The sequence below is a fragment of the Sciurus vulgaris genome (genome assembly GCF_902686455.1).
Source record: "Sciurus vulgaris genome assembly, chromosome: 6".
Lineage (NCBI taxonomy): Eukaryota > Metazoa > Chordata > Mammalia > Rodentia > Sciuridae > Sciurus > Sciurus vulgaris.
Window position 1 is genome coordinate 89,579,626 of NC_136466.1, and position 125,204 is coordinate 89,704,829.

The 125,204-nt window shown below is 35.7% G+C and overlaps 1 protein-coding gene across 1 annotated transcript; it reads right to left on the reverse strand.

Moving 5' to 3' along the window:
- Window positions 1-24,153: 24,153 nt before the first annotated feature.
- On the reverse strand, window positions 24,154-115,687 carry LNPEP (leucyl and cystinyl aminopeptidase). Its single transcript, XM_079145854.1, has 18 exons — window positions 114,117-115,687; window positions 73,886-74,726; window positions 70,704-70,842; window positions 69,381-69,512; window positions 64,471-64,591; window positions 63,639-63,793; window positions 61,722-61,835; window positions 59,774-59,905; window positions 54,434-54,565; window positions 52,070-52,230; window positions 51,768-51,856; window positions 46,626-46,809; window positions 45,234-45,390; window positions 38,418-38,602; window positions 36,744-36,905; window positions 34,617-34,757; window positions 33,875-33,956; window positions 24,154-33,106 (listed from the first exon to the last, which is right to left on the reverse strand). Exons 1-18 carry the CDS (start codon window positions 114,133-114,135, stop codon window positions 32,975-32,977), a joined length of 3,078 nt encoding a protein of 1,025 aa, XP_079001980.1. The 5' UTR covers window positions 114,136-115,687; the 3' UTR covers window positions 24,154-32,974.
- Between the last annotated feature and the right edge of the window lie 9,517 nt (window positions 115,688-125,204).

Here is a 125,204-nt window from a genome sequence, read left to right on the forward strand (position 1 = left end):
CATCTCTTCCTCTGCCCAATACAAGACATCCTGCTTCCCAGTGCCTCCCATGCCCAGGGCCATCCCTGAGTAGATGAGCTTCTTATCTCATCCTGCCCAAACTGTCCAGCTCACAGTTCAGTTTCTCGTGTACCAAGCTGGTTTTTGGCATGGGATCTGGCCCTAAGTTATACCTAATCTTCCCAAGACCACAAGTGGCAGTAATTCTGACTTGCTCAGCACTTTATTTCTTGGAACTGGTGTTCTACCTGCTACTTTCTCCAGTATTTGAGATTATGGCATGAATATTTGAGTCTTCTGAATATGAATGGTCTACACACATGATTTCCACTTAGATGTCTGATAATCTGCCCCATTTCTGACTGGGTACTTCTAGAACTGTGCTTCTGACTATATTGTTTCTTTGAACATTGCCTCAGTTTCCCAACTTCCTCCTTATATATGACTCTGCAGGATTGTCTTCTACTCCTACCTCTCCAAGTCTCAAGCCACACCTTGGTTCCAAACTTTTCTACTCCATTTACACTTTCTATTCCTGGAAACAACCTACAATACCTTACACTGAAGAAACCCCAAAATATGTTTCTATGTTGTATGAACAATCACAAAAAGAAGGCATTGGTTTTACCTCTTTACTGGCTGTGAAATGATGCTCTCATTTTTCAGAGTTCTCCCGACTAAGTCCTGTTCCAAAGTGTCTAGAACATGTCCTACAATTTTTTGATATTTTTATAGCCATATGTATTATATTCCTTTCTTCTAGATTTTTCCATCTCCATGACTAGCCTGTTATGCACAGACTGAAAAAAAGTAAATACTCAATAAGGAATTTTAAGAGGTGTTTGTAAGATCTTCTGGTATCCATTTGGTTTCCAGCTAAACGTTCCATCCACAGGCACAGTAAATGTTTATTCCATCCTCTGAAGTTCTCAAAGACAGCAAAGTTCATTAGTTCTTATGATATACGTGGAAAACTGCTGTAGATTAATAAAGAAATGAACCATAAGCACCAGAGTGCTGCAAAAATATTTTTTTATAAAGGCACTAGATTTTGTTTCATAAAATCAGAAAAATGAGATTCTAGTTCTTGTCTTACTTTTGGCATGCCTTGGAAAGAAATAATTTACCCTAACTGGGTCTTTATTCTCTCTTGTCAAATGGAAAGAAGTGTGGAAAGTACTACATTAAGCTATCGCTTTGAAAGTAAAAACTTCTAGGATTATGAGAATTATATCACTAAAGAAAGCACTTTGGAGTAATACTTACAACCGTAGCTGCCCTGGGCATAGCACTCATGCCCAGGGAATTCTTCCAAGTGTCCTTAACAGCAGCCCTATGAGCTGGGTACTTCATAACTAGAGAATCAGCAAGCAGCTTCAACCCTGACACAACACCATCCATCCTATGCCCTAGAGATTTTGTGTTGATTTTAATAGATCTCCATTAAGAGAATGAAAAACTAAAATAAGCAAGCAAAAAATGTGAATGTTTTAGAAAAAGTGGGAAAACCCCAAAGTTTCACCTGTTTTTACCCCCTAGTACTTTGCTGTAATCTTGGAGCTTCTCCCTCAGGACTTCCTGGTCACATTCTCCAGAGTGAAGTTTTGCAAGATGCTGCAATTGAAAGTGATACTTCAGAACCTCTGACTGACAAAATCACTCCCACAGCACTCACAGTTATAGGATTTCAGAGCCCACATCATTGCCCAACAAAATATTGAAGTTAGATCCTATTGTTGGCAAAAACAAATAGCATCAGTCCTTCAGGGAACATATAGTCCCTTACAGTTAATTAAAATTAAAATAATATTATTTCTAGTTTTTTAAATTTATGCTTCATCACATGAATATTTGCTAAGACATTTCTGCCTCACTAAAATCAAGTACAACTAAAATCAAATATCTATTTATAATGTGGGTGTATAAACATTGTAGAGACTGGATAAACCCTTAAAACGCAAATTTGAGTGTGTAGGTGTATATGTGTATTTTTCTAAAAAGTTTCAAATACATCTATGACTCTAGAGGTGTTAATAACTGCTGATTTAGATCTTACCTCTACTAAAGGAACCCTGGGAGAGACATTGTTTCTCCACTTTTTACCACCCAGTAAATTCCTATATTTGAGAAAATTATCATGCGTGATGATTTCTACATATCTTTTGAATGTCTCTGAAATTTTTTTTTTTTTAAATAAAGGAGTTAAAGAAAAGAAAGGAAAAAAAAAAAACAATTTTTTCCAAGAGACAGTCTGAAAGAGCTGAGTGTGATCTCCAGTTGGCTGTATTTGAAACTGTTTATTTATTTATTTTGTTACCAAGTAACTTTTTTGGCATTTGTAGTAGCTTGTTGAAGCTTAGAACTCCTTCCTCAGAGCTAAGAATTATGGGATTTGTAGTTACTTGTTTAGTAGCAAGTGATTAGATCCAACTTTTCTAACTACATTAACATAAACTTTGTGTATTAATTTTTCATTTGCATCTGGAAGGAAGTACCACAGGTTTTAGAAGTTTAAACACACAAAATCGTTATCTTATGTTCCTGTGGGTCAAAAATATGACATGCATAACCACTGACCTAGAATCACGGCCTGTTGGTGCAGCCTATCTTTAGGTATGGGCTTACTTTTCCCAGTTTCCAGACCTGGTTTACATTTCTTAGCTGGTGCCCTCTCTCTCCCTCTTCAAACTTGGCAAAGGTAAGAGGGATTCTTCCCCTGTGATTTCCTCTTTCAGTTCCCCTTCTACTTTCAAGGATTCTTGGGATTACATTCTTAGAGCCTAAGAAAGCTTGTCATGAGATAAGTAGGACTCTGAAGAATGTGATAATGAAGGGAATGGAGAGGGGAAGCTGGCCACTCCTTTATCTCCTACGTTCAGGTGAGAATTGAAGCAGAGTGATGTTGATTGTAAAGTAAAAGAATTTACTTGTAAGACATCTGAAGAAATCCTTCTGCACAGTGTACACATGACCTAGCCTACCTATTCCCCCTGCATGTAGGTACAGTGTGACCTTCTAGTGAATCCCAGCCTGCTGGCACTGAGGAGTGTGTAGGTAATAACATGTCCAAAACCTCCCCATTGAGTCCTCCAAGTTCTTTCTTTGGGATTGGTAAACAGTATTCTTGGGCATTTAAAACGCTGGGGCTGAACAACTGGAAGATCCAGGATAATCTCCCTTTTTGAAGGTCAGTGGATTGACAACTTTAATTCCATCTGAGAACTAAATTTTCCTTCGTCATGTCAAGGAACAAGTTCACAGGTTCCAGGGATTAGGCTGTGAACATCTTTGGGGTACCACTGTTTTGCCTACCACAATGTAGTTCTAAACTTTTATTAGAATTAGAAATTGAGGAGCTTTATATATAGCTCAGAGGTAGAACACTTGCCTGGTACACATGAAACTGTGGATTCACTCTCCAGAAACACACACACACACACACACACACACACACACACACACACGAAATGCAACCGAAGATGTAGCTTAGTGATAGAGAACGTACTTAGCATGTGTGAGGCCCCATGTTCAATTCCCAACACCAAAAGAAAAGAAATGAATCCCAAATGTATCTGTATAAAGTGGAAAAAAAGACAAACTATTTTTGCTTACTGCAAACATTTCTGTGCGCAAATGATTTTGAACTCTTTGTCAAACAAATTTAGAGACACTAGATGATCCTTCTACCGAGGGCATGAACTTTTAACTTGAGATGTTGCACAGAGGTTTCCAACTGTGTCCTATGATGCTGGGAAGAAGTGAAATCACTTTCATAGGTTGTAAACATTTTTTAAAAAGTGGAATAAAACTAGAGAATATTAAACACAGAGAAGGTAAACAATTTGGGAAAGATTTGTTACAGATAAATGAGTGTGTGTGTGTGTGTGTGTGTGTGTGTGTGTGTGTGTACTGAGTAGCAAGATAAAATGCATTTTTAAAAATCATAATTACACTAATTATTTTATCTTCATATTAGTCAACATTAGTTCCTTCTCATTTTTCTTTTCTTTCTTCGCTTTGCCCATTACCTACTTCCATTCACCACTTTGTCCCCAACAGGTAACTATTAAAATGTGTTTAATGCCCTGTCTTTTCTCATATGTGTGTTATTACAAAATGTGTCTTACTTTGGGGACATATTTTATAATTTACACAAAGTTATGCAAATTAAAGACAAATCTGACATCTGCTCCATTCCACTGTTACAGAGTAATCTGTGGTGCTATTTACCATTTATACTTTGACTTTCTCTGAGACAAGGTAAAAAAATGTTTGAAAGTCACTGATCTTTCGGTGGGTACATCCAGGATTCTTTAGAGGGAACTTGTAGAGCAACATAGGAAACTTTCTTTACTCAAAACTGTCTACTTAATTTTGCTGTTCCCAGCCATTAAGATCCATGTACATCACTCTTTTCAAAGCACCCCAAAGGAGGATGCAGTTACATAAATGCCACAAGTAAGAGAGTCCTTTATACACGGATTCAAAAAGTTGTAGAATTTTAAAGCTGAAACTCCCTCCTACTGCCCCTTCAATCATCTTGACAGATAAGCTCTTTTAGGAATGGTTTGATTATAATGAAGAGAGAACTCATTTTCATTGAGTGAAAAATGAAATTTATTGGAAGAATTTCAGGTATCTTAGAAAAATACAAGAGTGAAAGCCATCCCATCCCTACCAAATTGGCAGGCACAAGGGGAATGCTCAATAAGCTTGGTCCAACAAATGGATGAATGGGTGTATAGAAGAAGGAAAAGGAAGGGATCAGTAATCAAGGTAGATGATCTCACCAACTCTTTGCTTGGCCCCATAATCTTACAGCTCTACTTACATGTGCCTGCTTCTCTTGTCTATTTCTTCACAGACTTGTGGCTGCTACACAGTGGTGCTTTTGTAGGATGACCAACCATTCAGTGTGCCTGGGACTGAGGAGTTCCCAGGACACAAGAATTTCAGTGCTACTACCAGAAAAGTCTCAGGCAAATCTGAATTGTTTCGATCTAGCATAGTCTCAGAGGTCTCCTTACAAATTAGTGTAATAAATTCAACCCTAACAGTCCTTTTGAGTTAATGTATTGAGTCCTTCTGCGTCCCAAGGTCTTGATGTTGGGAGAACCTGAGGGGATCAGCTCAAACTGTGGTTTGTTTCCCCTGCACTGGGTTTTCATCCTTGGTCCAATCAACTCTGGCTGAAACACAGTGAAGGGATAGGCAGGCACATAACCCATCCATAATTCTATATGCCATGTTCTCTTAAGAGAGGGGTGTTGAGGCAATGTGGGCTACCTTCAGTTCATAAATGGAACTGAGCACATCATTCAGGGGTTCCCAGCAAAAGTGTTCTGCCCAGGAGTAAAAGGATGAAGGGTTGAAGAGAATGGTGGGATTGCTAAGTTTTCAGAATGAGATTTCTTTCCTCCATTCCTTCTTCCATCTTGTTTCCTTCCATTATTGATCCACATTTCTACTGTATTTGGTGACAATATACAACAAGCTTTTATATTCTTTTAATGTAGGAGCAGTACGTGGATACTTTGAAGGTGCCCAAGACTCTTTTGGGGGCAACCCTGGGTTGAAAATTATTTTCCTATCAATATTAAACTTTTTTTTTTATTGTATTGACATCAGCACTGATAGTGTGAAAATGGTGGATAAAGCTGCCAGTGCCCTCGAATGAATGACGACAGCAGCAACTAGACCATACTAGTAGTCATTCCATTCTTCAAAAGTGTGTGGTAGCAGTGAAAAAACAACAAATGGATGTGAATATATATTAACTTTCTATGCCATCTTCAAATTTTTCTGTAAAGTTAAAATGATTTTTTAAAAATATAGTTTATTTAAAGAGGACAAAATATCAGTTTCGTTGAAGAATGTCTTTGATGGCACAGCAAAAAGTGTCAATCTTATCCAGTCTCAACCCTTGAGTACTGTTATAGTTTGGATATGAGGCATCACCCCAAAGCTCCTGTTAAAGTAGAACCACGCAGAGGTGTGATGATTAAATTATGAGACTGCAGTCTCATCAATGGTTTGATCCATTTGGTGGATGAATATTTGAAAGGAGTACTATACTGGATGGTAACTGTAGGCAGGTGGGGCAGGGATGAAAGAGGTGGGTCACTGGGGATGTGCCTTTGAGGATTATATCTTCTCCCCCAAACTCCTCCCTGCTTCCTGGATGCCATGATTGAGTAACTTTCCTCTGTTACACCCTTCTACCATGCTGTTCAGTCTCACCTCAGGCCCAGAGCAATGAATCGCCAATCATGGACTGAACCTCTGAAACTACATAAGCCAAAATAAACCTTCCCTCCTCTAAGTTGTTTTTGTAGGGTATTTTAGTCATAGCAATGAAAATGTAACTAACACAAGGGTAGATCTTTTCAATAGTTTGCAAGGTGAACTGGAAAGTACCCACAAGACATTTGTTTCTCTTGAAACAGACGGTCATCTCAGGGCAAAGTACATGCACAATTAAGATGTGAGCTAAACTAGCCACTTTTTTTTCGTGGAATACCATGTCTACTTGAAAGAACACTGGCAAATCATACTTTCTCAATCAAATGTCAGTACTTAGTGGAAGTTTCCTAAAAAATTAATAAAATAATAAAAATTATTATTTTTTAGTATTATTATTATTTTTAGTATTCTCACCATGGAATACTATCCAGCCTAAAATGAACTATTGAAACATACAACAAAAAGATCTCATGGGTATTAGGATGAGTGAAAAAAGTCAAGCTCAATGGGTCATATAGTACATGGTTGTATATATATGACATTCTAGAAATAAAATGATATAGATGAAAATCAGATTGTTTGCTAGAGGGGAGAGGGAATGAATATAATTATAAAGGGATAGCACAAAGGAGTTCTTTGTATGGATAAAAGGTTCTGTGTCTTGGTTGTGATTGTGGTTGTATAAGTGCACATGTGATAAAATGGCAAGAACTGCACACATTTTGGATCATTGTAGATTTCCTTATTTTGATACTGTATCATAATTATATAAAATGTAACCTTGGTCTCCTATGGCACCCCAAATGGAGTGAAGGGTTTACAGTACTCTTGTACTAGCTTTGCAACTTCTTGTGCAACTATAATTATTTCAAAATGAAAAGCTAAAATAAATAATTTTTAAAAGGTTAAAAAATGATGAACTGAGCCTTTCAAGGAAAGCAAGGGACAGCATTTGTTGACAATGATAAAATCTGAAAATTCATGAGAAAACTAGTACTTTGTAAATCTTTTGTCACAGCATCATGGCTTCACAATACCTATTGACATTAATTTTATGAGAGTGTGGTGATATTAATGGGTCAGCTTTTCATCACTATCACTAAAAGCCTCGGTAAGAACAATTTAGAGGAGCAAAAGTTTATTTGGGTTCATAGTGTCAAAGATTTTGTCCAAGGTCATTCAACTCCATTGCTCTCGGAACGCAGAACATCATGTCAGAAGGGTGTGGTAGAGGGATAATGCTCAGTTCATGGCAGTAAGGAAGCAGAGAGAGGGAAGGGGAAAGAAACCTCAAAGAAGATAAGCCTTTCTAGGGCTCACCCCCAATGACCCACCTCCTCCAGTTACCATTCAATCCATTCAAATTTTGATGGTCTAATTAGGATACATCTCTCATAATCCAATCATTTCACTTTTGAACATTGCTGCATTAAGACGGGAGCTTTGGGGGACAATGCATATTCAAATTATAATAATGGATATGATTTTCTTTTTAATGACATGAATAGCTATTTGGAGGATCTTTATAACATTGAACCAAAATTGTCCAAATACCACCACATGATGTTTCAAAATGATTCATAGGTGTGTTAGTCAGCTTTTCATCACTGTGCCCAGAATACCTGATAAGAACAACGTAAAGGTGGAACAGTTTATTTTGACTTATGATTTCAGAGGTATTAGTCCACAGTCACCTGGGTCCATTGCTTTGGTCTGAGGTAAGGCAGCTTAGACCTGGCTCCTCCACTCTTGTCAGTCAGGAACCAGAAAGAGAGGGGAAGAAAGAAACATACAGGAAGGGGCCAGGCTTCCACGGCACACCCCCAATGACCTACTTCCTTCAGCCACACCCCACCTTCCTACAGTTACATCACACAGTCCATTCAAATTATTAATCCATCAAATAGATTTGATGAGAACAAGGATACAGTTCTCCCAATTGTATCATTTCCTCAAAACCCCACCTCTGAACCTTGCCACACTGGGAACTATGCTTTCAACACATGAATTTTTTAAGGGACATTCCAGATCAAAACTATCAATAAAAAATTAATTTAAGATACAAGATACACCAATAGTTTTTAAACAAATGGGACAGAAAATTCACTAATAGCATTTCAGATTGCACATTGCAACTAGCCTTGTGGAGATTATCACTTGTAAAGTTCTGATGATACAAGTAGAATATCAGTAATTATCTGAAAAAGTCATTAAAATGCTCCTCCCTCATCCAATTACATATCTGTGGGAGGCTGAATTTTCTTTATGTACTTCAACCAAAAGTACATATGACAACAGATTGAATGAAACAGCAGATCTGAGTCCAGATGCCTTCTATTAGGCCAGACATTGAAAGAGAATTGAAAAATGCAAAACAGTGGATTTTTGTTTGTTTTATTTTGGAAAATGTAGTTATTTGTTATAAAATTTAATTTGTAGTTAGTCTGTCAACAGTTTCTTCTGTTATAAAATAAGTTACTAATTTAATATTTTTTAAATTCTTAGTTTTAACTTCAAGGAGGATTAACACTAGTTCTAATATTAATGTCTTCTATTTCTCTTTCTTTCCATATTGTCCTGGATAGATCCTCCAATACAATGTTGAATAGATGAAGTAAGAGTGGACATCATTGTCTTTTCCTGTTTTTAGGGGTGCAGTTTTCAGTCTTGCACCAATAACTGTGGATTTTTCACAGGTACTAGTTATCAAGTCAAGGAAGCTCCCTTCTGATACTAGATTTTTTTGTGTTTCATTTTACCACGAACATGTGTAGACTTTTGTCAAATGCTTTGTAAACATCTAGTGAGATGATGGTGTTATTTTTATCTTTCCTTATGTTGATATGATGTATTCCCATAAATGATTTTCTTATGTAATTCAACCTTGTACTCCTGGGAGATATGAGGTTAGATTTAGTTTACTAGTATTCTGTTGAAGAATTTTTGCATCTGTATTTATTAAGGATATTGTTCTGTAGTTCTCTTTCCTTGAGATTTCTTTTTCTAGTCTAGTTAGGGGTCAGAGTTGTTAACAAAACCCTCATAACATTAGTGTCTCTAACCCACATAAACATAATCTTACTGAGGTCCTCAATAATGGAAGAGAATAAAGGGATCCTGAGAACAAAAAGTTTGAGAACTGATATTCTGATGAAATCACATTTTGTTTAACTTTTTTTAATTGAGATAATCCACATGTGAATAAAGTATGTAATTGAATGGGAAGTGTTGCCTTCTCTTGTTTGTGGAAGAATTAGTGCTAATTTTTTAAACATTTGTTACAATTCACAGATGATTTTCTATCTGGTCTTGGGTTTTTGGTTTTTCTTTGTGGAAATATTTTTGATCAATAACTCAAATCTCTTTACTTGTTCCAAGTTATGATAGGTGCATTCAGATGCTCTACTTCTTGAAGTCAGTTTCTGTAGGGGGGGGGGGAAGGTTTTCTAGGAATCTGTCCATCTCATCTGTTATTTGATTTTTTGGTACACAATTAAATGTCCATGGTATTCCTTTATAATCTTTTTTTATTCCATTAGTAGAGTTGTAATGTCCCTTTCATTCCTGATTTTAGTAAGTTAAGTCACCTTTCTTTTTTTCAAGGTAAGCCTAACTAACCCATTGTTATGTTATTTAGTTTCCATGGATTCCCCAAATTTCCTTCTGTTATTTATCTAGAATTCCATTCCAGTGTGTTCAGAAAACATACTTTGTATGATCTCAATCCTTTAAATTTATTAGGTTTGTTTTATGGCCTACAGTCAGCTTTTTCGTCACTGTGACCAAAAGACCTGACAATAACAACGCAGAGGAGGAAAATTTATTTGGGGCTCATGGTTTCAGAGTTCTCAGTCCATAGATAGCCAACTCTATGACTCTGTGTCTGAGGTAAGGCAGATGGGCCTGGTGGAGGAAAACAGCTCAGGACATGGCAAAAAGGAAGCAGAGAGAGTTCCATTCACCAGAAACAATATAAACTCCAAAGTTATGCCCTAGTGACCTACTTCTCCCAGCCACACCCTACTGGCCTACAGTTACTGCCCAGTTAATCCATATCGTTCGTTGAATTAATGCTCTGATTATGTTAAGGTTCTCATAGCTCAATCATTTCACCTCTGAATTACACCTCATATCTAAACCATAACACTTGTATATACTCTCTCCTGAATAATATTCTATGTGCACTTGAGAAGAATTTGTATTCTGCTATTGTTGAGTGGAATGTTCTATAGATATCTTTTAGGTCAAGTTGGTTTACTATTTTCAAATCCTCTACTACTATGCCAATCTGTTTAGTTATTCTAGCCACCATTAAAAGGTTGGGAGGACGTTCTTAATTTTACGGTTATTATTAATGAATTATCTATTTCTTCTGTCAAGTCTGTTTTTGTTTCATGCATTTGTGGGCTCTGTTCTTAAATGTATATTATTTATAATTTGTAGTGAGTTGACCTTTTTATAATAAAATGTTCTTTGTTTTAGCAATAAATTTTGCCTTCAAGTTTATTTTATCTCTTATTACTATAGCTACTTCAGCTTTATTTTGGTCATCATTTGCATGATAAGTCTTTTTTATTCTCTGACTTTCAGTGTTTTTGTATCTTTAAGTGTATTTCTTATAGATAGCATATAATTGGATCACTTAATCCATGCTACCAATCTCTGTTATTTAATTGCAAAGCTTAATTCATTTGCATTTCATATAATTACTAATAGAGAAGGGTTTATATCTACAATTTATTTTCTATATGGTATTATATTATTTTTGCATTTCAATTTCTCCCTTACTGTTTTCTCTTGTGTTGAATGGTTGTTTTCTAGCATACTATTTTAATTATTATTTCTTCTACATATTTTAATTATTTTCTAACTGATTAATCTGAGGATTACCATTACCATCTTGTGTGTGTGTGTGTGTGTGTGTGTGTGTGTGTGTGTGTGTGTGTGTGTGTGGGTGTGCATTACAGGGGATTAAACTCAGGGTCTCAAACATGCTAGGTAAGTACTCTACCACTGAGCCACATCTCCAGCCCCTTTTAGCATCTTAATGTGTAATAATCTAACACTTTGGATTAGTACCAATTTAATTTCAATAATATACAAAACAGTTTGTTCCTTTTATAGCTCCATTCCTCCCTCCAGTGATGCTGCTGAATTAAATTACATTTTTACACACTTTGAGCCAATCAGCTTTGATTCATTATTACTGTTCTATGCAGTTGTTTTTTTATTCACATAGATGAAAACAGTTATAATTTAAAATGCACTTATACTGTCCTTCATGTTTACCCATATAGTTAATCTTACTGTGGCTTTGTCTAGTATCCTTTCACTTCAGTCCAAAAGATACCCTTTAGTAACTCTTAAAAGGAAGCTATGCTAACAACAAATTCCCTCAATTTCTGTTCAAGTGGGAATGATTTCATCTCTCCTTTATTTCTGAAGGATATTTTTGTGGTCCTTCGCTGATTTCTTTTTCTTTCACATCACGTCTGTGTCATCACACTGCCTTCCAGCCTCTCTGGTTCCTGATGAGAAATCGGCTGTTAATCTCATTGAGAATTCCTTGTATGTGGGATGAGTTACTTTTCTTTTGCTGCTTTCAAGACTCTTATGTTTTTGACAGTTTGATCATATTGTGTTCAGGTGTGAATCTCTTTAATTCATCCTACTTGGAATTCATGGAGCTTCTTAGATGTGTGGATTAATCTCTTAAATTTGGGGAGTTTCTAGTAAAAAAAAAAAGAGGTAGTTGTTTCTACCTCTTCCTCTTCTTGTGAGACTGGCATTAAGTATTTATTGGTAAGTCTAATGGTGTCCCATCAGTCTCTGAGGTCGCATTTTAAAAAATTTATTCTTTTTTCTCCTTAGATTACATAATGGAAACTGATCTATTTTGAAATTTACACATTCTTCTGCCTGCTCAAATCTGCTTCTAAGATTCTCTAGTGAATTTTTTCATTCTAATACTTTTCAATCCCAGAGTTTCTATTTGTCCCTTTCTATAATTTTTATTTTTTATTGATATTTCCTATTTGGTCATTGTTTTTAATTTCCTTTAGTTCTTTAAATATTTTAAAATATAATTGATTCAAAATAAATCAATATCTGAGTTTCTTCAGTGACTTTTTAAAATTTTATTTTTTTCATTAAATTTTTTTGACAGTGATAAATATTTGAAAAAATTTTTTTCACACATATATATAGGGTAATAATGTCTGTCTCAATCTACCATCCTTCCCATCCCCACCCACCCAACCCTCCCCTCACTCACCTCTGTATAATCCAAAGTTCCTTCATTCTTCCCTACCCACCCAGCACTATGGATCAGCATCTGGTTATCAGAGAAAATATTCGGCCTTTAGTTATTTGGGATTGGCTTATTTCACTTAGCGTGATCTTCTCCAGTTCCATCTATTTACCTGCAAATGCTATATATATTTTTAAAAATTTATTCTTTTTTCTCCTTAGATTACATAATGGAAACTGATCTATTTTATATATATATATAAATATATATATATATATATATATATATGCCACATTTTCTTTATCCATTCATCTGTTGAAGGGCATCTAGGTTGGTTTAATAGTTTTGCTATCATGAATTAAGCTGCTATAAACATTGATGTGGCTGTGTCTTCAGCGACAGTTTCTATAATTTTTTTTCTCTGTATAGCTCAAGTTTCTTATTTGCATTTTTTGGTTGTTGTTATTAAAAATTGAACATTCAAAAAATATAATATCAATGTAACATGGAACTCTGGAAATCTGACACTCCCTTGTACTCCCAGGTTTTGTTGCTGTTGCAGCTGCATCTTGTTGTAGTTGTTTGTTTAGTGACTTTTCTGACCTAATTCTCTAAAAGTCTGAATCTTTGTCATGTGTGGCCACTGAAGTCTTTAATGGCTAACTAACTGATCAGAGATTCCCTTTTATAAATACCTAGAACTAAAAAGTCTTCCAGTGTTTGCCAAGGAGTTCTGCGTGCATGTTGGGTACGCCATCAATGCTGTCAGGCAATGGACAACTATGCCTTCGTCTCCATTCTTCCTCCAATGGAATTTTGAAGTCAGTCACATGGTAAAGTGAGATAGGATTTTTAGTCTACTAGTTATCTCATTGCCTCATGCAGCCATCATATTAAAACCTGCTACAAACACTCTTTCCTCTGCTCTGAGGTTTTTTTTTTTTTTTTTTTTAACACTGAATGGATTCAAGCAAAGTCAAATAAAGACAGATCTATTGAACAGGATCTCCCAAAGAATCACAAGACTGGCCAAAAGAATGAAAGTTCTTGGGGATGAGGTCCATTCTGTGACCCCAGTATCAGGAACACAAGTGGTTACTTTTCAAGGCTGCTGCTGAGCTGGTGGCAGAGTGTGTCCAGGGAAACTTAAAATGCCACAAAACTCACTGACTCACTGTTCTTACTGAGATTCCACTGTTCTTCTTAACCAAACACTCCCTGGTTTGCCGTACGCCTTTGTTTAATTTCAACATTTAAAAGAAAAAAAAAAAATGGTTCTTACTTTTTTTTTCCTTGCCAGATTGCTTCTTCTGCCTTTTTGTGAATGAGTAAGCTTTCAGAGGTCCTTTATTTGCTATTTTTCACTGACAGTTCTCTGTAATTACTTTCTGGACATTTCTATAGTAAATTTGAAAGACAGTAACTTTTTTTTTTTTATTTTCTGTGGTATTTCATTTTCCCTAAATTAAGAAAGCAGCACATGTTAACTATAAAACGTTCAAGTAATATGAATTATTTAAAGAAAAAAAGTGTAAATCCCTGTTTATGTGTTTCCTTTACGTGCTGCCTTAATATTCCTCCCAACAAATTGCTGAGCACCTTCATGTTGACTGAGATAGGAAAGACATTGATTTGTGTACATTCATTGGGTTCTGCCAGTATTTGCTCACCTGAGAAATTTCTCCTGACAGACAGATGAACAAGATATAACTACACATTTGTGGAAGGAATTCTATAAAACCCAGGGGTCAGAGATGAAGTTCAAATATAAGGCCTAGTGAATGAAATAAACAGGATCAAAGTTTAAGCAGGAAGTGAATTTTACCACTCAGTGCAATTGTAAAAGTGGAATCACAATTCCAGAAACAAGGATAGTTTGCCATTCTTGTCTGCATTTTGTCTTGTATTCAGAATGTGCTCTGGTCATACGAGTAATACTGACTATTGAAAAGCAAAGATCTTTACTTATGATCTGTAATGACTGAAGAAGGAGCTATATTATATAAAACACGACACAGCTAAACTTCCACACAGATGAGAGGAGAGGAGGGGAGGAGAGGGGAGGGGAGGGGAGGGCAGGGGAAGGGAAGGAAAAAGAAAAAAACACACAGAGGACAACTGACAAACTGTCTTTCCCCCCAACCAGTGACTGATATTCTTAAATACCCATTCTTCTTATTAGGTTACTCTAGTCTGAATGTACCTTTCAGTTTTCTGCCAATTGTTTGCAAACTGGTCCATTAAGGAGTAAAAGAAGAAATGTTCCTGAGGAGCTGTAGGCTGAGGGGGCCGAGCTGCAGGTCTCTTCTGTACACTTGGGACAAGTGCCACTTGGTCTTCTTTTCATGGCAAATCAACAGTCTGTATTTTGGCCTTAATACAGGTTGAGCATGCTTATGAGCTATGTTAAGATCACATTTCCAAGTCAAGCAAGAACACCTTTGAGGACTAGCACTCTTCCTGCCTCCGCACATGGAACCTCATCTCACCAATTCCAAGATTCCTTGCCTGCAGGGACCTATCCTGACATTTTTGCCCCTGGGATCGAGCCTGCACTGCCTTCTCCTGGAGAGAGTCTGGCTGTCCTGGGAGGGCACCATCATTCACAACTGCTGCTGGAGTGAGCCTTCCTTAGGATGCCTTGGGTCCCTTCCTGGTCATCTGGCCGGTGGCAATTTTTAGGCTACTAAATCAGAACATAGATCAGTCATTCTAGAAGGAAGGTGGAGGATATCCTTTTAGAGCTAACCCTCGCCTTCAAAATAAAAGGGAAAGACTTTCATTTCAGGTCACTTCACCTGAAACTAGCTTTCTTTTTGTTTGTTTGTTTTGTTTTACAGTCAAACAATAAATGTTTATTATCTCATAGTATCTGTAAGTCAAGAATCTGGGAGCAATTTAGTAGATTTCTCCACCTCAGAGTCTCTCATAAGATTACAATTAAAGCATAAGCCAGGGCTGTAGTCATTTTAAGGCTCAACTGGGGATGAATTAGTTTCTAAATTAACATGCTGATGTAAGAAAGCCTCAAAAGACCTACTTACAGATTCATTCACCTGAACCTCTCACCCCCAGGTTGACTCAAGATGTGGCAACTGAGTTCACCAGAGATTTTTTAAAATAATTTAATCTCTGAGTGACATTAAAGTATTTTGGTTTTCTTCCATTCATTTGAAGGGACTCAGCAAGCTCAGTCCACACATACAGGATATTAACACACAGGTATGAATTCCAGGAGGCAAAATATTGGGAGTTGTAATAGAACACTATAGCCACTTGTTCACCCCGGTGATTCAGGTCTCTCCCATGTGTAACATACCCAAGGCCCCAAAAGTTTTGAACCCATTACTGACTATTAACTCAAAACCCAGAATACAATCATTTAAATCATGTCCATATGTAGATGACACTTTTCAGGTGTGTTTTCAAAGTACAGTTCCTCAATATAATTCCTCTAAATCTATAGAACAAGGAAACTAAAAAGATAAGTTATCTGCCCTCATAATACATGGCATGCAATGGTTAGACAGACATAGGATAATTGCAGCAGTCTTGTTTTTATAGAGGGAGAAAATGAGAGGCAGAAAATAGTCATTCAGCTATAAAAAATATTTTAGACTATTTCTATGGTACTGACCCCTACTTTTTGTCTCTGTCTCTGTCTCTGTCTCTCTGTCTCTGTCTCTCTCTCTCTCTCTTTAATGAAAGCTCTTTCTCTCTCTTTAATGAAAGCTAGCATTGTTTCCTCCTACCCTCACCCCCTAGCTAATCAGATGTATTAGCCTGTTTCCTACAAGTAAAAATCTGAAGGTTTAAAGGCTTTTTTCATTTGGTACTTTTTAAATTTTAGCATCATTTGCAATCTGGAGAAGCTGGGGAAAAAATTTAATGATAAAATGTTGGCTCTTTTAAAATAATTATTCTTTCAACTTATTTCTTTTTTGCTATATTTCACTATTAGCGGCACAAAGTACTAGTAAGCACCTTTAGAACTTTCCTTAGATATATCCTTTAGAAATCTCAGTCTGTTAGGCACTTTCTCCATTTTCAACACAATCCTATCAAGTATTGCTAGTCTTTCTTCCATTAAATGACAAGGATCCCCCTTCTTCCAGTTTTCAAAGAGATTTTCTTCACTTCTGCATGCTGCTACCCATAGCACCCTCAAAGTTCAAAATTCCATACACAGTGTGTTTAAGTTGTCACTTAAACACTATGCTCAATGTCCACTGCTCAATTTCAAAATCTTCACTGTTTTATGTTTTTGTAATAGTAACCCTCATATTCAGGTACCAAAATTTATACTAGTATTCTATTTCTGCTTAATTATTCCAAAATCTGCTGACTTAAAGAGAAACATTTATTATCGACTAGTTTCTGTGGGTCAAGAGCTAGGAGCACTTTCACTGGGTATTTCTCCTCATGGCCTCTCATGAGACTGCAGTCAAGGTGTAAGATGGACTGTAATCACCTTATATTTTAAGTAGGGTAGGATTCACTTTCAAGCTTATTCTTACAATGTTGGCATGCTTTTAAAGCTCTGCTTCTAAGAAGAGTAATGTGGACTGCCTTTTAACATGCTAGCTGCTGCGTGACACGCTGTCTGGTTTCTCCTAGATGGGGTAGTCCAAGAGAGCAAGACAGAGTACCAAGGACAAAGGCCACAGTGTCTTTATGATCTGACATCAGAAGTAACATCTCCTTACTTCTGACATGTTCTCTTTACTAGAAGCAAGTTAACATGTATAGTCCATAGGTATAGAGGACTACACAAGGGCTTGGATACCAGCATATGGGGGTCACTGGGTGTAGAAGCAAAGTGTTGGGAAGTGGGGTGTGGAACATCTTCAAGGCTGCAAATTTAAAAATTATACATATCTCTATATATACATACATACATATCAATAATGGTCTAGAATTGTTCATAATATTGAGTTAAACATTGTCTATGATTCCAGTTTTACAAAAAATACTTTATACTTCATGTCTTAGGGGAAACCACAGACCTTAAATTGATGGAAACTTTCCTCAATGTCTTTTATAATTTAGTATATCATTATCAGACATAAGTAAATTGACATTTTTCCTATTTCTAGCTTTTGTTTTGTGTATGTATGCACTTTAAAAAAGAGGTCCACTACTTAAAATACGATGATTTTGTGAAAGTGGTTTTCTGGTTGAATTTCCAGTTTAGGAATTTCTGTAAGATTTGACCTGTGCTTTCTTGCTGCCATTTTTTTCCCCAATATATCTTCCCGATCTTATGTTTAAGCATGAAAGAGTTTTTTTTTAATTAAAATTATTCTATTGTTCTAATTAGTTATATACAACAATAGAATGCATTTTGACACATCATACATAAATGGAGTATTACCTCTCTTTCTTCTGGTTGTACATGATGTAGAGTTACACAGGGTGAGTAATCATATATGCACATAGGGTAATAATGTCAATTCATTCTATTATCATTCCTACCCCTAAGCTCCCTCCCCTCCCTGCACTCCCCTCTGTCTAATCCAAAGTGTTTCTATTCTTCCCTAGCCCTGCCCCCTATTGTGAATTAGCATCTGCATATCAGAGAAAACATGAAACTAGCTTTCTTTAGTGTCCTTTCACCATAAGCGTATTGAAGATTCCTTCAATTTCATCCAAATTCTCCAGGTCTCTGAGTCTGGGGTTCCATGAGGGCTGTATGGACTATAGGCCCTCTCAGGACAGAGAGATATTCCTGGGGTTTTCAGTCACTCCTGGTAAGCAGTGGGCAAGAACAAAGCCACCAGAGTCCCTCCCTCCCCATCCCAGTCCAGCCCAGCTGAAGCTGCAGCCTAAGAATATTCTGAAAAAATGTGAACCGATTGCTCTTAATTCAAAACAACAACCTTTGAGAGGTCAAGGGTCAGAATTCCTGCTTTGATTACTAAGGCTGGTGGGCAGTAGTTGAAATAACTGAGATGGATGCCTGTCATCTAGAAGCCAAGCTGACAAACAGTGCATTTTCTGTGTGGCACATTTAATTGATTATGCTATGAGAGTCCACCCATCGGGTTTTAACTACGGATAGCTACAGGCTTTCCTTTTACTGAACTTAGGTATAAGCCAAGATTCCCTGCTTTACAAATCTACCTTGAAACACTCTCCTTATTCTTGCTTAGCTACAGAGAGGGACTCAAACAAGAAAGCACTCTTAAAACTCAGGCTGAGGCAAGTCAAGCTCATTTATTGCTAATTAGAATTTAAGGAAACCTGAAGTGAAATTGAACCAGGCAATTAACTTTCTACCTCTTGTCCTTCGCTTGGAATACCTTTAGGAATGAATACCTGTGTAGTTACTCAGCACAAGTAAAAAACCCCTCTGGTTTCCAGTCAGTGGAGAGGGCCAATCTGCATAGAGGCCTCCAATTCTCACATTCTACCCCACACCCAAGTGAGCAGAGGGAGAATTCTGGCTGGAAAATGAGCGTCCCCCACATCTATTCCACCCCGTTATGCTGTTATTGGGGTAGGCTGCTTCTGCTCCCTGTGAACCCACATGCCCTCCACTATCTGCCACCCACCATGTAGGCAGTATTTATAAAACCCAGGTGGCATTCTTCTGACTGAGCCAACTGCTCACATTACAGCCAAACCTCATGTACTTGCCTAGCACAGGGCTTAGTGGGTAGGTAGATCACAATAGTTACTGGAAAAATGATTCATGAAGGACATTTTACAAGGATGCCCTGGCTTCTCTTCTACCCATTCAATTTATGGATGCTTTCTCTCACCCAAAGTCAGGATGTGCTCAAACATTGTAAGCCAATTTTCATGTTAGCGTGGAAAAGCATAGGAAGAAAATCTGTTGCCAATCTAAAAAGGTAGATGAAATTTCTTTTTATGAGAACAATGTGTTTATTTGATGTAAGCAATTGATAAGCTGCTTGCAATTAGGGGGTGAGACTTCAAGGAACATGTCCAAACAGAAAAAGGCCACAAACTGGTCTTCTAAATTGTGGGGCCAGCAGCAAACTGTAGGCCCTCAGTTTTGTTAAGCTCCTAATGTACTTCACCATGTGCATTGTATGTAGATGAACAGGGAGAGAGAAATTTTAACTTCAGGAGGATGTTTAGGAATAGGAGAGGAGTAAGCAAGGCCTGGATATGTGTGTGTGTGCATATGTGTATGTGAATATTTATGAGTTGTATATATGTATGTGTATGTGTGTGTCTGTGAAGGGTAAGTAAAAAGATCCCTCAGAAATATTCAGGTAAAGGGGAGGCCCTGGAGAAGAGAAATACTGAGTGAAGATTAAGCTCTGTGGCATGGGATGGTTACTTGCCCCTCAGGATCCCCACCAGAGGTAATGTTTTGGGGAAACCTGTGCTGTTCAGTCATGCTTTGGCTTTAGGCATTTTATGGGAAGGATTCTTGAAGAGGTGCTAAGTTCTGGGCAAGGAAGAAAAAAGACTATAGTCACATGCAGGACAGAGGAGCATCTTAAGACATTCTCTAAACGATCAAATAATTGAAATCATTGATTTTAAAATTCTTTGTTTTAATACTGTTTCTTTTCTCTTAACTATGAACTTGAAGGTTCTGACCTTCTGGTAACAAAAGGGGATCTGCTGAAAAGACAGTAGTCTATCCACGGTCTAGGAGTCTGTGGCCAAGGTCCATTTCAGTCTGACTTCGAACTACTTCAGGATGGTTCATTTTTATTATCTACCTGTAGTCAGTGAAGCTAGTAGTTCCATCTGACTCATCAAACATTATAGTACTTCTCACTTCAGTAATGGAAACCATCCTCTCTCTCTCTCCTCTCCCTTTGCTGTTTTAAGAGTCTGTTGGAAACTCCTGATATTAGCACCTTCCACTTGAGACAGATGACTTCAATGGAACATACTTCATTTAAACATACCCCAAAAGTGCTATTCTTGCTGGGTGTGGTGGTGCACACTTGTAATGCCAGCAACTCAGAGACTGGGACAGTTAGGATTGCAAGCTGGAGGCAAGCCTTGACAACTTTGGAAGATCCTGTCTCCAGATAAAGTTAAAAAGGGCTGGGGAGGTAGCTCAATGATAGCACAATTTGGTAGAGCACTTTTTCAGCACGTATAAGGCTCTGGGTTCAGTCTCTGATAACACACACACAAAAGAGCTACTCTATTGATATCATGACTGGATCATTCACATCATCACTAAGTTTAAATGTTAAAATGCTGGAGAGTTTAATTTAACTCTACATTCAACATTAAAGTAAGGAAATACCTCTTTCAATAGTAAATTCTAATATCCTCTACTACTACAAGGAAACAGTATTTGTTAAGCAATTGCACGTCATTTGTCTCAAAGGTGATACATACAAACTGTATTTAACCTAAACACATATACAAATTTAACATACAACATTATTATGTGAGATTTTAGGTAAGGTGTAATATCTGGTGCCATTATTCCGAGAATGACAGAGTTAGACCAGATCATATGGAAGCTTCCTCCTAGTACTAGCTATCAGAGATCCTAAACCATTTGGCCAATTTCTCTGCACCATACCATCGGAGGCATAATATACATACAATATTTTCTATCTAGAATTGAACTTGGGCATGCTTGATTCTTTTGCAAATTTAAGGCAAGTAAATTGAAAGAAGGAAAAGCACATTTGAGCCACTATGAAGTACAGGTCTATACCACATACCTGTCTCATGTTTTTACTGCAAAGTAGTAGTATTACTCCCATTGCAGATTAGTCAACAGAGTTGGGATTTTATTTTGTACTTACTTACATTACCAAAATTCATTAACAGGATTTTATTTCTGTTAAAACCAATATAACTGCATGCTTGTTCTACTACACCACAATGGCACTCAAGCAAAATCTTATGAATTTAAGACTTAAGTGTATATAAAAAAGCAGATAAGACTATTTATGTAATTTACTAACTGGCAATTTATATAACCCTATTCAATTTTTAAAAATCCATTTCCATCTGTGACTCAACATCCTACAACTCAGAAAGCAGTGGGCAATTTTAACAATAGTAGTTGATATCTACTGTATCTGTGCCAGATACTGTGCTAGAAAAGTTACAGGTATTTCATCTAACACTAACAACAACCCTGCAGGATAGGGTACTGTAGGTAGGCAGCACCCTAATTTTACAAGTAGATGAAACTAAGGCTAATAGGAATAACAATTCCCTCTTAAGCAGAAAATAATTCCTGATTGATTCCAGTCTATGCTCCACAGCCTTTTGAGTGTTTTAATTTCTTGAAATCCTTACTTTGTTATCATATGAAATATTTCAATAATTTTTCAGAAATTGAAAATTGCAGGGGCCTTTGAAACGAAGAAAATGAAGATATAAATAGCCACTAAATCCATAGGGCAGCCAGTGAGCAATCCTACATTTAGCACCCCAGTATCTATCAAACAGTATTTATAGAGGAGAGCAACAGTGTCAGAACACTGGACAAAAGGACTTTCAACTTCCCACCTTTGGCTTAAACATAATGGAACCTTAGTAAACCACATACTGACATCCCTCAGTAGTACCTATTGTGCATATTTGGCCTCTTGTACGCCTCCAAATTTCCTTTCAAATTTTTGACTCCTGGTGCTTTTTGCTTATCAGCAGTTCGATGTTGACAACTCTGCTATATTACTGTATTATTACATCTTGTTCCACTTTTATAAAAATGAGTGGGAAAACCAGATTGAAAATCACTATGTATGTAAAAAAAGGTATTGAATATAATTAAGCTTAGTTAAGAACAGAATGACATTAGTTGGTTTTCATCACGGTGAACAAAATACTTGACCAGAACAATTTAAAAGAGGAAAAGTTTATTTTGGGCTCATGGTTTCAGAGGTTCAGCCCATGATCACCAACTCCATTGCTCTGGACTGAGGTGAGGCAGAACATCATGTCAGAAGGGGGTTGTAAAGGAGAACTTCTCAACTCAAGGCAGCCGGGAAGCAGAGACAGAGGAGGAGCAGGTACAAAATTTAATTCCCAAGGGCATTCCCTAAGTGACCCACTTTCTCAAGACATGCCCTACTTATTATCTAGTTACCTCCCAATATGGTAGTCCTTTCAAATTATTAATTCATCAAATGAATTAATCTATCAAATGGATTAATCTACTGATGAGATTACAGCTGTTATAATCTAATCACTTCAACTTTAAACATTGCCACTTTGGATAACCTATGAGCTTTTGGGAGGTACCTCATATTCAAACCATAATAGAAATCATAATAGTTCCCAACATGCATTTAACCTCAACTAGACTTTGATTAGTAGACTATATATCATTCATGAATAAAAAAGTATATAAGCAAAAGGTATTGAAAACTTATCACAAATTATTGGCTCTAGAGGATGAGCATAATTAATAACCTAAAAGTGTATATTTGTTCTCTGATAATAAAACACCCCTTTACAGCATATAAATCAACCATTAGATTTGCACACAAATTTTAGTAAACACTGGGGAGGGGAAGCCTTATCATAAGAATTGAAAGAAAGCAAAAAGACATAGTCAAATGAAATTCTTCTGTACTCTAAGTTCTAAAAACGGTATTGAAAAATGGGGAAAGGTGTATTACTCTCCATTCAAAGTCTATTGGGTTAAAATATTTTATACACTTATAATGGGTTTTTAGTTCAATGGTTTACTGTTGATGTGAATAAAAATTTTAAGAATTTTAATCAAATCTTTGCAATTTCTAAGAGCATGTTGCCTATGTATTAGTATGATCACAATAAGAAATTCAAAAAGGGCATAGTGTCAAGGTTTTATACTTCAGAAATAAGGCTTTGGGTACGGGAATTAAGAGTCTTACTTAATTTGCCCTCAAAGGATCAACTTTTAAGTCCTAAAAATTACTGGAAAGAACACTGGTTCATTTTCTTTTTTGGAAGTCTAAGAAATTCTCAATTCTCCCTCAAGACTACTCATGGGGATAGATCAAATAAGCTCTGTTTGTGGTCCTGACCAGGATCATAACTGTGTCACTCCAAACAGGCTGTGCACTCACACCCCAATTATCTGTAAGTTAAAGGGAGTCCCACCTTCAGACTAAGCCAAGAATGTTCCCTGGTTTCGCCCCCTTAGGAAGTTACATATCTCATACTGACTTAGGTATGTATATTACTGTACAAATCACTCCTTAAGAAATCTGAGGGTACATGCATTTCTTCAGTCCAAAAAGTAAGTAACTGTCCCAGATGGAGCTCCTCTTACTGAGTCCCTTGTCTCATATATCCATTGAAAGTTTTAACCCACTCCAGGAAATATTTGGCAATGTCTAGAGGAGGCGTTTTTGCTTGTCACACAGGGGACAGGGGAGGGGAAGTGTTCCTATTGGCATCTAGTGACTTTTCATTGCAAATGGCAACAGAGGCTGAGGTTGCTGTTTAACATCCTATGATGCAAAGGACAGTCACCCACAGTAAAGAATTATCCAGCCCCAAATGCCAATAATGTGGGTTTGAGAAGCCTTGAGTTACACTGTAGTAAGGATACTGGGGTACTGGTCAGGTAGAAAGTAAATTAGGGAAGACAATGTATATGGAAGGTGTCCTGGTAGAGCAAGGCATAATCTCAGATTATAAAATCTGAGAAGAAATACTATTTTATTTAAGTATCTTTTGTGTTCTGAAGAGTCCACACAGTATTTGTATTTAAATACTTTTATTTTCATTTCCCAAAAGGAAAACAAAAAAATAATAAGCAACAGTGTTTGCAGTTAAACATGCCTTTCAATCAGTGCTGGTCATATGCAAAACAAGTTATCAGAAGTATAAAGAAAAATAAGCCTTTTCCCTTTATAAGTGAAACAACACAATTTGCATATATAATATTATATATATGTATATGTATATATATATATATATATATATATACATACACACACACTATTTTCAAAATCTTCCACAAAAGACATATTATGGTACAAATTTAGAATTTTACCCACAAGCTCAGATTGAAGGAACTGAAGCTCTCTACAGGTGTTTAAATACAAAAATGTAATACCATTACACGTTTCCAAGTAATTACTTTTCAAAGTATTTGAAAGAGCCTACTCTTCACAGCAATGTGGAACACTTGGCTTTAATCAAGACAGCTGTAAGACTAAGGTTGTCTCAATATGAGTTTGTTGATTAATGAAAATGCTCCAATTATGCTGTAATTCTCATTTTATACCCATATACATAAACAAATGTATTATCGTACTGGTGGTTACACAGTTCACCTTCTGGAGCATTTCATTCAGCTAAGCCATGACCTTTACTTCCTTTGAAGTATTTCAAATTAAGAACTGTTCAGAAATATCACTAATGACTGCCATGACTAACTACAAAAAGGTGCCCCTTTCTCTTTTATTTATGATCAAAGTTAAATGTGTCAAGAATAAACTCTTATTTTTCCTACAGCAGCAGGTATAAGTAACAGCAATGTATAGGCTAATTTTTCAACACTAAAACCTGAGAGTTTCATATGGTAAATAAAATGTCCTTGCAACTTTTCTAGGAGTCCTATCACTCAATGTTTCTTAAATAATGATATGGCAAATCTTCAGCATGAAACAGCATCATTACAAAGGTGAAAACAAAACAAATAATGCTAAGATACTGCAATGAACAGAACGAGGTTTATACATGCATTTTCTTTGATGCAGACAATTGTGCAGTCATAACATGTACCATGTGGTAAATGAAGAGACAATGTGAAATATGATATAAGAATGCTAAAAGCAAACATACAGGCCTGGATGCATGAAATGCACAAAAAATACAAAGCTAATGAGGCAACACCAGATTAAATTTCTAAGTGCAATTGAAGATAATATCTAACAGTGCAGACACTGAAGACAAAAGAGAAAAAAAGAGCAGGGATGATCCAGCCTAAGGAGAACTGAGGAAAGATACAGCCACACAAAAGAGTTCTGGGTAGCAAAGGGCCAAGTTGCCCTGCCACATGTAGGTGTCGAAAGATGGAAAGAGCTTGTCCCCAAAACTTATTTTGGATTAGTTTCTGGGCCTATGTTGTCATTCACCAAAGCAATGGCAATGACTCAAAAATATTCATTCCAACAATCAAAATAATGCCTCATGGGGATGCAAGAACATGATACTGATCTATAAAAGATTTCTGTAGATAAATCAAAATTCCAGGCCTTAAAAGTAATCTACTCTTAGGGTCTTCAAATGAGTTGGAGGGGGTGCTATTGGCTTACCTGCTTCAATGGTTTGCCACTTACTGAAAGATGAATCAGCAACAAAGCTTAAACACACCTCTACTTAGTACTATCCTCTGCCTTTCTGAAATTTACAGAAGTACAGGTTCCTTTTCACCATTTCATTCAGTGTAATCAACACAAGAAATGCTGGATCTGATTAGTTTCTGCTACTCAACCACATCCAAGTGTCCTTTCTCATTTTACTTGCTGCATACCTGTTGGCATTAGTTACACCACCACATTGCTACACCTTCAAGCCTTATTGTTAGGTATATTCAGAGCTCTGCAAGGGACTAAGTATAAAAGGGAAATAATAGGGAAAAGGGAAAAAATTAAGACACACACATACACACACACACACACACACACACACAGATACGTGTGTGTGCGTGTGTATTTACATCCTTAAAGGTATGTATCCTACAGAATAAAGCAAAATAACCACAAAACAACTATACTATACTAGCTACCACTATATGAGGAAATATGTGGGAAAGAAAGAAGTGCTCTATTATCTTATGAAACTTAATTTTCATTAGGTCCTTACACAGTCATACAAAGGACTAAATAAAAAAATGAAACAACAAAGAAATGAAAACATGTCTACACTTATTCAGACTATCCCCTTACCAAAATTCCTCCAAAACAAACAACTAAGTAGGTAACACACAACTGTCCTATTGACTATGTCCTGCACGGGCAGTAAGGGGAAGGGTCTTGAGAATGGGAGAGTTGTCATACACTGATCCTCGATTTTCATTAGGCACCTATGTATCCATGCAAAGGACAAAGGGCCCAATTGATAACACAGAAATACTTATATACAGTTTTAAAAAGTATACACCCCATCCCTTTCCTCTATCCACAACCCACCCAAAAAACCCGCCCCACAAAAAAGCAAACCCAAGTAATAAAAGTATTGCCTCTACAGGCAACAAGGGAAAGGGAGCAGAGGAGAGTTATCATACATCTGGACCTCCATGTTTCATTATGTATCTACAAGTCCCAGCAAAGGTCTGGGTACAATGTGAAATAACACACAGAATGCAGCAAATATTTACATAGATTAAAAAATATATACAACCAGACTTCCTCCAACAAAGAAACCAAACATCTATTCTACCATTGCCCAACAGGCAATGAGGGATGGGGTGTATGGGAGATTTTTCATAGAGTCAATCTCAATGTTCATTAAGTACCTAAATAGTCATGCAAAGGACAGATTCAACATGAAACTAGTTTCAAAAAGGTGAAAAAATATTTACACATTAAAAATATATATACTTAGCCTTTTTTTCTAATAAGCTCATTCCCCATTAAAAACCCCCAAACAAAACATACACACACACAAATAAGCCCCTACAGTACTTAGATACTATTACCTGTACACACAGGTGATAGGGGAAGAAAAGGAAGATACATCACACCTCTGGGTCTGAGCCTCTCATTATATCTGTTACCTACAAGTCCAAACAAAAAACTGGGTTGGGAGTGAAAAAAAATGAAAACTAGCAGACTTTAACATACATTCAAAAATATATATGTAAACCCAGAAATTCCCCAGCTCTGACAAAAAATCAAAAAACAAAAAACAATAAACAAAAACAAAACACAACTAAACAACTACTCTACTAGCCATTGCCCATATGGGCAATAAGGGAAGGGGAGAAGGGATAATTTTTCATAGAATGAACCTCAATTTTCATTATGTACCTAAACATCCACAGAAAGGTCTAGGTACAAAATGTAGTAACAGAAAAAAGGAGCAAAAACATTTATATACAGATATACAAGTACATACCCCATTCTTCTGGGGATGTGGAGTTAAAAAAAAAAAAAAAAAAATCTTCTATTCTACAACTATTGCCCACAAAGGCAATAAGGAAAGGGGAAAAGAGGAAATTTTCATACATCCGGACCTCCACGTCTCATTAGGTACCTGTTAAGCCCATGCAAAGGACTTGGCACAAAATGAGAGAACACAGTACAGTACAGTAACAAAAACTTATACACGTTTTAAAGTATATATTCCTGTCCTTAGTCCCCATCCATCCCTAAAAACTTAAAAAATCCAAAGTACTTTAAAATTATTGCCTGCATAGATAAAAAGGAAAAGAGGAAAAAGTAGAAGAGGAGAGAATCTGCGGTTTCACTGGGAACCTCACGTGTCCAAGTGAAGGGCTGGGACCCAGAGAAATACTGCAATAAAGAAGTAAAAACATGTACATACATTTAAAAAGTATATGCTCCAGTACCTACAGAAGCCCTGCAACCAACTGCCTACTCTACAAGGCACTGCCACACAGGCAAGACATTGGAGGAGAAGAGCAGATTTGTCATGGAAAAATCCTCAACTTTCTTTACATATCCACACAAAGGACAGAGTAGGAAATGAAGTAAATAAATAAAAAAAAAATAGCAGCAAAAGCATTTATATACATGTTTAAATGATATACCTTAACCCTAAAATCACTTTCTCTCCTCTAGCATAAAAACCTTCAAAAAACTCAAACTGCTCTAAAAAGTATTGCCCACATAGGCAATAAGGGAAAGGGAGAAGAGGAGATTGTTATACATCTGGAACTCCATGGTTCATTAGGTACCTTCCAGTTTGGTTACCCAATGAATTAATACAAGATAGTAGTAAGAACATATATATACACTAAATACACTTCCTCTCTCCCCCACCCTCCAAATATCTCACTCCACAACTACTCTAGCTGCTGTCCAACAGGCATAAGGGGTGGAGAGAAGAGCAACTGATACACATCTGGACCTCCATGTTTCACTAGGTACTTTCACATCCATGAGAAGGACACGGTACAAAATGAATTCGTAACACCTTGTAGTAGCAAGCACATTTATATACACTTGAGTGCAAATCCCACTCTCCCACACCCCCAACACAACAAAGTACTCCATTAGTTATTGCCTAAGAAGACAAAAAGGAAAAGGAAAAGGGAAAGCAGGAGATTTGTTATACTCTGAACCTCAATTTTCATTAAGCACATATGTAATCATGCAAAGAACTATAAGATGAAGCATAAGAAGCAGCATAACATCTATATACACTTGAAAGAACTATAGTCCCTAAGACTAGATCCAAGCAACAGCCACTATGACCACTCTGCTATTATTCACGCAGGCAATAAGAGAGGTAAATGGGACAATGTCATACTTGTGGACCTCCACGGTTTATAGACATGCCCATGAAAAAGAATGAAGTGCAAAATGAAACAACACAGAATAGTAGCAAAAACATTTGTACACACTTATTTGGGGAGGGGATACTGGGAATTGAAACCAGGGGTGCTCTACTACTTAACTATGCTCCCAGTCCTTTCAATTTTTTTTATTTTGAGACAGGGTTTCACTAAGTTTCCCAGGCTCACCTGAACTTGCAAGCCTCCTGCCTCTGCCTCCTGAATTGCTGGGACTGCAGATATGTGCCACTGCACCTAGCTCATTTGTTCATATTTTTTAAAAAGAAGTTACCCTGCATTCCTTCCAGCACTACCATCTCCTTTCAAAAACAGAAACCATGTAATTACTCTGTAGCTATATTCACAAAGGCAATAAGGGGAGAGGAGAGAGTCATAGGGCAGTATTTCATTTTCCATCAAGACCTAAGATCAAAGAATATAAAAACAAGACATACATGTATATCTTAAAAGTAAAAACCATTTAAAAAATCAACTATTCTACTAGCTATTGCCAATACAGGCAACAGGGAAAGGGAGAAGAGATTTATCATACTTTTGGACCTCCACTTTTCACTTGGTACCTACTTGCTAGTGAAGAGAATGAAGCTAAAAAATAAAAGGATGCAAAACTCAGCAAAAATATATACCTTAGTTTTTAAAAATGTAAATGAGGGTTGAGGGGAGGAAGCTTTTTTTTTTTTTTTTAAAAGAGAGCTAACTCCAATCAAAACAAAAGTAATGAAGGCAAAGGTGAGAAGAGCTCCATCATACCTATGACCCCAATTCTTAGGCCTATGTAACAAAATCCAGGTCTAATTTTGCCACTCAGTCCAGGAACTGCTGTCCTTGGCTACGACACACCTGAGACACATTGTACTTTCCCTGTCACCCCATGAAACGCATAGGACTCATGTAAATGCTCAGCAGCCTAATTGCAGATCATGGTCCCAATGCTTTAGTTGAGTGACTATTATAATCCAGTTCAGTAACAGGCTACAAGTAATCTAACCAATTCAGCACTTGATTTTGACTTCTTACTTCCCAATATTCAGAAAGGATTCTGATCGGTGCCCAATAAAACTGATGCAGCTCAATTTGCTCTCTATACCCAGGACTCTTCTGAGAGCATTTTTATTCCTACAGTGACAGTGGCTGAAGTCCCATAAAATGAAAACACATACAGAAAAAAAGGGTTAAATAGAATTTGTGATAGTAATTTTGTGAACACTGAAACAAGGACAAATATAATTTCATTTAGAGAAACTTAAAAAACAAGACAAAGGAAGGCATAAGCTTATGGTGGAAGTTGCCACTACTTGCAGTTTAATATGTCTAATTCCTTCATATCAAAAAAACAAACTGAACTCTAATTTCTATTTTCTCAACCTTTCAGATCTCCAAGGTATACATTTTCCTTCCACAACTTTAGATTTCCAATTCTGTCTTTCCTAATAATTTAGTATGATGTGTCTTTTATAGTACATTCAAGTAGATCATCTCTCTTCAGTGAACTGAATACTCATACAACAAGTACTCAATTATGTCAGATAGCTATGTGCTTATGTGAAAGCATACTATGACTTCTGTGCTTCTGAGTTCAAAGAAATACAATGCATATCATAAAACTGGGGGGGGGGCTGAGATCAGAAAACTACCAATATACTTAATAACTATAAGTTATAACTCTCATTTATATTCCTGACTTAAAAGTTAGTTCTAAGAGGTGCCATATAAATGGGTTAGCATAACATTAAAAATTATGGAATTCTGTGGGAAAAACAGAGATGAGGCCTACTAACATGACAAAAAACTGAGATGAGGGTTACAAATAAAACTGCAGATGATATGGATCCAGGATTACGGGAATGAACACCTTTGAGTATAAAGACAGTAATGGATCATGAGTTACCTCTTTTTCAGTCTGTGTTTTGATAAGGTTTTACTTATAACAACATGCCACCACCTATACCTCACATACAATCACAGAAAACAATTAAATAATTTAATACAAGATTTGCCATATACAGAGTTAATATGTATTTTAGGAGCAATATGAAGATGGGGATATAAAACTGAAGAATCTAACTGGACTTTGGGAAGCAGCAAACTTTAAACTCTGTATCTAAGTGGAACTTAGTAATATAAGATGGCAAAATGCCAGTAACAAAAAACTGCCTAAAAGATTATTTTTCCCTCACTTTGAAAGTACAAAAACATACTACCTTTAAATATCAACTAAATTATCATTCATTTACCAAAGTACAGGGTAATAAAGATCTACAATCATCTCAGTTTCAATAAGACATCTTTAGATGATTCTGTGATTCTCAGAATATTTTCAAAAACAGGTAAATGTTTAGAAAAGACTAAACTGGGGAAAGACACACTAGGATTAAAGCAGGCTATCTTTTAGCTTGCCAGCCTTAAATTTGTTATATAAAAATATTTTCATAAAATAAAATATAACTTTGTACACAACCCCACATATTCTAACTTCATATCTGCTGAATAAAAAAAGGTGACCTTTCCCAATGTCTGACTGTGCGGAGTGTTTGAAGTGCTCACAAACAAGTCACCCCGTTTTTATGAACATTGATGCTGTTTTCAAACAAAATATAAAGTTCTCAAGAGTTAAGGAAGAAAACTCTCTACTAAGTATCAAGGAAACACAACAACAATCTAGGTTAAGTCTGCATAGCTCAAAAAGTTCAAGTACAGTATTTCTCCTTCAGGAGTAAAAATGCCATACAATTTTGGATTTCTTTCTTTCTTTTCCTTTCTTTCATTCTTTCTTTCCTTGGCCACTCCATTTAATGTTAGTTTGGCCACAGTAAAAGAAAAAAATATGATTTTTTTTCAACCAAAGTATGGTACTGTTTTTAATAGTGGAAAAAATTCAAAGTCCACCATATTAAACATGAATTTAATTTACTCCTATCCCACATTCTCTTTGTTTTCTTTTAAGGTACTGTGGTGAACTTCAAATAAAAATTTTTAATTTCTCAAAGGCTCTATTTGAAAATATGCTTCTAATATGCCACTGTATCATATAAAATGAAAATTCACACATAGGTGTGATTTAGAGAGAAAGTATCTATGATCTGTGAGGTCAAAAGACAACTTAAGCAAATTTTGTATTCCTAGTACTAGTGATGCAAGTCACAATGGAAAATACCAGTGCTAACAGAATGTTTGTCACAAACACAGAAATACTTATCTATAACATAAGGCCTGCCTAGGACATAAGTGATGACATGTACAGATCTGGGGGATTATTGGCATTTATGAATAAAATAATTGTAATTAAAGCTAACTCAGTTTGGAACATTTTCCTATGCAATGCTATACAAATGAAAAAAAAGTATTAATATTTGGAAAATTTAATCTTTTGGCCTGGTTATTTATCTGTTCAACAACAACACAAATTTTTTAAAAATTCTGTAGCACCCAGCTATTGTGCAGGAAAAAAATATAATAGAGATATTATTTAAACTCTTTTCAGAAAATAAAGGATTACTCAAAACCCTAAATCAAAAGTAGATCTGCACACAGATCAGTTCTCTGCAGCTGCATGTGTCACCATCTTCATTATCATACTCTTCAAGGCTAGCTCTGAGCCATGTTCCAATAGCATCTGTCAATGAGAAGCAACAAAGGGCTGCCAAACAAGCAGCACGCAAAGACGGTGGGTCTTATGGCAGACCTTTCCTTGTTTCATTGTGTCAGTAACTTCCTGGACACTGAGAAATAGGACAGAATTCCAAAATTGTTTTTTTCCCCATATATCTTCAAGGTAGAAAAATTACTTGTTGTTTTTGTAGATAGTTGGCATACAGATGAATATAATTTTATAATAAATAACTACATACTGCCAAGAGATATTTCAGAAAAGACAGATGAAAAATACGATTGGGCCCTGAGCTAACTAAAACTCCTAACAGTGCAAACAACCCTGCCGTAGTCCTGGCTTCACCTTGGCTTTGGCAGAAGTAGCAGAGCCCAAATTCACAAGCTCTCTAAATGGGTGACAAAACAAGGTGCAGTTGTGCATGCTACAGCCACCACGTCAGATTTTTGAGATTCTTCTCCATCCACTGGATATTCAACTGAATGACTTCCAAAGCCTCTTGGACGCATCGAAGCCGAAAGGTTGACTCTGACTGATTTTCAAAGAACGCCTGGACCTGTAAGTTCCACATAGAAGAATTATAATGGAAAAGGACAGGAAACCTTAGGTAACTCTGACCATCCTTTAAAAATGAGCCTTAACTTACTGATGTCTCAGATGATTCCTTGAAAGCAGCAGAGAGAAGTACTTTAAAATCCTAGGTATCTACATGGAGTTCTCAACCAAGCACAATGATATCTGAAGTGGTTACTAAAATGAATTTCCCTTACTCCCACAAGAACTCCCACAATTCCACAAGAATTTTTCTAACTTAAAAGAAAAATTGTTCAAGAAACAATGAGTGGTATCTGAAGTTAGGTTTGGTGCTATAAATTCAAACTGAATGGAATTCCTCAAAACACTTTTATTACCACTGAAATTATTTTTATCAGGAAGAGAAGGAAATAGTCTTGAGGATGGATTTAGAATGCTTCCTCCTTGTCATACTTCCGAACCTCTATAAGTAATCTCAGTATAGCAGCATTAACACTGATGAAGGGAGACACAGAGAAGGGATAGGAATTAGCATGAAAGAACATCATATCACTTAAACCAGGAACCCTATGGGGAAAAGCTATCCAGACTTCCCATTAGCATTTAAAAAAAAAAAAAATTTATTGTAAACAAATGGGGTACAACTTGTTTCTCTGTACATGAAGTAGAGGCATACCACTTGTGTAATCATACATTTACATAGGGTAATGGTGTTTGATTCATTCTGTTATTTTTTTTCTTTTCCCTTCCCCCCACCCCTCTTTTTCCATTAGCATTTTATGTAACCAACCTCAGACAAATGAGCCTTTGTTGAAAACAGGTGAGTAGATCCAGCAACAATACTTTGTATGGTGTAGGACCCCAGATGGAACCTGAAGAAACACAAATATAAGAGAGAAAAATGAGGCAGCTACTGGTAAGCAAAGCACTGTTTCTGAGGGCAAAGGACATGTTTTAATGCTAAAGGCAAAGTGGAGCCTCTTGGGAACTGCACCTCAGGGCCAAGGGTTGCTGCCAGTTAGAAGGGAAGGTGGGCAGATTAGGCTAGAGGAGTTTGGGATATCCAGATGAATTTTAATCCATTTGATCTTTTCAAAGACGCCCCCTCCCCACCACACACACACACCCAGAAATATCATTTGTTTTAAAAGAGAGAAAGGAGGAAAGAAACCTACATGTGCTATCTGGCTAGGTGTGAGTTCTCACAATGCCTTGGCAATGGAGAGAAATTTTAAAGACGCTAAATAAATAGATATTCTGAAATAGTTGGTGGTCAGGCTGGTCTAAGTGACCTGGTGTGGTGTCATGCATGGCTGGCCTTGATTAGTACTTGATGGAATACCACTGTTAAATGATTCTAACTAAAGAATTATGTTTATAAATGTGAACATTTCTGGGTGTTTCAATAAACTGTCCAGGAAGCATTTTTCCTCTCACAGCAAATCACAACTCCTGTGAACCAGCACAATACTGATGGCTTTTTCCAAACGCAGAGCCTGAGAACACTAAAAGTCATTTTCTGAGAAACTTACTTCTGTACAAGCTTATTCCAGTTCTCCTTGACAAAATCCCATGCCAATAAGTGTCCAGGAAAACGTCGGCCCACTGTTCTAATGATAAATGACAACTTTTGTGTTCGGATGATATCTCCATCGAGGCTACTTTTCATTAACCTGAAGAGCAAAACTGATTTAGTCTCCAAGATAATCATTCATGAAGACATGGTGGCTCTACTGAAATTAGTATTGGCTTCCTAAGTAAAGCTCCATAGAAAATCAAGGGAAATAAGTGTTGAATTAGTTTAAGAGTGAAAGTTTGCCATTTTTTAAAAATAAAGGATGAACTCGACACAGGCATTTATATACACAGTCACATAATAATTTTTGATATAGGAAGGGCATTTAGGGAATTGATTCTGATAGAATTTATTACAATTCTTGAGATTGGTATTTCTGGCATAAACATTTTTTATTTGAATAGGCAGATAAGTATTTTAATTTCTTTTAAAAATTGGGCTGTTTAAATGATTTGGCAATGAAGATATATTTCAGAATATACTAATAGTTAGCATTTGTTGATTTTGTGTACAAGACACTAAAATGTCCAACAAGATGTGGCAGATTAAACAAATTATAATAGAACCATACTTGTGAATACTATGCAGCCAAAACAAATAAAATAGGCTTTATGAATTGGCTTGGCAAACTCAATGACTGATTACTAATCAAAAAGAATGTCATAAAACACTGAGTGTAGAATAAACCCATGTTAAAAATGTGATTAAAGTTGGGCATGCTGGTGTACGCTTGTAATCGCAGTGACTTGTGATGCTGAGGCAGGATTGCAAGTTGAGGCCAGCCTTAGCAACTTAGCAAGATCCTTTTTCAAAATAAAAAATAAAAAGGTTATGGATACAGCTCAGTGGTAAAGCACCCCTGGGTTCAATTCCCAGTACTGAAAAAGAATATGGTTAAATATACATGCATGTATAAATGCATATGCAGATTGAGCATCCTTTATCTGAAATGTGGGAGACAAAGTGCTTCTCTTGCAGAAATTTTCAGGTGACGAATGCTTAAGCTGTAGACCACAACTGCTACTATTAACAAAGAGAAGGGCAAATAAGAATGAAAGTGAAGGATCATGAGAGACTTTCACATTTTAGTTCATTTTCTTAGGTACTGTTTGAACACTTTATAAAGGGAGTTTATGTGGGTGTTACACTAGAGGATAAAGAACGTTTTCTCTATCTGCTTAGGTCAAAGGCTGGCCACTGCTTTAAAGAAAATGCTTATTTTTGGTATATTGTTTAGAAAATGGGCACATGCTGAGGGCATCTCTGTGAGAACCATTAGGATTTATCTGAGTGAAATTATATAAGAGAAGCAAGGAGACCCAGAAGCCTCCACCTATCCTTCTTGCATGGCTTTCAGCTTCTGTGTGCATGCTTCTCACTTCTCTTGGCTCAGGCTCCTGTACACTGCCCCTGCACGTTCCTCCTATTATGAGGCCTCCTTCAGCCCTTCTTTCACCCATGTGAAATTCCCATTTCCAAATCTTCATCATCTGGATGTTAAAAAGAAGCCTAATAAATTCAGATGAAGACAGAACTTTTAAGCTTTTATACTATATCTTTTTGTTTAAAAATTTTTTTTTTTTTTTTTTGTAGATGGACAGAATACTTTTTATTTATTTTCATGTGGTGTTGCTGAGGCTCGAACCCAGTGCCTTATGAGTGCTAGGCAAGCACTCTGCTACTAAGCTACAAAGCCCTAGTCTTACATTATCTTCTGAAGTGTCTGCATTTTTAAAATGACAGCTTGAACAGAGCCTTGGCCCAAAAGAATGAGGTACTAACTGTGGAGTTTAAGATAACATGCCAAAGGGAAGAGACTTTTTTGAGAGGGTAGTTCCTGGAGGACAGGGTTGTGATACTAATATTTTCCAGCCTCTTTTAAACAATGCATATTCTGCCTATCTATAAAGGTTCAGTCCCCGATATGAAGCCCAGCACCTGCAGCATCACATCACACTGCCCAAGTCAGGTCTGGCTTATGACAAAAAAGAGGAAGACGGATATCTCAAAGAAAATGAGCTTCCATCTTAGGAGCAAAGTGCTTTTTATCTTTTGGTTTCAAATTCCTTGACTAGCTTCATACCAGTATAGTTTCCGTACATCCTCTGAGCTAGCAAGAGCTTCAAGTATTTTGTTCTTCTCTGCTTCAGAGCCGATAGATTTGTACTTGCTTAAGAGGAATGACCAGCCTTTCTCAGTTTTTGCTCCAGCTTTGAACACAGTAGTCATGACATCAGTAGGAAGGCTGTAAGAGAGACAATGAAAATGAGAAGAATAAGACAGCATTCTGAATATAGAGACAAGGACATGGTGTTGACTGGCAGTGATGTGCTAGGAGGCAGGGTAGGCAATAATTACAAAAATTTTAACTATACAATTAAGAGTCAAGAAAAAGGTTAATTCAGTGATTGCTGATTTCCTAAGGATATGACTCTGAAGAACATCAGTTCACAGTTTAATTTAATACAATAATTATTCACTGAGCACTATTAGGAATCAGGCAGACAGCTGACTGGATGTTGGAGAGGGGAAGAGGAATGAGATACAGTCCCTGTCCTGTAGGAACTCATGGCTATCTCAAAGTGTACAATGATAATAACATGCGACAAGTTTCATGGTATAAATACAGCAGTGTGAATGTGGGACAGAGTGTAAGGAGAAGGGATGAAACACAGTCTACTTCCTTCAACTTTTGTCTCAGAAATGGGCAAAAGTTGAAAAGATTATTCAAATTCCCTACCACCAACTTTCTGTCTGATACTTGATTCTTTCCTCCATAATGCCCAAGAAGTTGCCTGGAGATAATCGATCATCACCCAAAGTGTTGCTACTAACTGTTCATTCTACCTACCATGTTTTATTGGCTGGGGATGTAGTTTAGAGGTAGAGTGTTTGCCTAGCATGTATGAGGTTCTGGGTTCATTTCTTAGTATTTCAATAAATTTTTTTAAATCAGAAAATAACATATTGGCAAGAACGTGGAAAAGCTGAGATATTTATGTAATTATGGTGGGAATGTAAAATGGTACAACATGACAGTTTCTCAAAATACTAGAAATAGAATTTTTATGATTCAGCAATACTATTTCTGAATATATTTAAAAATGAATTCAAAGCAAGGGTTCCAAGAGGTATTTGTGTACCCATGTTCATAGCAGTATGACTCACAATGGCTAAAAGGTAGAAGAAATCCAAAGGTCATGAATAAATGGATAAATAAATACAGTATGTACATATAGTGAAATATTACTTGGTCTTGAAAAGGAAGGAATCTCTGACACATGCTACAACATATGTGAAACTTGAAGACATTATGCTAAATAAAAAAGGACAAATGCTGTATGGCTTCACTTATAGGACATATCTACTGTAGTCAAACTTACAGAAGCAGAAAACAGAAAAGTGATTTCCAGGGGTCATAAGGAGGAGGGGTGGAGAATTATTTAATGGGTATAGAGTTTCAATTTTAAAAGAGCAGAAAAGTTCTGGAGATTGGTGCACTCCAATGTGAGCATACTTAACAGTATTCAACTGTTAACACTATTAAGCTGTACACTAATGAATGGTTAAGATAGTAAATATTATGTGTACTTGACTAAATTTTTAAAAATGTCTTGTCTTAGAACATAGGTGCATAGAGCTCTTCTACATTAACATTCAGTTTTACAACATTTATGACCCAGGATGAGAATATCTGTTTTCAGTATGACGTGAGGTAAAAAGGAAGGGAATTCACTTGAGTGGACATACACTTCACCTTTGAGTTCCATTGGATGCTGTCCAATCATCAAAGAGCTTTATGGCTTCAGTGTTGCAGTTCTCCAGGCTGTGGGTACAAGCAAATTCTAGCAAGACAGACCGAAGCTCTCGCATAGATGGGGGACCTTCGTCAGTCCAAGTTTGTTGTTGGATTTGGTTTTGAAGCAATTTAAATACTCTAGTCTAAACAGACAAAATGGATTATAAAGGAGTAATAATAATTAGAATAATTGGCAAAATCAGGACAATTACATCTTTTCCCCAACATTCATTCCATTAGGAAAAAAAGGGCATAGATATTTCTCATTAGATATCAAATGACATATGAATTCCATGTATAGCTGAGATGAATCCACTCAATAACAAAGTCTGTACATAAGGTTGCTACAAGAAGGAATTTTTAAATGATAAGCACAGAAAGAAGTAATGGCATCTGTGCAGTATGCTGTGTGTGCTCAGCTAGAAGTTATTTTCCTGCCCAAAATGATCACCTATAACCACTCATTGACGGAAGGAAGTTCAAACTTCCTGACCTAATGCTTTAGACTGCATAAACCCACAAAACAAGGAGAGAAAAACGTACTTCTTTTCTGAAGACTAGTGTTTAAATGTTTCTGAATTCAATATTAAAGCTATTATATCAACTAGTCTGATACTATAGCAAATTAACATAACCAAATTAATAAGAAAATGAATACTATAGGGAAGAAAAATTATAGTATTCCCCCAATGTTCTATGTAAAAAATTTTCAAACCTATCAGAAATATGCAAGTACAGTACAGTGAAAATCCATATGCTGTTCATTTAGATTTACCACTTTTTAACACCCTTTTGTTTTGTATGTGTGTAATAAACACACACATGCTTGTTTTTTCTAGTTTTAGCTGAACCATGAGAATAAGTTACAGACATGATGTTACATTTGTAAATAGTATAGCATGCAACACCCAGGAATAAGGACATTCTCTTATATAACCAAAATGCCTTATCACAATTAAGAAAACAATTATTTAATAATATCTACTATACTATCCAGTTCATTGTTATAATTACTTCAGAATAGGATATCATTGTAAAATATGTATTTGTTGTATTTAGGAGTCACCAAATTTTTCATCTCTCTACAATAAAAGCATAAAACTATTCACAGTATTTTCATATTGTTAAGTATTTTCAGGTAGCAAATTGTCCATTGGGAGCAGTGAAGGCAGACTTAAAAAACTACCTATGAAATATGCGTTTATTAAATCCACTAGAAGAGAAAAAATTCTAATATAAAATTAAAAAAAAGAAAAAGAAAAATTTTACAGCTATATATAGGAGGATCAAAATGAAAAAAAATTTACTGGTGCCCCCTCTCCCCCAGGAATCTTAGTCAGGGAGATTCCCTTCCACTGATGGTGCATCTTTACCATCACCATCACTCTCAGATCTCAACTAATCAATGTCATAGATGACCACATTAAAAAATCTTTCAACTCAGAAATATAGTTCAAGTTCTTCACAAAGCATTATTTTCTTCTTGTGTATCACTGTCTATATCCAAAATGAGTCTTGTTTGGAGAGTTTTAAACTTGAGGCCATTTTTTCAGTAGACCTTCTCTGAAAAACTCTCTTATGAAGCTGAATAGGAGAATCTAAAAAAGAATCCATGCAAGAAGGACTCAAAGTTTGTGATAATCTATTTTTTAACTTGCTTTATTTGTTCAAAAGCAATGAAATAGAAAATAGACACCTTGTGGAATGTGTTAGTGGTAAAGCTTGGGAGTTACTGGGAGGACATGAAGTGGAAAATATTTGCAATGTGGATTGATAATGCAAGGAACATAAAAGCAAGGCAGGAGATCCCCATGGACACAGCTGACTGACCTGGTAGCAGCTGTCTTCAACTGGCCTGACCTTTTCAATAGAATTCTGATAGCTCACTGTCCCAGATGACTAAATAATAAAAGAAATTTAAAAGCTACTCATAACTGTCAAATAGGAACAAAGGAAGAATGGAAGGGGAAAAAAGTTACATGTTTGAAATCCCACTGTAAAAAAGCCAGTGGAGAAACATGGCAATGCTTATGAAGAGTTCATTATTACACAAAGGAGCTCATAGAAAAAAATGGCACTTCATGTATTGAAAGCAAAGAAAACCTGACCCTTGAAGATGTTACACCACTGCAATTATGGAGTGCAGTTTTGCTAGTTTGTCTCTCTAGATGACATCATCAAGAGGAATTCTTAAAATAGCTTATTTTAAATATGTTTCAAATTATAAAAATAATTATATTTTTAGAAAATTCTGTTATAAACTATGATCACTTATAAGCAATTTAGGTTACATTTTAAATTAATATTAATGAAGCAGGTACTTCGAACTACCTTTTCCTTTCAGAAATAAAGTAAGATCTATTTTTCTATGGTTTCTAAATTAATGTCTGAAATTTTAGCTCATCAAACAATAGAGTTTGTCCCTATGGTTTCATAAAGTGAAAACAGGAAGTGGGGAGAGGAAATAAGTTATTGGGTTATATAAATTATAAACAATGGATATGCAATAAAATGCAACAACAATAACATATAATGACTTAAAAAATAAAAGATAGGGAAAGATGCTGGCACTTATATATTACATTTTGATTTACTGCTTTAATTTTACACTGACACCCAGAGAGTTCTTTCCTAGGTCAACTTAGTTTCTTAAAAGTGAAATGTCAGTTTTTATTTGAAAAAGGCTTATCCCACCAATGCCTCATATGCAAGAGAATGACAGATTTGTAAGTGATAAAACAGGAATATGGCTAGGATCAGACATTAACATCAGATGTGAACAATTTAACAAGATTCAAATGTGCCTCCAAATCCACCCATCACAACACCACAGTATAGATCACAATATGTGCCATATATCATGTACGGCCTACACAAAAATACCCAATAAATATATATAATTCTCTGGTTAAAATTATAAAAAAAATTAGACACCAATTTTAAACACTAATACTTTGAACTTTGGATTCAAGGATTCAGAAAGGTCTGCCATTCCAATCCTAATTACAGAGTGTCAGGTTTCATAGTTTGAGAGTTTCGATGCTACCATACTGCCCTAAAATTAGAAAAAAAAATTTCAAAGATACAGGTTCCCCCTAGTGATGAACTGAAGCCAACCTGGATTTTAGTTAACAATATGAAGACCTATAGCAGCAAAAAGAACCATGACCTTAGAAACATATACTAAGCCTCTTTTCCCTGCCATCTGTCCATCAGTCCTTAGGATTCTACCCTGTAGTATGTTCATAATAAACACACACCTGCCCAGAAAACTGGAAATCATCCAGGATGAAGACCCAGTAGGAAGAAGAGTTACTTGAGTGCCAATAGGAAAGAATTCCAAAGGTCCAGCTCTTTGAATTGAGTTTAACATCTATATTCTCAGCATAGGGCATCTTGAGGTAAGTATCAAGTGCTTCCTGAGACTAAGCCCTAAACAAAGCTAATGGAGACAGCCAGGTGGAAAATGGCTTCTGTCATGATGAAACTTAATTAGGTGGATGGCTTCAGAGTAGGCAGACATTCTTTATATTCAGAACTGATACTGTCCTTCAATAGGGGGGATAATGAGTTACATGTATTAATCTTATTTACTGCTACCTCTATTGGGCTGAGCAGTGACCCCTGCCCCATTCATGTCTTCTTGGAATCTGTGAGTATAACTTTATTTGGGAATAGGATCTTTGTAGATATCAAGTTAAAATGAGGTCATGTTGGCAAACAGTGGGTTCTAATCAAATGATTGGTGTCCTCAGAAGAACAGGGAAATCTGGGACACAGAAACACAGGGAGAAGGCCATGTTGACATAGGCAGGGATTGGAGTGATCTACAAACCAAGGGATGCCAAAGATTGCTGGCAACCACCTGAAACTAAGAAAGAGACAAGAAATAGATTCTCCCTCAAAAATAAAAAGCCAACACTGCCAACACTTTGATTTTGGCTTTCTAGTTTCTAGAACTGTGAAAAAATAAATATCTGTTGTTTTCAGACACTAAATTTGTAATAATTTATTAAGCAAACTAATATAGTACCTCAATTTGTTACTGATCTAATATGACGTTAATCACCTCCAAAGTAATTCTACAATTAAAAATACAGATATAAGGCTGGGGATATAGCCCAGTTGGTAGAGTGCTTCCCCAGCACCGAAAAAAAAAAAAAAAAAAAAAAAAAACCCAGATATAAAATGAACTATACTGGTGCTGAGAAAACCAGGCAGCCACAATGAAGAAAAAAATGAACCTTGGTGTCTACCTCGTACCATACACAAAAATCAATTCCAGATCCATCCTAGTTCTAAATGTAAAAGGTAAAGTTCAGAAGTGAACACAGTATCTTGATGTAGGCAAAAATTTTGTATACTAAATTACATTGAAAGTTATGTTTATATGAATTATAAGCATTATTCAGAGGAAAATAAGATGTTTGAGAATACATATGATCAATAAAAGATTCATATCTGCAAAAGATAAAGAACTTTATAAATCAGTAAGATAAAGACAGCAAATTTAATAGGAAAATTAGCAAAAGACTTGGGCAGTTTTACAAAAGATAATATCCAATATTAAAATAGTAAACATATCAAAAGAAATTCATCTTCATTAGTCATCGGGGAAATGCAGATTAAAGCCAAAATTGCAATACTGGTAAATACCCTCTAAAAAAAATTTACTATGAATACTAACTATGGCAGATCTAGAATTTGCATACACTGCTGATGGGAATGCAAACTGGTACAACTATGAAAACTACTTGACAGCACAGCATTAAATATGCATATGTTATGAGTCAGTGATTCCATTTCCAGACATATACCCCATAGGAATGCATATAAATGTTCTCCACAGACACAAGAAAAACTCATATTAGTGCTACCTGTGATAGCTCTAAACTACGAACAACCCACATGTCTATCAACATTAGCCAAACTGGTTAACAAATGGCTAATCTCTTTACATACCAACATAGAAAATCTGTGCTGGATTTTAAATTTGCCTTAAGAGATTAGCAAGTTATCTCCATACCTCTTGGAAATGCACATAAAACCTGTAAAAAAAATTCTGTTACTAACATTATAGATATAAAAGATATACTGTAAATTGATAATTTCATTTTCAAGAAAACAACCAGATGTGGGTCTGATATTTTAAATCTTAAATGTATAGTCTATAAGCTTTTCAAACTATTTTTATGTAAAATTTCAGTTTTAAAAAGAAAACAAATGATAGCAAGAAAGAAGTATTAATTTTTCTAACAAAAAGGCATCCTGAAAAGATGACATTTCTGGGACACAAAATGTAAGAACACAACACAGAGAGCAGGCTTTGGAGTGAAACTAATCTGGGTTTGAATCTTGGCTCTATAATTTACTAGGTAAGTGCCTGGGGAAGTTACTTAGTCTCCTCATTTAACAGGGATAGAAACACCTATCTTGGCAATGTATGAGGATCAAATAAGGTAATCTCCATTAAGCACTCAGCATGTGCAGAATATAAAAAGCACTCAGATGCTTTTGTTTCTGGTGTGCTTCACTCATTTATTCATTTAACATTTCTGAGTGTCACCCTGGGCCAGGTCATGTTCTAGGCACTATTTTTTATGAGGGCTGCTAGTTGAAAGCCTTATGAAATGGAAAATGATAAAATCTTATCCATTAGAAAAGTCCTCAGAAAGAGTCTTCAACATCTCATGCACTAGGAATGAGGTGCTTTCTTTGGGGTCAGATCAGAAATGTGTGGGAGAGGGTGCTTTTCAAGTTCCATCTGGCCCAACTGCCTTGTATTCCCTCCCCTCACTGAGAATCACCCATAAAATCAAAGCATCATCACAGAAGATGTACAGTAGCACAATAACAGAGGCACAAAGAAGGTTGTTTTTAAAACGAATTTAATCCAAACCCTTTCTTTTACAAGTAAGGATTCTAAAACTCCCAAAGACTTATTCTAATTCCTGGTCCAAGGCCTTTTTCCTTTTTCCAAAAGCTGCCTTTTGCCTGGGTTCCTGAAAACCTGATTTATAAAGCAAGCCCCTGTTGTCAGAATATGCTGAATCAGAGAATTAGACAAAAATAAAGAATTAATCACTACCTCCCATCTTTAAAGACTCAACCAACAGTTTAATACTGAAAGTGTCTAAAATAACAACTGTTAAGATCAGGAAAGAGGTTTTAGGGATCCTAATTAGAATAAGATATATTTATTACATGTTTGTACAAATATATCAAAATAGATTCCACTGTCATGTATAACTGAAAAGAACAAATTAATAAATAAAATTTTAAATTAGAAAAAAAAAATAGAGTAAACAGCTTGCAATACCAAGACTCCTTTAGTGCTTGCTAATAGTGTCATCAGCCACCGGATAGCAATCAGCAGGACTCCTAAACAAGATACTTTCAGCACAAATATAATGGCCTGATAAATAGCAAATTAATGGGATATCTACTTTGAGAAAGGTCCTATTTCAAAAATTCATTGTGTGAAAACAGGATTAAAAGACAGCCATTTTCTTTATATGTGACCCCACTTTGAGAGCAGTGTCAAAAGTCTACATTTGGATATTCAAACAAATCTACCTTAAACTAAATTTTATCATCTCTTCATGGTAAGCAATTACATTTTGTTTCAAAGTAAAGATTTCACAATCAAGAAAGTGAAGAAAATGGAATTTAACTGTTTGCTATTTTAATCCAATACTGGCCAAACAAACTCAAACTATAAACAACAACATTAAAGGCAGGCAGTAAGGGAAATTGGCAGAAAGGCAGACTTACCACCAGTCTCGAGGCCAGATCCATGTGCCCTAGTTTCTCAAGAAGGTTAAAGATAAGGCCAGTCTGGAACAGAGCTTCAGTGATGGGCGCAGTATGGTTCTCATTTCTAAGATAATCAATCAAATCAAAAGCCCTCTGAAGAGGCACCTTGCCTAGGCTAATGGATAAAAGAACAGGAAAAGTAAATATACTGAAACACACAGAAAAATTCTATGAGTGCTGGAGAGAAGCTTTATGGCTAGATGGTGAGTCTCAAAGATCAGAAATTTAACCATAGAGTAGCATCCTATACCGTTAAGACTCAGTATTATTAATTGTATGTTTATGTGGCCCAACGTTAAAGATGCATTTTAAGACAAAGATATAATAGCTCATGTTTTATTCCATAAGTCACCTCTGAATTTCTTCTGATTCAGTAAAAGTATCACAATGTCTTAGGTGAGAAAAGATAAACAGTACAGATTTTCTTTATTTATTAAATTAATTATATTTAACAGAAGAGAGGGAATGGCACAGAGAGTATGTGAATCAAAAACATTTCCTTGGTTATTTTTCAGAAATTGTTTATCCACTGTGAATTTATGGTGAGCACATTTTAAACCTGTAACCATTTTATAAAAGTCATAGTAGCAATGGTTGAGATAATACAAGAAGGCCATTTCATAAAAAAAATGAACCAAAACAAGGCAAGAGCAGTCAGGTAGAACCCTGTTGAATATTCCTCATGCTTACAGGCCAATTTATCAATCTAGATAGTAATGTCTTCAAAGGATATCTTTACAGTAGGCCACTGCCATTCTTGGCTGTGAGATTCCATAATTTATGAGGTGGCTGGGAGGTGAGTAGTCTACAGATAAAGAGACTCCAGCCATCAGGTGTCCATCAAGCCAGTAGGTGGGCACTAAGCATCACACTTAAATCCCACTGCTGCTTGAAAAGAATTCTCTCTGTGAAGCCAAAGGAAGTCTGAACTCCTAAAGTAATTTATTCAGCAAAAATATATATTCTGCTTGTTGGTGTCTACTCTTGAATTATTATTAAAATTTTGTTGTGTGTTCATTAACTTTTCAATGTTTATAGCTGATGTTCCGAAATCATTTTTCTTTTTCTGTTTTGGTGGTACATAGGATTGAACCCAGGGGCACTGTTACTGAACTACATCCCCAGTCCCTACCCCCAGGCCCCCTATTTTTTTTTTTTTTTTGAGTCAGAGTCTAACTTGCCAAAGCTATCTTTAAACTAAACTTGAGATTGATTTTGCCTCAGCCTTCTGAGTCACTGGGACTGCAGGCATGCACCACCATGTCTGTCAGTAAACCATTTTTCTGAAATATTCTTTACCTCAGTAATTCATCAAAACAACAACAAAAACCCAAACCAAGCATACTCTACCCTGCAAGTTCAAAGATGTTGTTGATGAGGTTGGCTCGGTCTTTGTCACTTAGAACGTAAGGATTTGTTTTCAGTTGTTTGATTAGTGCTGCCCAGTCATCATCTGCATAATGTACAATATAATAGCCAGTCATGTTTGTATTGACTTTGACCCACTGTACTTGTTCTGTAAGATTGATGATATCTAAGAGAAACCAAAAACAAAACAAAACGAGAAAAACATTGAGAGAGAAGAAAATACAAGAAAAAAAATTTATCAGATTCTTTTAATACCTTTGCTATTCCAATTCTATGAAAAGGACATTCTGATCATGTCTTAACAGGACATATCCATCCATCTTTTTTTTTTTTCATTAAAAAATTCCATACTCATTTCTGTATACTGATATAGCAGCAGGTGGGAAAGATCAATTAGATTAATTCAGTTTATTTCTTTTTCCAGGGCAGAATGCACTTCTAAGGAATATTTGTAATGGCAACAACAGCTGCTCCAAGTTGAAATCATTTTTTACAAACCTATGACTAATGAAATTAACTTGGTCATGAGCTAATCTAAAAAATACCAACATTCTCCAGCTCACCAAACAAGCTCCTATAAAGTTTTTTCCAAGAAAAGACCTTGGGAGAAAGGACTACAAAGCCCCCTAAATAGGGGGCCCCATAAAAAGGGAGAAAAAGAATGGCAATAGTTCCACTGATGAATGCAAATAATTATGAAAAACTGAGTATCTTGACTGATAAGCAACCTGTCCTGTTGTAAACTAGCCAATTCCAGATGGTAGAGAGGAGGAACCCAGCTGGGAGAGTATTTGAAATTATTACTGTCATCAAGCTGACAGAATATAAACAGTGCAGCCAACAGTACAGAGAGGAGAGTTATCATTTAAGGCATCAACAAACTAGTCCCTTTCAGATCTTCTGAATGATCAAGAATGGAGGACCTTAAAACCACAGATATCAAAAATAATAGCTTTGCACACAAGGGAGCGAAACTACATCCTGCAGCTCAAATATGGATGAGGCCACCCTCATATGTTCTTAATTTATTATAATCATTAACAGATTAACAGTCCAAATTTCACAGTCCATTGAGTAGTACAAAAGAGTGAGCAACTCTGATCTTCAATGGCAGAAACCCAATGAAGTAATCTAATTGTGATTTTTAAAAAGTTATTTGTCAATGAGCTATGAAAATCAACCACTGTTTTGTAAAGAAAGCATTGAAGCACTGAAACAGAAAACATGTTTTTACTACAAAGTTTCAAAATTTCATATCCAATTAGCTTCCAGGGAGCTAGTATTACATATGCAGTTGAACTGCATCCCTTCTAGTTAATATTTTCTTTAATATCCTTTCTTTTCTCTTATTTTATTAGGAAAAAGGGCAAGAGCAGAGAATGGCACATGATAAATAATTTCATTACATCCCTTTCTATTTTTTTTGAGGGGGCTGTTTACTGGGGAATGAACCCAAGGGCACTTAACCACAGAGCTATATCCCCTTTTTATTATATTTTGAGACAGGGACTTGCTAAACTGCCTAGGGCCTTGCTAAATTGATGAGGCTGGCTTTGTTCTTGAGATCCTCTTGCCTCAGCCTCCCAAGCTGCTGGGACTACAGGCATGCGCCATCACACTCAGTCATTATATCCCATTCCTATTTCCAAGTGCCTTTCCCTTCATCACATGTCTTTTAGTTTCACAAAAATATTTCTGGAACAGTGATATGATTTCAGAAACATGAATGTTTCCTGTTAAATTTAAAATAAATATCTCCTATAGTTAAAGAGTTTAGATTTTAGTAAGATGTGGATAAGAGAAGAAAAGGGAGAAAAAGAAAGTGGAGAAGGAAATATTTAGTGTAATTTCTTCAACATGTAGCCTTGAAAATGGCCACATTTAGGTCTTCTTATTCATACATATAGCTGTCCAAAATTCATACATATGGGGAAAAGTGACAAAGACACTGAACAAATATAAACTCCTGTATAGATTTAACAAATTGAGATAATAAGCTATGGTCAAGTCTTAAAGCAGAGGCCTGAAATTACCCTCTCTGAATAGAAAAAAAATGAAAACAAAGAGAAAAGAAATGAAAATAAGATTACAGGAAGCATAATTCTCAGTGGGAGTATAGGAACTAAGGAAATTCAACTGCCCTCAGCATCAAATATTTTTTGTAAGAATAGAACATTTTCAATGTGGGTTCTCAAAACCTGACTGGCAGAAATTAGAACAGCAGCAGCAGCAGCAAGGGAAATAAGCAGTTGAGAGGAGGAAGTAATAGTCACATGTGGGTCATATATTGGCCAAGTTCTATCTCTAGATTAAAATAATTATATTACAGGGCATTTTGTATATTCCCCTTTACTGAGATTCTTTTTAAATGGAGGACAAAAAAATATTTCATCACACTTTGAATATTTTTTCCTAGAACTCTTTATAGTTAAATCTGAAATTGAGTCATCTCATTATAGACTAACATTTATTTCATTCAATAAATTTTTATGTGTCTACTGAGTGCCAAGTTTACAAGAGGGATTCATATAGTTATGATCCTTACCCTCAATTGGGTGTATATAGAATACAGGGATAGACATTAAGTGAAACAGTACTTACAGTATATTAAAAGTGGAGAAGTAGAAGATGTTATTAAAAAACATAAATAGGATGGACATCTACCATATCTTGGGGCAAGGGAGGTCTTCCCAGAGCAAGCAATGGCTGAGCTAAGATCTGAAGACTAGGTCTAGGAAGTAAGGAGGCGAGGGTGTTTCTCAAGGAGAGAAAACATTACATGTAAAGACCCAGAGATGAAAGGCAGTATGATCTACTTGAGTTGCTTAAAGAATTTTGACCAGCAAAAGAAGAGAACATCCAGTAAAGGCTAACAAAGAGAAGTTTAAGCAGGAAAACGTGAGTTAATCTATGCAGTATGAATTTCAAAGAGTTAAACAAGCTCACATGTAAACTTAGCTAAGATAAACAGACAAAAAGAGATTTCTTATTGCCCAATTGTTTCTAATACCATCAAAATTTTAATAAAATATCAGGAGGTTTGCTAAGTTTCCTTATAGGTTCATTTCAAATGCTGAAGCCATGTTTTGGCTGTGTTGGTGGATATAAGGAGACAAACCTATTTGCTCTCCCTGGGGTCAGAATATCTTTCCAAGCATCACCTTAAAGTTTACAGTTTTGTTTCACCAGAGAAGGCAGCGTTTCCTTGCTCCTCTAGCCATGCTATATCAATCAAAAATAGGATGACATCACCAAATGTTCCTGGAGTTTTAAATTATTATTGTTGTTATGGTAACACTCCATTGCAGTTTTGTGATAAAACTGCAATAAAACTGGCACATTCATATATTTCAAGTGGCATTCAACTATTATCCCACAGAAAGACAATGTAATTACATATATTGGATTACAAGTGATAAAACAGTCTTCATTTTTGAGAAGGATTCCTAATAAGTTTTTATAATGGAAAAAACTTAAGGAGGCAAACATTTTTATTGGGGAATTTATAAAGAAAAGGGCAAATGGTGAATCAAATGTCTAACAATAAGGGAAGGCTATGTCAATTATTGTATATATCTTTTATAAAAGGTAAGATACAGAAATCACATTACATAATGATTTCAACTAAGTGAAAAACTTATTTAAAAATGACTAGAAAGAATCATGATAGGCCTGGGTTGTGTCTCAGTGGTAGAGTGCTTGCCTAGCATGTGTGAGGCACTGGGTTCAATTCTTAGCACCACATATAAATAAAGGAATAAAAAATAAAGGTACATTGACAACTAAAAATATTTAAAAAAACGAATCATGAAAATATTTATGATAGGAAAACATTTGTTCTTCATTTCCTCGGTTTTATGTGATATGGATACACTATGTTTAAAAGTTTATTTTTTGAAAAGGAACAACATTGATAACAGCTTGCTTTAATATAGTATATAACACTTGTCAGACAATGTCACCATAACCCTATAAAGTTAAATATAATTACTACCTTTATTCTATAGTAAAGGGAATGAGATTTTAGAAAGGTTACATAATTCAATTAAAATCACACATGTGATAAGTGATAGACTCAAGTAGTGAACCAGACAATCTGGCTACAAAAAGTCAGCTTCTTTACATTCACTTCTCAAATACATGGACTTGAACACCACATCCAAATTTAAAGAAGTTTTCCCTTTTACATAAATTTAAAGCATCATTACTGATTTCTACAGAACCCTTTTAGGATGGAAATTTTTAGGATGCAAGGTGTAGCTTATCATATTGGTTTTTAACAGATGGTCAGAAAATACATTTCAATTGCTTTTAAAAGACTACTTGTAGGACAACATATACAAATTGAGCCTTCCTTATCTGAAAAGCCTAGGACCAGAAATGTTTTATATTTTTGGAGTTTTGTAGGGTTTTTGTTTTGTTTCTTTGTTTTTTGGGTTTTTTTTTTTTTTTTTTTTTTTTTTTACTATTTGCATAGATTTTACTAGGTGAGCATCCCTAATTCAGAAATCTTCAAAATCTGAAACATTTTGAATGTCAAAGTTAGAGCTCAAAGTTTTAGATCTTGGAACCTATGCCACCTTCACATTTCAATATCTCCATTCTCCTTGCTATCATAGTTTCCTGCTCCATTTTCTCATTGCCAAAAAGGTATGCTACAAGTGTAATACATATTATAATAATTATTTGCTCTAAATATAGGTCATTAATTAGCCTTTATTATACATATGAATCATCTAGGATGCCTGTTAAAATGCAATTAATATATCCCATTCCTAGACAGTGGATAGTAAATAACAGTTTAAAAACTGCTCTGCTTCTCTTACTTCTTATTTTGTAAATGTGAAATGTTTATCCAGGAAAGAAAAACATTTGCTATTTCTTATCAAGACTGCCAGCACATTCCCTGTAACTTTTTGTACCTTATTTCTTATAACTAAAGGCCAATTCTGTGCAAACACAGAATCAATCTCATTTTAATCACATCTTGGATATATGATTCATAAAACCAGTTCAGAGAATATACACACTGAAAAGTGTAATGTCTGATTTGCTCTTTAGTCATATTTTAGAAATCATGCTATTTGCAATTTCTTAATATGGAGGTATTAATTATAGTCAAACCTGATTTCTTGTCCAGTAATGATACTGATCGATATTTTGAATAATTTCTTCCATCAGTGACATAGGATATTGGAATATGCCACAGGTAGCTGTAAAAAGAAGATATTGGAGATTATATCTCTTTCCAGTATTTCACTTAGTTACACATGATTTGTTGGTTTGGGAACAGGAAAGAGAAATTCAAGCTATTCCCAGACAAGGATAATCATGTTAGGTTTCATTAGAATATATGATTACAAAACATTTAAATATACTTCATTTGAGGGTACAAAAGACATAATACAGAAACAAAGAGTATATACCTTGTATCTGAAGGCTGAATTTCAGGCTTCATGTTTAAAAAGAATCTCTCTTGCTGTATGAAAAGTTTTGTTCCTTTCCTTTTAACAGTCACTAAAGGAAACCCTTTCTGCAGGGTCCAGGTTTTCATTATTTTCTTTACATCGAGTGTTTTGTTTGTAACCTATAAAAAAAAAAAGAATAAGGCATTTTTACTTAAAACATTAACTAAAAATTTGTTTTATTTGTACCCTTCTATCTTTCCCCAGCATATTTTATCAAGACAACATTTAATTTTAATGTAAAAAAGAAGCATTAAAACTGAGTTGAGTTTACATTTCTAATTTAGGTAAATGAGCAACTTCTCAAAGAAAAGAAGCCTGGAACAGAACTGACTGAAAAGTGAGGGTGTGAGATGGGCTCTGTCAAAAAGCAGCATGTGCTCTTAGTACTTCTAACGAACAATTGATTAAAATCCCTAAATTCCTTAAAATTAAAATTTCTAAGAAGGAAGAAGCACTCTTTTAGGTTACAGTGCTAACATTAAGAAGGTATGATTAATGATATGTATTTTAGAATGAGAAGCATTGCTATTCAATTCTGTGAATCAACTGAAGCCAGATTTTCTTTATTCTCCTATGTTCCGCTTCATGTTAGTCTTTCAAAGACCTATGTGGGAGTGCCAGGGAGCAGCAGCAGAAGCAGCAGTCAGTTCTCTTGACTAAGACTCTAAAGAGAATACTGGTAAACTTTTTTGATGGTCATAGATCTTCTTTCCTAGAAAACAAAAGAACTTATCTGCAAAATCTAGAATCTAGTGGCAGAGGTACACAGATCTCTAAAGCCACTACCCTTAAGAAGTCTGGTATCAAAGATTAGGAAGCAATTTATGAACAATTTTATCTTTAAAGCAAAAGGGTTGAATTTATGATTCAATTATTTTTCTAGATCACATCTAAATTTGAATTGCTAGTAACTAAGTCACATGCAGCTAAATTCATATTATGCTACTATGCAAACCTTATCTTAATCACCATATGCTTATTTAAAGCACAAAAGGATTAAGTGATTATTTCTAAATTCATTGTGATATTACTCTTATATTTCTAGTGGCTCTGGCCTCATTATTTATGGACCAGAGGCTGGGAAGGAAAGAAACTTGCTTTGGGGTGTTCGAAGCAATACTGAAATGAAGAGCCCAGTGCATAATTTGATGTGGATGCTGAAAAAGTTGAGTATGATGTTAGGGACTAAGTTGGGATGGGACTACACTATGGTACAAAAGCTGCAGTCAGTAAGGAAGGCAAAAATATTTTCTAAATGCTAAGAGATAAGATAATGGGTATAAAGTAAAGAACATGACTTTCAACTGAAATGCTACTTTATGATTATCGAATTTGGAATCAAGTGTTAGTTAGTAAGAACTGACACCTTTCAAAAAGAATTCAGAGAGAGGGAAGGATATCTTTTGGGCAAAAAGTAAACAGCTAGAAAACACCAGAATTCACATTAGATTGTAGCAGAGAAAGTATGCGGGAAAGAGTCAAAGCAAGGACTCTTAACCCAACATTCATAAAAGTTTGAAAATGTGCAATGGTTTGTGGTTTTCCTAGGAAATATGGACAGAACTTTCATCAAATTTTCAAATATGTTTGCAAATATTTCAGAGAATGAAGAACCACTGATCTAGATCAGAGTAAAAAACTCAAATCCTTATCAAGGTTGTAGAATCAACGCACATGCAAGCAGTAGGCTGGGTTCATGACTGCTTTGAAGCATAGCATCTACCTAACTACAATGTATATCAGAATATTTGTAGGTAACGAAATCCAAAGAGTTAAACGATCCCAGGGCAGTGTACAGTTTATGGCAGTTAGCCTGTGATATTTCATCTACATAGAGCAACACGGACTCAAAAGACAAAGGGATTCACAGGAGACAGTACAGAATGGTGAATGAGAGATTTAAAAAAAAAGAGAGAGAGAGAGAGAGAGAGAGAGAGAGAGAGAGAGAGAGAGAGAGAGAGAGAGAGAGAGAATAAAACTAGGAAAAGAGATTTTTAAAAAATCAAATATCAAATATTCAGTAATATTCATTAATATGGGATAATTCCTTTTTCCTGACAAAGGAGGAATGAAGAAAAAAGTACAGAAACCCACACATTTTTTCAACAATTAAGAACAGCATTCCCATTTCTTGACTTTAAATTCAGTACTGTATTCACAAATATTTTTATGCCAATTATACACTGATATACTATAGCCCTATCTCTTAAATAACCATACTTTGCAACCACAGATTTATTTGCTTAAGTGATAAAAATATAAACAGAAGAGTCCCTGCAGTAAGAAGACAGGACTTAAATAAATTATGTGGGTTTCACTCACCTCATTAAAACTATACCACAGATCATCACTTTGAATGGATGCATAGCTGTAATTATGCAGGTAAAGAATGATAGCATGTTGAAATACATCTTCGCTAAGGTAAGTTTTTAGCATCAACAAGAGAGAAGCTCCCTATTTTCAAAAACAAACAAACAAAAAACTGAGAAAAAAGGAAGAAAATTATAGAACATTATAGGCAACAGAACTGAGAATCTAATATTCAAAATATAACCATTCTGAACATGTGCTTTCACATATACAACCTGGTTATACTCTACTGTCTCACAGATAGATGTGGACTATGTTCAAATTGTCTCAAACTTAAGGGATTTGAAAAAGAATTAATGGAGTTACATGTGCACTACCTTTCCATGAGTCACTCTATTCCCAAAAGTCTGTCTTCCAGATTGTGCATTACTTTCTAATTTTAGTGTGCCATGTTGCTGAAGTAGCCAGAATCTCTCCTCTTCCTACAGAGTCACTTCAAATATGTACAGGGCAGCAAGCATACACAGAGGATTCATAACCAGGCTGCAACTATTAAGTCCACACTATATTCACTCATGCACACATCTTCATTCTCACAACTACCACCTCCTCTGTGAAGCCTTTCCTTATTTGAAATAGAAATCATCTCTGTCCATCTTCAGTAGCAATTTATATTACTTTCTGCATTGGTTATTTATTTATTTCCTCTTTTAGACTACATACTAATTGGGGAAATAATAGAAAAACTCAACTACAGTAATTAAAGCAGTAGCTCAATGCCTAGTAACAGGCACCAATATTTTTTGAATGAATTTCACTTCTGATAAAAATGTAACCTTGTCATCAAAATTATCAGAACATATAAATTTAATACCCTACATTTTATACCTAATTATTTGTTCTATAAATTTAAGTATTCATTCTTGTTCCAAAACAGTTCCTTTTGTCCTGTATCACCAACTTTTCTCTCTGTACTGTAGTGTTCCCATTAACGAAATAAAAACTATTCAGCATTCCTAATTTTAAACAAATTTAAAAGACCCCACCTTTCCTTAACTTCCTGGTGCTCCAGTTATCACTGTATTTCTTGCCCCCTCTCTCTTTGTAGTAAAACTCTACAAAAGTGTGGTCTGCATTTTCTTTTGAGTCATCTGCTAGCCATCACTCCCTAGCAGTGCTCTTATCAAAGTCACCGTTAAACTTCCTGGTGCCACACCAAAGTCTGTTCTCAGACTCACCCTATCAACACACTAGTAGTATTCAGTATGACCGATCATCGATTCTTCCTTGAAATTTTTTATGGACTTGGCCTTGGGATTTCACTCTTGACTCTCTTCCTATTCCCTGGCATCACACTTAGTCTACTTTGCTAGATCCTTCTCATCTTCCCAGGGAGTCAAGTTTGGTGTGCCCTGGTATTTGCTCTTTAGAGCTCTTTTCTTCTCTACCTAAATTTGTTTCTTAGTTGATCTCCTCAACTTCAGGGGTTTTAAATGACTCCATAATTTTACATATATACAACCATATTTCCCCTTGGAATTCCAGACTCATATTCAACTGCCAGTTTTGTATCTCCATTAATATATCTGATGTGCATCTCATACTGAAAACTGAACTATTTTTTTCCTTCTTTCACCAGTTCTACTTCTCCACCTCAGCAAATGACAACTATGTTTTTTTCCAGCTGTCTGGAAAAAAACCTTGAACCTGTCTTTGACTCTTCTCTTATATTCCATGTTTAATCCATTAGTGAATTCTACTGGAACAACTTTTAGAAATATTTCAAGTCCAGTCATATCTCATCACCTTCACTACTGTTACCTTAGTCCACTACAACTTCCTAACTAGTCTCGTGATTTCATGTGCTACTGAAGACAAGAGTAATCTTTTACAAAATAAAATGTATCATGATTTTTCCTGGATCAAATGGTTTTTATTTTACTTAGAATAAAATCAAGATTCTTGCTATTGCCTTTTAGACCCTACGATGATCTGACCTCTTATAATTCTTCTCATTTCATCTACTACTTCCTCTTCCTCTTCCTCCACTTCAGATACACTGGCTCCTTGCTGGTGCATGAACATGCAAAGCAATCTCTCATCTCAAACTATGTGGGACTCCCCAAGACCAGTCACAGGTTTGATAATGCACTAGGGGGACTCACAAAACAAAACTGACAGTCATACTTAATGAATTACAGTGAAAGGTTACAAAGTAAAATCAGCTAAGGGAAAAGTCCCATGGGGTAAAGTCCAGAGAAAACCAGGTTCAAACTTTCAAGAGTCCTCTCTCAGGGTAATCATACAGGATGTATTTATTTCCTCCAGCAAGATGGGATAACATATGTGAAATATATTCTACCAGGAATGCTCATTAGAGACTCAGAACCCAGGGTGATATCTGTGGAGGTGACCCCTGAAATGAAAGCTTCACAAAGCTAGTCTAAGCTTGTTTCCTAAGGTATCCCCAGCACCCAGAACAATGGCTGGCACAGGCTGGTACTTGCAAAACGTGCTGCATAAATGAATCCTCACAGGACAACCTGCATCAGTACTGGGCTTGATAATTATAAAGAACAAACAGAACATGTCAAACACATTCCCTATTGCCATTTACTTTTTCTTGCACAAAATATTGATAATTACTCAGTTTCCTGCTTTTCTCAATGATGTAAGATTCTAAAATAATTAGTTACCATATCGACAGAGGTTGTTTGCTGTGGAAACAACATGATCAGAAGACAATGAATTCTGGGTTTGGAAGATAGGTACTGGAAGCAGACAGGGCTCTGTCACAACACATCCTAATATAACTACTCTGTTTAAGTTCAGTATAAAGGCAGTAAGTTCTGAATAAGAACAGAACCATAAGTTAAAATGTTTCCTTATCAACAGCTCCAGAACAGGCTTTAACACTGGAGTAGCTCTAATTCAAAAACGTTAGTTCCTCATATCTGCAGGGGATACTTTCTAAGTCCCCCAGAGGATACCTGAAACTACAGGTAGTACCAAACCTCATACATATGACAAAGTTTAAATTATAAATTAGGCCTATTAAGAGATTATCAGCAATAACAACTAATAATAAAATGAACAATTATGACAATATTTTGTCATAAATGTGACTGTAGACTGTCAAAATGTCTTATTTTATTATAGATCTTAGCAATTTTAGCACATAATTTGTTTTCTTTCTATATTAATTTAAGAAGGTTCATCTTTTCACTTAAAGGAAGCACCACTGCTTCTATTTTGTACAAAGGAATTGCCAGCATTACAACCCTTGTGCATTGGGGCCGTTATGAAGTAAAGTAATGGTTACTTGAACACAAGCACTGTGATACTGTGTAGGTGATCTGATAACTAAGATGGCTATTATGTTACTAACAGATAGGTAGCAATATATAGTATGGATACTCCGGACAAATGGGTGATTCACACCAGGGCAAGGACAGCATGAGATTTTATCACATTACTCAGAATGGTGTGCAGTTTACAATTGACAGATTATTTCTGGAATTTTCCCTTTAATATTTTTTCAAGCACCATTATCCACAGGTAACTGAAACCTTGGACAGAAAAACTGCAGATAAAGGAAGCCTACTATATATTTAATATGGCTAATTAAACTCCTGATTTTCTTGTTAGCAGTACTATAATTCTCCCTGTCAGTCAGGCTTGACTCTGGGAAACGTTTTTCTGCCTCCTTCTTTACCTGTCTTAACTTGTCACCAAGTCCTTTAAGTACTTACTCCCACCCAGGTTTTTTATGCCCATTGTTTTCTTTCTACTCTTACTACCATACCTTATTTCAAACTTTCACATTACATGCCTGAACTTCAGCAGCAATTTCCTGACTTTAGTGTTCCCTTCACTTAAATCCACTTTATAAACTGAAACCAATTTTTCTAAACAGTAACTTAAATCAAGTAATTCTTCTGTTCAAAAATCTTTTGAAGCTTCCCACTCTGTACAGAAAAAACACCCAGACTCCTGATGGCATTAAGGACTTTCTGCCACTGGACCCTGCCATACCTTTCTCATCTTTCTATATTCCACAAGTGGCTTCCACTGCAGCCAAATGTTCTCTCTAAATAAACATTTCTTGGTCCTGATTTTTTCTTTGTAGAACCCATTATTTCATTTTTGTCCTACCCTGCTTCTCCCATTCCTCTTAACCTATATAGTGTTATTATTTAACTCATTTAAATTTCCATTTTCCTCCAAAGAATCACTCTTCAGTATCCTAGGTAAAAAGTTTCTATACCATGTTAGCATGCATTATTTCTCTTACTGCTCCCTAAATACCCACCTCCTAAATTTTTTTTTTTTTTTACATCAGACAGGTAATGTGCAAAAGTGGTAACAAGATTTAGAGGGAGGTACGTCTCACACAATAGAGTGAACACCCAATCATCACACTCATGAGCCAAAGGATCCCACCTCCTAAATTTTGAGTTTTTTGAATATATGAATTCTATCTTAAGTTTTACATGTTTTCTTCTCTATCTAGTATAAGAATTTATTGATTTGTTTATTTTTGTACCAGGGATTGAATGTAGAGGTACTTAACCACTGAGCCACATCCCCATCCCTTTTAATTTTTTTATTTTGAGACAGGGTCTCACCAAGTTGCTTAGGGCCTCTCTAAGTTGCTGAGGCTGGCTTTGAACTCTCCATCTTCCTCCCCTGCCTCCTGAGCTGCTGGATTACCTGTGTACACTATTGCACCCAGCTCTAGTGCAGGAATTCGTTAACTAATTTGATAGCCAAAATGAGGTAAATAAGCCATAACATTCACCCCTGCCTTTAAAACAATGTTGATAGCTTGACTCCTTTATTCTCTTACAGTGATCCTAACACAGTTTCTAGTTTTTTTATATTTTCTTCATCCCCAAACCTGGGGCCCCTTCTTTTTGATCCAGGACTGTAATCTTCAGTAGTTAAAATGTATTTTTGCTTACTTGCTTTAGCAATTCTAACTTTAGAATATCCCTCAATGCTGAGTAACACAACTCCAGGCTTACTCAGGTCCTTTTCTGGACATGTTCTACCTGTAGATCTGCAGCACAAATCAACTTTGAAGGATGTATTGCTTATAAGATCTTAGTAACTACCTGGAGGACTAGTTGCTGAACTTAAAAAGGAGACAGAGAAAGGAAACCTCATAAAAAGTTAAGACCAAAATTTCAATAGATATAAATGTCTAAAATTTTACTCACTTTAAAGTTCAGCAGGATATCTGAAAATAATATTCATTTAATATTTAAAATAGTCTAAATCATGCAACTGACTAACATTAGGAAATTAATTTGAGGTCTACTGCAGTTACATATTTTTGCCTAGGAATACCTTAAAATAGGAAAGAGAATCAAACATCTCTTCAATTTGTTCTGAAGACTGAACAGATGATGATATTGGATGAGATGAATTCAAAGAATCTTTCTTCATGGTTTTAAACCGAGCATCTAAGAAATCTTCATACTAGCAAAAATGAAACAGATTAGGATATCATGAACAGTATCAGAGGCAAAGGTTAAGTACAGCAGCTATTGATATGAATTACACTAATTACTACTTAAAGTCATAATGAAAATATAATCAGCTACACTAAACTTCAGAATATAAAATTTTGAAAATAGGAGATTATGACCTTCATGCACATCCCTTAAATTTAAAAATATAGTTATAACCTAGTCACAAGAAAATCAGCATTTCCTAAACAAGAGAATAAAGATGAATTAAGAACCCATTACTAAAGTAAACATTTGCCAAATGTGGATATCCAAGATAAATATTCTAAAATGACTACAGTAAATTTTTAAAATAAAATCTGAAATTAAAAAATTACATCTTTAAACTCATTTCTCATATGTAGTACAGGTTTTTAATAAGACATTATATATTTCTCTTAATTGAGAACCAATAAAATAAAATATAACTCTTAAATAGATAGTTCAGCAGATGAGCTCCCAAACAATATATATTAGGGGTTTTTCAACATTCTGGGCACCACCAAGTGGTGAAACTGTATATCTCACTGCTTAATTAAATAGGGTATACAAATTTGGAATAACTTATTTAATACCTAAAAATTAATTCCTCCTATTACTTGAAATTTTTAAACAAGCCCTACACAAAAATTTCAAACTGAAAGCTCAAAGAACACTTCTGCTTTTTTTTTTTTTTGAGTGCTGGGGATTGAACCCAGGGCCTTGTGCTTGCAAGGCAAGCAATCTACCGACTGAGTTATCTCCCCAGCCCTGGAACACTTCTGCTTTAAAGCAGTCTTGGTTCATTTCTCCAGAAAGTTAAACAGAAAGTCACTCAATTTAAGAGTTGAAAAAGATATTTACACTTTTCCACTCACCGTCTGAATTATTTTGGCAAAATATGGCACATCATGCCCTAATATTTTCAAATATTCCCAAATACAAAAAATATCTCCAGAGTCTAATAACAGTAACAACATTATTATGTCTCTCTATCATGGATTGGTATTCCACATTTTTGGAAAGAACACAAAGTATGGTCTGTACCATAAAAGGGCAAATGATCTGTTTGTATGAACTTATATATCACTGTTATAAGAAAGCACACATGTAGTGATAACAAAGAGCATCGCTACAAAATGGCTTAATTTTCTTCTCTCTTTATAGATAAGATAAAAAATGTTTTGATATGCAAAAAAGGCTTTTCAAATTTATCTAAATCCCATCAAGCAGAAGAGCCACACCTGTTAAAAATTAAATGTAGGAAAGCAATTTTTTTAATATTCATTTTAATGACAAAAAATATATAAACTTATGTAATTACAGTGAAACATATCAATAAAAGTATAATTTTCACCATCAAGTTTCCTAAAGGTATAGATATCATTAACAAGGGTGAATTTCTTTTTTAACAAATGTTCACAACCACTTTATTCATAATAGTCCCAAACTAAAAATAGTCCAGGACCCCACTAACAGAAAGATAATCAAGTGTTATCACAGTATATTCATTTATACCACAGAACACTACTGAGCAAACAACACGGATGCTTTGCACAGATATTATGCTGAGCAAAATAAGACTTAGACAAATACAAAAATGCCAAATTTCACCTATAAACAGAATATAAAGCAGATCAGTGGTTGCCTGGGCTTGAGGGTAGATGTGTAGGAACCCACTGTAAAGGGAACAAGGGTGAATTTTATTACAGTTTTCTAGAAATAGTTTCATTTCTCCAAATGCATAGAAAATATAACTTGGTTATTTTTCCTCTGAGTATTCCAAATAAGAAAAATGTTGTACTTACACTGGAGAGTTCTTTGAATACTTTTTCCAAAGAGAAATACTCCATGAAAGTGGCAAAACCTTCATTTAGCCATAGGTCATTCCACCACTGCATTGTTACTAGATTGCCAAACCACTGTGGGAAAAACAAAGTTCCAAACAACATGATAATTACATTCTCAGGAATATTCTAATAATTGCTGAATTGTCATATTAACTGTCCATAACCAGATTAAAGTATCTTAAAAATATACTTACATTATAGTCAAATAAACTACACTTGAATAAATTAAAGACTTACAAAAGTCATATAATTTTGCTTTACAAATAAAATAAAACTTTTAATACTTTACCTTAACTGAATGGGAAAACAAGCAAGAAAGACTATTAATATATTTATTAGCATATTTATCAATTTAAAATGGGTTATTTACAACAAAAATAATTTTTTTTAAAAATGGGCTACATAGCATGTTATATAGGGAAATGAAAACTTTTTTAGCCACCTCAAGGAAGTGATAATGAAATTGATCTTCTAATATCAAGTTAGTAAGATTATTTTCCATTATATGTACAACCATCCATGTCAACAAGAAAGTTTCTATGTAAAAGTTTTTCCTGTAGTCAGGGGATCCACACTTTGTTTCTCCTCAATTGCCCAAGTTGAAGATAGTATTGGCATGATTCAAACCAGAATTCAAACAACGTTCTTTAAGAAAGTTGGCATTTATATAAACAGATGAAATTGGGAATATCTTTAAATGTTTTCTTCTATGAGGTAATAAAAAGAAAGAAAAAATAATAGGAGACTCTCCTAAAAATATGTTTGTTAAAAATCTTTGAAATAAAGAGTGGTTGCAGGGTATGCAATTTAGTTAGGGTAGCCTATGACTTATCTAAAATCAGCAGCAAAAGATCAAGTTGTGAGACAGTAAAACAAAACACTTTACAGAATTACAACAGAAAATTTTCTAAGACATTATCCTAAACCTTGTTTCACTGGAAGATGGTTTGTAAGTTCTAAAGAAGAAATAACAGAAATATTCCCCAAGTGGAAATGGCTGGCCCCAGAAATAATAGATACAGAGGAATCCACAGACACCTTTTATCTATGGCCCATTTATATGAATAAGGGCTTCATATTCCAGCTTGCCAAGAAGTCTTCTCAAGGGCTATGGAGCCCTACGCAGATGTGCTTGAGGTAGAGAGCAAACAGACCAGAGCACTTCCTGGTCTTCCTTCACACAGGGCCCCTCATGACACCCTGAACCACACCCAACAGTGGCAAGGACCTCACATCCAGGGCCCAGCAGAAACAAGGCGTTATACACCCACACAATTTTTTTCTTTTTCTCTGTGTCACACGAAGCTGCCCCCACCTTTTACTTAGGACTTCTCTCTCCTACATTAACACAGAACCCCATTCTAGCAGGAGAAGACAAAAAAAAAAAATCTAGTCCTGACAACTGTGGGTTTAAGAGTTGTCAGAGAAAGTGCAATGTAGGGAACTTCCCTACAAAAAGTTATACCTAAAAGCTGTAAATTGTTAGGGGGAAAAAGTCTTAAGAGATAGTGACTCCAAGGCCCAGTGCTACTATTTATTAATATATGTGACTTTGGGCAAGTCATTTATTTAATAAGCAGAGTCAGTTTCTTCATCTGTAAAATGGGATTGTCACCCATCTTAAGGCAATTGTGAGGTGAGACGATAGGTGTTAAAATGCTTTAAATTAAAAAAAAATGCTTTAAATATCCTATAAAAACAGAAAGAATTTTCAACTGGAAATTAAATTTGTGCTAAAAAAAAGTACCTTTTATGATAAAAGAAGGTAGTATTTTCTTATAAAGCTGAATAATTAGTAACATCTACGTGTATTTTAAAGCTCTAGTACATGAAGTAGACACAGTTATGAGATGTAACAGCACTGGTTGTTAATACCTGATGGGCCAGTTCATGAGCAATGATTTTAGTGACTAGTTTTCTATCTGTCACTGAAGAAGTATTATTGTCATATAGAAGAGTTTCTTCTCGGAAAGTAAGCAAACCCCAATTTTCCATTGCTCCTGCTTCAAAATCAGGAATGGCCACCAAATCTAGAGATAACAGGAAAAACGTTATGAACTTTTCTTCATGTAAGGCTCTTATTAAAACCCCCTAATTAAAACAAAATATGTTACTCATTGGTTTATCATGGTGAAGGCAGTGAGTTATTTTTATACTCCTTAGTAAGTGGAACCATCCTTATTCTCCCCGTACTCCTCCCCTAGCTGTCAGCTGAGGAAGACCTGATCAAATCCTTTCAGGTGACTAACTGTCCCTTCCCAAAGGAAAAAAAAAGTGCCTCACAACCAATCATCTTTCTAGAGCAACAAGGATGAAGTTCAGGGCCTATCCATATTGAACTCTCTGGGAACAGCTCCACATTAAAGAGCATTAAAATCCTCTTGCTCTCCCGATTTCCCATATGTAGTTTTTATTATTTGAATTAGAAAATTTCTTGGAAGTCAGTCAGACTTCAGACTAAGCCCTAAGCTAATTCCCACTTACACAGTGCCTTTGTGACAGCCGCATAACTTCTAAGTGTTTTAAGTTCCAAGTTCAGGTACATTCATGACATGTTAGTAATTTAATAATTATGTTTTTTAAAAGAATTAACAGTGTTTCTTGTTTTTTTAAAAAATAACTTTCATGAAAACTATTTCTAAAAACACATTTGCAACACTAATCTATTACAACTGAAGAAAAAATCAGAAGTCACTGTGATTCTTACCCAATTTCTTAAGTGGGTACTGAATTTCAAAATAGTTTTGATAAAACTCAAGAAGCTTCACAGTTGTTTCCAAAGCATGGTGAACTTGACCAATCTTTTCTGGCACAGCATATATAGAAACCTAAGGGAAAACATTATGTATGATTAAGGACGGATAAAATTAAAATGCTACAATATTCAGGTGAGTACTGTCAGGACTGGCATATCTAAGAAATACACAGAGTTGTATGAGATATTGTAGGACAGAAATTCTTGCTTACAATTCTTTTAATCCCCACAGTTTAGCAAGTCCCTCCCACACATACAACGAAGCTCAAAAAATACCTTACTGGTTCCTTTTCTTAATTATCTTAACATCCCAAGTAAATTAAGTTCAGTCATCTTATAGAAGTTCATAAGCACTTGCCCATTTTAAATTTTATGATATTCATCTTCTCCTATTACCTAGAGTTGTCTTTCTTTACCTATGAACTATGAAGATCCTGAGTTAGATTTCAGTTTAATTTACAGTCACATCATATATATTTAGTTTTCTTTTCAGCAGCCTATCATAGAGCCTGGCTTCTAGCAAACACTAAATACAGAGGAGTCACATACTACTAGAGTTAGTTCTAAAGTTAACATACAAAGTAGAAATTGCAGATTTATTGAAATTATATTGTGAAACTGATTAGATCAACATATTCTCTTTCAAAAGTATGGGCACTCAGTTTTTCTTTCAGTGCTGGGTCAGTTTACTTATTCCTTTTTTTTCATTTGGGAATTGTTTCTATGGCCTATGTTTTATATGTATATATAATTCATGTGAAATACTCACACTTTGGTGGCACATAGTAAACAAAAACAACTGAGAGAATAACAGATTCATGTGTCCCATTGCCCATTCACTGCATTCACTAAGTGGGAAAGAAGATGGAATCACCTATATTATTTAAATAGGTATTCCTCTTTTTTGGGCTAAATGCTAAGTTAAATACATATGATGTGACTGTAAATGAAACTGCAATCTGATGAAAGGGTTCATTTATTCCCATTTCTAGAATACAATGAGTATAAAAAGAAGGTACTTTGGTATTTTCTCTTCCTTTCTACTTCTTTTACTTTTCCTTAAAAGAACACAGCTATGAGTCCTTACTGGAGATAAATCATCTTATCATTATAATTATTATCAAGCTTATTCTAAGAACAATAGAAGTAGTTAAAAAAAAAAAAATAAACAGAGCAACCTATCTCAGCCAAGAAAGTCCTGAATAGCATTCCTGCTTTTATAAGAGAATTCTAAACATTGTTAAATGGGGGCAGGGGTGTGGCTCTGTGGTATAGACAGGCTTAGCATGCCTAAGGCCTGGAGTTGTTTCCTAATAAGAAAACATAAAATAACATCTCTCCTATAAAAAAAATCATTAAATGGAAATCAACTGGCACCCAGGTCTCAAGACTTATAACTTAAAACTTCTTGTGGGATATCTTGCAAGGACCTTATAGGAGATTCCCAAAAACACAACTCTCAAAGAAAAGGATTCTTTAAGATTGAGGAACAACAGATTTGTTAGGCTTAATTTATCTGTTCGTTAAATTATTAAAAACAAACACTAGTTAACAAAAGCAAAAGCAGAATCAAGTTTTAGCCCCACCCTCCACCAAAACAATACTATGGTCAGCAAGTTATACAGGGACAGAAAATATTAGGTTTTTGTACTAAATTTTCTGAAAAATGCTGGCTTTCCCAAATAAATAACTGAACAAATAAAAAAGCATACATTCCTAAAACAAACAAACAGTAACAAGTCCATTCAAAATAACTGATTCGATGGAACAGAATAATAATATATATTATGCATAGTGTCCCAGGCTGGTGGAAAAACACTTGAGGTAGAAATTTTTTTTGTAGAAATTTTGAACAGATTATGTTTCTAACAGAATATTAAAATTCTAACCACATAGATAATACTATTGACAATTCGTTTAAATGTGGACAGACACCACATCTGACTAACAATGATTCAATTTTGCTTCTACCAATTAGGTCTGTGTACAATAAAAATGAAAGCAGGCAGTGGCAAAAAACAAACAAAAACCTCATGACAAACAAATATCAGTATATTTTTCACAACTGACCTAGAATTTTACAGGTAATTCTGGCATTCCTAAAGGCAGGAAGAGATTTATGGAATGAAGAATAAACAGAAATGACAAAATCAATGGTCTTTTTCAAGCCTCTGACACAGTCTTTATTATTACAGGTCACATGTAGTAATCTATAGTCAATTGTGACATTTTTAGTTACTTGGTAAGATTCACATTAAAAAGAAAATCCCTATTGCCTTAATCCTTGACCTTGTTAAATTGAACTACTGTCAAATATTACAAAATAGAAGCCAGCCTAAAGATTATAATATTTTAGCATAATAAAAATCCTTTGCTATACTCCAAGTTTTGAATTTCTGGTCACCATACCTACATTTGTTATTTATGCCATCTGGTGTAAGATGTAGCATATTTGTTGGACAGTAAAATTTTGACTATAACTTGGTATGTAATCTCAGGTCAATCTAACCTCTGATTTCCTCATCTGCCACATGGATCTAATGCTTCATCCTCACTCAGCATATAAAATGAAAAAAATGTTTATAAATGAATGCCCACAATAGCTACTAACACACAGAATAATCCCACGCATTACATTGTTCCATATTTCCTAATAAAACAGAAGAAATTAATAAAATTATTATTTATTTGTATATTTTTTTCAAAACACATTTACTACTGGGTAGCACTAAAACTGAGAATATTTATATATACTGACATGCAAAGGATTTCACATGACATTTACATGTGATAAAAAGGGAGTGTACACTATGTATATATTATATGTATACTATATATGTGTTTTTTTATGTATGTATAATATTAGAATTGTAGAAGGTGAGGTTCAGAAGATTGGACTGTTATCTTCCCAAGGATTCAGTTAATAAGGTATGTATGAAGCATTTTAATCCAAGAAGACTCCAGGGTTCATACTTACTCATGTTTCTTCTTAATCTAACTAAGCAAAAGGAAAAAAAAAAAAAGCCACCTTAAACTCCTCTCTCTCAATCTCTTTCTTTCTACACACAAACAAATGAGGTATATCTAAGTGAGTTATGAGTAATTTAGCTTCACTATGTGGAACAATTAGCATTGGAGCAACTGGAAAGATAGCTGAGCTTTATGAGGGCAGCCTTGAATATTAGAATATCAGAATGATGGGTTTGAATATAATACTACAGCTATTAAGAAGCCAACATAGCAGATGAAAGTTGAGGCAAGAATGGAAAGAGGAAAGGGGGGGAAGGGAGGCTTTGAAAGAGCCCTTTACTCTTCTATATTATCATTATGTGAAAATATTCACTTTATTAGGTCTCTGCTATTAAAGTATTAAAATAAAATCAAATAAACTTTTAAAAATAGGTGTTAATGACAAAGAAAAACAGACACACTTCACTAGAATGAAATTTTGGCAAATTGTAGATAGACCAGACCCTTAAAAATCTTACTCATTTTCTATGAATAAACTCAATCAGGAATCAGGACTTGCTTTTCTTCTTTCATTCTTTCTTTCTTTTTTTTTTTTTTTTTAAATGTTTTTATTAGTGCATTATAGTTACATATAATATCAGGGTTCATTTTGAAAAAACTGAAAATGGAATATAATTTGTTCTATTTCAGTTCCCAGTACTTCCTCTTTCCCTCTCCTCCTCAACTATTTGTTTAGTTCTTTCTAAATTAGAGCTTCATAGATATACATAAAAGTGAAATTCACTGTGGTATATTCGCAGATGTACATAGTGTAGTTTGGTCAATTTCATTCTGCAGTTACTCCCTTTTCCATCTTTCCTTCCTCCTCCTCAATCCCCTTCCTGCGCTCCACTGATCTCCCTTCTATTTTCATGAGATTTCCTACCCTTGCCTTTCCCCTTTATTTTGTTTTAATTTCCACATGTGAGAGAAAACGTTCAATCCTTGACTTTTTGGGTCTAGCTTATTTCACTTTGTATGATGTTCTTCAGTTCCATCCATTTACCAGTAAAAGGCATAATTTCATTCTTCTTTATGGCTGTTGATGGTACCTGGTCTGGTTCCATAACTTGGTTATTGTGAGTTGCACTGCTATAAACACTGATGTGTCCGTATTACTATTGTATGCTGATTTAGGTCTTTTGGATAAATACCAAGGAATGGGTTAGGTGGATCATTTGGTAATTCTATTCCTAGTTTATTGAGGACTCTCCATTCTGCTTTCCAGAGTGGTTGTACTAATTTGCAGTCCCACCAACAATGTATGAGCGTACCTTTCCCCCACATTCTTGCCAGCATTTATTATTTTTTGTATTCTTGATGATTGCCATTACGATGAGAGGAGGTTTTGTTTTGTTTTTGTTTTTATGTTGGGGCTGAACCCTGACCAATAAATACCCTGGATCCTAGGATTTGCTTTGTTAAAAAAGGGGATTTGTCTAATTATTTCAACCTGCACAATATGGTAGCACAGAAACACTACTATAATACTTGAAATGTAGTTAATGAAACTAAGAAAGTGGATTTTAAATTTATTTAACATTAACTTAAATCTAAATAGTTATATAGGCCTAGTGACCACTATATTATACAGCATAGTTCTAGAAACTTTAGTAAACATGTTGCCTTATTAGAATTCTCTTATAAATTAAGAAACTTGAAAATTATTTATTATCAGGTATTAAACTAATTACAGTAAATAACAATAAGTAAAATAATATTTGTGGTATAAAATGTCAGTGTGATCTAAAAGCTTTTTCTTTTCATAAGGCCACCACAAGGAATCATTAAAGCCAGAATTCCTCTTAACCTTCTCTGAAACAGGCTTTCAGACAATTACCACATCAACATACCAGGGTTCCATTTACATCCTGACTCAGGTTCTTCATCTCCCCCACAATGAAAGCGACCAGGTAAGTACTCATTTTCACACTCTCACAAAACTCGTCCTGAACAACCCCATCTTCCATAAAGACTGATGACTTCTACAGGCAAAGAGAAAAGATGATAGTTCTGTAACTGCAGGAATAAATTACAATGACAAAGATACTGAGAAACTGAATATTCATATAAGAAATAAGAAGTGAAGATACTGACATATTTTAATCTCAGCATGAGTTTCTAGACAGAGCACAGCCCTTAGTCTCAGTTTGCTCTACCATCCTTCATCATGAGGACATACTGAGTACAGTGAAATCCATGAGGTTTTAGCCCCCAGATGGCTTTAAATACATGCAAGTGGTTGTTTCTCATCTTTAAAACTCCACCAAAACAAATCTTCTACAACCTAGGAAGGTTCTACTTTACTGCTACAAATACATCCATAGAAGCAGAAACTACATCTGGGATATCCCTTGAATGATAAAAAGGGCTTTGTACAGTGCCATGTTAAAGATGTTAAAGACAACTGTGAAGGCTTAGTGGGTTAAGATGGTAAGTCACTAGGGAAGTCTGCAGGCAACTGCAGGATTTCCCAGCCATGATAGTAGGCAAATAGACATCCACCTCTTACAGAGAAAGATTAAAGTGAGGAGTATGGCTAAAATTGAAGCTATTAGAATGCAGTCTCAGTTAAGGACAGACCATGTTGGCTACTGCCTAGAGGGGTGAGCTCCATGTCTTGCTGGGTATGACTGTGCCTCTCTACAAGCCAAATGGGATCCAGGAGGCTTCTATCAGGCTGAGGTATCCCAACCAATTACCCCTTGGGTTCTATTTAGCATAAAAACTACTCTGATTTCTGCTTGAAGAAAGAAACTCCTATTCTTGTTGACCTTGAAATTACAGGATGTCAATTTTTTATTTAGCAGTAGAATTATAAGAACAATTGTGATTGAACAAAATCAAATAACACTTTTTTGAGTAGCAAAATCACTGTGTCAGAAAATATCACTCTGATCTTGTACTAGTTCACAGTATTAATGCTTGTACAACTTCAGTACACAGAACACTTTGCATTTCCTATACCAACTTTCTAGGTCCAGCAGGTCTTTCTCTTTCAAGTGCTTCACAGGCTGACTTCCCAACTGATTCTAATATCTGTATTCCAACTTTTATTTAAGTATTTTAAGAAAGAATATTAATATTATATGATTCTAATCATTTTCAGCAATAGAGGAATTCAAGTTTTTTAGAGAAAGAGACCAAAGATTTTATATTCAAAGAACAGACAGTACCTTAGGCATATTTGATAAAGCAGTATATTGCTCATCTCTTATGATCCTGATGATAAATGTGGCCTTAAACGCTGGTTCATCAAAGCAAGGAAAAGCCGATCTTGCTGCGAGGGGTTCAAACTGAGTTGCTGCAAAGTACCTAAAACAAATGCAAATTCAATCCAAAAGTTATTGAGCACCTACTATACAAGGCATCCTGCTAAGTACTAGGGGTATTAACATAAACGTGGTACAATCCCAGTCATTTAAAGGACCCGCAATCAACTAGAAAAGGCAGAGGTTTATATAATGCACTGAAGCTTATATCAGGCTGCAAATCATGTCCTGGAGGTGAAAACAAAGCATTGGGACAAAGAAAAGGAAGCAAATCCTGACTAGTGGCTGAAGACACTCTAAGGAAACTGGTAAAAAAGTATGAAAGGGTCTTAAAACGTGGATATTTGAGCAGGCAGAAAAGGGAAGAGAGTACACTGAAGGAAGAGTGGGCAGTACAAGGAAAGAAAGCAATGTATGTTCATGGACTAAGGCAGCTGCTGAGTGTAGTTATAAATGAAGCCACGAAGGTCAGCTGCAGCTGGCCACTGAGGTCTTGGACAGATGTCTGATGGAAGATAAATAAGAAGAGCTGCCATTAATTGCCACTAATCTTTTGTACATACTCTGGCTTCACAGCACTAAACCTCAAGTTCACAGATTACATTTTAATCAAGACTGAAAAAAATCTAGCTGTCCTATAGTATTCTGGTTTCCTTTTCTCTCTTTAGACATGAATCAAAAATTCCCTGCCTCCTACACAGTAGCAACAATTAACACATATAACACATATAAAGGTCCTCAATTACAGGCTGGGAGGAAAGTATAAAAAGACACAGGGGGAAAATGCAAATTTCCAATTAGGTAAAGGAATAAAGCAAATCTCCACTTGGGAGATTATCCAAATAGCCATAAAACAATCAAGGCAAGTATACCCCTGTGGTGCATTCCCAGGCCATAGGGCATATTTACAGCCATTGCATGGCAGCCTTCTTGTTTGGGGTTAGTTTTCACTGTCAGATGATAAGTATAAAAGAAACAGTGTGGAAAGTGGAGACCCAAACTCTACACTTCCCCAGGTATGTACCTTTAGGCAATTAGGAACAGGATTCCCTTCCAAACACCCAGGGTAAGACTAAAATATTATAGATCAGCCCAGATCTATTAAGAGGATGCTTCCAGAGTTCAAGAAAAAGACTTAAGGATGAAGAAACAAACAAAATACACTTCCATCTTAAATTTGTCTACTGTTCTTTTAGTATCATTTTGTCACCTAGAATCTTAAGGCTGTTATCAACAACTTCTGTTTAACTACAAGGTTTGTACTACTCACTGTACCCCACTTCACACAGGTAGTTTCCTTACCACACACAGTGACTATTCAAGGTGTTACACACATTTTGATTTTCTAATCAACAAGGAAGGTACACCTTAATTACTTATCTACCAGTTTAAATTTTATTCTAATTATACCTCAGAGGGAGAAAAGTATAAAAACTTTTCCAGTAGAACTAAGCATAATCAAAAGTGAAAGAAAAAGAAAACCTGCTCAGAATTAAAATTAAAAGGTATAAATAACAAAATATTAAAAGGTATAAATAATCTCCTAAACTTATAAAATAATAATATATTAAAAGATATAAATAATCTTCTAAACTTTTACCTTTACCAAGATATCATGTGAGGCCTTCATTACTCTAACGGGTAGGTTAATGAAGCTACATTTTGTTTATAGTAGTGGTTTCATTGATTATTTTAAGGCTTTAAACTACTATTTTAATACAGCGTTTTTTAATTTTAAGAAACCATGTTCCATTTTTCTAGCATGTTCTTTATCTCAGTCCAGTCCATGGCAAGAGTCAATAGTCATACCCAAAAACATCTTACTCTGCTACACAACATTCATGCTTTCCATTGTATAGTAATAGGTCCAGGGATTCTGAAGCAATGCTCTAATTGGATGAGATGGTTAGGAGCTTGTACACAAAGTCATTCTTTTATGTACATCCTGTATTTCTTAGGATGATGGAGGTTACAGAAAGGGGACTAACGCCAAGAACTCCAAACTGCCACTCCAATTATAAATTTGTATTCAAATAATTTGAATAATTTGTCAAATAATATATGAATTGAAATGCGGCAACGGATGTCATTTATTTAAAAAGTATTATAGATAAATAAAAAATTAAATTATTTCTCTGAATAGAAGCACAGATGTTGCTTTGTCTCTTTCCCCATTTAGGAATCAAAAAGCTTTCTTAAGATAGATTTAAAATATTCATTTCTAACTATTTCTTATAACACATCAAGGTACATTAGGTAAACTGCCCACATCAGTTATTCACAAATTGGTTCACAAATAGAGAAAATACGCCAATTGCATTGAGCAGATATGACAAAGACTTTATGCACATAAAGAATATCACTATTTATGATATTAATTTAATATATTTATGATATCACTATTTAAGATATATGCAGTGTGCATTACATCTTTCTGGAAATTCCAACTATATGCCATGAACACTAAGATTAAAATAAGAAATATATCATCCAAATAAGGAGCTGAATATGTTTATGTTTTGTCTCACCTTTTTTTTTTTAATTGAAACGAACTGAGTTTCTCCTACACTTTTTAAAAATTTCCATCAGATAGCAAATAGTCAAACTGGAATTTTCTTTAAAAAGAAACCAGTAAAGATAAGGATACTAAAAATTGCATATATAAGCATACCATGCTTTGTGTCCTCTTTCTCCATCTCACTAAGCCTCTCCTAAAAATTCTCCATTTTCCTCTTTTTTCTGCTTCCCATAGAGACTTCATAGTGTGATAGAAAATTAGAATCACAGAATAAGTAAAATCGGTAAAAGTTGAAGACAACTTAAGATTTTATGACAGACTACAACTGATCTATGCTTTATCTAGTCCCTTCCATCAGCAAACTTCTACCCTGCACCCCGCAATAATATATGCTCAAAGTTTTGCCTAAGAATAATAGTATGTTTTCCCAAATCACCATTCTGTTGTGCACATAACTTCCTAAATTAAAAAAAAAAATGCAGCTAATATGTCTGGTATGGAAAAGGGATCCATATTGCAGAAGTCATAATACAGCAAAGAAACAGAAACATTTAAGAGGGCTACATACTTTTTCTCATTGCTTTCATCTGTATAGGTGACACCATAAAACCCATAGTAAGAACTAGATATATTTGCTGAATAGTTTATCTTCACGGTATAATTGTGCCCTGCTAGAAGGGCTTCAGGGGCAACAATGGCAATTTGTTCATGATATGGATATTCCAGGATTTCAACTTCTTTTTCTTGACCTGAAACTGCTGACAGAAAAGTCACTCTTGATATATTATGACCTGTGCTATGAAGAATGATATTCCATGTGGTCTGAAGAGCCAGAAGTGAAATTGTCACAGAACCCCTGAAAGTCATTGAGGTTAGGTTTGGGTGCAGGTGAAGTTCATAGCGTTGTGGCATAATGGCAGTGGGAAGCCTAATTTGTGCCCATGGAAATAACTTTCCATTTGTTGCAACTGGCTTAATTAGTTCCATTGACTGGTTTTTTTTATGGCAGCCTTCTTTGGTAAAGGTACACCTAGGCAGTAGGTAAATCACCATGATTACAGAAACAGCAACCACAATGACAAAAACACAGACCACCAAGGTCCTTGCAGAGGGTACTGAACAGGCCCCATCTGGATTCTGCCTATAGCCAGCTGCACTGTTCCGAAGTCCTGAGCTTCTGTTCATGAAGGACATGCCCAGCAGCTTTGCAGATGACTCATAATCCTCTTCGTCCTCATCCATCTCATGTTCACCAAGACCTCGCACCAGCAGTCGGGAACCCCGGGGCTCATATTCCACCTCATCAGGCTCTAGAGGATGTAAACAAGGCTCTTTGGCTAAGTCCACTACATCTGGCTCTTCCTCAAACATGCTGTTTTCAATCATATTCCTGGGAAGCTGAAGTCGATCTAAAAGTCCAAACATAAGGACAGGCACAGAGTTAGGGAAAAAGTTTATAGTATGATGTTTTCTAGCATAACAGATTTAATGTACAATTTTTTTAAATTACTGACTTATTTCCATATCAGAGCTACTGTATTTGATGCTTGTGACATTCTTGAGTCATTCATTAAAAAGCCAAGCATAAATAAAACATACCACAGTATAAGACAAATAAATAAACAGGCTAATATCAAAAAAGACAGCTGAAATTACAGATTAATTTTCTTAATATATTCCTATTCAACAACCTGGGCCCTGGCTCCAGGCTTTAGCAGGCTGCTTTGGCCTGCCTGGCTGTGTCTATTCCCACAGGGCCAGGAGTCAATAGGATCAAAGGGATGTACCCACAGTCCATGTCCTTATTCTGGGGTTTAGGCACCTGGACCCCAGAATTCCTGACCCAAAAACCTTGAGCCTTCCTTCAGGGCCTTTGTCTCTTCCCTGAGTCTCATTCTTCCTGGGGAGTAATGCAAACTGGTCACCCTATTTCTAGGCTCCAGTGGTGGCTAAGCAACAGAGTGGACTATTTTTCCCCACCCCTCAGGAGAGGGCTATTCTTGTCCCATAGCAAACTAGAAATAGCAAATTATATGGAAAATTTCCATAAGCAAGAAGTAATAAAATTATATGACAAAAATCTCTAAATATCAGATAAAACTACAATTCAACCTGTTTTCCACACTTCAATAGCATTCAAAAGTACAAAATACTCCCATCTACAACAGCTACACTATACACCACAAGTGTTAGTGAATCTTGGGGTAGGGAAGTAGTGGAGGCTTTCACAAACTACAAGGAACCACTCCTCCAATTTGCCAAGAATCACTGAGAAAATGTAATACCCTTCAAAAAGTAGAAAGGTAAATAACCATCATATATCAATAATTCTTAGAATTAGGCCATTTACATTCATTGTACTTTATTTAAAAATCATAAAATTTCAGCTTTTAAGAAGTTATCAAATCGAATTATTCTTAATCTTTCTCTACAAGTACTTTTATCTATTATTTCTAGGACTCACGACAATTATATGAAGTGGCAAGCATTCTTCTTCAGACTTGAGAAAACCGAGAACAGAAATGGGTTGATTTCTTTTCATAACTATATGATGATTTAGTGGTAATACTGATATTAGAGCCCAGGTTTAAAAATTATGATTTCAAATTTTATTTGATTATACTGCATACTCCTACTTAATAAAAGATGAAAACTTATACCTCAATTATTGACCCTGTTAACTGGCAATAAAGTTGCTAAACCTAGTATTTCACCATTACCAGAGCAAAGCTTACATTAAACTATTCAATATTTAACTTAATAGAAATGTACAGGTACCAGTGAGGTTGCCTTTTCTTACCTCTTCTCCATCCTGAACTTTGTAAAGGGTATATACTACCTTAAAAGTTTTCTCTGAATAAAACTTAACCATTTTAAAGTTGTGAATTGTGCCATTTCCTGTTAGTGATTTGAAACTGGAAGGGGGTTATAATACCCTGCTTCTGAGAATAATCTTCTAAGCTTCCAACAATGCTCAACTTCTTGTAACAGAGTTTATTTTGTTTGATAGTTTAGTTGTATTTTTAGGTCGATTACTTCATTGATAGATCAAATATTTAAATTTTTAAAAAAATTTTAACGAACTCTTAAATGTTTAGAAATGTTCTGTGGTAGTTTTTAGAATCTGGCATAGTACTATAATTTAGACCTAGAATAAAAGTCTAGAAGCCCTTTAACTTTGTGCCTCATGTGTGAAGATTATGCTCCCTTAGGCATCTGTCTATGTGCTTTCTTCTGTGCCATACCTAACTAGACAACAATGGGGGCTGGTCAATCTGTTTTTATTTAATAAATTTCTAACAAACTGTAGGAAGAGTCTCAGCTTAATATTTGAAGCACTCCCTTTCCTAAATTCTGTCCCCTTAAAACCTTGTTTTCATGTGATTCTTCAGCCATGTCCTGTTCAAAGCCAAGGGATAGTCCACAATTTGACCATTTACCCTCTCCTGTCTGCACTTCACTAACAAGTCTTCTGAGAATTGCTTAGTTAGTGCCTGACAAAATCCAGATAACTTACTCCTTATTTAATGCCCCATCATATTAATATTTAAGGAGAATTTTAGAAATGAAGCACATTCAACCATCTATTATATTCTACTGCATATTCGAAGCACTTTCTGGTGTGTACAATCATATCAAATTAAATATATCAAACCAGTGAAAATTTATTTTATTACAGTAGCCCATGAAGACTGTACTTCAAGCCTATTTAAAAAGAAAATGTTAATTTGATTCTTAAGTCAGTACATTTAATTTCAGCATAAACTATAACGTTTGATTGTTTCTTGTTCTAATGGGATGTATACCTTTTGAAAGATAGTGCATTAAAGAAATAGGCAATTATCTAAAACCTCTCAAATTTACATATGCAAGCTATCTATAAGTCAAGAGCTTCTAGATTAGAGTTTATGGTTTTAAATAACATGGACCCATGTAGCTATGACCTAAGAAAAGTGAAGCATTTCCTTATATCAGATACTGTGAACTATCTTGATGTTGTTTGTAGACTAGTGCCAATATGCAAACTTCATTTTCCATCTGTGATAGGATACATTTGGAAGTTTAGTATTCAAGAACAATTTACTGTAATTTGTCAGAGTAATTTTATGTCTGAACTTAATAATTTTTAAAATAGAACTTTTTTGCATGTCTTTTTTAATTTCATTTTTCTAATGATGTATTTTTATAATAGATTAAAAGTAAAACAAAACAAAATAAGAAACCCTGGTTCTTCAACTCGAATAATTTGAGAAGCAGTGAGCCAGACTGTCACTGTAGTGATGATTCGGGTCAAGATAAAGTTCTCAATCATGATAGTAATAGTGGGAGTGGAGAGAAGGGAACAAGTCATGGTGAAGAGGTAGAATCACAGAAATTAGTACTTCCTTGGGCTGGATGGGCCAGTAGGGTGGAGGGATAGAGGGAAGCTGATGTCAATTCCTGTACATGATCCAGCTTGCTTGCATAGCTAGAAGAAGGAAAGTCAATCACTGAGATTGAAAATATAAGTTTTCATATTCTTCTCTCTCTCTCTCTCTCTCTCTCTCTCTCTCTCCCCCTCCCCACTCAGGAAAGGAAGGAATAAAAATGGGAATTTGGGGATGGATTTCAGCTTAGGACATGATATATTTGATATACCTGTCAGACAGTTGGGTAGAAATGTTTGATTTATAGCATAATGTAAAATTCAAGACTTGATTTTACATTGAGGTAAAAGAGCCAGGATTTGGCAGCTTGATCTTAAACAGGTTAGGCTCCATTTCCTCACCTATAAATGTAAATAAACAACATCACTGTTTCGTAGGATTATATGTGGGTTTGGGGCTCAAAAGAGGGATGAGGGTAAAAAAATAAATTTCCAAATCACCTGGGTATATATAATTCAAAATCATGCAGACAGATGAGACTACTGAAAGGGGAGAACAGTCAGGAAGCATCAGCTTTTAAGGAGTGGGACAGAGGAATGAAGCAAAAATAAAGAATAAAAAAGAATGGACCAGAGGGAAATTATGAGGGTAGCACCCCAGAAACCAAAGGAAGGATTTCATGAAGGAAGTGCTCAGTATTAAGTATCTTAAAAAGGCCAAATAAAATGAGGCTAGAGAGACCCCTACATTTGTCAACCAGCAAACCAGTGATTTCTGTGAGGCACTTTTAGGGGAGCAGTAGAAAGAAGGAAGTGGGAAGCAGTAGAGGCCTGATTCTAGTTTCCCAAAGAAAGAATGGAAAGTGAGCAAGGGAATGGAAGGGCTGTAGACTGTTCTTGAAAAAACATAGGGTCAAGCTAAAGAAAGTATAGTATAGAGAAATGTTAAAGCCTTTTTTATTTTTTTAATATATTTAAGATGGGAACAACATATGCATACATTTTGGTGAAAAAGAAAAAGCAAAGAAAGATAAAAAGTAGAGGTGGAGGGGCAAAAGGTGAAATACTGGAGTAACATCTCAGAGGGAAAAAGAGAGATCACAAGAATTCCAACATAGGGATTAACCTTGACTGTAAGCTAGGCACTCTCCCTCTGAACCTGGGGAACAGGAGGTGAAGGCAGAGAAGAGGCATGTCTAGGTGTGGATCCCCAGAGAGCCTTTGTGTTCTCTGTGAGAGGAGAAGCAAGGTCTTGTGCCCCGAGCTTCTGGCAACTGTGGGGAAGGCAAAAATGATTTGAGGAGAATAATAAATCACAAGTACCATGGAAGAGGTCAGGGAGTATGAATTAGGGAAAAATATGCCTGAGATATCCTTTTAAAAGCCATGTGGAATTTGACCACCAGTCTTTCTAAGCATCTTTTAGTAATGCGTACCAGTCCAGGTCCAAAAAAAGAAAGAAAGTGATATATAGATCACATAAAAATAAAGAAAAAATATGTAAAACCTAGAGGAAGCAAACTGTTACTCGACGGTTACACATGTAGTGAAAAGTCAAGGGCATTTGTATAGTGGGTGCAGGCAAGAACCAAGTGGTTAACTGAGAGGTGCAATTAAGAAAACAGGACAAAAAAATGAAGCCATGGCAAATAACACAGAGAGCAAATTGAAAGAAAAGCAAAAAATTTCCCACAGACTGTAATCCCTCTCAACTGTCAGAGAAAATGAAATGTGCTTTCAAATTAACAAGTCAAAACAACTTCAAAAGAACAGGCCTGATCTGAATAAGTATTTCTGGGCAGATACAAGGCTTGCTATATTCAAATGAGGTCCTAACAATAAAGCACTACTTTTTCTCGGAGGTCCCTATGACATATTTATAGAAAACTAAAAGCTTCTAGGGTAAGAAAGCATTGAAATCTTCCAGATCATTTCCAAATGTAAACTTCATTAAATTTCCTAAGAGATGGCTACTTATCAAAAAAAGTAACTATTTCCCTAATAAGGATTCTTAAAAAGGAATTTTATGTTAAAGAAGTTCAGGCTTAATAGAAAAAGAAAATAAAAACTAGAATTTAGAACAAATGATTTTTTTCATGCATTCGTCTAATCAGACAAAACATTACCCAGTCACCTTAACCTGCACTCAAAAAAAACCTCTTCTCATCGGTCGTTGTGCTCATTTTAAGTTCTAACATCAGAATCTAATGAGCAATCATGGACAGAGAACAAGGTGTATATAAGCAGTCCTTTTCTCTAACACACTGTTTCCTTACACCTCAATGTACAAGTAGTGCCATAAAATAAAAACAGAGACTCCTGCATGCATTACTATTTTACCCCTAGCAGACAGTACTTTGTCACAAACCACTTTTAATTCTTCAGTTGAGGTGCACAAGATCATAACGTTGTATGCATGATCCAAGTCTTATTTCTGGCTAACATACTCTCAACCCAATTTGTCTCTTTTGTGAAGGGAAAACTGAATAGGTGACTCGTGGTGGGAAGCAGAAAGATTACAGAGAAATGATGCATTCCATGAGCACCATAAATTCATTTTACTTTATTTCACTCTAATCATAAGAAATCAAGATTTACTTTGACCAGCTGGGTGTGAGTACACACCTATAGTTCTAGCTGAGATGGAAGGATCACTTGAGCCTAGGAGTTCAAGACCAGCGTGAGCAACACAGTGAGACTCCTTCTCTAAGTAAGTAAGTAAATAAATAAATAAAATTCACTTTTCCCTTTTAAACTACCACTAAAGTTTACTTCAACCCCTTAAAACTTCTGTGGGAGACTTTTACTTCCAATACGACAGAGAAATTTGTACCAGACTATTCTTCCTGTCATAAACAACTATTAAACTGGACAAATGATGCAACTTTTTCACATATTGGATAAAAAGCAAAACAAAATGTGACTTCAGAGAGAGGGAAAAGGTGAGCCCACAATCACTCTGGTTCTCTATCTTCAGACAATCAGTCACTATGTAGCATGGCAAACTAAAGTTCAAGTAGAGCACAGACCAGGGCACTGGGGAGAAGAGAGTTGTACAGAGAGCCCAGAGAGGTCTATCGGGTTTCCTTAGAGTCCTCAGCCAAATGCAGGAGGAAAACAAGTAAGTGGCTCTAATAAGGTTAAGATGGAAAAGATATACTAGAGGTCAAGCAGTGTAGGGAAACATTAGCAGTCCAAACTAACCAGAGGAATCAGGTGAACCTGGGCTTCACCTTGAAATAGTTAAGAGTTTAGGAGCAAAAGTCACACCCTAGCATGAAGTCTGCTGTACACCCATACTAACAAAGCCTAAAAATCAAGCTCTAATGAAATCCACATTGGAAGAAGAATCTGAGGATGACTTTGTTAAGTGAGAGGGGCCTGAGAATCACCTTGGGCTTTCTACAGATCTGCCCTAATAAACTTTAAAACTAAACCTACAGAAAGTGATCAGCCAGTAACAAAGTTTCTGACAAAAATAAAAACTAACATTCTACAGAGAATTTTTTAACACAGCATCTCTACAAGGTGTCATCAGTACTGTCCAATAAGTAATTAAAAATTACTAGACATTCAAAGAAAAAAGGAAATGTTGGGGCTGGGATTGTGGTTCAGTGACAGAGCGCTTGCCTAGAACATGTGAGACACTGGGTTCGATTCTCAGCACCACATAAAAAAATAAATAAATAAGGGTATTGTGTCCATCTACAACTAAAAGAAAATTAAAAAAAAAAAAAAAAAAAAGAAAAGAAAATGTGACCCATAAGAAAAAAAAATCTCATTAGAAATTAGGATGGTCCAGATATTGCATTTAGCAACACCATTAGCACACTCTTATAAATGTGGCCCAAAGAATAAAGGACAAAACATTTTTAAAGCAGAATATGTGAATAGATCGGAATCTCAGGAGAAAAGTTGAGACTATAAAAAAGAACCAAGAGGGGACTAGGGATGTAGCTCAGTAGGAGAATGCTTGCCTAGCATGCATGAAGCCCTGGGTTCAATACGCAGTAATTAAAAAAAAAAAAAAAAAAAGAAAGAAAGAAAAAGAAAAAGTGGAGGATGAAAATTGTAGGATTGAAAAGTTGAATAACTCAAATGAAACAAACTAACAACTGAATGGACCTGATTACAGACCAGAGATAGCAGGAAAAAAAAAAGTCCATGAATTTGACAGAGCATTAGAAATACCAATTTGACAAAGATACAAATGGTTAGAGAAAGAAAAACATGGCATCACATAGTTGTGGAACAATAACAGATAATCTAACATATATGTAATGGGAGCCTCAGTAGTTTGAGGATGAGGTTGAAAAAATATCTGAAAAATAGCTAAAAATTTCTAAGTGGAATGTATTTTATCCCATCATCCCAGATGTAGAATACCTATAAAAACTTAAATTGAACAACAAAGAAAACACTTCTTGTAACTCTGAAATCATAGTTAAATGTTTTTTATGGTCTTCGAATTGTAAACTTGGGACTTAAGGGTTAATAAAGAACACCATTTAACAGATCCAAAATGTTCAAAAAACTCCAAAGACAAAAAATACAAACAAATACATATTGAGGCATGTCATGATCAAACTGCTTAAAATCAAAGATAAAGAGAAAATCTTTAAAGGAGGCTGAGAACAACACACTACACACAAGAGCAAAACAATAATGGGAGTCAAAAGATACAGATGACATTTATAAGGGGCTGGAAGAAAATTACTGTCAACTCGGCATTCCAAATCATTGAAAATATCCTTCATAAACAGGATGAATTTAGATATATAAATTAGAGACTTCAGATAAAGTAGATGACTTCATCTGAAGTCTTCATACACTACAAGGAATTATAAAGGTTCCTCAGGATGAACACAGATGATACCAGACAGAAACAGACTTCAGAAAGGAAAGAAGAATACCAGAAATGATATATAAGTGTTAAAAGTAAATGCATGTTCTGTTTCATCTTAAAAGACTTAAAAGACTATTTTTCAAAACTATATGCATAAACCAAAAATAACATTTTTTATAAAATAATATAAAAACATAGTTTATAAAATATGGAAATAAAAGACACAAAAGCAGGAGCAAAAAAAGGGAAAAAACTGAGTAAGAGAAATGATATTAAATCATATTTATGAATTGAGAAGGGGAAACTAGATGTGTTAAGTAAAAGTGGGAGGTTCAGAGCAGGAAGTGAGAAGGGTCAGGCATAAAATGTGAAGTGGAACAACAGACTACACACAGACTTCAGTAAGTTAAGGATGTGCATTACTAGCCCTGGGGCAAACACTGAAAATGCAATTTAAAATATGTGTATATGTAGTTAAGATTCCAATAGAGAAAATAAACTGAAATACTAAAAATATCCAGTTAACCCAAAAGGAAGCAGGATAGAAAAAACAAACAAAAACAAAAGGAACAAATGAAAACAGTGACAAAGTAGTAGATTAAACCCAACTATACCAATAATTTCATTAATTATAAATAGATTAAATGTTCCAACTGAATGGCAGACATTGTCATACTGGAATTAAAAAGCAAGAACCAACTGTATACTATCTGGAAGAGATGCAATTTTGTTCTTGTTATTGCAGTATTGGGGATTGAACTCAGGGCTTAACTCATGCTAGTAAGTTAAGCTACATTCCCAGCCCAAGAGATGCATTTTAAGTTTAAAGACACAAAAAGTGTCTTTAAAAAGTATATTGAAGTTGTGTAATGATAAAAGGAGAAATCCAACATGATATCAATCTTAAATATGTACATACCTAATGCCAATTTCAAAATTCATAAAAAGGGAAATAAAATTCAAAAGAAAAAAAAATTCAGAACCACAGTTAGAGAATGTATAAAGTTTCTCTTCATAATTGATAGGACAAGTAGACAACAAATACATGAGGTCATAGAAGATATACACAATACTATCAACCAATCTGATCTAATTGATATGTATAGAAACTAAAGCAACCAACTGCAAAATACATATATGGAACACTCACCAAGATGGAAAAAAACAAGATCTCAATAAACTTCAAAACACTAAAGCATTATGATGATGATGATGAATGTTGCTGCTATTGTTTTTATCAGTGGCAATGATAGAGTATGCTATCATGTGCTCTACCCTACATGAGCTATATCCATAGCACCCAAAATGGTCTTTTGGAGACTTTGTTCTCCAACCATATCAGAAACGATTAAAAAAATCAATTAGTAAATTAGACAAACAATCTCTAGATATTTGGAAAACTAAAACAAACAAAAAACTTCTAAATAATCCATGAGCCAAAGAAACCACAAGAAATTTAGAAAATATTTGAAATGAATAATAAAAACATCAGATTTTGAGAGAAATTTGTTACTTAAAATGTTTATACTATTTAAAAGTTTAAAATCAATTATATAAGTTTCCACCTAAGAAGTTACAAAATAACAACCCAAGTAAGGAAAGGTAATAAAGAACAGAGCAAAAACCAATGAAGTAGAAAAGAGATAACAGTAAATTAAAGCAAAAAAAGAGAAAAAAACCCCATCAAGAATACAAATAATAAATGCTGAAGAGGATGCAGGATAAAAAACCACTTTATACCATTGGTAGACTGTAACTAGTACAACCACTATGGAAATCCTGTATGCAGTTTCCTGAAAAGTCTAGAAAGAGATCCACTATCTGACCCAGCTATTTCACTCCTCAGTATTTACCCTAAAGAATTAAAGTCATCATACTACAGTGATACATGCAAACTCCTATTTATAGCAGCACTAGTCACAATAGACAAACTATGGAACCAGTCTAGGTGTCCTCCAATGGATTAAAGGATAAAGAAAACATGGTGTGTGTGTGTGTGTGTGTGTGTGTGTGTGTGTGTGTGTGTGTGTGTTGAGTTTTATTCAGCCACCAAGAAGAGTGAAATTATATCATTTAAAGGAAATGGTAAGCGAAATTAAATCAACTCAGAAAGTTGAGGATCAAATGTTTCCTCTCATGTGGAAGCTAAAGAAGAAAATGGAAAAGAAAGGTGGGGGGAATCTCATAAAAATCAAAGGAAGATCAGTAGACCAAAGGGATCTAGGGGAGGGAGGAGGGAAGGGAAAGGGAAAACACTGGGGAATGATATTGGTCAAATTTTATAGTAATATTTTGTGCATGTATGCCTATGTAACAAGGAAGTCTACTATTATGTATAATTGTAATGCAGCAATAAGAATATGAAAAAAAAAGCACACAAAAGTTAGCGATGTTAAATAAAAATAAGAAAAGCTAAAAAAATGCTGCTTGAGGGCAGGGAGGTGGGGACTTTGCCTCTAAATCTTTTTTTTTTTTTTTTTTTAACTTCTTAATTTTGAGACAGGGTCTCACTAAGTTGTCTAGGGTCTCACTAAATCGCTGAGGCTGGCCTTGAATTTGAGATCCTATTGCCTCAGCCTCCCATGGTTCTGGGATTAAAGGTGTGTGCCACCAAGGCCAAACTGCCTCTAAATCATATTCTCTTAGAAACTGGCCTAAAAATCTACATATATCATTCAGTCCTGGTGGATCTCCAAGACCAATTTTCCATTTCTTTTCAAAAGCATAGTTAAGTTAATTAAAGGGACCAATCAGAACTGGGTCATGAGATAGAGACAGAGATCTACTTTAACAGGCCCATCTTAAATCTGTCCCTCTCTCAAGAATATCTAGCAAAAAATAAAAATTAGCTAGTGATAATGCTAGTTATACCCCATTTAAGAAAATATATATGTTCTGACTCCCAACCCCAGTTAAAACCTCTCATTCATTTCTGTATGTTTGAGTTCTTTCTATAGGGTTTTTTTTCCTTCTTAAAAAGGAAACCCTCTTTTAAATGTTCATTTTAAAATTTTAACTGTGTGCTTCTGAACAGGAAAAGGGGAGGCAATTTTTAAGCATCTTATTTTAAATTCTTACTTAATTTAGAGAACAACAACTCTGAGATTCACTTTGCAGAAATACCACCATTCTAGAGTAGTTTAGGTTAGTTACATGAAATGAAATCTCCATAGCTGGCACCTTTGGCCTGAATCTCAGAGACTCTGTGGTCAATCCTATCCATAAACTAAATCAGTCCTTAGCACTTGGCCACTCTTCCATAGACCTGTAAAGCACATACAACCATGTACAGTGCCTGTCCTGCTTCTGGCCCATAAGACCATCATCATGGTTTCTCATAGGCATGAATAGTTCCTGTTGTCACTTTATTTCTGTATCCTTTTTCTACCCTTTCTACTGCCCTCATCCCTTAGGCCTCCTTTTTCTCCTCTGTATTGATTTCCTAGTCCAGTGTAATTTTTTAAATCCCTAGTTTCTTTCATCTTTTAAAAATCACTCCATTTTTGGAACAATTTGTATTACTCTAACCAATTCTCCTCCTGTCACTAAAATAGTATACCAAAAAATTAAGATGCATAATTCTTCTCTTAAAAAAAAAAGTTAGGAGGACCACAATAAAGAAATGCTTAAATACACACCTCCCCTCCAATAAAAAAACAAAACAAAACAGTAAGACTTCCACAGGTATTACTATAATCTACTTTTCCCCCTCATGATAACTAACGCCTTGGACTATCAAGGAAAAGTCACTTGATTTATAGTAAACTTCACATTATCTAGCGTAATTCTGCCAATTTGGAAGATTATCAACTACAGGTTCTTTGCTAGACACTGCACACAGAGTTTTGTTTATACGTAGACTATGTAGTGTTAATTTTGCTGGCCACCCTGCCAATGTTCCAAAGAGGTTAAAGGGAGAGATCAAAACAGACATTCCGGCATTATGAGTCACCTCAATCTCTCCACACTATACACCATGAGTAGACTCTCAAGTCTGAAAAAATGGAAATTATACACAATTTGCCTATACAACCTTTCAGATTTAGGATGAAAAACTGAGTTCAATACTTGTACTATATTAACTTTTCTAAAATAATCAGTTCCTTTCAAACCTGGTAACTTTTTGCTTATTAAAGTATTATAGTTTGAGCAAAAGTTTAGAAAAATCTCAAGGCCTGGCTGACTCTGTAGAGAAGGGGATTTCTGCAAAAATAAACTGCAATTACAATTTTTTCTTCACCCACGGATAATTCCTCCAGGGAGAGGCTTTTATCTCACTTATCTTGGTCTTCGTAGTGCCCAGCAGGGAAGAAGCCTAAAATAAATATTAAAATAAAAATAGCAGTAATCCGCACAACAAAAATTAAATATTAACTAATGAAAATTACTACCACGTCCATTCAAAGGCTGAACCCAAGTTTACTGAAGCTTAAAGTAAGACAAAATTCGTAGGTGAGTTATGAGGTTTTAGTAAGGTCTTTTCAACACCTGCTGTGGGGCTTGATCTTAAATCTGTAGGGCCCAGGTTTACTTCAATGATGGGCACAGAGTTACTGCATTTTACTGGATGCTGATTCTTGAGACCACGCATTACATTTCCTCTTCTTTACTCAAAGCTGGCATCTAATTTAAATCAATTATGGCTCATGAAACATTAAATATAGTAGAGAAAAACATAGGGATTGTTGTTGTGGCTCTACTCCCTGTGTATTCTGGAACCTCAGTTTCCCAATCGTAAAATGGGGATAACTACCCTGTGGATTTACCATAGGGGTCAAACAAGGTGAGTCACAACACTTCGCAAACTAAGAAGTACCACATTATTAGTTTATAGCTATTATACTAAATAAATAGGATAGAAGCTTCAAATGCATAAGCAAATAAACACATCTTTTACTTTTCAGCCAAGCATATTGATATTTCTTTCCAGGATCCACCAGCATAATTTTCCCCCTTCATACCTTTACTATAAAAGATGATGTTTAAATGTTATTTGTAGCACATATTAATAGATAATTTCATTAAAAATGAAAGAGCCACATAAAAAACAAAGGATCAATTCTGGCCTTTTGATGTTTTTTAAGGTCTGCCACAGAGTGTTCATGTGGGATCTTGGCCACTGTGCAACTTTAGATATTATCTGTTTGAGAGTTTAATACAGATTTTTACATTTTAAGTTGTCTGACTTCCAAGACATTTCTCAAATGGCTGCTTTGATATAAAGATGCTAGAATAACTCCCAAGACATCCCTAGGGATTAAGTGTATCTGAAGTCATGCTCATTTGCCTCAACTGCATGTATATAATACAACTCGGATATCTCAGGACAGCTGTAATTTGTAAGAAGGCAATTTACATTGACATAATGTTCAACTTTTCTGGTTGAAATAATCTAAAAGGTAACATTACATAGATATCAAATACACTTTACCAAATTAAAATACTGAGTAGTAAACTTTCCAACATATTCTAATTCTCTGCTGTACTATTATTTGCAGAGTCTAATCACAGCTATTTTCTGGGCAGTTTTGTTGTTCTGTGAGTACAAATCAACATTTCAGTGCTCAAGGGAAGAAAAGAAGTTGAACTACTTGCTTGTGTAGTTTTTGTAGCTTAGAAGCACATTGCTTTAATCATCGATGAAGATCACTTATGACAAAAAGGAGAAATTCTACTAAAGAATGCCAATTACTACAGAGTATCAAAAACAAGAACTTATAGCACATGAAGAATCCTGCTGTGAAATGCTTCAAAGATATAAAATTTAATGTGAAAGATCAAAGAGAGGAGTAAATAAATGCCTATAGTGTAACTCAAGTTTTAACTAGAAAATGGGGGGAAAAAAAATGAAGAAGTAATTTCTTTCAGAAAAGAAAAGAAATTGTCTATCGCAACAAACAAAGCAGAAGTTCTTCTAACCTATGCCCACTAAACTAAACTCCAAATTAACCAACATTTTTACTTCCTCTGTAAAACACTTTCTGATGCCAAGGGGCCACTAAATACCTACAATTACAAGGTTACTGTCTAGAATTCAAGCACCTTTGGCTCCACCAAAGTAGTTATAGTCTTATCAAGAATTACCAAGATTTAGTTGTTCTCAAACAAGTTCATGGTAGTCAAAATTATAATGGTACTTATAGTAAATATTGTATTACATGAAAATTGTTTCTATGAAAACTGAATTAAACCTCAGACCCAACAAAGCTGAGATCCCAAAATAACACTGCTACCAAATTAGACACAAGCAAGTGAAACCTAAGAGATGGGAAAGGAAGAGGGAGAAGGTGGAATTCTGCAATTTTTGCACCCATTCTTTGAAGTTTTCAATCCACAACAAAACAAAAACAAAAACCTGGAAATTGCAGATGTATCATTATTAGAACATATCCATCCATATACAAGATGAAAGATGAACTTTAATCAGTGAACCCATATATAACATAAAAACTGTGGTCAATCAGATAATATCAGCAATTAAATTTGCACATTTCAAATTACAAGTGAAATGCTAAAGGGATGTATTTTCTTATGTTTTCCACTTTAACTACCTTTTAGAAATTTCTCTTTAACAAGATTTTGAATATAAAGAACCTAGCTCTTAACAGTTGTACTCACTAATGATTTTAAACCAGAGAATTCTTAAAATCATGCCTCATGAATACACATCAAAGTTTAAAATACATTCCTTGACCTTGACCAAGGAAGTTCACAAGAAGAATTCAATCTAAGAGGAACTGCACAGAGCTATACAAGAATATTTACAGCAGTGGTTTTTAACTTTTCTGCAAGATTTTTTAATATATATGTTTAGTTGTAGATGGACACAATATCTTTGTTTATTTTTATGTGGTGCTGAGAATCGAACCCAGTGCCTTGCACATGCGAAGCAAGTGCGCTACCATTGAGCCACAGCCCCAGCTCTATAGTAGTATTTTTATATAGCAAAAAATTGGAAATAACCTATGTTAGTCCTTTTTTGTTTGTTTCTTATTACTATGAATACCTGAGGCTAGGTACTATAAAGAAAAGAGATTTATTTAGCTCACAGTTTTGGAGCTTTCTGAAAGTCCAAAGAGCATATCACCAGCTCTGGTGAGGGCTCCCTTGACTGTATGGGCCCCTCATGGCAGTTGGCACCACAATGGCAGAAGCATATGTAGGAAGAAGAGATCACATTGTCAGACAGGAAGCCAGAGATGGGAGATCAGGCTCACTTATAAAACTCTCTTTTGAGAACTAACTCATAGTCCCACAAGAACTACATTAACCACATTCCATGGGAAGGCTCCAACAACCTAAGGACCTCCCACCGGGGCCCTACCTCTTAACATTCCATAGCCTCCCACAGTACTGCACTGGGGGCTAAGCTTCCAACACATTAACCTTTGGGATACAAACCATACCCAAACCACAGCACAACTTAAATTTTTAGCAATAGAGATCGGTATGTTCGTATCTAATAAAATACTAAGCAGACAAAATTTACATCTATCTTAAACATAGAAAGATATTTAAAATATAGAGAAAAATAGATTTTAGAATTTTGAACAAATAAATACCCACTTCAATACAATGTAAATAAAAATGTTAACTGGTTATTTCTGAGAGGTAGAGTTGTATATGTTGCGCATTTTTATTATCTTGTATTCTTTTTATATTTAAGAATTGAGACAGATCATATTTTAATCTGCTAAAATCTAAAGATAATAAATTAATGAAAAACTACCAATACTGTTGGTCTTGGGCAGTGAAATGAGGAAACATGAATACAAGGATGAAATTTGCTATTGCTCTCCCACAGGACAGACCTCCTATTAAGATATGAAGACTATATCTTCAACTGTTTAATGTCTCCTACTTTTGCTTTAATCAATGAAATAAAGTAGAAAAGAACACTGCAGAATTTCCAATCCTAGGCTTTATAGCTTTCAATACTTCTTTGACTTCCTTGACAGCTCCATGAGAAGAAGTCTAAGCTGGCCACCTTGTGGATGAAGAACCATATGGAAAGCTGTCCTTGTCAACAGTCAGCACCAACTACCAGATACATGAATGAAGTTATCTTAGACAAGCCAGTCTCAAGTCCAGTTGTCAAGTGATGGCTGCCATAAAAATGACCTCAGACAAAATCAGTCAAAGAAACACTCAGCTAAATCCAATCCAAATTGTTGACCTAAGGAATCACGAGCAAATAAAAGGGCTGTTGATTTAAGCTATTACATGTTATAATGTGCCATGTAGCAAAAATGATCTCTTTATTCCTTACACAGTATCACTCTTAATATTTTGGTGATTTCTTTCTTTATTTATTTAAATGTGCAGGGACTGAACTCAGGGTTTCATGTGCTCTATCACTGAACTACTTCCTTCGGCCCCTACTATTCTTATGGACTATTTGTGCCCTAAGACAAAACTGAAATTACACTGAATGTACTAACTAGTTCTACAGTTCTGTGGTATCTTTGAAATGGGAACACATGCAGGGACTTTAGACTTTAATTCAGAAACATAAGGAGAGAATGAAACACTCGATATAAGGACACTGTGCATTCTTTATACAAAACCCCCTGTGTGTACCTGCGGATTTTTTCTTCTAAGGCCGGGGGCGTTGATATATATGATTTAATGGTTTCTTACTCCCTTGTCAATGGATGTGAAGGAACATTGCCTGGGACCCTTGCACAGGAGCAATCTAGCTATTAAAAAAAGTAAATTCAAGATCAACATCACCACCACCACCACCTTAGCACCAATAATGATGACGATAAACAGCAATATTCACTGAAGGTTTTAGCATGTGCTAACACTGGGCTAAACAATACAGCCAGCACAGAAGAGTCTTTAAGAACATCCTGGAACCAGATACACTGCTACTTCCTGTGTAACCTTGAGCAAGGCCTACACATGCTACATAAACACTCTACCACTGAGCTACATCACCAGCCTCTTGAGTTATTTCATCCTTCTAAGCTCAGTTTGCTCATATGTAAAACAGGGATAATAACAGTACCTATCTTGTCAAGTTTTCAGAATTAAAGCATTAAGAATACAACCTAGCACATAGTAAGTGGTCAATAATTATTAGCTGTGTGTATTATTAATCCACATTTTACATGGATCTCAATTCTTACATTTATTTTTATATTTTTATTTGTAGATGGACACAATAACTTTATTTATTATTATTTTTTTAAGGTGGTGCTGAGGATCAAACCCAGTCCCTCACACATGCTAGGCAAGTGCTCTATCACTGAACTACATACAGTCCCAGGCACAGTCCTTACATTTTACAGATGGAGAAGTAGGACTTGCAGAGGCTAAACAACAAGTAACATAACAAAATTCCTAACCCACATTTTTTACTGCAGTACCTAAACCCTTCCATATCATGTGACTTGACTCTGGTATTTAAAACAACCCAGGAGTGTCAACTAGATCCTAGTATCAGAGGTATGTTTTATATTTATGCAGCCTCTAGAGTCAGCTTAGTTAGAGAGCTGCACAGAAGTTTAGACTAGTCCCACCCATATACAACCACCACAATATGTCAGACACTGACACTTTGGTTTCTACAACTCTCTTAGCCAGCCATGTAGCAGGCATACAAAAAATGATAATTGACATTTTCCACAAAATACATTGTACTACCTCTTCATCACTGGCAGTCAGCTGAACTTTCCCTCTACTTCATTAATATTATGAAAATGTCCAAACACAACACAGTGTTCATTGTACTTAATTTTTTGTTAACTAAAAGCTTTTTAATGAAAAGTTATTGCTATTTTAGAAGGCAAAAGCTTTTTAAAAAGAGCTTCTAATTCTGTTATATTTTATAGATAAAACAATTATCATTTGTTAGATCTCCTTTTTACATTTTTAAATTTTTAACTTCTCTGTATGAAGATAGAAGTGAAATGGTGAGTTCAACCCACAGAATACTCGCTAAGTTTACTTCTATCTAAATTCAGCTTGGTGATTTTGAAAACAACCACTTTCCCAGACTCACAGGAAATGGTTAAGCAACCTCTGAGAAGTCATTTGTTTTAGTACCAGACAATTTTTTAAGTGAGTTATTTTCAAATAATAGTGTATCTCAAAATCACCCAAGCATTCATCAACTGAAGGATGTCTACATGATGCTACAAATTATTGCTCTACTCCAGATTTTCTTATTTCTATAAAAAGAGAAATGGCAACTCATTTTTTAAATGAATTTTTACATATTATAAGAAAATGAATTCTCAAGACTTTAAAACAAATCAGAAGATAAAAATCACTGTAGAGAACAGACAAACTGAGCAACAAAGTTCTAAGCAACAAATTCCATAGTGATCTCAGACAAAACAAAGTCTGGAAAATCGTGGGGGAAAAATGGAGTTTTAGAGAAATTTCTCATGTACTGTAGTTGCTATTTCTTTTTTCCCTGTAGCACTTGCTGATTCCTTATACTGTAAAATGAAATACTTGGGATAAAAGATGGTAATTTTTAAAAAAATTTTTTTCTAATAAGTTGTACATGACAGTAGAATGCATTTTGACACATTGTACATGGTTCAGAGTCACAATGGTCATGTAATCATACATGTATATAGGGTAATAATGTCCATCTCATTCCACTATTCTCCCCACCCCTACACCCCTCCCCTTTCCTCACTCCGCTCTGCCCAATCCAAAGTTCCTTCATTCTTTCCTACCCACCACCCCTTATAGATCAGCATCCACTTATCAGAGAAAACATTGTTCTTTGGGGATTGGCTTACTTTGCTTAGCATGATATTCTCTAGTTCTATCCATTTACCTGCAAATGCCATAATTTCATTCTTCTTTGCGGATGAGTAATATTGCATTGTGTATATATACCACAGTTTCTATATCAATTCATCTATTGAAGGGTATCTAGGTTGGTTCCACAGTTTAGCTATTGTGAATTGAGCAGCTATGAACATTGATGTAGTGGCATCTCTGTAGTATGCTGATTTTAAGTCCTTTGGGTATAGGCCAAGGAGTGGGACAGCTGGGTCAAATGGTGGTTCCATTTCAAGCTTTTCTAAGGAATCTCCATACTGCTTTCCAGAGTGGCTACACCAATTTGTTGTCCCACCAGCAATGTATGAATGTACCTTTTTCCCCATATCCTCATCAACACTTATAATTGCTTATATTCTTGGTAATTGCCATTCTGACTGGAGATGAAATCTTAGAGTAGTTTTGATTTGCATTTCTCTAATTGCTAGAGATATTGAACATTTTTTCATATTTGTTGATCAATCATATTTCTTCATCTGTGAGTGCTTGTTCAGTTCCTTAGCCCATTAGGGTTATTTGATTGGGTTATTTGTATTTTTGGTGTTATGTTTTTTGAGTTCTTTATATATCCTGGAGGTTAGTCTCTACCTTATGTGCGTGTGTTTAAGATTTTCTCCCATTTTATAGATTCTCTCTTCATATTATTGATTGTTTCTTTTGCTGAGAAGCTTTTTAGTATGAATCCATCCCATTTATCCATTCTTGGTTTTACTTTTTGTGCTTTAGGAGTCTTGTGAAGAAGTCAGGTAGTAAGCCAACTTGATGAAAATCTGGGCCTACTTTTTCTTCTATTAAGTGCAGGGTCTCTGTTCTAGTGCCTACCTTTGATCCACTTTGAGTTGACATGTGTGCAGAGTAAGAGATAGAGGTTTAATTTCATTTTGCTACATATGAATTTCCATTCAAAGCACCATTTGTTGAAGAGGCTATCTTTTCTCCAATATATGTTTTTTGCACCTTTGAAAGATTATTATTTTTTTTTTTTTCACGGTGCTGGGGATTAAACCCAGGGCCTTAGGCTTGCAAGGCAAGCAAAGCGTTCTACCAACCAGCTATATTCACAGCCCTGTAATTTTTAATATAAGAGTTTTCTGCCTCAGTGATAAAACTCTACTTACTAATTTTTTAAATATGTTTTTTATTGCAAATATTTCCGACACATTTTACTACTTTTCTGTCTCATGGAAACAATAGTCTAAACATATGTTCATCATTGTGGAAAAATCAATGACTGCACTGTCACTTGTTGGGACTTAGTTCAGTGTTCTGGCTGAAAGGGTAGGTAATGACATCCCCCAACCCCAATCTCAGAACTTGGTCAATTTGCCTAAAATGCATTTTAATTAACAACTTAAGTCATAGCAAATCATATTGCATGCATCTTATTTTGCTTTTTAAGTTTTAGTTTAGATTTATTCACTGAATGGAATTTCACTGCAGCTGTTTATTTTTCAGGGGATTTGTAAGTTCACATGAAGGCCAGTTCTGATTATGATTCACAGTATCAGACAGTAAACATTTCTTCTGCTTACAAATATTTATTTGATATAGTCAATTTTATAATCTGGGAATTAAGGTAAATTTAAAAAAGCAGCAGGATGGATTAAAAATGTGTTTAAATACACTTGAATTTTTATCCTTGATACTAGAACCATACATAAGACTTGTAATTTTAAATACACAATAAATTCTCATGACCAATTTTTTTTTATTTTCTCAGGTTCAGAAAATCCCCAAACACTCAAATTTAGTAAGATATGGAGAGTTAGCTAAAGAGTTATAACTTTAACTAAACCAGATTTTTAAAATCTAAAACTAAAACCATATTAAAACAATTATATCTATTATTTAAATCTTCAAAAGTTGTTTAAAAATCATTGTGATAGTTCTGGGTGTATAGCTCAGTAGTAGAGCACTAGTCTAGTATGCACCACTCCTTGGTTCAATACCACACAAACAAAATCATCTTGTCTAATATAAATAAATGGCTATAAAACTTTAGCAAAAGTTAAAACATACTAGCAAATGATTAAATTCGGTAAATGCAATTACATGGCTATTTTGGTGAACTGGCCAAGGATATTTTGGCAATATCATGAACCATGCCCAAATAATCCCACTCCTATCTCTCTTCCTCAATTCTACCTACAGAACACATCAACAAACACAGAGATCATTACAGTAGCTGTAAGTTAATTGTAGGGAAAAACAAAATCAATCTTGTAGAAACTCTCTGGACTCAATAAAATCACGATGGTCCTTGAAAGTAGAAGAAGGAAGCAAAATAGAGTGAAGTAATATAAAAAGGACTTGCCTTGCCTTTACCAGCTCAGAAGATGAGAAAGGAACAAGGAGCCAAGGAATGTGGGTGAAGGAAATGGATGCTACCCAGAGTCTACAGAAGAGAAGATGGCCCTGGCAACCCCTTGACTTTAGTAAAATTCATGTCAGGTATGACTTGCAAAACTATAAGATAATAAATTTGGGTTATGTTTTTTAAATTTGTGATAATTTGTTACTGTGGCAATGTAAGTCTAATAAACTGGTTCTCAGAGCACGCACATCATTCGTGGCTGGTCAGCTCCACTCCAGCACTGCAGGTTAATAAGAAATTTGCCCAAAGCCAGTCATGACATTTCCAGTTATGCTTGGTAGAGCTATTAGGCAATTCAACTAACTTATGAAACAGATGAAGAAAGCCTTTCTGAGAAAATCAGCTGAAATCTTTGGAAAGACTGAATGAAAGCAAGTCAACTAAAACTCATTGAATCAGGTATGAGACGGGAAAAAACAACATCTAGACAAATTTTGTACTCAGATTTCTTTGCAAGTGTCCGATTTTCACTTTGTCTTATGATGGATTATAGTGACAAACTTGTCTGCTTTAATTTTGTTCTGTTTCCCTTCTTTGTTTTGCCTTGGGGACAAGCTGCAGTCATAGAGTCAGTTATATGACAGGGCCACTTAGGTAAAACTGGGAGTCCCAAATTTCTTCACAAAGGAAGCAGGAAAAATAGTCCCTTCAGGCTATACAGTATGAGGGAATGCCAAGGGGGAGAGAATCAGAAAGAGGATCTCCTAACTCTATCTACTAATCCACAAAAATTACAGAAAAGTCACACATGTGCATGAGAGATCACAACCAATCAATAAAGCAAAGTATATTAGTTTCCATTGCTGGTGGAACAAATTACCACAAACTTGGGGGTGTAAAACAACATATATTCATTATTCAGTTCTGGAGGTCAGAAGTCCAAAATGAGTCTTATTAGACCAAAATCAATATGTCAACAGTGCTAAGATCCTTTAGGGGCTCTAGGGCAGAATCTATTTCCTTGTCTTTTTCAAGTTCTAGAAACTGCATTCCTTGGCTTGTGTCCCTCTCCATCTTCAAAGTCAGCTATGGCCTTTTGAGTCTTATACTACTGCAATCTGATACTGAATATTCAATCTCTCTCCACCACTTTTAAAAACCTTTACATTGGTCCTATATAGATATCCTGGATAACCTCTATTTTAATGTTAGCTGATTAGTAACTGTATCGTAACTGCAACCTTAATTCCCCTTTACCAAGTAGCCTAAAATATTTTCAGGCCCCAGGAATTAGGATGAGGACATCTTTGGGAGTCATTGTTCTGGCTATCACATAAAGGTTAAAAAGACATGAAATGAGATTAGAACTACTGTCCACAGAAGACAAAACAGAACTCAAATTTTGAACTCAAGCAGGCTGACTGCCTGCTAAAACAAAAATATCAACATTCTTCAGAGGATTAAAACAGAATCCAGAGACTACACAATATGACATTCACAATGTCCAGAATACAATCCAAAATTTACTTCACATATAAACTATTTCACTACTATTTATTATCAATGGTAAAGACAATCAATAGATAAAGGAATTTTCAAATAAATAGTTTAAAGATGTATTATAATAATGCTCTGAGATAAAGAATAACATTAAAATAAATGAGAATAAAATTCTCAGCAAAAATAAATTAAAAAACAAAAGGGAAATTTTAAGCTGAAAATGTAAAAAAAAAATCATTAAACGGCTTCAAAAGAATGGTGATGGGAAAAAAGTCAAAGATTAACAGACATTATTCAATTTGAAGATCACCTAGAAAAGAAAGATTGAGGAAAAATTGAACCTCAGGAATGTGTAGGATAATATCAAAAGGACAAATATTTATGTAGCTGGAGTTCTACAATGACAAAAATTGGGGGCAGAAAAATTATGTAAAGAAACAATGGCCCCAAACTTTTCAAAAATGGTGAAGACATAAATTTAGATATTCAAAAAGAAAAAAAAGAAAAAAGAAAAAAACTAAATATGAATAACCCCCAAGAAAATCAAACCAAAATACAAATAATCAGACCAAAGTAAAGAAAAACTAAAACATCAGCTAGAGGGGGAAAAAAAACAAAACAAAAACAAACAAACAAAAACATTGGACAGGACAGATGGCAAGGAGGTGAAGGAAAGGGGGATGTGAATGAGAAAGACAGTAAAATGAATCATACCTAAATTTTCCATGTTCATATATGACTGCACGACTAATGTAACTCCACATCATGTACAACCACAAGAATGGGAGGTTATACTCCATGTATGTATGATATGTCAAAATACATTCTACGGCCATGTATAACTAAAAAGAACAACAACAAAAAACCCTGACATATTCAAACAGTATAATAAATTCAAATTACCATGAATTTCTTAATAGAAAATTATGAAGACTCAGAAACAATGGAACAACATCTTTAGAGGTTTTATATAAAAAAGAATTATCATATTATTACTATCTCTGTATAAATGTGGATCTGGAATATTAAGAATTCTTCGGTCAATAAGATAACAAATAATCCATTTAAAAGAATGAGCAAAAAATTTGAATAGTCATTTCATAAAAGATGAACTAATGGTCAGGCATGGTGCCGTATGCCTATAACCCCAGTGGGTCAAGAAACTGAGGCAGGAGGATAGGAAGTTCAAAGCCAGCCTCAGCAACTTAGCAAAGCCCTAAACAACTCAGTGATACCTTGTCTCTAAATGAAATACAAAAAAAGGCTGGGGATGTGACTCAGTGGTTGAGTGCCCCTGGGTTTAAACCCCAATACCAAAAAAAAGAAAAAAAAGAATCATGAAAAGATAACCTCAATAGTTGTGAGGAAAATGCATATTAAAACACACGGAAATACTACTACACAACCATTAGATTACCTAAAATTATAAGATTAATCATATCAAATTAATAAGCACTCTCATATATTGCTAATAAAAATATGAAATTGCTTGAAAGTTTGACAGTTTCTTAAAAAGTCAAAACATACGGCCACCAGATGATCCAGTCAAACAATTCCCAGGTACTTCCCAAGAGAAATAAAACAAATGTCCACACAAGAACTTGACTACAGTGTTCAAAACAAAAGTTCATCAAGAGATGAACAAATTACCATATGTTTTTATAGTGGAATACTATTCAGTATTTTTAAAAAGGAACTATTATGCTGAATGAAAAAAGAAGCAGGACAAAGTGATTTATATAAAATTCATATAATTTCATTTGTATACGATTCTAAAAAACACAAAATTATCTATATTTACAGAAAGTAGACCAGTGATTGCTTAAGAATGGGGGATAAAGGGAAAGCTGGTTTTGTAAAGTCCTCCTTTTTGTTTTGCCTTAACTTCAAGTTCAGAAAATATACCACCAAGAATCAGGACTATACAACATTTCAGTACTCTGATTTTAATTATACAAAGGTCAATCTTACAGGCATATTCAATTGAATAATTATTATACATTCACATGTCAGACTCCAAGCCTTTGATCCACTATTGTTTCAGGACCTCCACATGTTCTGCTCAAAAGGATTAATGATACTTACCAAAAAAAACAGCAGAGAGAAGAGGTAATTTTCTATCAAGTTAATAGGTATTTCAAGGTATTTTGAAGGGATGGGTTAGGATGGGGGAAGTATTGAACCTCCTTTCCTAGAGTTCTAGTTCAGTCAGGGGAACCTACAGGCATATACTGGGACATGTATGTTGACATGTGATCATTTTGCCCTGTCTTATTTGGGGAAAAAGGGGAGGGAAGACAGTTTTAGGATTATTACTGATATCTTAAACTTTAAACTTCACAGCTTCAGTGATCTCTATTGTACCATACCATAACAAGATTCTACAGACTACAGAGAATCTTAATATCACTGACAACCCTGCTATGGCCAGGTTAACACTAGCAAAAATTTAATTTCTTCTGCAATGCGTCTAGTAATCAAAGACTTGACAGATACCTTAAATTATCTGGTGATCATTCCTTAACCTCAAGGATAAAAGCAAACATAAAGTGATAAACACCAGTTAGAAACTACTGCAGGTTCAGAATCAGAAATAATTTTTGCATTATGCCACACAAGTATTTTTTATATTAACTTCTGCTAACACATCTGGAAAATAAAACATCAAGCAGTTTATACAAACTAAGACAGTTCTGCTTTGCTTCTTAAAATTTTTATTTTAGTTGAAAAAGAAAATATCAAAACACAATGGGGCAAGAGAAAACTTTCAGACCAACCACCAAGACACATGAAATTCCTGGAAATGAAAAAAGCACACATTTCTACATATGGAGACATATTATTTAACCACATATTATGTCCCATAAAAATGCAGCTAATGCATGAGTGAATGTTCCTCTCCATCTCATTTTATTCTATGGGATAAATGGGACAAGAAATGGCCTTATGTGTCTGTGTGTATGAGAGAGACATGGTGGGTGACAGTAGTTGCTGGAAAGAAAAGAACTGCATTTTAAAAAGTCATAGGTGCTAATTCAACTTCTTAATTAGATTTTCTCTAGGAAAAACAGAATAAAATGACCTCTAACAACTTTGTGAGAAGACCAGTCTGTGTTTGTGCCTTACCAGCATTTCAAGCTGACAAAATGCCGATTAGAAATGTGAGGGTTCAGCCCTACAGGAGAACACCTAGTTGAAAACCAGTGTGTAGCTCAGTGTAGTACCCTCCTATCCCCACTGCCAGCCAAGTGGAAATCATATTATACCAAACTAATTACAGATGAACTGTCTGTTACATGCATGATTAAACTCCATAGGCTGATCCCATGTGACCTGCTAAGGCCCAGGGCCAAAGCTTGGGAACATGGATCAAGCTTAGTAACTTATGGCCCCAAAGAGCCCGAAAAAAAGAGGGTTAATTCTAGTTCTCTTAAAGATCTGGATCATTCTATGGTAGAGCAGGAATGGGACAAAGAACACTGTAGCATCCTGAGTCCTTAGATAAGGACAAGTATTAAAAAAAATTGAACTTAGTTATATATGTTTTTATTTCACTAAAATTAAGACAAGTCCAGAAATCACTAAAGAACTAAGAAGCTAAATGATATATCTCTACAATGTGTGAAGTGGTGGTCTGGTCATGTGGTTTGAAATGGGGCAGCTTTTTGAAAATCCTTTGTATAAACAGAAATAGGCACAAAAATCATTTTTTAAAAGATAATTAGTTAAAAGAGAACATGTGTCCTTCCTGCTTTAGAACCACCCAAGTTTAAAATAAGGGATTCTAAACTCGTCTAATAATCAAGATATCTGATAATATGGCTTCTAAGACATGCCTGGCCAGAGCATTTCTGCCTCCTGATGTACATCTATCCTGAGAAACTTGCCAACAGTTCCAACAGCCCCACTTCCTACCTGTTGTGGACATCTAGTTATTCTTCCCCAGTGAGGTTTAATGCTTAGAGTAGCAATTCCCAAGATATAGTATGGGTACCCTTGGGAAGTCCTGATACCCTCTTAGGGGGTCTTCAAAGTTAAAAGTATTTTTGGAATAACAGCATCTTATTTTATACTTTCATTCCTTTCTCTTATAAGCATATGGCAGCATTTACTGGGCTACATGACAAGGTGATACACATAGACTGAATGCAGAAGAAAATCTGAAAACCCAATTTGTCTTCTAATAAAAGCCAGATATTTGCAACAATGTAATAATACCTCCCATTTGTCTTTTTGTTTTAGAAAAGTTTTTTAATAAAAATGTTATTTATGTCAACATATAAAAGGTCTTTTATTGTTTTTAAATGAATTAATATTTAAAGTTTTTCTCAGTGTTATTTTCTAACAATAACTATCTAAAGCTGTAACTCATATAAATAAAATCTCCTAGGAGCTCACAATTAAGAATATAAAAGGGGTTGAGAAGTACAACTCTGCCTTTAAATATAAAGTAAAACTCCTAAACACCTCAGACATCTTTATTTGAGCATACCAATCTCACTGTATTGAAAAAGCATATAGAGCAAATACACAAAGTAAAGAAAATAAATATAGAAGGTCTGGATCACTCCTTGACAGGACATGAATGAGACAAGAGGTTTGGCATCATCCTGGATACCTGGGTCCAGAAAAAAATGACCATATATTCTTTGAGCATTTCCCAGCTGAAATATAAATACCAATAACAGCTTTATATGGAGAAAGACAGTCACTTTTACCCTCAAATTTCCAGAAATAAACTGTCCAAAAATGAAGTATCTTGCATAGACTTGAATTGTGTCCCTCCTTCCAATTCATTTGTTGAAATCCCCCAAATTCACCTCCCAATGTGACTATTTGGAGAGAGAGCCCTTTAAGGGTTAATGAGATCGTAAGTGCAGTACCCTAAGCCATATACGATTTGTATTCTCATAAGAAACATCAAAGTTCACACCACACATGCAAAGAAAGGGCCATATGAGGGCACACCAAGAAGGCATCTTTCACTAAAGGAGAGCCCTCACCAGAAACTTACCATGTTGGTACCTTCTGTCATTACAGCAGCCAAAGTAGGCCAATACAATACTACCAGTACTCTTCCTATACAATCTCCCCATAAATATGACAAGTAAGGAGGAGAGGAAGGTATGAAAAATTTTTAAGGGAGAAGGGAAGAGTGAATCAATGTCTTCCCAGTATCATATACCATAATTTGAGTTATGAAGTCACTAAGGTAATGTTAAAGCTTTGTTCTTCTTGCAGTGTCGTTTTATTTTTATCCTTCAACACCAAGACATTCTTTTTTTTCTTTCCCTCCTCTTTATGGTTATGCTAAAATTTGTGTTTTCATATTTTAGTTTCTGCTGCAACTAACCAATCATACTAATTCTGTTATATCACTAATAGAGAGCCCTACCTTTCAATGACCTTGCCCAATGGACAGCCAAGTCATAGCTTCAACTCCTTTACTCTTTTCAAAAGGCCACATGAAAGGTTGTATGTGACCAATTCATGTCCACTTGTGAACTCTAGGGAATATGAGAAAATTCCTTTTGAAAAGCTAAATCCAATTGGTTTGGAATTGCTTTTGTGGCTCTCCAATATAGGGCACAGTACTCCAATACAGGTCCCCCAGAAGGCCCTGAACACTGGAAGAAGAAAAACTGATTTAGCTTATGTCTCAGATTCACAAGAGCTCTCCAGATACAAAGTAAGCACCAAACAAGAAAGACAGAAAAAGGAAAATTTTGGGTCACTCTTCAATTTTGATTTAGAAAATTCTTCAGAATAAGAGCTTCTCTCCAGCCATATCATCTTTATCCTCAAATACAGACACATTGTCTTATTTACCACTGTCTCCTCCATAAAAAGCACAGTAAATACTCAATAAATGCATGCGGGAAGTTGAATAAACACTGAAGAAGATTATTTCAAAAACAATTTGGAATTACTGTATTTGCTATACAAAAGTTCACAGAAAAAGGAAACAGGCATTGAATTTGATCTTTCTTAAAAAAGAGAATGAAAGAAACCCTCCAAGTTAGCAGTACAACCAAAACAGAACTATTATTTATGAGTTATGTGAAGTAGCATTAATCTCGGATGACATTCATTAAGTATTTTATATTAAACACTATGTTAGATGCTACCTATGTAGAAAACAAAATTGTGTTTTCATCTGGTCTTGGGTGAACAAGAACGAACATCCTTTATATGGAGCCCAAAATGTAGTTCTAACCATGGAGTCCTAAATAAGTGGTACTTCTGCTTTGGTAACATACTATTTATGCTTCTTTGAACATCCCTGAGCAGAAAAGTAGATTCCAACTTATTCCTCTGGGAAAATATAATTGCTATCCTTATATTTCCCAGAATCGACTGTGGTCAAAGGTAAGGAATATTTCTATTCTGTTCTCATGCAATCCACTCATATAGCTACTAAATAATTATTTCTTATATCCTTCACCTTGCTTTTGGTCAAAATACTAGCTTTCATGTTTCATAAGTTAAAATATTACCTCTGTTGGGGCTGGTAGGGAAGGATCCAGAGACTCATGGAAGGGTAGAAGTAGGCAGATAAGTCACCACAATTCATAATAGATTCTTAGAGCCAAAAGCTGCTGCCAAATTACATTCATTGAGCAAAAACAATAATGAGGGCATCACAGTAACCAGCAAAAATACAAATTCATTAGTAAAACTAGCTCCTTTGAAGAAATATAACAACACAGATTTGAACTTAAAGACACACTCTGTTATGCGTATGTTTATTTGCATTCCTGATGCCTGTGAATTGGAACCTTGTTACCAATTAAATTTCCTTATTTTTATGTGAACACTAACCCTTTTGGTCTATTTCAACTACAACTAACAGAAAAATTACATTCAATACCTGATCTAAGATTAAAACAAGTTTGACTTCTGTAAATAATGAGGTATTACATATTACACTTGCTTGAAGGAACCAGAACAACCTACCAAGGACAAAATTAAACTGGATGTGGGAATGAAGGATTCCTCTACTCTCAGGTAACACATCCTTGAAAATGTCACACATTTATAATTGTTAGCAAATACAGAATGGAAAGAGTCCTGTATTGTTATCAAGTCTTTAGTCAAGAATTAGGATATTAGCATGTACAACCACAATAATGGGAAGTTACACTCCATGCACATATAATATGTCATAGTCTATCATGTATAACCAAAAGGAACAAATATTTTAAAAAATAATTAAGATACAATAAATACCATTTGTTCCCAAATTTTCAAAATCTCACCACATATGGTTGGAACACACCCACATGACCACGTACCTTAGATCACTATCAATATCAGAAAAAGTTTGAGCTGCTGTATATTTTAGCTTTTTAACTAAAGATCTGAAAACATCCTATGATATCCTTAAGTAAAAATCATAGAGTCAGGATTTAAATGGAGCAGTCTGAATTGTTTTTCATCATTATGCTAACTATGTCATAGTCTTACAAAATAGGTAGATTCATAGATAGATGTCCAAGATGAAAAAGAAAAGTACAAAACCAAATGTATCTGAAGGCAGAACTGTGAGATGGGACCTGTAATTCTCAGCCTGACAGTTTTCAAAAAGAGTATACTAACTTCTGAGTTCATGTTAAAAAAAAAAAAAAAAAAAAAAAATTGCTCTGCCAGAATATAAGCTTCTCAAAGGCAGGGATCCTGCTGCATTCATATTTTTATCCCATATTTAAGACCAAAGTTTGAAATAACTTAGCATACAGTAAAGGTACATTTTAACATATTTTTTTGGGAAGGGCATCACCATTTAAATACTACTATATTTCTAAAAAGAAAAACAGGCACAAGTAAAAAAAATTAAAATATTTATAAAAGGAGGCAGTTTAAAACAGTATTGAAACTGGGCATGATGGATGGTGAATTCCCAAAATCCCAGCAGTTTGGACAATCGCAAGTTCAAAGACAGCCTCAGTGATTTGGTGAAGTCCTAAGCAACTTTGTGAGACCCTGTCTCAAAATTAAAGAAGGAAAAAAAAGAGTTGGAGATGTGGTTCAGTAGTTTTCAGAGGTTGAGCACCCCTGGATTTAATCTCCAGTACCAAAAAAAAAAAAAAAAGTACTGAAGAAAATCTATATTAAAATTTCTACTCTATGCTTCTTCCCTGATCCCCATCCCCAAAACTGCCTCCCAAAAAAGAACAGTGCAAGGAAGGTTAATTTAGGTACATTTTATTTTAATCCAAGAAGACAAAAATAAGCAAAGAAGAATAAACTATTAACATGATGCAAAATGGAAGAAGTCTAATAAGGAAAAACAATGGAAAGTTTTAAAAAGAAGAAAAATTAATTAAATTTGAACTCTATTATTCTTTGGTTTCATTAAAGTAGAATTAAGCCCAAGCATTCATCTTCTAAAAACTGTTACATAGTTATGTATACATTATAAAAAATTTTAGATAAAACATATACATATATATGCATAATCTATAATGGAATTAATATAGAAGTAAGGGAAAATTAAAAATTTACTATAATGCATCACTGAGTTCTTGAAGAATAAATAGGAGTTCAAAAAACATTGTCAATGACACGAAGGGACAAAATGTGTTGCCAATGCCACAGAGGAAGGACTTCTAGTTAAAATTCTGGTTAGGACACCTCAAATACAATAAGCATTAATATACCAAGGACAATATGGTTTCCCATAGACTAAAAAACATAGCAGTTGGTACAGGAAAAGTATCTCATTGCTTTTTTTGTTTTTTTGGTATTAGGGATTGAACCCAGGGGAACTTTATCACTGAGCTACATCCCCAGCCCTTTTAATTTTGTATTTTGAGTTAGTATCTCACTAAGTTGCTCAGGGCCACACTAAGTTGCTGAGGGTTGCCCTGGAACGTGTGTCCTCCTGCCTCAGCCTCCTGAGTCACTAGGATTACAGGGGTAAGCCACCATGCCCAGTTTGCTTTGTTTATCATTATCATTATGATAATGATCAAAATCCACAGTTATGCCACTTTATTAAGGGACAGCCAATATCCTTGCTAAGAAATATCAAATACTTTAGTTTTAATTTTCTTTTCCTAGGCTAAATTATTTATGCTGTTTATGTCAAACCTGTCCCCCAAACAAATTAACAATCTTAATCTTGTAAAATAATTTTAAATCCTTCCTCTTACTATAGGTATAAAAATCCTTAATGATCCTCAGGACACTTCCTAGACAGTAACTGAAACTGTCAGCGATGCCTTACATATGCTCATTAATCTCTCAGGCAAATCTGTATACATGTAAATACCCTTGTAAAATCTAAAGGTAAAAAGTTTATTTTTAATTAATTCCATCAACTGGATATAGTTTTAAAAGAACATCTTAACCTAACATAATTCCTTATTTAAAATGAAAATATGGCATTAGGCATAATGAATATCTGTGAATTCTTTAATAGTAAACGAGGAACACTGAACAGGATCTACAAAGGAAATTTATAAGAACTCTGTAATGTATATAGAAAGCTGATGCATTAGAAAATATCTAAGTTGTTGAATACATTTTCCAAACCTGATCTCAGATGGATTTGAACAAAGAATTAGTTTACTGATTGTTCTTTGAAAAATTTTTTAATCTGACTCATCAAACCAATAAGTCAAGTTGTGAGTGTGTGTATGTATATGGCAGACTTGTCAGACTTAATCTCTATAGCAGTAAATTTCCTGTCAATTTATAAGTGAGGGTCAGTTTTCTAACTATTAACCCACTTTTTAAAAATTAGTGATAATTACTCAAAAGGCTGGGATTGTAACCACATTTTTGTATACCAAGAATCATCCTCATTTAATTCTGTGCCCAAGGAAAAGCTTCTATATATTAATTCTTCAATTCTTTATGTCAATAGTATTTCCCAAATTAACTAAAACATAACTATGTACTCCACTACAATGAACATCTAAACCTGAACAAAGCTAATCATGCTTTAGTGAAAGTGTGCTTATTTATATTTAACTCAACACACTGTATCAAATCCCCAAGTCAGACCAGACCCTGCTCTCCACATTCAATTTTTTTCTGTTCTTCCTTCAGTTGGAAATTACGAAGTCTTTCAAGCAAGAAATGACACAGAAGAGAAGTTGTTGTTTTAAAAGTAATGCATTTCTATGCAGGCATGGGGGCATACGGCTGTAATCCCAGCTACTCAGGAGGTTGAGGCAGGAGGATTATAAATTTGAGGGCAGCCTCAGCAATTTAGGGAAACCCTGTCTCAAAATAAAAAACAAAAAGTGGTTGAGCACCCATGGGTTCAATCCCCAGTAAAACACACACACACACACACACACACACACAGAACAGAGGTGGTGAGGATTAGGGATGTGACTTAGTGGTAGACAGCTTCCAGGTTTAATTCCCAGCACTACACGCAAAAAAGAAAGCAATATATTTCTTGTTCCCACTGACTAGCCCCCAATATTTCATGATCAGCCTGAGTTGTGTAACCTAATCTAGATACTGAAAGGACAATATCAATGCGCCCAAGGGCTGATGCACTTAGCATCGAAGAGCAGTTAAACCTAAGGGCATGTCAACCCAAACTCCTGCTCATGGTCTCTTGTAAGCTTGGATATACCAGTTGTTCCCACTGAGTCTCCAGGGCTGTACCAGCCTCTTTTCTTAACCATGAAGGGAGGACTTTTTGACAACTAAAAGTGGGCAAATATTACAAGATTTCTCTCTTCAAATCATACCACCAATACCAACTTAAAAAAGATCTTTTGTATCTTTAGCTCTCCCCAACCACTCCCATTAATCTCTATGCATTTTTTCTCTAAAGAACAACTTTAAATGATGTAATGCTGTTCTAGTGATGAATATTCAGACAGTTGTTTTAAATCTTACAAAGTAATAGTTTCAGATAGCTCAAAGCCTCCTCCCCACCAGAAATCTCCTCTATGACAGTGAATGATACCTAAGGCAGCTGTCTGGGAAACAGTACTGCAGAGACCTGGCCATCATTTACTGCAAGAGATAGGGAGAACACCCAACCCACAGAGGAATCCTTTTCTCACTGCATTCCCCATTCTCCTGTTCCCTTCCATGGAAGAGGCTTTACCCACGGAAACTTCTGGAAACTTCTGGAAGACCTCCTCTACTTTCTTCACCCTATATCATTGGGTTGGCCTCCCCGCTGAAGCACCCTGGAGCTGGAAAAGACTTTGGGTCCCCCAATCTAGAAGTCCAGACAGCAGACTCAAGTTCTGTTTCAGTGACAACATTCTTGAAATACGTGGAATTCCCAGGAGGACCTTCATTAAAAAATACACATAAGAAGGAAAAGAACTTCAAAGGGTCTCCTACAATTAAACTGTTTTCCATTGTTTTCTGAAACTCTCTTAGAAGCCTGAATTTTATTTGGCCTAGTTTAGATGCTAAGATTGGAATAAAAATGAAATAATAATAAAAAAAAAAAAAGGTTCATTGTTCAACCATAAACACCAGCAAAAAAGATATCAAAACCAGGTAATAAAAACAGTGAGCCACCAGGGTGGGGAAAGAAGGATGACTCTATAGTCCTCTTTGTATTCTTTTCCCTTGAAATCAAATATAAAATATTCAGGAAAGAGAACAGTCCTAACTTATAAGTAAGTATAATTCTTCTGACTAGGACAGCAAGAAAGCAGTATAATTAAATTCCTGGCAAATGTTTTCTCTCCTGCTAAAGCATACAAATGCCAGTCTTAACTTTTTCATCCCCATACTCAATTCTCTTTTATCCACCAGACCCACCAACCTCTCCTCTTCTATCCCTATCTTTCAATCCTATACAACAGTGCCTTCACTCTCCATTGCAGGCTCATTTCTAAACCAAAGACTTATAAAGCTTAATGCATGACAGTTTTAAAAAATCTTTGCCCCACAGCTTCCTCCTTTACTCCCAAATCTCCACATTCCTTTGATCTTTATTGGGGTTTCTCCTCTTAAGTTCCAGTTTTTCCTAAAGGTCTCTGAAGGATTTGAACTCTTAAAGGTGCTTCTAAGACAACCACAAATGGATTACAACAGTAGATCAGGTATTAGGGGACTCCTGAGCACCATTTTGTGGACTCGGGAATCTTAATGTTAGATTTACTGTTTAGAACACTAGGACAATGAGCAGTCTTCTCTACAAAAACCACAAGACATAAAGGCAGCTATACCACAAAAAGGGGTTCCAGAACTTCCCACCATTTCCAATCTTGGTTTCCTATGAACATTAAGAAAAGATACATACTGAGGGATTTTTAAAAAAATATAAGGAGAAGAAAAGAAAAAGACTTTTTTTCTGGCTGCTCCCATAGTATTATGAAAAGACCAAGTAATATGAGCTCAACTCCTAGCTTTTATGACATGAGATAACTGACAAAACATGGCTGCACTGTCACCTCAACTGCCAAGAACCACAGGTCTAATCTAGGTATAGTCCAAATAGTGAGGTGATCTTGGTTAAATTCTTCCATATCTCAATTTCTAATGTTTTCACAGAAAGGGTCATGACACTGCTAATAAGAATATTAGTTTCCATGGGCTGGGATTGCGGCTCAGTGTAAGAGCCCTTGCTCAGCACCACATAAAATATAAACAAATAAAATAAAGTTATTTTTTAAAAAAAGAATATTAGTTTCCTAATAAGACTAGTACATTAAATCAGCAGAAATGTGCACTTATTGGTGATAGATGCTATATAACCAGGTTAAAAAGATTTTTCTGTACATTTTTTTTTCATCACTAGAACACTGTCTTGGACTAAGCCTCATTACTTTTTTATTTCTTCTACGTTTCCATATTTTTATTGGAGCATGAAAAAAACCGGATTCTTTCATTTATCTTAGGTTAATACTGTTTGATGACAGAATTGCATTTTGGTTTGGGTTTTTTTTTTTTGTTGTTCTTGTTTGTTTTTAGGGTTTTTTGTAACTATGCCTAGCAGAAAATGTGAGTGTTCAAAAAATGGTATTTACCTGACTACCCAGGAAATCACCCCTGCTTATTTTCCATATGATAATTTCTTTATACCACTTTGAGACTGAGTTCTCAAAGACAATCTTCAAATGAGAATCACTGACTACAACCATTTCTAAAATATGCTGTTTTTTATGCTGTCTCAAGACAACTCTTAGAAATGTGTTAAGTAATAGCAAAGACTGTTTCTACCACTAAATTTCTAATGATGCTAACCCTCAATTACTATACAGTCCTATTTACCCCAAATGAAAAAACTTAGATAAAAACAGTTTAATTTATATTCCATCACACAGAGAAACTTATGAGCTTCCATTTCATTAGGTTTTCTTTCAATGCAATAATTTGTTATAGAACAATATATATACATATATGTTATATATATACACATGCATGCATATACACATACACATACATATGTATACATATAAACAAAATGTGGTAAATTCACATTTTTGAGAGATGATGCTAAAAAGGCTTTTAGGAAGATATATATACCTATGGAACAACTAAGTTATAAAATAAAAAGATGAAACCACAATTTTATACTGCTTTATAACCCACAAATGCCTAATTTGTTGCCAAGACTTTCCGTTTTAGAAATGAAAAATACTTTCAACTGGATACCAATCTGAAAATGTAAACAAAAACAACTCTTTAAAATAAGAAAATCCACCTTGTTTCATTGTACACCAGGCTACACCAATAAAGTGATTTGTGGTGATTATTTTCATATAAAAAATATAAAGCTGTTTAAATTATCTTTTCAATTCTGGGACTTCAAAATACCAATGCTTTTCTAACCTCTAGATTTGTTTCAGATCACACTATAAACTAGAAAATAGAGAAAAATATCTCCTATGTAAGAGCAGGAAATGTATTCATCAACATGTTTCCAAATCCTGAATTTGTTTCCCAAAAGCTCCCTTCTAGAGAACACTCCTGGTATCCTCAAAATGAAGTTGCTGATGTCTAGGCCCAACCTCAGAACCTGTCAATCAGATTCTGAGGGTAAACACTGGCTTTAGCATTTCTTAACATGAATGTCAGTTAGTCTGAAATATCCCAACCTTGCATGCAAATGAGAACAAAGCAGATGGACACCAAATAATTGCTTGTCTTCATTTAGTAGTACCTCTATCCAAAAAAATAATAATAATAATCAACAGAATTGCCATTGATTTTTTTGGTTGTTGTAAATAAACAAATCACTACTTCCTAAAAGTTTCACCTATACCTGCCTAATAGAATACAAGAATTATTGTGAAACCAATCTTAAATCTCTCTCCCCATAAAATAGTCACCAGAGTTCCAAAGCCAAACCAGATGTCCAGTCTTCAGCTTAACAGTCAGCAGTCCCTCCCCAAGGGCAAAGCCAAAAATATCTCCTGGGCCAAATGGGAATTCCTGACCCTAAGGTCCATCCTTATAAGCTCCTTCTGGAGACATGCATTTTAAATGGGTTGCAGTAGCATGTGACCTGAACATATTAACACAGGATATTCAACAAATGAACCCATCATCAACAGGCAGAGAGCAGAGCCCAAGAAAAAGGGCCACATCAGCAGCAACTTTTGACAGAAAATGGAGAAATGACAGAAATCTCTACTGGATATCTTGAAAGTCAGAATGACAATAGAAACTAAATTCACTTCCTTTACAAATTTATATGTCAGAGGGTAGAACTATTGAAAAGATTTTAACTGAAAGATATGTAGTCCTGAATTATTGAAGCTGTTCTTGTTAAGTTTCCACACCTCTCTATATATGGACATATGAGAAAATATAAGTGGTAAAGATTTTATTAAAAGAGGATGAACATGTAACAGAAGCCAATACCAAGCTTGATAAATCCTGCAATAATAAATTCTAAGATAATAAAATACTTTGCAAGAAAACACCCAGAATACCAAGCTTGACAAATCCTGCAATAATAAATTCTAAGATAATAAAATACTCTGCAAGAAAACACCCAGAGCGATGGCAGAATTATGTGTGCATATTTTCTGCGTTCAAAAGAATTAAGTACAAAAATAAACATATTTACCATTATGTCATGTCATGTTTGAAGACACTAAAAATCCATAACAAACCTTCAAAAGTTTTGCAGTAAACCTGAAAAGTACCTCAAATTACCAGCATCTAATTTCTTGCTGACTTTAGATGTTGTACTTTCTATTTTACCTGTTAAAGGATACTAGTTCAGGTTTCAAGGAGTGATACTACAGTAACTAAAATGATGCATTTATCAATCTATCTCCAGCATCAACTCTGAAAATGTGAATAAGAATCAGAAATCCAATTTTCTACATGAAAATTAAGTACTGCTTTTTGTTGTTGTTATTCTTTTCTCTGGGAATTTGCCAGTCCTCCCAATGTGATAATTTGCAAGTATTCACATCTAGAGTAGGATATTCTGAGGGGAGAAAATTAATTTTAAGACCTGAGAATGTACTTTAATCCTGTAGGTAAAGGTTCAGCAAAACAATTAGCACCAGTCTTGACCAAATGGGTGATTCAGTCTTGTCCCCTTTTTTTTTCAAGTAGGTGAAATTTCACATTTAAAATCCTACAAACATGGAAAATCCAAATATTCAGCCTAGAATAAAAAATAAGCCTTTGAATACTCATTTACAATGACTAAATGATCTGTATTAATACATATTTTACACTCAAGTACTAGATGGTCCCTGGTTCTTTTCTGCTCATATCTTCTTTAACTCTGAGGAACTTTACCAGACTATTCTTAGAACCTGAGCACTTACAGGTAGAACTTAAATACGAAAGAAAATTTCAAAATTAAAGTTGCCATCCTAATTAAACCGTACAGACAGAAAGATGGCAGTAGAATAAAGCAGTCTGAATTAGGGACATGGAGAATATAATGAATGGTTCTTAGTCCCATGAATGAAGTAAAGCATTCTACAACAGTCTGGCTGGGATCTGGGATATAGTGGGCAATATCTGTCTCTTGGGTGGCAATTAATTCACTCAACAAGGTAGACTATTTCTTCTATTAATGCGATACTCTATCTGAGGTAACCAATCATCCGGCAGGAAAACACGTGTCACCTAGAGAGTGAATCCCCTAATTTGAGTATGTAGGCTTCCTTATTAGCAGTTTTCCTACTTTCTATCCTAAAGGGAAATTCACAAACTCAAATGCTGCAAAATGCTTGACATCTCACTCCTGTATTGTTGACTCAGGCACTTCAGGTCCAAACAAAAGCTATTAACTAGGGTGGGATTTATTCTCCCCATTCGGTAAAAGGCCGTGGCTGTTTTCAGGTTGCAGGCTCCTGCTTTAACTCTTGCCCTACACTGTGATATCACCGTGACAGATCTTTGATATTCAATGAGTCCTTGATTGAAAAACTGATATCAGGAGTCAGTGAAAAGAAGACTGATCGCCCTGCAGAGTGCACCAGGAACAGACAGGACCTCAGCGGCACACGGCAGGGGAAAGCAAGTTTTTCCGTAAGTTTCCCTTCCTTCCACGAAATTACCCAGCCGAGCCCCGCATCCCCACCAGCCCTATTAGAAGTCACGCCTGCAACTCGCTGAAGGACAGGAGGACAGCTCCGCACGCACCGGCAGAAGTGGGGTTTGGCGGCGGCCACAGTTTAACCCTTCCTGCTTAAGAGTGGAGGCTGACACCGCCTTATACTGGGGGAAAGCCAGGATGCCAACTTTCTCGCGGCCCCCTTCTCTGCGCACAAGCCCAAACTTTGTGGTTCGCTCACCCGGCGGTGTAGCGCAGGGCTGGGTCGTGGCCGCAGCGGAGCAGGCAGCGGCGCTGACCTTCACGCCAGCACCCAGCTGCGCGCGGGCCAAACCCGCCGCCCGAGCCTCCAGCTGCCTCCCCGACCCCCTTCCACCGCCCCCCAGCCCTCGTGGGGAACCGGCACGACGGCAGCACGGCCCCTCGTGTCACTACTGTCGAAGACCCTCCGGGGCGCCGAGAGCTCTGGTCCCGAGGTCTCGCGCTGCCCACTCACCATTGGTGAAGGGCTCCATTATCCCCCCGCCGCGGCTCCTTACAGCCGGAGCGCCCAAGCTTCCTACTCCGAGAGCTAAGGCGGCCCTGCTGACTGAGCATGCCCAGCGCGGCCTAAGGGTTGCCGGGGAGGTGCCGCGTGGGGCGGCGCCGCTCCGCCGTTCCGGGTTTTCGCTTCGGCTGCAGAAAGAGCCAGGGAGGCCGGAGCCCAAAGCACCGCTCAGCCCTCGGACGACTTCAGGGAGAGGCGGGGGAAGAGCGACAGGGGCGGGGCCAACACAAGCCCCGCCCCTTCCAGAAGTGCCCGCGGCCGCTGCGCTCCCGGGAACCCGGAAGCGAGTTCACTTCTTCAGCCAACGTGGGGGCCTTCTGGGTTCTGAGCGCGGCTACACCCGCAAGGCGCCAGAAAAGCACCGCCCCGCCCCTGTGGAGCGGACATTCCAAAGACCGACAGTAAACAAAGGCAGAAGACACGCGAGAGTAAAATCAGTGCCCCACTGCGCTTTAAATCGGGGTGATGTGATGGAGAGTGAGTGAGTAGTTCATTCGGATGGTGTGGAGATGTGCGGCCTCGCTGAGGAGGTGTCACTGAAGTCGATCTGAAGGCAGAGCAGGATCCTGCGGACGAAAAGTCACTCTTCGGACCGCGAAACGTCGGTTTTCCAGGGAGACTGACTCCAGGCAACTCACTTAGAGGCCAGAGGAGCAAGTGCTGTAGATCTTTACCGCAGGGCTGCACGCCGGAAGCAGAGTGGTCCCCAGCTGGCTTGGAGACCAAAGTGAGGGCGGGGACGCACACGGACCCCACAGCGCTCCGAGTCGGGTCTGCGGGCTGGCGGCTCTGGGCGCGGCCTCTAGATGCGGGCGGATCAAAAAACCCGGCGCCGGATCGACCGGCCGGGCCTCAGGCGCCGCAGGTTGTGGGCATAGGCCCGCCTGATCTGGGCTCTAAATCGACACCTGCGGTTTCCTGGGGTGCGGTCTCTGGGGCCTTGGGCCAGGCCCCGCGGCGCTAGGCCTAAGACACTCTCTTAGTCTCTCCTGTCCCCCAACACTCGCGCCATTGTCTCCAGCCCCGAATCTCCATTGTTTCCAGTCCAAATCCGGGCAGCTCTTGTGAGCCTACAAGCAGAATCTTCAGTGGACCTGTGAACCCCGGGGAAACCGGTCTCCGCCTTCTTCCTCAGCCCTGTCTCCGAGTGCGCAGCGCCGCCACCCTCGCGACAGAGGCCTCCCCGGTTCCCAGCGCGCAGCCACCGCTCCACTCCCTCCTCCCCTCCCGCAGCTCGGGCCCCTGCAGCTACTTGGCTCCGGATACGCCTCACTGCGCCTGCCAACTGTCACACGGTCCTCTGAGGCTGTCAACAGCAGGGCGTCGGATGCAAACAGGCCTCGACGAGCGCAAACAGCCTGGGCAAACAGGGACGGAGGGCCAGGATGTTTTCCGTCCAACACCGGAATTAGAAATTGGGTTCAGATAAATGAAATCGAAATGCAATATCGTATTTTAAAATGTCAATTGTATTACATCTTTTACTTCCCACCCCTCTTTAAAACTTAAAATCAATAACAATTTTAATTAGAATAAAAGTGAAACTCCTTACCTAACTGTGGGACCTCAGCAATACATGCTCACTATGCACTGGCTACAGAGGCCTTCTAGCTGTTCTTGAAAGTCGCCAAGTTCCATCTAGCATTGTTAACCATTTCTTCTGTATACCCCTTGCAAAAGAACTAGTTGTTCTTTTTTGGTATTTTGTCTGCTGATTTCTTCTTGCCAGTTAGGTCTCAGCTCAGATATCTCTGTCTGCAAAGAACGCTGCTCTGAGCATACATTTAAAATAGCCACCGTGTGCTCTTATTCTACCCTACTTTATTTTCTTTACCACACTCATCACTGTCCAAAATGATGGTTTTGGTTCGTCGTTTAATTATTATCAATCTTCCTCTTAGGAATGCAAGTTTTTTGAGGGCTGAATGATTACCCTTTTTAGGGTCGTATCTTGATTCCTAGATAAGTATGCGATGAAAAATTGTTGAATGAGTAAGTGAATGGATACAGTGGTATTTAGAGCTATAATTCACTGCCAATGTTAAAAAAACCCATGGAGTGTTTCTATATTGAACATTTATAATTGATGTATTTGTGTTCAATACAGAGATAATATATGTATTACATGATATTTCAGAGCTCTCTTCCCACTGTGTGAAAGACAATAGCCCTTAGGGTGGACCCTGTAAGGGCACTTCACAACCAAAAATAGAAAGTGAATCACAATGGCTAGTGTATCAATGTTCAGATACTACATATTATAAGCAAAGCTGGATTTTGTTAAAATGATCTCTTACATTGCATTACTTAGATAAGGGACTCTTCTCTATATTTTAGGTCATGTCATGTTCCTTTGGAGTTATTTTTGCAGCCAACGCACTTAGTATCAGAGATATTTAAAACTCTAGCTTGTTAAACCACCTCACCTCATCTCACCTCACCCCACCTCACCCATAAGTTACAGTCTATCATTCTTTTAAGTGTGAAACATGTGGTCTTGTGTTTTGTTTTAAATACTTCAACTCTGCAGACTTGTGGTAAAAATGTTTCCCCACTGCACTAGCAAATATAGGTGGATCAAGATATCTTGGTGTGATTTGACAGAGGAACAATTTCTTTGCCCTTTCGGCCTCCTATTCTTACATACATATAAAGACATTGAGGACTCTTTAAAGACATAGGATCTTGTGAAAAAAAAAAAAAAAAAGTAAACAAAACAATATGCTTCAGTATCCTAGCCATCTCAAAAGAATAATAATGAATTTTGCTTTGTTGTGTTGTGAGCTGTTTTATATTTAATTTCACAAAAGCTTTCTGAGGAAAAAGTATTTCAGTTTCACTACTGAGACCCATTTATGTTTCTATCTCTAACCCCCCCTCCCTCACAGAACTTCCTCTTAGTTTAAGAATTCTTAATACTATTATGAAGTTACTACTCTTGATCAGAGAAGCTAGTGTGACATTATCCACTACATACATTTACCATTTTCAGAATTATTGCTTTGTACCATTAAATATTTGAATTATAAAATATAAAAAAATAACAGAAAAAAATGGGTTCCCTGAATAATAAATATTTGTTTATTTGAAAAAAAAGAACAACAAAGGGAAAATAAATTCGTATAGCCATTATGGAGAACAGCATGGAGGTTCCTCAAAACATTAAAAAATATGTAGATCTACCCTATGATTCAACTATCTCATTTTGGGTTATATATCCAAAGGAAATGGCATGTAAAAGAGATACTTCCATATCCATGTTTATTGCTGCACTATTCACAATAGCTAAGGTATGAAATCAACCTACATGCCCATTAACAGATGAACAAATAAAGAAAATATGGTATATATGCACAATAATTTAGCCACTAAAAAGAATGCTATCCTATCATTTTCTGCAAAATGGATGGAAATAGAGCACATTACGTTAAATGGAATGTCAGACATAAAAGGACAAATACTGCATGCTCTCTCTCATATGTGAATGTTTTAAAAAGTCAATTGGAATGTATAATAGTTATTACTAGAGGCTGGAAAGGGACAGGGCAGGGGGATGGAAGAAGTGGAATAATAGGAACCAAGATATCAAGATATATGGGATGGAAGTAGTGAGTTCTAGTGTTCTACAGCATAATGTGGTTACTGTAGTTCACAATAACATATTTTATGAAAAACTTGAAGAGAGGAGTTCAAAGTCTTCAAACAAAAAACAGTAATAATAAAATGGAAACATTAATTACCCTGACTTGATCAGAATACTTATAAATGTATATTGAAATCTCATGCTGTGCCTCATAAATATGTATAATTATTATATGGTAATAAAAAAATTAAAAATCTGCAGACACAGAAATGCTAACTACCCTGATTTGATCATTGAACATTGTGTATATATATATGTCAAATCATCACACTGTATCCATAAATATGTACACCTAAAATAATAATTTCTTAAAACTCTGACATCTAAATTTTTCGGCTGAAATTAAAATTTTTATATTCCATTTAAATTAATAAGACCTTAAAACTGCAAGAAAAAAACTTTTAAAAAAATTTAAAATAACTAAGCTTGACAGTTGATGAATATAGAATTTTTTTAAATCAAAATGAAAGCATTTAGTCTGCCATACATCTAAGACCTGTACATACATTGATCTGTTCACACAGATCTTTAAAATATGGGACTTAGATTAGTCACACATTTTACAGATGATGGAACTGCAGTCTAGAAAGGGTAGAGGACTTAGAGTCCAGGAAAACACATGAGCTGGAACTCAGGCCATCTGTGCTCTAAAACATTATCATGAAGTTTTCTGTTGCTTCCTTATATCTAGAAAGAATTTGAAGTGAAAGGCAATAAAGCACAAATGTTTAGAGCACAAAAGAAAGAATAATTATCCAATGATGTTCTTTTTGAATTCAAACATCAGCAAAGCAATGCAGCTAAGTAAAGGAAAAGGTTATTGTTGGGAAGGAATAGTTATATACTAGCTCAGATACTTTGTACTATGAAAACCAAAGCTCTGAACCAAACTAGTTTAAACAATAAGGACATTTATCATTTCACATAACAAGTCCAGAGACAAGACAAACTTCAGTTACAACTCCCCAACATCATAAAGAAACCAACTTCCCATTCACTGCAATCCTGCAATCTTCTGTATGAGTAATTTTCCCAAAGACTAACTACCTTGTGGTCAAAAAGGTGACTATAGCAAGGAAGAAGGAATTTTTCTCTTCATGTCTCTTTCTTAAGAACAAGAAAACTTTTCTCAAAAATCCCCATTGAAATTCTCCTGAGGTCTCATATGTTAAAACTGTGTTTTGTACATATCCAAACCAACCACTGGGAATGAAAAGGTTATCATTATTGATTTCTTAGACAAAGTCCTCTTAAAATGCTGACTTTAGAGTCACCTCCCTTATTTAATAGGAGAAGAAGGAGGGAGAATTTGAATAAATATGCTTCTCTTACTCAAAAGGGAAAAGGAAGTTAAGCAATCCAAATGTTAGGTAGGTAGTCTAAAATGTTTACTAGAGGTTGTGGACACTGACACATTTTAATATTACACTGATAATTTTTTGAAGCCCTATGATACTCACACAGGAAAAAATAAAGAGCCCATTAAATGCAATGTAATTTTCGTGTAATTCAGCAACATAACTAAGATTACAAACCAAGAAACAGTAAATTATTAAACCATGAATTTTGATCTGATATAACTACTAAAATTAAAAAACAATCTGATTTTTGCATTAGACATCTATGTTAGTTTCCTATGGCTACCATAAAAACTGCTGCAATTTGAGTAACAATGGAAATTTATGGTCTCATAATTCTAGAGGATAGAAATCCAAGATCAAGGTGTCAGCAGGGACAGGCTTCCTCTGAAGGCACTAAAGAAAGATCTGTTTCAAGCGCTCTGTCTCTCTCTCTCTCTGTCTCTCTCTCTTTCTCTCTCACTCCCCTACCCCCCCCCCCTCAGGTTCTGATAATTTCTTTACATTCTCCCTGTGTTCATATATCTATGTACAAATTTCTCCTCCTAAGGACACAAGTCAGATTAGAAGCCCATGATGTAGGATCTGACACAACCTTAAATAATTAATCTGAAACAACCCTGTTTCCAAATAAGGTCACATTCTGAGATACCGAGAACTATGAATTTAACTTACAAATTTTGGAGGACACTACTCAATTCATAACAATATGCTTGTAACAGAAATAAGATTGAGGATAAGTACCAAGATAGAATTGACTTCAAAGAATAGCATCAACCAATAAAAAAATAGGGAAAAAACAGAGTAGCATCAAGAAGTGAGAAGCAGCTGGGGGCAATGAAGCATGCCTATAATCCCAGTCACCAGGGAGACTGAGGCAGGAAGACATGAAATGAAGGCCAGGGCCAGCCTGAACAACATAGGGAGATTCTGCCAGGAAAAAAAAAAAAAAATAGTCCACGGAATGCGAGAAAATATTTGGAAAGTATATATTTCACAAAAGACTTGTTTCTAAAATGTATTTTAAAACTTTTACAGCTGCATAATAAAAGTAATCCAATTAAAAGGAGGCAAGGGTCTAAATATCATTTCTTCAAAAGGATATACAAACTATCAATATCTGCTGTTTGAGTATGTCCACCAAAGGTTCATGGGCGGGAAGCTTGCTCCCATATGGTGGTGTTAAAGTGGTGGAACACTGAAGTTTAGTGGATGATAATAAGGTCATGGTGGCTCAGTCCTCAAGAACAGATTAATGCTGTCTCATTAGAGTGGGTCAGGTCTCTTATGACTGGATTAATTCCCATATGAGCAGATTATAAAAAGAGTGAGACTAGCCCCTTCCCAGTCTCTGGCTTCCTGTCTTGCCATATCACCTCTCTCTTTCTTCTGCATGCAGCCAAATTCCCTTTCCACTTCTCTGCTATGTTTTGACACAGCCAGATGCCAGCACCATGCTCTTTGGATTCTTCAGCCATCAGAATTATGAGCTAAGTAAACTCTCTTTTAAGTTACCTACCTTCTGGTATTTTGTTATAGCAACACAAAACAGACTAAGATGCTATCATTCACCATCAAAGAAATGCAAATAAAAACCTCCATGAACTAATATTATCTCCACTAGAAAAGCTACATGTACCCACTTTACAGGACAAATGTGAGGATCAGATGAATTAAAATGCCTAGAGTATGCTTAGAACAGAGGCTGGCACAAAGTTGTCTCTAAAGATGTGATTGCTATAACTATTAAGTGTGAATTATGAGGCTTTATTACCGTGTAGTTTACATAAAAAAGTTTAGATTCACAAAATATAGTAAAGTGTACAACATATAGTGTGACAACAATGTCTAGCATGCTAATATATTCCAAAGGAATAATTGAAAATAGTGATGTCCTGAGAAATTGAAGTTTCAGTGTTGTGTTGGCATCTAAGCCCCACAACAGAAGGGGCCTCGCTAGGCTAGAGAGTGACAGGAATGGTGGGACCTGCTGCAGCCATGGAAATGAGTCCTAGGCCCCCTTCTGTGAAAGTCAGAAGGCATAAAAGATATTTTTGGAAATTATTTCTAACTGGAAATCTTGAGTGACTTGTTCTTTCAAGGGAGTTGTTTATACTCCTGAAGATTCTGATTTAGTTTTCCTTTTCCTTTATGGTATACTGAAATGGAGCTTAAGGTTTGCTCCTGTAGTATGTGTCCTTCAAATTTCTGTTTGTTTTTAGTATGAGAAGGTCCTGCAATATTTATACAGAAAATAACTCTTCACTATGATCCTTGGCCAACTCTCAACTGACTCAGGTGTTTTTTTCCTGAAAGCTGCCAACACAGGCTGTCAGTCACTCAGCGATATTTATGGAGGGCCTATGGTGTGCAGAGCACCAAAAAGAACTAAAAATAAAACAGAAGCTAAAGCTTTGCTTTTAAGGCACTTACCCTCCATTGGGCCAAGCAGGATAAGCATAGAGAATTCATACATAATGCATGATACATGACACAGATGTGTACAGTCATGTGCGAGCAGGACAAGCCTAAGAAAAATTGCTGAGTAGGCTTGTCTCTGAGTTCTAGATTTCATTTGCTAATTTTCTTCCTTACTGCCAGATGCTGCTTTACAGTCAACAAATACTATCGACTGGTGTGTATGCATGCAATACACTTGAGAAAGTGACAGATACTGCCCTCCAAACTTTCCTACCATCCAGTTCTTCTCAGGCTATTTTCCCCATTACAGAAGCCGCTCTCCAGTCCTTTCTTTCAGGTTCAGGGTCCATTTCTCAGGAGTTGTAAAGAAATAAGTGTAAATTTTTTAAAGCCACAATTAAACTTGACTAATGAAAGATATACTTCAGTATGTTACCATTTTAGTTGCCCAAAAGAAGGAATCTGTAGTGGTAAAATAGACTGGTTAAGGGAAATATATTTTAATGAAAATCCATGAGGTTTCCTTTTGTGGTCTGGCCTTTTTAGGTTTAGATTTACAAGGCCAATGCTGCTGGTGCTTTCTTTCTACATCCTCAGTGGAGAAGCCAATAGTTGGTATGTTCCTCTTGGTCTTCAAATCCAAATAACTGGGCTTTCTAGAGGTATGATTATCTGACACTAGAAGAATATGTGCTTTCCCTACTTGGTAATGACTTTTCAATAAGATAGAATTATTTTTAAAAGCCATGGTTTGATTACTAGTGTCATAACTATTATCTATAGACAAGGCACAACTAGAATAAAAATAAACAGACACAATTCTCTCAATGTTATCAGACCTCTTTTTATTAATCAACAGCTTACACATTATTGTCAAAGTAATCCTAACTCCATCCCTGAACATGTGTTAAATTGCCCAAAACATAGCGTCTCACCACTGTGAATTCTGCCTGGTTCATGTAGATTGTGCACAATTGTTTTGTATCAGATCTTTTCCTAAATCTTTGGTCTCTCTGTTTACCCCTAACCAGTTAAATAAAAGCCCTGTTTGTAAGATTCCTGTTTTTTGCTTGTGGCTCTACATCTGGAGGTACAAATAAAAAGAAGATAAAATTATATACCAGCAACCTATGCCACAGAAAAATAATTTCCTTTTTAGAAAAAGTTCCTGTACCCCATCCTGGCCTCTTTCTATTTTTCAGTTTTAAAAAATGTTTTATGTATTCTCATCCCAACTCCAACGCAAAATATTAGAAATGAGTTAGAATTCCAAATTCAGTGTATTAGACAACAGTGTTTAAAGGCAGGTACAGTTTTAAAACTAAGAAATAATGTCCTTTGTCTCTATTAAGTCTTTTCTGCCTATTAAAAAATAAGTTTGTAATTTTAGCTGAGATATTGCTTGGATGACTAGAGGAATAGTCCAGGTAGTATTAATATGGAAATTCCTCACAGAGGTATGAAATCATGAGAAATCATACTTAAAGATGGGAATTATTGAATCATGTACTGAGGATAGAAAACCAGTTTCCCAACCTTACCTGGGAGTAGGGTAGAAGATTAGAACTTTGAGGATAGAAGAATAAATTAGCAAAATATCTTGAACTTATAATTGGGAAGTAAAGTTTGCCGAAGTAAATGAAAACTGAAAATATTTTTCTATATTTTCAGCTAACTGTGCATTTCTTAGTCATTCTAACCATTTCTCCCTATGAATACTAGAAAAATTCCTGACTTAAATCCTGGACAAATTATCTGTTTTTATTGCTAACTTCCTAAGTGTGATATAGTGGTAAGAATCCCACAACCTTATTTGTGAGAAATCAGTACAACACAGTCAATGCTACAAATCAATTTACATCCTAAGGAGCCTCATATGTAAAAATGTTGAAATTTGTGTGTTGGAAAACAAATTATTATGGTTTCTGGGAATGCATTAAACTAGGCACCCTGATTGATCCTGATAAAAATAAATAGAAGTGTAAAATGAAACTATTAAAAATTTGTTTTAATGCACCAATGACCTGGAATATTAGTAAGGAATACTCATGGACCAAAATCTAACTGAAGGCAGGAAATCTGAGGGAATAAGTCAAAGACCAAGGCCAGCTTCCATCTGAGGACATCTGAAGCTTTGGTTTTTATGCTTTCAAGAATGTTGGAGGTCGATGTCAAATTCCAGGGGCTGCCCAAGTTGCGGGTGCATAACAAGAAATGAAATTCAGGTACAGTAGTATCTGTTTACAAAAGACTCAGCTAAAACTAAGGATATGTAATGATTTGAAGAAACTAGTGGCATGGCAGTACTTTACCATAGTAGTGTTACTAGGGATAAGAGATTGACATCTGGTACTGACAAGGACAGAATGTAGGGAACAAGAGGAAAGTGAATAACATCCCTTTTGGGAAAACAATTCATTAAAATCTTTCAAAATATAAGGTTATATAAAATACACATATGCTCCAACCAAGAAAAGTCTCTTCTTTCATGATTTGTTTTCCCTTTCTTCTTCAAGATTCAGATACTAGATTTTGATGAGATTAAGATATCAGGAAGCAGACAGCCCAGCCTTTATATTCAAGAAAGATTAGTTACCGGACCCCTGTGGTTATGAAAAGTCACAGATGTTGAAATTCCACATATAAAATGTATGTATACATTCTCTCATATACTTTAAATCCCTCGAGATTACTTATAATACCTAATACGGTGTAAATGCTCTATAACTAGTTGTTATACCAAGTTGCTTAGAAAATAAGAAAGAGGAAAAAAAGTTTGGACATGTTCAGTACAGACACAGTTTTTTCTCTATATATTTTCGATTCTCAGTTGAATGTAGAGCCCACTGATATGGAGGGTCAAGTGTATATGATCAGTGTAAAGTTCACAAATGTTAAAGCCATAAACCATCATATGTTGAAATGAAAAAAACAATGACACATGGTTAAATGGAAGAAAAAAGCTCACTAATGAGTTCAAGTAAGGCAAAATATGATAATTTTAAACAATCTTGTTTGGTAGAAAACTTGTGTTCAGGTGAAAAACTAGCGCCCAGGTGTATCTAGAATTATCCCTTCCAGTTTAGAGTAGAATTAAACGCAAAAGAAAAAATAAAAAACCAAAAAGGTCCTCATGAACTTCTCTCAAAAAATCAGGATCCCTTATAGTAGTTTCTGGTCAAAGATGCTTTTCTGGAATCTCAAATAAGCTCAATGGCATAGCAGGAATAAAAAGCAGATGTACACGATGTAGATTAAAAAATTATTATCGTGATACTAAGATACAGTCTTGAGGGATAATGTGCCCATTCACTCACACACAAAGCCAAAAAGGGAGCAAGCCTGGGTTTTGGGCTCCTTTGATCTGGATTCCCATTCTGAGGGGGCTGCTGAAGCCACAGAATTCTCACTGGGTCTTTCAGGGAATGAGGGAGGTCAGAGAAGTCATAACTGCTCCCCTGTCTTTTCTCCCTTGCACTCCATGTCTCATACAGGTTTAAGTATGACCTTGTATAGAACTCTTTCAAACTTATTTGTTCATCTGAGATAAAAGAAAGTAAAACCAACTTTAGCCAAGTCTGAGTTGGTCTTGGTGGCCTGGCATCCACCCTAAAG

Excerpts from the sequence above, each read along its gene's own strand:
- LNPEP (XM_079145854.1), bottom strand. Across the intron at positions 59,906-61,721 it reads TATTCAAAGAACTCTCCAGT|TATGAAGATTTCTTAGATGC; the intron begins GTAAGTACAACA and ends CATTTTTGCTAG. Across the intron at positions 33,957-34,616 it reads TGGAATAAGCTTGTACAGAA|GTTCCATCTGGGGTCCTACA; the intron begins GTAAGTTTCTCA and ends GTGTTTCTTCAG.